This window comes from Triticum urartu, chromosome 7A, assembly GCF_056163025.1.
Source record: "Triticum urartu cultivar PI428250 chromosome 7A, HENAU_Tu73, whole genome shotgun sequence".
Taxonomy (NCBI): domain Eukaryota; kingdom Viridiplantae; phylum Streptophyta; class Magnoliopsida; order Poales; family Poaceae; genus Triticum; species Triticum urartu.
Genome location: NC_141879.1, coordinates 585,779,402 through 585,923,580, shown reverse-complemented (window position 1 = coordinate 585,923,580; position 144,179 = coordinate 585,779,402). Strand labels below are relative to the sequence as shown.

General features: G+C 48.1%; 2 protein-coding genes and 2 pseudogenes across 2 annotated transcripts; 1 reads left to right on the top strand and 3 right to left on the bottom strand.

Moving 5' to 3' along the window:
* Positions 1-60,276: 60,276 nt before the first annotated feature.
* Positions 60,277-62,294, bottom strand: LOC125522457 (berberine bridge enzyme-like Cyn d 4 pseudogene; annotated as a pseudogene).
* Positions 62,295-69,651: 7,357 nt separating this feature from the next.
* On the top strand, positions 69,652-71,195 carry LOC125522433 (uncharacterized). The gene is made up of 4 exons (XM_048687496.2): positions 69,652-69,829; positions 69,920-70,018; positions 70,119-70,270; positions 70,600-71,195. The coding sequence occupies exons 1-4, from the start codon at positions 69,659-69,661 to the stop codon at positions 70,979-70,981; spliced, it is 804 nt and encodes a 267-aa protein (XP_048543453.1). The 5' UTR covers positions 69,652-69,658; the 3' UTR covers positions 70,982-71,195.
* Positions 71,196-72,208: 1,013 nt separating this feature from the next.
* Positions 72,209-72,658, bottom strand: LOC147960551 (uncharacterized). The gene has a single exon (XM_087533407.1). The coding sequence runs from the start codon at positions 72,656-72,658 to the stop codon at positions 72,209-72,211; it is 450 nt and encodes a 149-aa protein (XP_087389533.1).
* Positions 72,659-74,894: 2,236 nt separating this feature from the next.
* On the bottom strand, positions 74,895-139,336 carry LOC125519090 (G-type lectin S-receptor-like serine/threonine-protein kinase LECRK2; annotated as a pseudogene).
* Between the last annotated feature and the right edge of the window lie 4,843 nt (positions 139,337-144,179).

Genomic DNA, 144,179 nt, shown 5'->3' with positions numbered 1-144,179 from the left:
TTTGCATCTTGTTTACTTAGAACGGCGGTAGTAAATAAGATGATCCCTCATAATAATTTCAAGAAAGTGTTCCCCCTAACTGTGCACCGTTGCGACAGTTCGTTGTTTCGAAGCACCACGTGATGATCGGGTGTGATAGATTCCAACGTTCACATACAACGGGTGTAAGCAAGATTTACACACACGAAACACTTAGGTTGACTTGATGAGCCTAGCATGTACAGACATGGCCTCGGAACACAGAAGACCGAAAGGTCGAGCATGAGTCGTATAGAAGATACGATCAACATGAAGATGTTCACCGATGTTGACTAGTCCGTCTCACGTGATGATCGGACACGGCCTAGTTAACTCGGATCATGTTATACTTAGATGACTGGAGGGATGTCTATCTAAGTGGGAGTTCATTATATAATTTGATTAGCTGAACTTAATTATCATGAACTTAGTCTAAAATCTTTACAATATTTCTTGTAGATCAAATGGCCAACGTTGTCCTCAACTTCAACGCGTTCCTAGAGAAAACCAAGCTGAAAGACGATGGCAGCAACTATACGGACTGGGTCCGGAACCTGAGGATCATCCTCATAGCTGCCAAGAAAGATTATGTCCTACTAGCACCGCTAGGTGACGCACCCGTCCCACAGAACCAAGACGTTATGAACGCTTGGCAGGCACGTGCTGATGATTACTCCCTCATTCAGTGCGGCATGCTTTACAGCTTAGAACCGGGGCTCCAAAAGCGTTTTGAGCGACACGGAGCATATGAGATGTTCGAAGAGCTGAAAATGGTTTTCCAAGATCATGCCCGGGTCGAGAGATATGAAGTCTCCATCAAGTTCTTTAGCTGTAAGATGGAGGAAAATAGTTCTGTCAGTAAGCACATACTCACAATGTCTGGGTTACATAACCACTTGACTCAGCTGGGAGTTAATCTCCCGGATGCCGCGGTCATTGACAGAATCCTCCAGTCGCTTCCACCAAGCTACAAGAGCTTTGTGATGAACTTCAATATGCAGGGGATGGAAAAGACCATTCCTGAAGTATTTGCAATGCTGAAATCAGCAGAGGTAGAAGTCAAAAAGGACCATCAAGTGTTGATGGTGAATAAAACCACTAAGTTCAAGAAAGGCAAGGGTAAGAATAACTTTAAGAAGGACGGCAAGCAAGCTGCCGAGAAGAAGCCAAAGAATGGACCCAAGCCCGAGACTGAGTGTTTTTATTGCAAGGGAAGTAGTAACTGGAAGCGGAACTGCCCCGAATACTTAGCGGACAAGAAGGCCGGCAAAATGAAAGGTATATGTGATATACATGTAATTGATGTGTACCTTACCAATACTCGTAGTAGCTCCTAGGTATTTGATACCGGTGTAGTTGCTCACATTTGTAACTCAAAGCAGGAGCTGCGGAATAAGCGGAGATTGGCGAAGGACGAGGTGACGATGCGCGTCGGGAATGGTTCCAAGGTCGATGTGATCGCCGTCGGCACGCTACCTCTACATTTACCTACGGGATTAGTTTTGAACCTCAATAATTGTTATTTAGTGCCAAGTTTGAGCATGAACATTGTATCAGGATCTCATTTAATACGAGATGGCTACTCATTTAAATCCGAGAATAATGGTTGTTCTATTTATATGAGAGATATGTTTTATGGTCATGCTCCTATGGTGAATGGTTTATTCTTAATGAATCTCGAGCGTAATGCTACACATATTCATAGTGTGAATGCCAAAAGATGTAAGGTTGATAATGATAGTCCCACATACTTGTGGCACTGCCGCCTTGGTCACATAGGTGTCAAACGCATGAAGAAGCTCCATACAGATGGACTTTTAGAGTCTCTTGATTACGAATCATTTGACACGTGCGAACCATGCCTCATGGGTAAGATGACCAAGACTCCGTTCTCAGGAACAATGGAGCGAGCAACCAACCTATTGGAAATCATACATACTGATGTATGCGGTCCAATGAGTGTTGAGGCTCGTGGTGGCTATCGTTATGTTCTCACCCTCACTGATGACTTGAGTAGATATGGGTATATCTACTTAATGAAACACAAGTCTGGAACCTTTGAAAAGTTCAAGGAATTTCAGAGTGAGGTTGAGAATCAACGTGACAGAAAAATCAAGTTTTTACGATTAGATCATGGAGGAGAATACTTGAGTCACGAATTTGGTACACACTTAAGAAAATGTGGAATAGTTTCACAACTCACGCCGCCTGGAACACCTCAGCGTAATGGTGTGTCCGAACGTCGTAATCGCACTCTATTAGATATGGTGCTATCTATGATGTCTCTTACCGATTTACCGCTGCCATTTTGGGGCTATGCTTTAGAGACTGCTGCATTCACTTTAAATAGGGCTCCGTCGAAATCCGTTGAGACGACAGCGTATGAATTATGGTTTGGGAAGAAGCCTAAGCTATCGTTTCTAAAAGTTTGGGGATGCGATGCTTATGTCAAGAAACTTCAACCTGAAAAGCTCGAACCCAAGTCGGAAAAATGCGTCTTCATAGGATACCCTAAAGAAACTATTGGGTATACCTTCTACCTCAGATCCGAAGGCAAGATCTTTGTTGCCAAGAATGGATCCTTTCTAGAGAAAGAGTTTCTCTCAAAAGAAGTAAGTGGGAGGAAAGTAGAACTTGATGAAGTATTGCCTCTTGAACCGGAAAGTGGCGCAACTCAGGAAAATGTTCCAGTGGTGCCTGCACCAATTGGAGAGGAAGTTAATGATGATGATCAAGATACTTCTGATCAAGCTCCTACTGAACTTTGAAGGTCCACAAGGACACGTTCCGCACCAGAGTGGTACGGCAACCCTGTCTTGGAAATCATGTTGTTAGACAACGGTGAACCTTCGAACTATGAAGAAGCGATGGCGGGCCCGGATTCCGACAAATGGCTGGAAGCCATGAAATCCGAGATAGGATCCATGTATGAAAATGAAGTATGGACTTTGACTGACTTTCCCGATGATCGGCGAGCCATAGAAAATAAATGGATCTTTAAGAAGAAGACAGACGCGGATGGTAATGTGACCATCTATAAAGCTAGGCTTGTCGCTAAGGGTTATCGACAAGTTCAAGGGGTTGACTACGATGAGACATTCTCTCCCGTAGCAAAGCTGAAGTCCGTCCGAATCATGTTAGCAATTGCCGCATACTATGATTATGAGATATGGCAAATGGATGTCAAAACGGCATTCCTTAACGGTTATCTTAAGGAAGAATTGTATATGATGCAGCCGGAAGGTTTTGTCGATCCTAAGAATGCTGACAAGGTGTGCAAGCTCCAACGCTCGATTTATGGGCTGGTGCAAGCATCTCGGAGTTGGAACATTCGCTTTGATGAGATGATCAAAGCGTTTGGGTTTATGCAGACTTATGGAGAAGCCTGCATTTACAAGAAAGTGAGTGGGAGCTCTGTAGAATTTCTCATATTGTATGTGGATGACATACTGTTGATGGGAAATGATATAGAATTCTTGGAAAGCATAAAGGCCTATTTGAACAAGTGTTTTTCAATGAAGGACCTTGGAGAAGCTGCTTATATATTAGGCATCAAGATCTATAGAGATAGATCGAGACGCCTCATTGGTCTTTCACAGAGTACGTACCTTGACAAGATATTGAAGAAGTTCAAAATGGATCAGTCAAAGAAGGGGTTCTTGCCTGTATTGCAAGGTACGAGATTGAGCGCTTGGCTCAATGCCCGACAACGGCAGAAGATAGAGAAAAGATGAGTGTCGTCCCCTATGCCTCGGCCATAGGGTCTATCATGTATGCTATGCTGTGTACCAGACCTGATGTAAACCTTGCCGTGTGTTTGGTAGGAAGGTACCAAAGTAATCCCGGCATGGAACACTGGACAGCGGTCAAAAATATCCTGAAGTACCTGAAAAGGACTAAGGAAATGTTTCTCGTTTATGGAGGTGACGAAGAGCTTGTCGTAAAGGGTTACGTCGATGCTAGCTTCGACACAGATCTGGATGACTCTAAGTCACAAACCGGATACGTGTATATTTTGAATGGTGGGGCAGTAAGCTGGTGCAGTTGCAAGCAAAGCGTTGTGGCGGGATCTACATGTGAAGCGGAGTACATGGTAGCCTCGGAGGCAGCACACGAAGCAGTCTGGGTGAAGGAGTTCATTACCGACCTAGGAGTCATACCCAATGCGTCGGGCCTGATGACTCTCTTCTGTGACAACACTGGAGCTATTGCCCTTGCCAAGGAGCCCAGGTTTCACAGGAAGACCAGGCATATCAAGCGTCGCTTCAACTCCATTCGTGAAAGTGTTCAAAATGGAGACATAGAGATTTGTAAAGTACATACGGACCTGAATGTAGCAGATCCGTTGACTAAACCTCTCCCTAGAGCAAAACATGATCAACACCAGAATTCCATGGGTGTTTGATTCATCACAATGTAACTAGATGATTGACTCTAGTGCAAGTGGGAGACTGTTGGAAATATGCCCTAGAGGCAATAATAAAATGATTATTATATTTACTTGTTCATGATAATTGTCTATTATTCATGCTATAATTGTATTGTCCGGAAATCGTAATACATGTTTGAATACATAGACAATAATGTGTCCCTAGTGAGCCTCTAGTTGACTAGCTCGTTGATCAACAGATAGTCATGATTTCCTAGCTATGGACATGGGGATGTCATTGATAACGGGATCACATCATTAGGAGAATGATGTGATGGACAAGACCCAAACCTAAGCATAGCACAAAGATCGTGTAGTTCGTTTGCTGTAGCTTTTCTGAATGTCAAGTATCATTTCCTTAGACCATGAGATTGTGCAACTCCCGGATACCGTAGGAGTGCCTTGGGTGTGCCAAACGTCACAACGTAACTGGGTGACTATAAAGGTACATTACAGGTATCTCCGGAAGTGTCTGTTTGGCTGGCACGAATCGAGACTGGGATTTGTCACCCCGTATGACGGAGAGGTATCTCTGGGCCCACTCGGTAATGCATCATCATAATGAGCTCAATGTGATCAAGTGGTTGATCACGGGATCATGCATTACGGTACGAGTAAAGTGACTTGCCGGTAACGAGACTGAACAAGGTATTGGGATACCGACGATCGAGTCTCGGGCAAGTAACGTACCGATTGACAAAGGGAATTGAGTACGGGATTGATTAGGTCCTCGACATCGTGGTTCATCCGATGAGATCATCGAGGAGCATGTGGGAGCCAACATGGGTATCCAGATCCCGCTGTTGGTTATTGACCAGAGAGTCGTCTCGGTCATGTCTGCTTGTCTCCCGAACCCGTAGGGTCTACACACTTAAGGTTCGGTGACGCTAGGGTTGTATAGATATGAGTATGTAGTAATCCGAAAGTTGTTCGGAGTCCCGGATGAGATCCTGGACGTCACGAGGAGTTCCGGAATAATCCGGAGGTAAAGAATTATATATGGGAAGTTGTCATACGGTCACCGGAAAGGTTCGGGGGCATATCGGTATTGTACCGGGGCCACCGGAGGGGTTCCGGGGTCTACCGGGAGGGGCCACCTCTCCCGGAGGGCCTTATGGGCTGTATGAGGAAGGGATCCAGCCCAAAGTGGGCTGGGGCGCCACTCCCCCTAGGGCCCATGCGCCTAGGGTTGGGGAAACCCTAAGGGGGGGCGCCCCCTTGCTTGGGGGGCAAGCCCCCCTCCCCTTGGCCGCCGCCCCCCCTCTAGATCTCATCTAGAGGGGGATGGCCCCCTTCCCCCTTCCCCTATAAATAGAGGGGTGAGGAGAGGGCTGCAAAGGACATCCAAGGCGCAGCCCCTCCCCTCCCCAACACATCTCCTCCTCCGTCACGAGCTTGGAGAAGCCCTGCCGGAGTACTGCTGCTCCACCACCACCACGCCATCGTGCTGCTGCTGGAGCCATCTTCCTCAACCTCTCCTTCCCCCTTGCTGGATCAAGAAGGAGGAGACGTCACGCTGACCGTACGTGTGTTGAACGCGGAGGTGCCGTCCGTTCGGCGCTAGGATCTCCGGTGATTTGGATCACGTCGAGTACGACTTCCTCATCCCCGTTCTATGAACGCTTCCGCGCGTGATCTACAAAGGTATGTAGATGCAATCCGATCACTCGTTGCTAGATGAACTCATAGGTGGATCTTGGTGAAACCGTAGGAAATTTTTTGTTTTCTGCAACGTTCCCCAACAGTGGCATCATGAGCTAGGTCTATGCGTAGTTCTCCTTGCATGAGTAGAACACAATTTGTTGTGGGCGTAGATGTTGTCAACTTTCTTGCCGCCACTAGTCTTATCTTGCTTCAGCGGTATTGTGGGATGAAGCGGCCCGGACCGACCTTACACGTACGCTTACGTGAGACTGGTTCCACCGACTGACATGCACTAGTTGCATAAGGTGGCTAGCGGGTGTCTGTCTCTCCCACTTTAGTTGGAGCGGATTCGATGAAGAGGGTCCTTACGAAGGGTAAATAGAAGTTGACAAATCACGTTGTGGCTATTACGTAGGTAAGAAAACGTTCTTGCTAGAACCCTTTTGTAGCCACGTAAAACTTGCAACAACAATTAGAGGACGTCTAACTTGTTTTTGCAGCAAGTGATTTGTGATGTGATATGGCCAAAGTTGTGATGAATGATGAATGATATATATGTGATGTATGAGATCATGTTCTTGTAATAGGAATCACGACTTGCATGTTGATGAGTATGACAACCGGCAGGAGCCATAGGAGTTGTCTTTATTTTTGTATGACCTGCGTGTCATTGAGAAACGCCATGTAAATTACTTTACTTTATTGCTAAATGCGTTAGCCATAGTAGTAGAAGTAATAGTTGGCGAGCAACTTCATGGAGACACGATGATTGAGATCATGATGATGGAGATCATGGTGTCATGCCGGTGACAAGATGATCATGGAGCCCCAAGATGGAGATCAAAGGAGCTATGTGATATTGGCCATATCATGTCACTATTATTATTTGATTGCATGTGATGTTTATCATGTTTTTGCATCTTGTTTACTTAGAACGGCGGTAGTAAATAAGATGATCCCTCATAATAATTTCAAGAAAGTGTTCCCCCTAACTGTGCACCGTTGCGACAGTTCGTTGTTTCGAAGCACCACGTGATGATCGGGTGTGATAGATTCCAACGTTCACATACAACGGGTGTAAGACAGATTTACACACGCGAAACACTTAGGTTGACTTGATGAGCCTAGCATGTACAGACATGGCCTCGGAACACAGAAGACCGAAAGGTCGAGCATGAGTCGTATAGAAGATAGGATCAACATGAAGATGTTCACCGATGTTGACTAGTCCGTCTCACGTGATGATCGGACACGGCCTAGTTAACTCGGATCATGTTATACTTAGATGACTGGAGGGATGTCTATCTAAGTGGGAGTTCATTATATAATTTGATAGCTGAACTTAATTATCATGAACTTAGTCTAAAATCTTTACAATATGTCTTGTAGATCAAATGGCCAACGTTGTCCTCAACTTCAACGCGTTCCTAGAGAAAACCAAGCTAAAAGACGATGGCAGCAACTATACGGACTGGGTCCGGAACCTGAGGATCATCCTCATAGCTGCCAAGAAAGATTATGTCCTACTAGCACCGCTAGGTGACGCACCCGTCCCACAGAACCAAGACGTTATGAACGCTTGGCAGGCACGTGCTGATGATTACTCCCTCATTCAGTGCGGCATGCTTTACAGCTTAGAACCGGGGCTCCAAAAGCGTTTTGAGCGACACGGAGCATATGAGATGTTCGAAGAGCTGAAAATGGTTTTCCAAGCTCATGCCCGGGTCGAGAGATATGAAGTCTCCGACAAGTTCTTTAGCTGTAAGATGGAGGGAAATAGTTCTGTCAGTAAGCACATACTCACAATGTCTGGGTTACATAACCACTTGACTCAGCTGGGAGTTAATCTCCCGGATGCCGCGGTCATTGACAGAATCCTCCAGTCGCTTCCACCAAGCTACAAGAGCTTTGTGATGAACTTCAATATGCAGGGGATGGAAAAGACCATTCCTGAAGTATTTGCAATGCTGAAATCAGCAGAGGTAGAAGTCAAAAAGGACCATCAAGTGTTGATGGTGAATAAAACCACTAAGTTCAAGAAAGGCAAGGGTAAGAAGAACTTCAAGACGGACGGCAAGGGAGTTGCCGTGCCCGGTAAGCAAGCTACCGAGAAGAAGCCAAAGAATGGACCCAAGCCCGAGACTGAGTGTTTTTATTGCAAGGGAAGTAGTAACTGGAAGCGGAACTGCCCCAAATACTTAGCGGACAAGAAGGCCGGCAAAATGAAAGGTATATGTGATATACATGTAATTGATGTGTACCTTACCAATACTCGTAGTAGCTCCTGGGTATTTGATACCGGTGCAATTGCTCACATTTGTAACTCAAAGCAGGAGCTGCAGAATAAGCGGAGATTGGCGAAGGACGAGGTGACGATGCGCGTCGAGAATGGTTCCAAGGTCGATGTGATCGCCGTCGGCACGCTACCTCTACATTTACCTACGGGATTAGTTTTGAACCTCAATAATTGTTATTTAGTGCCAAGTTTGAGCATGAACATTGTATCAGGATCTCATTTAATATGAGATGGCTACTCATTTAAATCCGAGAATAATGGTTGTTCTATTTATATGAGAGATATGTTTTATGGTCATGCTCCTATGGTGAATGGTTTATTCTTAATGAATCTCGAGCGTAATGCTACACATATTCATAGTGTGAATGCCAAAAGATGTAAGGTTGATAATGATAGTCCCACATACTTGTGGCACTGCCGCCTTGGTCACATAGGTGTCAAACGCATGAAGAAGCTCCATACAGATGGACCTTTAGAGTCTCTTGATTACGAATCATTTGACACGTGTGAACCATGCCTCATGGGTAAGATGACCAAGACTCCGTTCTCAGGAACAATGGAGCGAGCAACCAACCTATTGGAAATCATACATACTGATGTATGCGGTCCAATGAGTGTTGAGGCTCGTGGTGGCTATCGTTATGTTCTCACCCTCACTGATGACTTGAGTAGATATGGGTATATCTACTTAATGAAACATAAGTCTGGAACCTTTGAAAAGTTCAAGGAATTTCAGAGTGAGGTTGAGAATCAACGTGACAGAAAAATCAAGTTTTTACGATTAGATCGTGGAGGAGAATACTTGAGTCACGAATTTGGTACACACTTAAGAAAATGTGGAATAGTTTCACAACTCACACCGCCTGGAACACCTCAGCGTAATGGTGTGTCCGAACGTCGTAGTCGCACTCTATTAGATATGGTGCTATCTATGATGTCTCTTACCGATTTACCGCTGTCATTTTGGGGCTATGCTTTAGAGACTGCCGCATTCACTTTAAATAGGGCTCCGTCGAAATCCGTTGAGACGACAGCGTATGAATTATGGTTTGGGAAGAAGCCTAAGCTATCGTTTCTAAAAGTTTGGGGATGCGATGCTTATGTCAAGAAACTTCAACCTGAAAAGCTCGAACCCAAGTCGGAAAAATGCGTCTTCATAGGATACCCTAAAGAAACTATTGGGTATACCTTCTACCTCAGATCCGAAGGCAAGATCTTTGTTGCCAAGAATGGATCCTTTCTAGATAAAGAGTTTCTCTCAAAAGAAGTAAGTGGGAGGAAAGTAGAACTTGATGAAGTATTGCCTCTTGAACCGGAAAGTGGCGCAACTCAGGAAAATGTTCCAGTGGTGCCTGCACCAATTGGATAGGAAGTTAATGATGATGATCAAGATACTTCTGATCAAGCTCCTACTGAACTTTGAAGGTCCACAAGGACACGTTCCGCACCAGAGTGGTACGGCAACCCTGTCTTGGAAATCTTGTTGTTAGACAACGGTGAACCTTCGAACTATGAAGAAGCGATGGCGGGCCCGGATTCCGACAAATGGCTGGAAGCCATGAAATCCGAGATAGGATCCATGTATGAAAATGAAGTATGGACTTTGACTGACTTTCCCGATGATCGGCGAGCCATAGAAAATAAATGGATCTTTAAGAAGAAGACAGACGCGGATGGTAATGTGACCATCTATAAAGCTAGGCTTGTCGCTAAGGGTTATCGACAAGTTGAAGGGGTTGACTACGATGAGACATTCTCTCCCGTAGCAAAGCTGAAGTCCGTCCGAATCATGTTAGCAATTGCCGCATACTATGATTATGAGATATGGCAAATGGACGTCAAAACGGCATTCCTTAACGGTTATCTTAAGGAAGAATTTTATATGATGCAGCCGGAAGGTTTTGTCGATCCTAAGAATGCTGACAAGGTGTGCAAGCTCCAACGCTCGATTTATGGGCTGGTGCAAGCATCTCGGAGTTGGAACATTCGCTTTGATGAGATGATCAAAGCGTTTGGGTTTATGCAGACTTATGGAGAAGCCTGCATTTACAAGAAAGTGAGTGGGAGCTCTGTAGAATTTCTCATATTGTATGTGGATGACATACTGTTGATGGGAAATGATATAGAATTCTTGGAAAGCATAAAGGCCTATTTGAACAAGTGTTTTTCAATGAAGGACCTTGGAGAAGCTGCTTATATATTAGGCATCAAGATCTATAGAGATAGATCGAGACGCCTCATTGGTCTTTCACAGAGTACGTACCTTGACAAGATATTGAAGAAGTTCAAAATGGATCAGTCAAAGAAGGGGTTCTTGCCTGTATTGCAAGGTACGAGATTGAGCGCTTGGCTCAATGCCCGACAACGGCAGAAGATAGAGAAAAGATGAGTGTCGTCCCCTATGCCTCGGCCATAGGGTCTATCATGTATGCTATGCTGTGTACCAGACCTGATGTAAACCTTGCCGTGTGTTTGGTAGGAAGGTACCAAAGTAATCCCGGCATGGAACACTGGACAGCGGTCAAAAATATCCTGAAGTACCTGAAAAGGACTAAGGAAATGTTTCTCGTTTATGGAGGTGATGAAGAGCTTGTCGTAAAGGGTTACGTCGATGCTAGCTTCGACACAGATCTGGATGACTCTAAGTCACAAATCGGATACGTGTATATTTTGAATGGTGGGGCAGTAAGCTGGTGCAGTTGCAAGCAAAGCGTTGTGGCGGGATCTACATGTGAAGCGGAGTACATGGTAGCCTCGGAGGCAGCACACGAAGCAGTCTGGGTGACAGAGTTCATTACCGATCTAGGAGTCATACCCAATGCGTCGGGCCCGATGACTCTCTTCTGTGACAACACTGGAGCTATTGCCCTTGCCAAGGAGCCCAGGTTTCACAGGAAGACCAGGCATATCAAGCGTCGCTTCAACTCCATTCGTGAAAGTGTTGAAAATGGAGACATAGAGATTTGTAAAGTACGTACGGACCTGAATGTAGCAGATCTGTTGACTAAACCTCTCCCTAGAGCAAAACATGATCAACACCAGAATTCCATGGGTGTTCGATTCATCACAATGTAACTAGATGATTGACTCTAGTGCAAGTGGGAGACTGTTGGAAATATGCCCTAGAGGCAATAATAAAATGATTATTATATTTCCTTGTTCATGATAATTGTCTACTATTCATGCTATAATTGTATTGCCCGGAAATCGTAATACATGTGTGAATACATAGACCATAATGTGTCCCTAGTGAGCCTCTAGTTGACTAGCTCGTTGATCAACAGATAGTCATGGTTTTCTGGCTATGGACATGGGGATGTCATTGATAACGGGATCACATCATTAGGAGAATGATGTGATGGACAAGACCCAAACCTAAGCATAGCACAAAGATCGTGTAGTTCGTTTGCTGTAGCTTTTCTGGATGTCAAGTATCATTTCCTTAGACCATGAGATTGTGCAACTCCCGGATACCGTAGGAGTGCCTTGGGTGTGCCAAACGTCACAACGTAACTGGGTGACTATAAAGGTACATTACAGGTATCTCCGAAAGTGTCTGTTGGGTTGGCACGAATCGAGACTGGGATTTGTCACTCCGTATGACGGAGAGGTATCTCTAGGCCCACTCGGTAATGCATCATCATAATGAGCTCAATGTGATCAAGTGGTTGATCACGAGATCATGCATTACGGTACGAGTAAAGTGACTTGCCGGTAACGATACTGAACAAGGTATTGGGATACCGACGATCGAGTCTCGGGCAGGTAACGTACCGATTGACAAAGGGAATTGAGTACGGGATTGATTAGGTCCTCGACATCGTGGTTCATCCGATGAGATCATCGAGGAGCATGTGGGAGCCAACATGGGTATCCAGATCCCGTTGTTGGTTATTGACCAGAGAGTCGTCTCAGTCATGTGTGTTTGTCTCCCGAACCCGTAGGGTCTACACACTTAAGGTTCGGTGACGCTAGGGTTGTATAGATATGAGTATGTAGTAATCCGAAAGTTGTTCGGAGTCCCGGCTGAGATCCTGGACGTCACGAGGAGTTCCGAAATAATCCGGAGGTAAAGAATTATATATGGGAAGTTGTCATACGGTCACCGGAAAGGTTCGGGGGCATATCGGTATTGTACCGGGGCCACCGGAGGGGTTCCGGGGGTCCACCGGGAGGGGCCACCTCTCTCGGAGGGCCTTATGGGCTGTATGAGGAAGGGATCCAGCCCAAAGTGGGCTGGGGCGCCACTCCCCCTAGGGCCCATGCGCCTAGGGTTGGGGAAACCCTAAGGGGGGCGCCCCCTTGCTTGGGGGGCAAGCCCCCCTCCCCTTCGCCGCCGCCCTCCCCTCTAGATCTCATCTAGAGGGGGCCGACCCCCTTCCCCCTTCCCCTATAAATAGAGGGGTGAGGGGAGGGCTGCAAAGGACATCCAAGGCACAGCCCCTCCACTCCCCAACACATCTCCTCCTCCGTCACGAGCTTGGCGAAGCCCTGCCGGAGTACTGCTGCTCCACCACCACCACGCCGTCGTGCTGCTGCTGGAGCCATCTTCCTCAACCTCTCCTTCCCCCTTGCTGGATCAAGAAGGAGGAGACGTCACGCTGACCGTACGTGTGTTGAACGCGGAGGTGCCGTCCGTTCAACGCTAGGATCTCCGGTGATTTGGATCACGTCGAGTACGACTTCCTCATCCCCGTTCTTTGAACGCTTCCGCGCGTGATCTACAAAGGTATGTAGATGCAATCCGATCACTCGTTGCTAGATGAACTCATAGATGGATCTTGGTGAAACCGTGGGAAAATTTTTGTTTTCTGCAACGTTCCCCAACAGGGGCTTAGCTGTTAATCCGACTCGCCTAAGTTTAAAAAATCCTACCGAGTGAAGAGCAACCTTCTCACTCGGTGGCTTAGCTGCAGTCCCGTACTCGCCTAAGTTTAGAAAATCCTACCGAGTGAAGAGCAACCCTCTCACTCGGAGGCTTAGCTGCAGTCCCGTGCTCGCCTAAGTTTAAAAAATCCTACCGAGTGAAGAGCAACCCTCTCACTCAGGGGCTTAGCTGCAGTCCCATACTCGCCTAAGTTTAAAAAATCCTACCGAGTGAAGAGCAACCTTCTCACTCGGGGGCATAGCTGCAGTCCCGTACTCACCTAAGTTAAAAAAAATCCTACTAAGTGAAGAGCAACCCTCTCACTCGGAGGCTTAGCTGCAGTCCCGTACTCGCCTAAGTTTAAAAAATCCTACTGAGTGAAGAGCAACCCTCTCACTCGGGGGCTTAGCTGCAGTCCCGTACTTGCCTAAGTTTAAAAAATCCTACCGAGTGAAGAGCAACCCTCTCACTCGGGGGCTTAGCTGCAGTCCTGTACTCGCCTAAGTTTAAAAAATCCTACCAAGTGAAGAGCAACCCTCTCACATGGGGGCTTAGCTGCAATCCCGTACTCGCCTAAGTTTAAAAAATCCTACCGAGTGAAGAGCAACCCTCTCACTCGGGGGCTTAGCTGCAGTCTCGTACTCGCCTAAGGTTAGAAATCCTACCTAGTGGAGAGCAATCCTCCCACTCAGAGACTTAGCTGCAGTCCCATACTTGCCTAAGTTTAAAACACGCTCCATCCCGATCCGCAAGGACGATGAGGTGCAGGTCGACTGCGACCTTATCCTCAGAGCTGCGACACAAGTACAATGTGTGCTCCATCCTGATCCGCAAGGATGACGAGGTGCATGTCGACTGCGACCTTATCCTCAGAACTGCAGCGCAAGTACAATGTGCGCTCCATCCTGATCCGCAAGGACGATGAGGTGCAGGTCATGGGCGGGACCAAGTGCCCTTGTTCATGGTCCACTCGACTGAGCTGCATCATAGAGTCAGTAACAATTCAGATTGAAGAATCAAGTTCCACTCAAAGTCAAGATATGCAAAAACAACAAAGTTCAGATAAATCCTACGAGGTTCTGGACCACAGATTAAAGTACTCGGGCATCAGGACCGAAGGAGTTTAACGCTTACAAAACCACTCGGCATACCGAGGTAAATTTAATCGGATCATAAAAAGTTTGTTCACTCCGCAGGAGGAGGACTGGCAGGCTCGACAAACTCATCCAAGTCGATTCCATATGCAATTCGAGTTGCAGCAGCAATGAAGGTCTCCATAAAAGACTGGAAGTTAAGTCTCTTGGTGTTGGCAACCTGGATCGCTGCTAACTTCTCTTCTTTGGCCTCCTTGCAATGGATGCGAACAAGAGACAGAGCTACATCAGCACCACATCGAGCAGACAATTTCTTCTATTCCTGCACTCGACCAGGGATCTCATTGAGTCGAGTCATCAAGGACTCGAGGTCGTTTTGGAGCGTCTCCTTTGGCCAAAGTGCCGTGTCGATCCGCGACACTGCAACCTTCAGTCGAGTGAGGTAGTCTGTAACACTGGCAAGGCGGGATTCCAGTCGAAGCATGTTCATGGCAGCTTCATCCTTGACAGGGGAATTGATGGGGTCCAAGCTTGTCTCGATTTGCCCAGTTTCCTCAAAGTTTTGATAGAATTCTACAACCACAAAGAACTAATGAGTCGACGGCTTTATGGTGAATCGACGATAGCAAAACAGTCGGACAAGGAAAGGTACCTTCAAGCATAAGGAATAACTTCTTGGCGAGTGCCCCCAGATAAGCCTCCAGATCATTTCTCTTACGAGAAATATCTTCAATCCTGTCGTTCAAAGCTACTTTGTCCTTCAGACGGGTCACTTCTCTACTAGCTTCGGTAAGAGCAGTTTTTAGCTTGGCGTTGTCTTCCTCTAGCGCCCCGACTGAAGCCAGCTTCTTATCAGCAAGTGTTGTCTTCTCCTGAGCCTCCTTCTGCGCTGCGGCAAGATCAAGGTCCTTCTGTGCCAGAGCCTGCCTCATTTTCTCTTAAATATATATATATATATATATATATATATATATACAACAAACAAGCACTCGGTTCAGAGATAAGAACGAGGAGATGACTTGAGAGACAATAGAATCCCACAGCCGACAAGTTTTTACCTTCCATACCAGTTGTTTCGTCTTTGGCCTTCTGCAAGTTCTGCTTGGCCAACTCCAAGTCAAGGTTGAGCTGTCTCTGCTTCTCGTTGAATTCAGCAAATTTGGAGATGAGCTCACAGGATTTCTAAAGTCAGTAAAAAGATACATCAGTGGACAGAATCAAAGATTATTTGCTTCCGAGTGAAAAGAATTCTAAGACTACTGCGGAATCAAACATTCAACAGTAGCCTCGGGGACTACACCTAGTGGGTGCACATAGCGTGCCCCCACTGGTCCAGGTTCCACTCGACATGGTCCGCCCAGACCGAGTGGAAAGAAAGAAAGAAAAATAAGAGGCAACCGTTATTCTCAGACCACAACCGAGTGCCCACAGTCGACCGCGGTATCGGGGACTACACCCAGTGGGTGCACTCAGCGTGCCCCCACTGGTTCAGGTTCCACTCGACACAGGCCGCCCAGTCCGAGTGGAAGAACTGAAGAACAAAGATATTTTTATCAAGACCCCCTCCAAATCACACATTCGACGGCGACCTCGGGGACTACACCCAGTGGGTGCACTCTGTGTGCCCCCACTAGTCCAAAGTTACAATCGACACAACCTAGTTGACTCAACTGGAAAAACTACTCGACATAAATTGAAACACCCAGTGGGTGTACAGATGCGAAGTACAGACTGACAAATGGATGCACAATGAAAAGTTTTCAGGTAGCATATCCTAACAGAACGAGCATCGACAAATTGAATGAGTGGCTGGATGAGTGGCTGGATGCGTCGACTAAGGAACACCTCTAGCTGTCGGCGTTCTGGGAACGGGGGTCCCCAGACTTGCCTGCCTGCGGCCCGCGGCGTGGCCAAGCAGTAGGCCATACGGCCCATCTTCACCAACAAGGCACCCAAGACCCTCGCGAGGGGGCTAGGCCTCACGAGGCGGACAATGCAAGACCTCCTCTAGAGTGGCCTAGCTAGACAGGCTCACGAGGAGCGGAGATATCAAGGCAGGGCAAACCTCACGAGGCTCTCGTGACGTGAGTTGTGATGATCGACACCAGGCGGGCGCTAGGCGGGTGCCAGCATGCGCAACGTCCTTGTTTCCTATTTGGTGCAAAGGGCAAGCGCAGCCGCGGAGTACCGAGGCATCAGGCAAAGGTTGCCATTTCGGTGCAACAAGACCAAGACCATGGACTGCAAGACGGAGGCCATCGTGGAGCCCAAGATGGCGTCACCACCAGAGCTTTGTGCAGGCGAAGACTACTTTTGTCAGGATGGCTTGTACTAGCTGCCCCCCTTCAAATTTGCCCACCGTTGTTGGCTCCCTTCCCGCTTGATATTTGGGAAGAGGACCAGGGCCTCTATAAATAGGACTAGCCACCATAGTAGAGAAGAGGGATCTCACCAGACCCAGAGATACACACAAGTCCGAAAGCACAAGAACACCTCAACCTCAGGAGTCTGTTCTTCTCTTGTATTGTTCATCATCAGCCCAAGAGGCAATCCACCGCCACCACACTGGAGTAGGGTATTACACCACAACGGTGGCCCGAACCAGTATAAACCCCGTGTCTTTTTGTGTTGTGAGTTCGTCGAGTTCGTCCGCAAGATTTTAGCGAGCTAGAGCGTTGATCGGTAGGAGGGAAAGACTTCGCGCGCACCCCAGTGTTCGAACCTTAAGGGTTTGTCGGAACCCCACATCCGACATCTGGCGCGCCAGGTAGGGGTGCGTCGGGGCTTCTCTCCACCAACCAGCGCCCTGTACCGTCGCACTACACTCCCATGGCAGGTGCCCCGCCACCAACCTCTGCGGTCAACACCAGCAGCAGGGAGTTTGGGTACCGAGCCCTGGCCCCCGCTCTACGGCGAGTGTTGGGGATATTACTACTGGGCGTAAACTAGCCAGGACAAGCCGGGTTAACTTCATCAGTAGTTGAGTGTGATAAAAGCCCATGAGGGCAGATGAGGGCTAAAGGCCCATAATCGGTTTAAGGCCTATAGCTATAAACCAGCGTCGGTATGTAACTTGTGTTATAAGTTAGGAATAGTGGAGACCGAACCGGACGCATCTATGAGCCGGTATCGGGACTCTGTAAACCGACGAGCGTCCCCATGTATATAAGGGGACAACCCGGCGGCGGTTCAAGGGGGGACAACAACTCAAGACATAGGCGAAGCTTATTTGCTCCCTAGTCATCGAAACACCCATCAATTCCATCACAACTAGACGTAGGCTTTTATCTTCATTGAAGGGGCCGAACTAGTATAAACTCTCTTGCGTTCTTGTGTCCGCTTTAACCCCTTCAAGCTAACCCGTAGCGATGGCTCCACGACTAAGTCCTTTCTCTAGGACATCTCCCGTGACAAAACCACGACAGTTGGCGCCCACCGTGGGGCTATTGCACGATGGTTTCCGGTTCTTGGAGGGCCGCTTTGAAGGACTCGAGGGCTACGCTGTAGGCCGGATGACTAAGAGTCGTCGCGGCAAACTCTACATCGACGACGTAGGCTGGGGCCCCGAGGCCGGCTCAATTGAGTACGGGTACCGGGTCCCCTTTGGTAGCATTCATGTTTTCATTGGCAAGATCGGTGAACCGGGCCCTGAGCCAGACATCTGCACCGACCTCGTCGAGACAGCTCAGCGTACGCGATCCGCCCGGGTTAAACTGGCCATGAAGCTTGCCTTCATGGGAATGATCCATGGAGGGAGTTATGAGGATGGATCGGAGCTTCGCGGGGCGACTGCCATTCGTTCCGGTGATGAATCTTCGACCGGAGAAACCGAATCTCTTTATCAGCTACAAAATGGCCGGATTGAGAGCTGTTCCGATGGCGACAATATTCCGGACCCCTCTGATCTGCCTAACCGGGTTGGAATATTCATGACCGGAACACAAGCAGCGCTTCACTCTTCGATAGCCGCGGCAACGATCTCCGGTTCAGCAGCGGCAACGGTTGCCGGGGCGGGAGGCCCTGTGCGCCCGCCGGCTCAGGTTCTATCAGAACTATTTGATGCGTTGGCTGTGCTTATGGCAGAAGTTAATCCGCCAGATCAGGACACTCACAACACGGAGATTGCAAAGGTAAAGGAACAAATCACCCAGGCCAAAACGGATCTGGCGGCTGAGGACACAAGGATGGCCGCAGAGCGAGCCGCTTTAGACGCACATGCCTACAGGCTTATGTTGGATCAGAGTGTGTCGCATGAAGTCATGAGGAGGAAGCACCGGTCCCGCTTACCTCCGGTTTTCGAGGCCAGAGACCTTTTCAACACTCCAAGACCAAGAGCCAGTAATCCGCTGGAGGGGAACCGGCCAGAAGCCCCTGGGACCGGTGCACCGGTTCAGCCCCGTCAGATGGACCCGCCTTGTCAAAACACCATTATACCTCAGGATGCTTTAACACCTCCGGGTCACTACTCCAACCCAATGGACAATCTTATTGCCGCTGCTGCACGACTGGAGGCCATTCCAGTTGAAGGTGACTCGCCGCAAGCAGTAGAGATGCGACGGGTCAAGGAACTTCTGAGGCTCGGCAGCTCACGCCGGTTCGTCCAACCATTTCAATCGAACCTGGTGTTACTTCTAGTTCTTTGGGGGTGCCTTGCCTCGTCCCCGCTTTATGCAACATGCGTTTACCCAAGGATTTCAAAGGCCCACGCAAGGTACCAAATTATACGGCGGATCAACCACCAGAGACATGGGTAGAGAGCTATGAGATGGCCATGGAGATGCTTGATGTGGATGACACGGCGTGTGCGAAATACTTCACCATGATGCTTGAAGGAACGACCCGTACTTGGTTAAAAAGCTTGCCCGCTAATTCTATCAGTTCATGGGCCCAATAATGAGCCCGGTTTATCAACAATTTCAAGGATACCTGTAAATAGCCTATGTCGATAGTGGACTTAGCTGCATGCGTCCAGGAGGAAGGAGAGTCAACGACTCATTGGGTGCGCCGGGTTTCACAAGTGTTGCACTCCTCAGACCGCATCAACGCTGACACCGCAGTATTAACCCTAGAAGGTAACTGCCGGTTTGGGCCCCTGAAGTTGAAATTGGGACAGATGAAGCGTCATTGCACCGACATGGGGACCCTCATGGCCGCTTTGGTAAAATATGCTGATTCTGATAGTACCAAGGATCCCGAATCTGATGATGACAAGACAGGGAAGGGAAAGAAGAACAGCAGCTCCAAAGGTCAGCAGCATCACTGGGTAGGCAATGGCGGAGGAGGCAAGCGTAAAGCGGATGGCAACATGGATTTTGTGGCTAATGCCAACGTACAGGACAATGGCCAATGGCGCAAGGGTAGGCCGAAAAATCGTAGTGGAGCGCCCAACCCTAACCCAAATCGCCTGAACTATCTGCTAAGCCAGCCCTGTCCAAGACATGGGACGAAGGAGGAGCCAGCAAACCACCTTTGGAAGGATTGCTTTATTATGCAGGAGTTCAAGAATTCTAATAATTTCCAGTATGATTACGGATCTGGTGGTGGCTCAGGGTCTAGGCCGGGTTACGGTGGAGGAAGTTCCGGTTCAGGATTTAATGGTAATCCGGGCGGACATAATGGTCAAAATAGTCAGAACAACCAGGGTGGTTACAACCAACAGCAGCAACAGTCAGGTTACCAAAGCAACCCAAAGCAGTTGAGTAATGGGCAGTACCATGTCTTTACCACTAGCTTGGACAAGCGAGACCGGAAGGTTCAGAGGCGGGCAGTCAACTCTGTTGAACCGGCCACACCCTGTTATCTACGTTGGTCTGAACAGCCAATCATATGGAGCAGAGAGGATCACCCACTCCAGGTCGATAATCCGGGTCAGTTGGCTCTGGTGGTGGCGCCTCAGGTGGGAGGTTATAAGTTCACCAAGGTGCTCATGGATGGAGGGAGCAGCATTAATATCCTATACTATGAGACCTTCCGTCGTATGGGACTTACAGATAAGAATCTCAAACCGTCCAATACAGTATTCCACGGTGTAGTGCCTGGCAGATCAGCCTATCCCGTTGGTAAGATAGCTCTTGAAGTGGCCTTTGGGGATGATCATGATTCCAGGTCGGAGACATTAACGTTTGAAGTGGTGAAAATCCAAAGTCCATATCATGCCCTGTTTGGGCGTCCGGCATACGCCAAGTTTATGGCTCGGCCCTATTATGTGTATTTGCAGCTCAAGATGCCGGGTCACAAGGGGACAATAACGGTTCACGGAAGCCGCAAAATCGCTTTGGAATGCGAGGAAGGAGATGCGGCTTATGCAGAGTCGGTTTGTGCCATCGAGGAGTTGAAGTACTATAAAGACAATGTTGATCCGGCGGACATGACTCCGTTGAAGAAGCCAACTACGGAGCATGATCCGGCCCTGAAGTTCAAATCCGCAGGAGAAACTAAGCTTGTTGACTTCGTACCTGGCGATTCATCCAAGCAGTTCAGCATTAGTGCCAACTTGGATCCGAAATAGGAAAGCGCGCTCATCGAGTTCATCCATGAGAATCGGGACATTTTTGCATGGAAGCCCTCTGACATGCCAGGTGTACCGAGGCAACTCGCTGAGCACACACTTAATGTGGATCCTAAATACAAACCGGTGAAACAGTTCCTCCGCCGGTTTAACGAAGAAAGACGCAAGGCGATTGGAGAAGAGGTAGCCAGGCTCTTAGCAGCTGGTTTTATTGTTGAAGTTTTTCACCCTGAGTGGCTTGCCAATCCGGTGCTAGTCCTTAAGAAAAACGGCACCTGGCGTATGTGTGTGGATTACACAGATCTTAATAAAGCTTGTCCAGCAGATCCTTTTGCCCTCCCCCGTATTGATCAAATCATTGATGCTACAGCGGGTTGTGAGCGTTTAAGTTTTTTGGATGCATATTCTGGCTATCATCAGATCAAAATGGCAGTTAAGGACCAGGAGAAGACGACATTCATAACTCCCTTTGGAGCCTTCTGCTATGTGTCTATGCCCTTTGGGCTCAAAAGTGCCCAGGCAACTTATCAACGGTGTGTACAAAATTGTCTTCACAAGCAGATTGGCCGTAATGTACATGCTTACGTGGATGATATCGTAGTTAAATCCAGGGAGAAGGAGACTCTGGTTGATGATTTGAAGGAAACCTTGGATAACCTAAGGACGTACAAGATGATGCTTAATCTGGACAAGTGTGTCTTTGGTGTACCAGCGGGCAAGTTATTGGGTTTTCTGGTGTCCAACAGGGGAATTGAGGCTAATCCGGAGAAGATCACAGCCATCACCTCCCTGGCTAAACCGAAGTGTATCAATGATGTTCAACGCCTGGCAGGCCGGATTGCCGTGTTAAGCCGGTTTATCAGCCGCCTTGGTGAGAAGGCGATCCCTTTGTATCAGATGTTGAAGAAGACGGATCAGTTCGTCTGGAGTTCTGCTGCTGATGAAGCATTTGAGGAATTAAAGCGGCAATTGGCCAATCCTCCTGTGCTTGCCGCTCCCATTGACAAGGATCCGTTACTGCTATATGTTGCTGCTAATGCTCGTGCGGTCAGCGTGGCTATTGTGGTGGAATGAAAGGAGGCAGGTAAGGAGCATCCGGTTCAATGTTCGGTCTATTATATCAGTGAGGTACTCATTGAGTCCAAGCAAAGGTATCCGCATTGGCAGAAGCTGGTGTACGGAGTTTTTATGGCAAGCTGGAAGCTTAAGCAATACTTCCAAGGGCACCCAATTACGGTGGCCAGTTCTGCTCCTTTGGGAGATATCATCCAGAACCGGGAAGCAACTGGCCGGATTGCAAAGTGGGCTATAGAGCTGGGGCCGTACGGTTTGAAATATGTGCCTCGGACAGCGATTCAGTCTCAAGCACTTGTTGATTTCATCAATGATTGGACGGAAATGCAAGCACCTGAAGAAAAGTCGGATCATACGTATTGGACCATCCATTTTGACGGATCCAGGCAGTTGGAAGGCTCGGGGGCTGGAGTCGTATTAACTTCCCCACGAGGTGATAAGTTTTGTTATGTTCTCCGTTTAATGTTCCCTTGTACTAACAATGCAGCTGAGTATGAAGCCTTGCTCCATGGTCTTCGGATGGCTAAGGAGATGAATCTAAGTCGAGTTAAGTGCTTCGGTGATTCGGACCTTGTGGCTCAGCAAGTGTCTGCCACTTGGGACTCCAAGGACCCAATCATGGCAGCATATCGTCGTGAGGTGGATATTGTTGCAGGTTATTTCAGAGGCTATCAGGTGGACCACGTGGACCGGCGGAAAAATGAAGCGGCGGACGCTTTAAGCCGGCTGGGCTCTCAACGCAAACTGGTCCCACCCAATGTTTTTCTGGATGTGCTGCACAACCCATCAGTGAAGATCCCTGGTGAAGAGGATTTGGCCATTCCTGATCCGGAGGCTCAATTGGTGGCAGTTCTTCATGTTATTCCAGATTGGACGCTTCCTTATCTGGCGTACAAGAACCGGGGCGAGTTGCCATAAGATGAGATTCTGGCCCGGCAGATAATCCGGCGATCCAAGTCCATGGCCGTCATCAATGGTGAGTTGCGTCATTGCAGTGTATCAAGAGCTTTTCAACGTTGTGTGTCTCCTGAAGAAGGCCATGAAATTTTGCGGGAGATCCACGAAGGAGATTGTGGTCACCACGCCGGTTCAAAGTCTCTGGTGGCTAAAGCGTTTCGCCATGGTTTCTATTGGTTAACTGCTCATGCTGATGCGAAGGATCTGGTCCGACGATGTGATGGTTGCCAAAGGTTTTCAAGACGTGCTCATGTACCGGCTCAAGAATTGAGGATGATTCCAATTACTTGGCCGTTTGCGACTTGGGGGCTGGATATGGTTGGGCCTTTCAAAAGGTCCAAAGATAAGAAGACCCACCTCCTGGTGGCGGTGGACAAGTTTACAAAGTGGGTGGAGGCAGAACCTGTTAGCAAGTGTGATGCGGCCACGGCGGTTCAGTTCATCAAAAAGGTGATTTTCCGGTTTGGCTTTCCGCACAGTATTATCACAGATAATGGTACCAATTTATCCAAAGGTGCTATGAAGGAGTTCTGCGAACGGGAGCACATCCGGCTCGACGTTTCATCAGTGGCACATCCACAGTCCAATGGTCAAGCAGAAAGAGCTAATCAAGAGATCTTGAGAGGCCTCAAGCCCCGGCTCATGGTTCCTTTGCAGAGAACGCCGGGTTGTTGGGTAGAAGAATTACCATCTGTGTTATGGAGCATCAATACAACACCCAACAGATCAACAGGATACACACCGTTCTTCATGGTTTATGGAGCGGAGGCGGTTCTCCCCAGCGATATCCGTCATGACTCACCTCGTGTCACGGCCTATGTTGAAGCGGACAACAAGACAACACGGCAAGATGCTTTGGACCGGTTGGATGAAGAGCGTGACATCGCAGCCGCCCGGTCGGCAATTTACCAGCAGCATCTTCATCGGTATCACAGTCGCCGAGTCAGAACCAGAGCCTTCCAGGAAGGAGATTTGGTGCTTCGGCTCATCCAAGATCAGACTGATATGCATAAGCTATCCCCACCTTGGGAGGGGCCTTTCGTGGTCAGCAAGAATCTGCACAACGGGTCGTACTATCTGATCGATATTCGAGAGCATAAGGACTCACATACATCAGAGGAAGAGACTAACAGGCCGTGGAATATAGCTCATCTTCGGCCTTACTATACCTGAGCCATTGGCTATACTTATGTACATACAATGTATATATTATGATTAAGTATAATAAACCGGAACCTCAGCTAAAGCGGGGTATCTATTCTTTTACATCATGTGAGGTTACACGGAGTTGCTCTAAAGCGGCCTCCGGTTTACCCCTTGAGTTCGCTTTGCTAAAAGCATCGTGTTATATCACTTGGAGGATTGGTCGTGTCTGAACCAATACCATGACTCTTGATAGGCGAAAGCCACCAGATCACTTGGGGACTTGGTCATGTCTGAACCAGTCATGCCTCTTGATCGGCCTAAGGCCACAGAATCACTTGGGGGCTTGGTCGAACCCGAACCATGACCACACCATTTGGTCGGCATAAATGCCACAAGAATCACTTGGGGACCTGGCTAACTAGAACCATAGTTACACCTAACGGGAGCTTGGTCGTGTTTGGCCATGGTTACGCCATTTGATTAGCTTAAATAAATCTTTTTTGGCAAACGTTTTTGTCGTTGCTTTTGCTTCATACTTTTCTTTGAAGGTTTTTTTTGCTTTTTATTGTGTTCTTTAAACCGACAAAGTTTTTTAACCAATCAATTGACGGAACACAGTTCACGTCAATCCAGAGACTATTTGTCCGGTTTGATCCTTGTTGTTAACATCCTCTTATGGAGTAACACGGTGTTCATTATAACCCGACACAGTTTACATGGTAACCAGTGTGATATACATATACAGGAGTTGTTATTTCCTCCAACAGTGTGGGTTTGCAAAAGCTCCGCTTCAAAGTTGGCCAAGCCAACTTCACACTCAATGGTGGCAGGTATTATGTATCTCAAAATTTTTGATCATATACTTAAAATTTTGTTTTGGATGTTTTGACTTTATATATACAAACATCATATTCCGCCTGACGGTACAACCGCGGTGGCACTTAACGAATTTCTTATTTCAGAAAGTATTTTGGAAAGTTCATTACCACAGGAAGAACAAGTTATGCGCAAAGGCATATCAACATCAAAGGTATCAGCTAGCCTATTACAAGGCAACATGGTGCCCATAATAACATAATTGTTTTTCACAAAGGAGAGACAGTTTTAAAACCGGCTTCCGGTTTAAGCTTGGCCACCAGCCTGGCCTGATGATTGTGGGTCATCCTGCGCCGCTTCAGCTTCCGTTTCTCTACCCAGTGGCTGGAAATCCACAGTTGTCCAGTCAATTCCCATCAATGCTTGAAAAACACCTTCGTCATGGATTAGCGAAGACGGGTCAATATCGGGAGCGTAAGTATGCTTACGGATTGGAGGGATCATGTTTTCCGATTCATGGATTGGTGCAGCTATTCGCTTGTTCTGGCTGTCATATTGGGCTTGATAATGAGACAAATCTGCTTCCTCAGCCAGTTGACAAGCTAGCGGACGTACCTCCCGGTTTATGGCTCGCAGATCCGCTTCACCAAATTCTGACCCGTCTTCCTTCAAACTGGGATAACCCTGAGCCGCTTCAATAGGATCAAAATCCGGCACCCAGGCTTTTGCCCGGATTAAAGCATTGATTGCACCGGTTCGAGCAGCAGATTTCTTCAGCTCTTCAACCCGGGCAGGAAGCACTGGCAGTTTCATCAAAGTATCTTGAATCAAGGTGGGCACCGGTTTTTTATGAGACGCGGTACAGATGATCCGCTGGGCACCAGTATACAATTGTTCAACCAAGGTATAGGCGGCTTTCAATTTCTTCCGCACATCTGACCCCAAGTGACCAATGCGTGTCCCTGAAATACCATAAAAGGTTAATAAACCGGCGACTCTGTAAGAAGGCAGAACCAATTCAGAAGGCAAGCTAGCTTACCAAAGATAGCAGTGGTCATGGCATGAACGTGCCGCTTTATGCTGGTCAGTTCATCCGTCACTGGTTTCAGTGCAGCCTTGGCATCCTCTGCTCGTTTGATCAAAGCGGACTTTTCAGTGGCCCAATCCGCCCGTTTCTTCTGGAAGTTCTCCTTAAGTTGTTCCATGGCGCTTAAGGCACTGGCCAATTCCTCTTTTGCCTTGGAGGTTTCAGCCTGTTGGGTTTTCAGGTTTTCCCGCAGATCGATGACTTGGCTTTCTTTCGCCTTCAGCTCCGCCTGCAGGCATACAGATATATGTTTCAACAAATCGGTAGAAGGATTCAAGTACCAACCACATAACAAGTTATGCGCTTAGCACTTGGGGGCTAATGCATATTCGATCTTCATCTTTCAATTGTTTACAAAGTCCCAAGCTCGATACAAGTATTCAACTTGGCACTTGGGGGCTAATGCATATTCGATCTTCATCTTTCAATTGTTTACAAAGTCCCAAGCTCAATACAAGTATTCAGCTTGGCACTTGGGGGCTAATGGCTATTTGATCATATGTATTCTGATGCGGCAGTTTCAATTACTTAAAGTACCGGTTTAACTACGCTAAGTTGAACCGGCCCTTGGGGACTACATCAGCAAATTTCAAAGCATCAAGATTCATATTATTAAGTCCCGGTTTGAAAGAATATTTCAAATCGGCCCTTAGGGGCTAGGAGAGTCAGCAAGAATGAAAGCATACAAGCAGGAAGGAGCATATGGAAGTTACCTCATATTTATCCTTCATCATGTTAACCAGACCGGCTTCATAGTCACGGCTGGTATACAGCCGGTTCAGATAGCCGGAATGGATATCTTGGGCGTTCAGAGCAGCGTAAGCCGTCAGATCAGCATTCCACTTGCCTTTGCCAAAAGCAGCTAATTCTTCCTTGGCAAAATGTTTGGATAAAGCGATAGGATTGCTTGGCTCAGTATGGCCAGTGCCAGTAATGACAACTTCATCATCATTAGTACCGCCGGTTTGCACTGGAGGTGTTGGCTTGTCAGTAGGTTTTGCAGGACCGGTGGAGCTTTCAACCCGGAGGGAACCTGTGGGCTGATGGATAGGACCTGAGGTATCAGTAGGTATTTCCTCAGCAGTAAGATCATCATCTGGCTGCGGTGGATCATTGGGAATATCCTCAGGAATAGCCGCCTCAAGATTGGGTGTGGTGCCTGGTTCAAGAATGACATCTTCTTTGGCCGCTTTATCCAGGCGGGCCTTCTTGCTCGGCCTAGGTTTGGCCCTGAGAAGAATAACAAAATTAAATACAGCATATGTTCTAAGGCAATATACTACAAACATCACAATAAATATAGCTTACCCAAGCACCATTTTGAGCGGTGGGAGCTGAGTAGCCGACGACTCGCCAGAAGATGAGTGGGAAATAACCTGATAATCGGAGTCAGACGGATTAAGAGGTTGACGAAAGCAGCCCGCTTTAGGACAAGCACTGACAAGCGAATTAGAGACCTCGGAATGACATTTCCAAACCGGACTGTTCGGTAAACCGGCGGAGGTAACTACCTGGCCGCTGTGCCGGGTGGTGCGGCGAGCTTCGTGTTGTTGAGTCTTCATAAGAAGTTTAGGATCCAAATAAGCAAGAGGATGAGAAAATTTAACTTTCCGGTTTGCCTGACGGATTTTTTATGAAGGCAAAGTTTCTGAATCGGAAGAGAGAATAATTACCTCTGCAACATCCGCATGGCTGGCTTCGGCATCATCCTGACAAATATCATCATCAATAAGATGCATGAAAAATAAACCAAGTGAGTCAAGCTCTACCTCAAAGTCCGGATTATCCACCTCGTCATCAGGGGCCGGATTAGAAGATGCAGTGGTTCTTTTCCAGTGGGCAGTCTTCTTCACAGCTTTAGTTTTTTGCCAGGTTGCTCTTTCCGGTTTATCTGTTTTCTCTGGTTTCTCCTGCGGCAGCTTCTTGCTCCAAAACGGATCATCGCCCTGGTTATGCAGACACTGATATTAAAAACAATGACCAGAAATATCAGTAACAGATTCAGCAAAGAGAAAAATCAAAGTCTTACAGCTGGCGGTTTGTTGGTGGCACAGAAGGGAAGCAGGCCGGTTCTAGCGCAGATGTGCTCCGGTTCATTCAGTATCTTACGCACAGCCTCTGTGATTTCTTCACCGGAGAGCTGGAGTCTTGAATGTCGCAGTGGGTCATCCACACTATCAGTATATTCGCACATCAAACCGGAGCACTGACTAAGGGGCAGTATGCTCCATGATATCTAACAGCGAGCAAGGTCAACCCCTGTTAAACCGTTGGCCATAAAGGCCCTGAGCTTTGACAGCTAAGGAGCATATTTTCTTCTCTCCTGGGCAGTCAATCGTTGAGGAAAAGGATGGGTATTGCTGAGCCGCTCCGGACGAAAGCCAGGCAAGGGATTCTCATCAGCAGGGGAGGTGTCTTTGCAGTAGAACCATGTCTGATTCCACTCCTTGGGGTGACTGTGCAGCTTGGCGTGAGGGTATGTGACCTCTTTCCTTTTTTGAATCGCCATGCCACCCAACTCCGTATTAGAGCCATCAGTAAACTCAGTACGGCGGTTTAGATGGAAAATATCTCTGAATAATTCCACTGTGGGCTCCTCTTGAAAGAACACCTCACAGAGCACTTGGAAGTGGCACATATTTGTAACAGAGTTGGGGCCAGTGTCTTGCGGATGGAGTTGGAAATCATCTAGAACATCCCAGTAGAATTTAGAACCGGGCGGTTTAAAACCCCGGGCTAAGTGGTCTACGAAAACAACAACCTCTCCTTCTCGAGGTGTGGGGGGCATTCTTTGCCAGGAGCCCTCCAATGGACGGTGTCTTTGCTGCCCAAGGCGCCAATCAGGACTAAATCGTCCAGTTGATCCTCTGTGACGCGAGAAGGGACCCAATTGCACTCATACACTTGCTTGGCCATGATGAAATCTACAAAGCGCATTGATATGTGCAATGTTAAACCGGAAGCAGATCTATCTAAACCGGAGTTTATAAAGCAACAGCATCCCAGCGGTTCAACAAGGGGACTAATGATATATGATAGATTGCTTTTTCAAAGGTGAACCGCCTATGTGGTAAAGAGGATACAGATCTAAGGCAAGAATGACTAAGGAAGGTAAAAACAGATTTCATAAGGTCGCAGTGAAATTTTGGATCTACCATAAGACAGGAAAATAAAAGGATTTAGACCTAAAAGGTTGATCTCAAAGCAATTCACAAGGGACCAGATCAGTGTTTTATGCGCATAAAGGTTTGCTTTGGTAACAGAAGATAAGCCATTACGGAGAATACATCAGGTTTGAAGTTTTATTCATGGGCTAAAGAAGAAACAAAGGAAGAACAACGCCAGAGTCTCGATGAACTTCGACGAACGAGGAAACCCTAGAACAGATCTGCGGGGGAAAGGAAAGAAGATTTACCGGAGCTGAGGAAGAAGCGGAAGGTCGCCGCGATGCTCTGGTGTGCTCAGGTTGATGCAGCGGCCAAGGTTGATGCAGAGGTCGACGGTGGCGGCGGAGCTCCGAAGCTGGGCGACGCGAGGAAGATGAAGCAGAAGGGGTCGGAGGGAAAGAGAAAGGAAATGACCCTTCGGTCCTATTTATAAAGAAAGGGATATGTCAGGCGCGAGAATCAAGGAGCCGCGAGTTTGGAAACAAAGCTGCGGCCTTAATTGTCGCAGGCTCGTTAACAGGATAAGGTTCTTTATAACCAGTGATGTCACACCGGTCTACCGCGAGCAGAGAAGATGACACCACGGCGGTTCAACAAAATACAAGAAGATGTTGAAGATGAAGATTTTTGCTAAGGATTGACATGAACCTGTTCAAATCAATTTGGGGCCTAATGTTGGGGATATTACTACTGGGCGTAAACCGGCTAGGACAAGCCGGGTTAACTTCATCAGTAGTTGAGTGTGATAAAAGCCCATGAGGGCAGATGAGGGCTAAAGGCCCATAATCGGTTTAAGGCCTATAGCTATAAACCGGCGTCGGTATGTAACTTGTGTTATAAGTTAGGAATAGTGGAGACCGAACCGGACGCATCTATGAGCCGGTATCGGGACTCTGTAAACTGATGGGCGTCCCCATGTATATAAGGGGACGACCCGGCGGCGGTTCAAGGGGGGACAACAACTCGAGACATAGGCGAAGCTTATTTGCTCCCTAGTCATCGAAACACGCATCAATTCCATCACAACTAGACGTAGGCTTTTACCTTCATTGAAGGGGCCGAACTAGTATAAACTCTCTTGCGTTCTTGTGTCCGCTTTAACCTCTTCAAGCTAACCCGTAGCGATGGCTCCACGACTAAGTCCTTTCTCTAGGACATCTGCCGTGACAAAACCACGACAGCGAGTGTAGTGGTCGGCCAAGTTCAGGCCGGAGATGCCACCGCGTTACGATGGCGTGGCAGACTCGGCGCTGTTCCTGCTAGCATACGAGGAGGCCGTCCTCGAAGCCGGAGGCGACGACAAGATCATGGCAAACTTTTTCCCCCTGGCCCTCGCTGGCGAGCCGCGCGCTTGGCTGCTCAACCTCCCGGGATCCACGGTGACGTCCTGGGGGGAACTCCGCGACCTCTTCACTGTGCGCTACGCGGTGTCGGCACACCACGCAGTCGCGGCACTGCTGGGTGGCTCCCAAGAACCTCCTTTAGTTCGCCACGTCAAGCCTTTCTTCCGTCAGATTGGGGCAGCCTGCAAGCGCCCGGGGGCTCCTCGCCGGGTTGGGCTGCGCCGGAGGCCGACCTCACCTTCGACTCGGAAGACCACCCCGGCTCCACCGCTGGCTCAGGGATGCTCCTGATGCTCTGCACGCCCACCATCCGCAACGTGGCTGTCACCAAGACCCTCATCGACGGCGGCGCCGGCCTCAACTTGCTCTTCGTGGAAGCCTTCAGCCTTCTTCATGTGCCACTCGAATGGCTCGGCCTCAACAAGCCCTTCATAGGAGTGGGTGGTGGAGCTGCTCACCCTCTGGGGCAGATCCGCCTCCCTGTCACCTTTGGCACGCGAAACAACTATCGCACCGAGCTGGTGGACTTTGACATCGCCCGCATCGGTCTCTCGTACAATGCCATCCTCGGGTACCTGGCTCTCGCTCAGTTCATGGCGGCGACTCACCCGGCCTACAACCTCATGAAGATGACAGGGAGCAAGGGCATCCTCACCATCAAGGGGGACACTAAGGAGGCCGTGACGGCACTCAGGCTCGCCTTCAAGACCGCGGCGGCGGCACAGCCAGCCGGCGCCGGTGCGCCCGAGGCCAAGGAGACCGCGCCCACCAAGAAGAAGCAATTGTTCACCCAAGACAAGGCGGAGACCAAGCAGGTGCCGGTCAACAAGGACGGGTCTTCAGGAGCCACCTTCACCATAGGAACCGGCCTTGACCGGGGAAAAGATGAAGCTTTGGTGAGGTTTTTGCGCGCGAACAAGGAGATATTCGCCTAGGAGCCCAATCAACTTGTAGGGGTCCCGAGAGAGGTAATCCATCATCATCTAAGGGTGTGCCCCAACGTACGCCCCCGTGAAGCAGCGAGCAAGACGACAGTCCACTGAGAAGCAGGCCTTCATCGTCCAAGAGATGCGCAAGCTGGAGGCGGCAGGTACCATCCGAGAAGTTCGATACCCCGAATGGCTGGCGAACCCCGTTGTAGTACCGAAGAAAGGTGGGAAGGAACAGATGTGCGTCGACTTCACCAACCTCAACAAAGCCTGCCCCCAAGATCCGTTCCACCTTTCGCGCATCGATCAAATCATCGACTCCACCGCTGAGTGCGATTTGTTGTGTTTCTTGGATGCGTTCTCTGGATACCATTAGATCAAGATGGCGGTGGAGGATGTGGAGAAGACGGCCTTCTTGACACCGTGTGGGTTGTACTTCTACACCTGCATGCCTTTCGGCCTTCGCAACGCGGGTGCAACCTTTCAGCGGCTGATGCACATCGCCTTGGGGCGGCAGCTCGGCAGGAACACAGAGGCCTACGTTGATGACATAGTGGCCAAATCTCGCGATGCGAGGACGTTGATTCAAGACTTGGAGGAGACCTTTGAGAGTTTGCGCCGGGTGAACTTGAGGCTTAACCCGGAGAAGTGCGTGTTTGGCGTCTCCTCTGGCAAGCTGCTAGGGTTTCTCGTATCCCACAGAGGGATCGAGGCGAACTCGGAGAAGATCAAGGCCATCGAAGACATGAGCCCACCACAGACACTCAAGGAGACGCAAAAGCTGGCAGGGCGGGTGACCGTGTTAGGGCATTTCATCTCTAAGCTAGGCGAGTGCGCCTTACCCTTCTTTAAGCTCATGAAGAAGAAAGGACCCTTCGAGTGGACCCCGAAGGCCGACCGGGCCTTCCAAGACCTCAAGAAATACCTCACTAGCCCCCCGGTGATGGTGGCGCCACAGCCTCTCGAGCCTTTGGTACTCTACCTCGCCGCCACCCCGTACTCCGCCAGCGCGGCGCTGGTGGCGGTTCGGGAGGAGCGCAAAGACAAGGGTGTGCCGCGCCAAGCTAGAGCTGATGCAGCGCAGGGTCAGGAAGGCACACCGGGGCCATCAGCGGCGGAAGATCAAGCTCGGCAGGGCAACATCGCGGAAACTCCTGAGGATGGCCAAGTCTCAGGAAACCCTCCACCTCAGGATACGCCACAATCTCCGCAACACCCGAGCCTCAACAGTGTGCCAGCCCTCGCCGAGCACCCGGTGTACTTCGTCAGCACCGTGCTGTGGGACGCAAGGGCATGCTACTCCATGCCGCAAAAGCTCCTGCTCGCACTCTTGGTGGCCTCGCGCAAGCTGCGGCACTACTTCTAGGGGCACCCCATCAAGGTCGTCTCGTCTTACCCATTGGAGAGGGTCCTCAGGAGCCCAAACTCAGCCGAAAGGATCGCTGAATGGAACATCGAGTTGCAAGCATTCCAGCTGAAGTTCAGCACCACCAGGGTCATCAAGGGAGTCGCGCTCGCCGATTTTATGGCAGAATGGATAGATTCCCTAGCTCTTGAGGAAGGAGAAGACTGGTCCACCTCCCCAGGAAGTGAGGCACCAGATGGCTGGGTCATGTATTTTGATGGCACTTTTGCGCACCAAGGCGTGGGGGCTGGAGCAGTGCTCATCTCGCCCACTCAGGACAAGCTTTACTACGCCGTGCAACTCTTATTCCAGCACGGCGAGAAGGTCTCCAACAATATCGCAGAATATGAAGGCCTCATAGCCGGCCTAAAGGCTGCGGCGGCTATGGGGGTGAGGCGCCTTACCGTCAAGGGCGACTCGCAGCTCCTCGTCAACTTATCCAACAAAGTGTACAAGCCAAAGGACGAGCACATGGAGGCCTACCTTGTGGAGGTGCGCAAAATGGAAAAGTAGTTCTCAGGCTTGGAGCTGCAGCACGTGCCCCGGGGCACCAACAAGGAAGCCGACGACATCGCCAAGAGAGCATCCAAGCGGCAACAGCAAGAGCCCGGCGTCTTCGAAGAGCGGCTCTTCAAGCCGTCAGGTACGCCACCTCTTTCAAGCACGACTCAGCCTCGGGAGGAGCTCCCACAGCCCCCGGCCACGGGAGCCCCAGCTTGCGGCCCAACCTCAGGAGCTCGGCTACTCTTGGCGCCCGAGCCCCAGGAGGAGTGCTGGAACAAGGAGTTCAAGGAGTACCTGATGCACGGGACACTGCCGGAGAAGGAAGAAGATGCGGAGCACGTGGCCCTACAGGCCACGACATACTGCATTCAAGACGGCGAGTTGTATAGGAAACGGCCGAACGATGTCACGCTGCGCTACATCTCCAGTGATCAAGGGAGGGAGCTATTGATTGACATACACGGCGGGGACTGTGGACATCACTCATCATCACAAACCCTCGTCGGCAAGGCGTTCCGCAGCGGATACTATTGGCCCACAGCACTCAACGATGCAGCCAAGCTGGTGAAGTCCTGCGAAACTTGCCAATTCCACGCCAAGCAAATCCATCAGCCTGCTCAGGGCCTCCAAACCATCCCGCTCACGTGGCCGTTCGCGGTCTGGGGGCTAGACATCCTAGGCCCGTTCCCACGAGCGCCAGGGGGCTACCATTATCTCTACGTCGCCATCGACAAGTTCACCAAGTGGGCGGAAATGGAAGTCGTCCGAACCATTCCAGCCGGCTCTGCTGTCAAGTTCATCAAGGGCCTCGTGAGCCGCTTCGGGGTCCCCAACTGCATCATCACAGATAACAGCTCGCAGTTTACTAGTAACCTCTTTAAAACCTACTGTGCTAACCTTGGAACGCAGATCTGCTACACTTCGGTGGCCCAACCTGGGAGCAATGGTCAGGCTGAGCACACCAACGCTGAGGTCCTGAGGGGCCTCAAGACCAGGACCTTCAAGAAGAAGCTGGAGGCCTGCGGCAGGGGCTGGCACGATGAGCTCCAGTCCGTGATGTGGTCCATCCGCACCACTGCTACCAAGCCAACGGGCGAGACTCCGTTCTTCCTCGTCTACGGAGCTGAAGCAGTCCTCCCTCACGAGGTCAAGCATCGCTCCGCGCGGGTTCTGGCGTTCGACGAAACACAGCAGGACGCCATGCGGGGGGTGGATCTCGTGCTGTGGGAGGAACGTCGTCGCGAAGCTGCATTAAGGGCAGCAAGGTACCAGCAAGCGCTGCGGCGTTACCACTGCCGCAACATTCGCTCCAGGACGCTCAAGACGGGTGACCTGGTCCTGAGGCGGGTCCTCTCCAGGGAAGGGTTGCACAAGCTTTCACCCATGTGGGAGGGCCTGTTCAGGGTCGTCCACATCTCCAGGCCTGGCACCATGTGCCTGGAGACGCAAGAGGGGACACATATCCAAAACACCTGGAACATCCAGCACCTCCGGAAGTTCTACCCATGAATCAAGGCCCAGAGCCTGAGAAGCAAGGCCCAGAGCATGTGAAGCAAGGCCCAAAGCCTATGAAGAAAGGCCCAGAGCCTGTGAAAAAAGGCCTAGAGCCTGTGAAGCAAGGCCCAGAGCCTGTGAAGAAGGCCCGGTGCTTGTGAAGAATTGCCGCCCGTGACACTCACGTAATAATGAGTTGGGGCTGTACATGCCCCGGAGTCTCAGGAGCGCCGGCCTCAGGCCCTGGGGCTCCCTCCCACGCCTAGTGGAAAGCACTTAGCTCCGCGCTGGTGAGAAGACTTGAAGACTAGATTAGGTGCCGGACATGGCTTTTCATTTGCTTTCTGTAGTTGGCTCGCTTCTCCTTAATCAAGTTTGCCTTTGGCGTTCCTTGCTGGTTTGGTTCCTTCGCCTTTTACCGCGTTTTTCGGCTCTGGTTTGCTCATGATCTCTCTCTCTCGCATACCTCACGAGGGGGCTAGGCAGGTGCCCTCGCGAGCATTTTTCTTCTCTCTGCCTTCTCACGAGTCACCCTCATTCGAGCCTGGAAGCTGGCACATCTCTCCTAATCCATGCCCCTCGGGTACCGCGATACGAAGCGCCAAGTCAAGGTTTGGGTGAACGACAAATCCTCTAGCGCACCCTTAACAATTTTTTTGCAGTTTCTGAGCAAACGTAGACATCTCGTGAAGGAAAGGGCATCCCAAACGCGCCAGGTTAGGTTATCTTTGCGCAAAATAACAACACGGCATGGGAATAACACGCACGTTGCATTAACCAAGAACCACAGTTCGATACACGCCCCTCTGGGCCCATACTAGTTTCATTTTTTGATGCAAGAAAAAAGGGAAAAAGCTAAACAAAGCGGCGTTTCAGCAATCCACGGAGGCAGGCCCTTAGCGACGCCCAGAGCCTAGCCAGACCACTCCTCGCGCTTCACGGAGGCGCGACAACGAGATGACCCGCTGCCTCCTTCGAAGCGGGCGCGGCGATGCAACGGCTGGTCGTAGCCACCGCTGCTGGGGCTGTCACTGGAGGAAGAGCCGTCGTAGCTGGAAGAGACGCGGTCGCCGCCGAGGGCAGGCTCACCCTCATCCTCGTCGCGACCGTCACCAAGGCCGAGCACCTCCTCACCGTCGTTCGTCTCGGGGCAGCACCCGGCGCAGCGACCATCTTCCCCGAACACCCTCACATAGAGGGTCAACCAACCGTCATACTTGAAGTGGAACGTGCACCGCCTGCCCAGGCCGTGCGCGCGGGCGAACGTCTGCCAGCCGCGGGCCAGGGCTATGTTGCCTGCGGCGGAAGTCTCGACCGCGACCCAGGAGGCCTTGCTGCAGCAACCATCCGCCTGCAACCAGAGCCTGCCTGGACCAGGGGCCGGCAGTTCATCGACAAGGAAGCGCGGAAGCTGGAGCCAGTTGACGGCCGGGTTCTCCGACCAGACAACGAACTCCGGCGACACCTCCGCTGAATGGAAGTGCGGGCGGGGAGGCCGCTCCACCATCGCGCGCCTCCCCTCGTCAGCTGGACCGCCATGGTTGGGACGGTCCCCTCCGCATGCCGCAGCGCCGCCTCGACAGTGGGCCACGGTGGGGGTCGCAGCGTGCTTGCACGGACGGCCGCGACCGCGCTTGGGCGCCGGGGAACCGGGCCCTCGTGAGGGGCCTTCCCCTTCTCGGTGGCAGAGAACTTCCTTCGTGGCGCCATCGGAGGCACTGCAAGCAATGAAGCAAAGAAGAAGCGAGCAAGCGAGAAAGAGATGGGCAACGGGGGCTCTGCTCCCTCCCCATTTATAGCAAGAGAAGGCCAACCGGTGTCTCCCACGATCGCAGGTCATGATGGGTTCCCTTGCATGTCGCAGGGACTTGTCAAGTCATGCAGTCGTCGAGGCAGCGTGGGGAAGCGGAGACGCCCACGACCTATGGACCGCCACGCGTCAACTGAGGCCGCAGGCTTTTGGGGCCCGCGGTGCTCCGAACTTGACCCTTGGCTTCGCCGCGAAGTCAAGCCCGAGCGCACCTTGGGCCCGGGGGCTACTGTCGGCATTCTGGGAACGAGGGTCCCAGACTTGCCTGCCTGCGGCCCGCGGCGTGGCCAAGCAGCAGGCCGTATGGCCCATCTTCACCAACAAGGCACCCAAGACCCTCGCGAGGGGGCTAGCCCTCGCGAGGCGGACGACGCAAGACCTCCTCTGGAGTGTCCTAGCTAGACAGGCTCATGAGGAGCGGAGATATCAAGGCAGGGCAAACCTCACGAGGCTCTCGTGACGTGAGCCGTGACGATCGACACCAGGCGGGCGCCAGCACGCGCAACGTCCTTGTTTCCTCTTTGGTGCAAAGGGGGCAAACGCAGCCGCGGAGTACCGGGGCATCAGGCAAAGGTTGCCATTTCGGTGCAACAAGACCAAGACCATGGACTGCAAGACGGAGGTCATCGTGGAGCCCAAGACGGCGTCACCACTAGAGCTTTGTGTAGGCGAAGACTACTTTTGTCAAGATGGCTCGTACTAGTTGCCCCCCTTCAAATTTGCCCCCCGTTGTTGGCTCCCTTCCCGCTCGATATTTGGGAAGAGGACCAGGGCCTCTATAAATAGGACTAGCCACCATAGTAGAGAAGAGGGATCTCATCAGACCCAGAGATACACACAAGTCCGAAAGCACAAGAACACCTCAAACTCAGGAGGCTGTTCTTCCCTTGTATTGTTCACCATCATCCCAAGAGGCAATCCACCGCCACCACACTGGAGTAGGGTATTACACCACAACGGTGGCCCGAACTAGTATAAACCCCGTGTCTTTCTGTGTTGTGAGTTCATCGAGTTCGTCCGCAAGATCTTAGCGAGCTAGAGTGTAGATCGGTAGGAGGGAAAGACTTCGCGCGCACCCCAGTGTTTGAACCTTAAGGGTTTGCCGGAACCCCACATCCGACGATAGCAAATCCATGCCAGTCACACCGTCACGGACAAGTTGGACTACTCACTCAACCAACATATTCACCTCCACTTTCTCAGCTGGAGTCACTCTCAAGGGAGAAGGCTTCTCAACTCGTCCTATGGAAAACGGGGGAAGGCCAGTCGACTGACCCGGGGTCGGTTGGTCCTTACAATAGAACCAGGTCGACTGCCACCCTCTGACTTACTCGGGAAGAATCATAGTAGGGAAAGTGCTTTTATTCCTCATCTGGATCCCTAGACCTCCACACATCTGGATCACGCGTGTCCTCTCATCACTCGGATTGGCCTTTTTTACAGACCGAGAATGACAGGTGAAAATGTGTTTGAAGAGACCCTAGTGTGGTTGATAGCCTAGAAATTTCTCACACATGGACACGTATGCAGCAAGGTATGTGATGGTGTTGGGAAAAAAGTGATGAAGTTGGGCTCCAAAAAAGTTTAGAAAACCCCGCAAGAAAGGATGGGGAGGCAAAGAGAAAACCGTGGTCGACGTGGGTCGCAAGAAGGACACACTCACCCTCCTGCGGTCGCGGCTCGGTCTCGTCCTCCGAAAGCCGCCAAGAATCATGGGGAATCAGTCCCCCCTCAGTCAGATCCTCCGTATCTTCTCACTGGATCATCGACTGGATCTAGTTGCCCTGGATCCAGCCAGGTGGCAGGCCAGTTCTCGACGACGACCCTACCCGGCTTGTCTTCTTCCCCTTCGCCTTCGCCGTCGCCTTCTTCGCGCGCTCCAGAGTCGCCGTCTTGTCCTTACCCATTGCAGCGGGTTGAGCTCGGACTGTGCAGAGGCGAATGCAGTCGAGAAGCAGAGGAAGAAGGGGGGAAATGGGGTGCACTATGCAAAGACACCGGCCCGGACGCCTTATATGGTCCTATTCCCCGAGTGACTGACTTGCGGACCCAGGCAATCCTGTCAAATCCTGCAACAGTCGCGCGCTCGATACGTGGCGAAAAAGGTGGTGCGAGAATCGAGGCGCCCCTTCCTAATCCGCCCGCTTACTGCGGCTCTCTCCGTCCCGCGCGCTTCATTAGATTTTGAATCCCGTGAGATCCGGGAACGGCAGCGCAGTCGATCACACCGAAGATTTTATGCCATATCAACATTCGAAGCTTATCAGCTAAAGTTCATTTGGCAGCCTTTGAATGGCTCAAGGCGACTGGAAATGACGTCAGATTTTTTTTGCATGGTTCACCAATTCAAGTAAAATGTTTCCGAAGCATGAACATTGAGTCGGAACCATCTTCAACTCCATCTTCACTCGGACCCAGAACCATTCGGGGGCTAATGATGATGACATGTACCTAGGGTAGGGCAATAGACCTGATCTAAGCACCCTTTCCAAGGACACTGCCCTACAATCGAAGACATTCAAAGGAAAGCAAATTCTACCAACTGAAATCACCTCAGGATGCAACTCACTCGACCACGAGTTCCACTCGGACAACCCAATTCTATTCGACCAGGATATAATCATTCGACCATATCAGAAACCACTCGGAGTACGGAAGATCTAAGGTCACTCTAGATGGCAACAGACAGGCGTTCACTCTGTAGTCTTAAAGATCATTTGTATCACTTTAATGCTGACGTTACCAGTAACGTCCCCTCTTTATGTACATTAAAATCTATGTAACGGGAGATGGTTGGGGTCCTGGCACACTCTATATAAGCCACCCCCTCCTCTAGGACAAGGGTTTGCACCCCATGTAACTTCACGCATAATCCAATCGACCAACCTCTGGGCATCGAGACGTAGGGCTGTTACTTCCTCTGAGAAGGGCCTGGACTCGTAAATCTTGCGTGCACAACTTCACCGTAGCTAGGATCTTGCCTCCTCATACCTACCCCCATTCTACTATCAGACTTAGAACCACGACAGAGTACAGAGGCAGGAGAACTTCGAGCTGATATGCCTAAGGTTTCAAACTCGCCCTTAGAACTAGCACCAAAACACATTGGCAGATATTGGGTGCTAGTGATTTTGGATCAATGCAACGATAATACAAGAGAAAAGCCACTCTTCCTAGTTCCTATGGTGGAGAGCTTTGCACCAACACACATTATTATGTCTATGCCCCAACCATATTTCTTGAGGTATATTGTCGAAGTAATCGATCACGGGTACCCCGAGGACGGCAAGACGATATTTCAAGACATCGGGGCTAGCAAAGCCCCTCAGTCCGACTGTCCGGCCGCTCCTGCCGGCTCCCCGTCCCACTACTCTGCCCGGCCGGCTGCCGACTGCCGGCTGCCGACTACGCCAACCAGCCGGCTGCCGACTGCAGCCCGAAGCGACATCAACAAGACACCGACGAGACGGCCATACCTTAGACGAGACAACCGTACAGTGACGATATCATCTACAGTGTATCTGTCCCTGGGCACTGTTTTATAAAGTGCACTAGGGACAAAGAGGCATGCACATCATGTACCTGGGCATGGTGCCCCATGCCCACTTGCCCCCCACGCCACTACCTAGCTTAGGTAGTAAGCTACCACCATGCCTATATAAAGCACCCATCCATCCATTCACCAAGGAGGCCACGCCACATGCACGAGGCCGGCCACAATGACTCCCCGGGGCATCCTCACACACTCCACGCATGCATGCATGCTAGCTAGCAAGCAAGCTAGCTAGTGCACATATATCCATTCAGCCTAGCACACACTTGTGCTCATATGCATATACGGGATCAGATGCACCTGGCACTGATCTCAGATACAGCTCCAGGAGCACTTTGTACTGCCCGATGTACACCCCAGATAGATACACTCAGACATGCAGCAGTAGGAGTATTATCTCTCCGGAGAGCTCCGAATCTGGGTAAACCACCGCGTGCTACTCGCATACCCGCTCCTGGGCCTATCATCAGCAGTCTTACCCACACACTAAGCCCTTGTGGCATCTGTCGACTCGCAAGCCCCCTGTGAGAAATACCACGACAGTTGGCGCCCATCGTGGGGCGGTACTACTACTATGCTACCACGTTGCTGCTAGTTTCGCTGTCCGGGCGGGACCCCTTTTTTTTTCTTCATCGCCTCCGCCGCGCCGTCGCGCCGTCTCTCCGGTAGCGCTCGGGGGCTCAACATCGACCCGCCCCCGGAGCGGCCACGAGGGGTGGCGCGTCTTCGCCGTCGGCCTCTTCGTCTTCACCACCGCGGCGTCGCGCCGTCTCTCCGGTAGCGGTCTGGGGCTCGACATCGACACGCCCCCAGAATGGCCGCGAGGGACGGTGCATCCTCGCCGTCGGCCGCGCCTTCGTCATCATCACCGCAACGTCGGCCGTCAGTCCGCGCGCGCGCCGCGCACGGGGCCTCGTTTCGGTCGGCCGTGGCCATCCATGCGCTGCTCGCGTTTGCTTCCCTCCGCGCTGCGGCTTGCTCCGGCCAAAACACGCGTTCTCTCCTCCATATACCGTCCATATAAGCTAGCTAGTGCTAAGTCAAACAATAGTCAAACTGTCAAAGCATGGTCATACACCACCTAGATAATCCTCATATAATGGCCGGATGATTGTCACGCATTACCCATACATTTAGTCAAATGCAGCACAGGCATTATGTGTGCTCAACACACATACGAGCTCGGCTCCACTCACGGCCGCTGCTAATCGCCTGCACCGGCCGCATTGCTCGACCCGCGCGCCTTGGCTGCCGCTAGAGCTGCTCTGCCCCGGCCTGTTGCTGCTGCCAACTGCTAGTTCGGCGCCCCGTCCGCTCCGGTCCAACGCTGCATCCACCCATCACCAGCACACTGCCGCCTGCCGCTGGCCACCGCGGCCGCGCACCCCGTCGGCCGGATCTCCTGGTGGAGTGGTGGCCGTCTGCTCAGGCTGGATCCGCTCGACGCCTCTCGCCTGAGCCGGCCCCGGTTTCGGCCACGCGCCTCTTCGGCCGGGTCCGCTCACCGCCTCTCACCTAAGCCGGCCTCGGGTCGCCTGGGCCGGTCCCGCGCACGGACATCCGGCTCAGCCTGCGCGGGCCTCCCGCGTTGGTCTCCCACGACGCCGGCTTTCTGGCTTCGCCTCGCGCCGGCCTCCTGCGCCGGTCTCCCGCGGTGCTGGTCGTCCGGCTCCGCCCGCGCGTCGAGCCCTCCAGCTCCCTCCGCCTCCTGGTGCTGGCGGTCGGCTGCCTCCGCATCCGCCGTCGTGCTTCGACCGGCTGCTCGCCTGTGCCGACTGCTGGCGTCGCCCGCCACCCGGCCGGCCCTGCCGCCTGCTGGCTCCGCCCCGCCTCCCTGCAGCCGGCTCCAGCACCCGGCTCGCGCCCCGCCTTCGTCCGCGCCGGCTTCCACGCCACCCGCCCTGCCGGCTTCGTCCGCGCCGGCTTCCACGCCCCCGGCCTACCGGCTTCGTCCGTGCCGGCTTCCACGCCACCCGGCCTGCCGGCTTCGGCCGCATCGGCTTCCCCGCCACCCGGCCTGCCGGCTTCATCCGCACTGGCTTCCCCGTCACCCGCCTGCCGGCTCCTCCCGCCAACCCGGCGACCCGGCCACTTGCCAGCTCCGCCTGCCGGCACGGTGACCCAGCCGCTTGACGGCTCCGCACGCGCCCGGGCTGCGGCGTCCCACCGGTGCCTACCTTCGGCCCGCGTCCGGCGTCCCGCCCCTCGGCGCCGGCTACTGCGCTCTCACCTACCGGCTCGCCGCAGCCGGCTGTGCCCCGCGCGCCCCTGACAGCTCCCGCTGTTCGGCTGCCTGTGTCCGGCTGGAGGCAAGAAGAAGAACGAAAGAAAGATAAGAAACAGGGCCGGGTAGAAAAATGTCAAAGGGCCGGCTGCTTGCATAAGAGCCGGCTGAAGAAAAAACCGCAGGCCGGCTTGTAAAAAAATGGGGCCGATGGAAAGAAGACCGGCTGCCCACGCTGGGTGAAGAAAAAAAAGGAGTGACCGGGTGAGATGGCCGGATGCCCATGGCCGATTGGCAAGAAAGAAAAAATGTGTGTGTGCGTCCGACCGCTGGCTGCTTGTCCGGCTGCAAAGAGCGCGACTGCTGTGTCGGGGTCCGCCCACCCGGCCGGCTGAAGAAGAAGACAAAGTAGTTGTTGGAAGATCCGGCCCGACTGCTCAGCAGTCGGCCCGAATCTCGGGGGCTACACCCGGCGGGTGCGCTGACGCGCCCCCGCGAGAAAGAAGACAAGGTAGTTGCCGGAAGATCCGGCCCGACTGCTCAGCAGTCGGCCTGAATCTCGGGGGCTACACCCAGCGGGTGCACTGACGCGCCCCCGCGAGAGAGAAGACAAAGTAGTCGCCGGGAGATCCGGCCCGACTGCTCAGCGGTCGGCCCGAATCTCGGGGGCTACACCCAGCGGGTGCGCTGACGCGGCCCCGCGAGGAAGAAGACAAAGTAGTTGCCGGGAGATCCGGCCCGACTGCTCAGCAGTCGGCCCGAATCTCGGGGGCTACACCCAGTGGGTGCGCTGGCGCGCCCCCACGGAAGATTGCAGACAAGAGAAGAGTTTTGTCCAGCTCCTAGTAGCCGGCAGAAGAGAAGAATAAAGGGCGTTGCAAGACGCCTCGCCGCCTGGCCGGTCGAGCCTGACCGGCCAGGACCCCCCCCCTTCGAGCACCCGGAGGCTCGAAGGCTTCACCCAGCGGGTGCGCCGACACGCTCCGCGAGCGCCGAGTCGCACCGGCTATTTTCGACGACCGCGACTACACGAAAATCAATGTGAGCTCCTCGCCCGCATATTTTTGCATCATGCAAGCACGGATAACCCCGAGCGATGCTCGGGTGCTATCTCTGCATTTTTTATTACTATAGCATCACTGTTCGCCCCGGCGCCAGCCAGAGTTGGCCCGGGGGCTGGCCGCTTGGCCTGAGACGTTAGTTCCCGCAGACGGCTTAGTACCGTGCGCGGTACCAAAGGCCCACTCTTAGTCACAGACTGCAGAGCAGCTGTCCGATTAGCAAGAGTGAACGCTGGAGGCCACCCACGTGAAAAACGCCCGGGAAGAAAAACGTTCGGGCGACCCGGCCGTTTTCCTTTGCAAGTATCTACTCAGTTGAATCTGCTCCTAGACTCTGAGTACTGTACACTCCACTTCGCGGCCCACTCTTAGCCACAGACCGCAGAGCGGCTGTTCGGCAAGCAAGAGCACAAGACAAAAAGCGGAGGGAACACGAAAAAGATTAAGGGGGCTCGGACGAAACCGAGTCGGCACCCTCCGCATAAAACTTGCAATGCTAAAAGCAAACATTTGATATATCTGCATGGACTAACTTTGTCTTTTTTCTTGACAATTTCTATGAACACTCGCCAAAAAACCTCCGCTCAACTTTGCCAAGTTGCCCGGAGGCTTGGGGGCTACTGTCGGAGTAATCGACCACGGGTACCCCGAGGACGGCAAGACGATATTTCAAGACATCGGGGCTAGCAAAGCCCCTCAGTCCGACTGTCCGGCCGCTCCTGCCGGCTCCCCGTCCCACTGCTCTGCCCGGCCGGCTGCCGACTGCCGACTGCCGACTACGCCAACCAGCCGGCTGCCGACTGCACCAACCAGCCGGCTGCCGACTACGCCAACCAGCCGGCTGCCGACTGCCGACTACGCCAACCAGCCGGCTGCCGACTGCCGACTACGCCAACCAGCCGGCTGCCGACTGCACCAACCAGTCGGCTGCCGACTGCAGCCCGAAGCGACATCAACAAGACACCGACGAGACGGCCATACCTTAGACGAGACAACCGTACAGTGACGATATCATCTACAGTGTATCTGTCCCTGGGCACTGTTTTATAAAGTGCACCAGGGACAAAGAGGCATGCACATCATGTACTTGGGCATGGTGCCCCATGCCCACTTGCCCCCCACGCCACTACCTAGCTTAGGTAGTAAGCTACCACCATGCCTATATAAAGCACCCATCCATCCATTCACCAAGGAGGCCACGCCACATGCACGAGGCCGGCCACAATGGCTCCCCGGGGCATCCTCACACACTCCACGCATGCATGCATGCTAGCTAGCAAGCAAGCTAGCTAGCGCACATATATCCATTCAGCCTAGCACACACTTGTGCTCATATGCATATACGGGATCAGATGCACCTGGCACTGATCTCAGATACAGCTCCACGAGCACTTTGTACTGCCCGATGTACAACCCAGATAGATACACTCAGACATGCAGCAGTAGGAGTATTATCTCTCCAGAGAGCTCCGAAGCTGGGTAAACCACCGCGTGCTACTCGCATACCCGCTCCTGGGCCTATCAGCAGCAGTCTTACCCACACACTAAGCCCTTGTGGCATCTGTCGACTCGCAAGCCCCCCGTGAGAAATACCACGACATATACAGTCGATTCATGCAAGAAATAGAAGCCGACCTAGATGAGAACGACTGGAAAGGTAAGTTCATACTGGATTGAGTGAAGAATTCAATTCAAAATAAATAACCAGGTCAATGTAATACATAATAGATGAAGCTGAAAACTAGTTGGCTTGACTTTATGGTCGATATGGACTCTGTACGAAGATTCCTAGGGGAAATTTTATGTGACGATAGAGTAGCTCTCATCTAGTTGGCTTGGGTGCCAATCCATAATTGTCCGTGGAGTTTTCGACATCGTCGACCGGCCGATTATTGTAGAGAGTGGTTGCAATATCGGTGAAGGAGCTTCACAACTTGAGATGGTCGAAATCAATTGTAGCATAGAATTCTAAGGGTATTGCAAGTCTCGTGGAACATCATCCAGGGTACAACCCTCCATTGGTACAGAATATTGCAACTCCATTGGCTAGCTAGTTCTAGTAGGTTTTTTGTAATGATGTGTTTCTTTCCTTTCTTCCACCCTACATGTCGGAGGTGATGTGTCGTGTGATTGAAATGCTTTTTTATTAACGTGCACCATTTTAAGTATCGTAGGTTCTTCTCCACCTCACGTAGACTCTATTTTCAAGTGTTAGGTCAAAAATAAAAAAACCAAGATGAGATTTGCCACTATGTCATTCGGCGCTTTGCTGACCTCCACATCTTCCACTGAGCCCCCCCCCCTCGCCCGCCCCCCGCCCCCCGCGTGTCCCCTCGACCACCTCATCTTTGGCCTCTTTATCTCCCTTCTAGCATAGCTTCGGATGCCAGAAGGGAGAGGAGAGAGGCCCAATCGGTATTGTGTTTATAGTAGGTGATTTTCTTTTTCTGAACAAACCAAATCTAGTGCTTGCTCTTCTCTTCTATGTGATTTCCTCTACAGTCATGGTGGATGGGGAAATAGTCATTCAAAGTGGATATCATGTCGGATCTGAGATCCTGCTCCTTGTCCCCGAGTTGGAGATTTGCACTACTCAGTTCTCTATGCCGGCCACCACCATGGTGGTGGAGGCATCAAGGAGAACAAGTGGATCACCAGGATCTGGCATTCGGAGAGAAGTTCATCATCGTTGACATTGTTGTAAAAAACTCTTTTGGCCGAAGGCGGCCTCATGGAGGGGACGTCTCTGCATCGGCGCGAGCTCATATTCTTCATCCCGGCTTGGAAGACTATGTGAAGGTAGTGTTGCAATGGTTTGGAGTCCACCCTCTTCTCTTTTTTTATTAGTTATTGGAGCTGGCGGATGCCTGCTGCACAGGCCCAACCTCCATGCAGAAACAAGGGATTGATTTGTAATTTTATGTCTTTGGAGTCCATAGGTTTGTATTGTCATTTATATTTACTAGATGATGTTGGAAATATGCCATAGAGGCAATAATAAAATGATTATTATATTTCCTTGTTCATGATAATTGTCTATTATTCATGCTTTAATTGTATTATCCGAAAATCATAATACATCTGTGAATACATAGACCACAATGTGTCCCTAGTGAGCCTCTAGTTGACTAGCTCATTGATCAACAGATAGTCATGGTTTCCTGGCTATGGACATGGGGATGTCATTGATAAGGGGATCACATCATTAGGAGAATGATGTGATGGAGAAGACCCAATCCTAAACATAGCACAAGATCGTATAGTTCGTTTGCTAGAGTTTTTCCAATGTCAAATATCTTTTCCTTAGACCATGAGATCGTACAACTCCCGGATACCGTAGGAGTGCTCTGGGTATACCAAACGTCACAACGTAACTGGGTGACAATAAAGGTATACTGCGGGTATCTCCGAAAGTGTCTGTTGGGTTGACACGGATCAAGACTGGGATTTGTCACTCCGTATGACGGAGAGGTATCTCTGGGCCCACTCGGTAATGCATCATCATAATGAGCTCAAAGTGACCAAGTGTCTGGTCATGGGATCATGCATTACGGTACGAGTAAAGTGACTTGCCGGTAACGAGATTGAACGAGGTATTGGGATACCAACGATCGAATCTCGGGCAAGTAACGTACCGATTGACAAAGGGAATTGTATACGGGGTTGCTTGAATCCTCGACATCGTGGTTCATCCGATGAGATCATCGAGGAGCATGTGGGAGCCAACATGGGTATCCAGATCTCGCTGTTGGTTATTGACCGGAGAGCCGTCTCGGTCATGTCTACATGTCTCCCGAACCCGTAGGGTCTACACACTTAAGGTTCGGTGACGCTAGGGTTGTAGAGATATGAATATGCAGTAACCCGAAAGTTGTTCCGAGTCCCGGATGAGATCCTGGAAGTCACGAGGAGTTCCGGAATGGTCCGGAGGTGAAGAATTATATATAGGAAGTGCAGTTTCGGCCATCGGGAGAGTTTCGGGGGTCACCGGTATTGTACCGGGACCACCGGAAGGGTCCCGGGGGTCCACAGGTGGGGCCACCCATCCCGGAGGGCCCCATGGGCCAAAGTGGGGAGGGGAACCAGCCCATAGTGGTCTGGTGCGCCCCCCTAGGCCCACCCCATGCGCCTAGGGTTGGGAACCCTAGGGTGGGGGGCGCCCCACCTGGCTTGGGGGGCACTCCACCCCTTGGCCGCCGCCCTCCCTAGGAGTTCCAATCTCCTAGGGCCGGCGCACCCCCCTAGGGGGCCTATATAAAGGGGGGAGGGAGGGGGCAGCAACACCTTTGAGTCTTGGCGCCTCCCTCTCCCCTGCTACACCTCTCCCTCTCGCAGTATAACAGCGAAGCCCTGCATCCACCACCACGCCGTCGTGCTGCTGGATCTTCATCAACCTCTCCTCCCCCTTGCTGGATCAAGAAGGAGGAGACGTCACGCTGACCGTACGTGTGTTGAACACGGAGGTGCCGTCCGTTCGGCGCTAGGATCTCCGGTGATTTGGATCACGTCGAGTACGACTTCCTCATCCCCGTTCTTTGAACGCTTCCGCGCGTGATCTACAAAGGTATGTAGATGCAATCCGATCACTCGTTGCTAGATGAACTCATAGATGGATCTTGGTGAAACCGTAGGAAAATTTTTGTTTTCTGCAACGTTCCCCAACAGTGGCATCATGAGCTAGGTCTATGCGTAGTTCTCCTTGCACGAGTAGAACACAATTTGTTGTGGGCGTAGATGTTGTCAACTCTCTTGCTGCTACTAGTCTTATCTTGCTTCAGCGGTATTGTGGGATGAAGCGTCCCGGACCGACCTTACACGTACGCTTACGTCAGAATGGTTCCACCGACTGACATGCACTAGTTGCATAAGGTGGCTAGCGGGTGTCTGTCTCTCCCACTTTAGATGGAGCGGATTCGATGAAAAGGGTCCTTATGAAGGGTAAATAGAAGTTGACAAATCACGTTGTGGCTATTACGTAGGTAAGAAAACGTTCTTGCTAGAACCCTTTTGCAGCCACGTAAAACTTGCAGCAACAATTAGAGGACGTCTAACTTGTTTTTGCAGCAAGTGCTTTGTGATGTGATATGGCCAAAGTTGTGATGAATGATGAATGATATATATGTGATGTATGAGATCATGTTCTTGTAATAGGAATCGCGACTTGCATGTCGATGAGTATGACAACCGGCAGGAGCCATAGGAGTTGTCTTTATTTTTTGTATGACCTGCGTGTCATTGAGAAACGCCATGTTAATTACTTTACTTTATTTCTAAACGTGTTAGCCTTAGTAGTAGAAGTAATAGTTGGCGAGCAACTTCATGGAGACACGATGATGGAGATCATGGTGTCATGCCGGTGACAAGATGATCATGGAGCCCCAAGATGGAGATCAAAGGATCTATGTGATATTGGCCATATCATGTCACTATTATTATTTGATTGCATGTGATGTTTATCATGTTTTTGCATCTTGTTTACTTAGAACGGCGGTAGTAAATAAGATGATCCCTCATAATAATTTCAAGAAAGTGTTCCCCCTAACTGTGCACCGTTGCAACAGTTCGTTGTTTCGAAGCACCAGGTGATGATCGGGTGTGATAGATTCCAACGTTCACATACAACGGGTGTAAGACAGATTTGCACATGCAAACACTTAGGTTGACTTGACGAGCCTAGCATGTACAGACATGGCCTCGGAACACAGAAGACCGAAAGGTCGAGCATGAGTCGTATAGAAGATACGATCAACATGAAGATGTTCACCGATGTTGACTAGTCCGTCTCACGTGATGATCGGACACGGCCTAGTTAAACTCGGATCATGTTATACTTAGATGACTGGAGGGATGTCTATCTAAGTGGGAGTTCATTATATAATTTGATTAGATGAACTTAATTATCATGAACTTAGTCTAAAATCTTTACAATATGTCTTGTAGATCAAATGGCCAACGTTGTCCTCAACTTCAACGCGTTCCTAGAGAAAACCAAGCTGAAAGACGATGGCAGCAACTATACGGACTGGGTCCGGAACCTGAGGATCATCCTCATAGCTGCCAAGAAAGATTATGTCCTACTAGCACCGCTAGGTGACGCACCCGTCCCACAGAACCAAGACGTTATGAATGCTTGGCAGACACGTGCTGATGATTACTCCCTCGTTCAGTGCGGCATGCTTTACAGCTTAGAACCGGGGCTCTAAAAGCGTTTTGAGCGACACGGAGCATATGAGATTTTCGAAGAGTTGAAAATGGTTTTCCAAGCTCATGCCTGGGTCGAGAGATATGAAGTCTCCGACAAGTTCTTCAGCTGTAAGATGGAGGAAAATAGTTCTGTCAGTAAGCACGTACTCACAATGTCTGGGTTACATAACCGCTTGACTCAGCTGCGAGTTAATCTCCCGGATGACGCGGTCATTGACAGAATCCTCCAGTCGCTTCCACCAAGCTACAAGAGCTTTGTGATGAACTTCAATATGGAGGGGATGGAAAAGACCATTCCTGAAGTATTTGCAATGCTGAAATCAGCAGAGGTAGAAGTCAAAAAGGACCATCAAGTGTTGATGGTGAATAAAACCACTAAGTTCAAGAAAGGCAAGGGTAAGAAGAACTTCAAGAAGGACGGCAAGGGAGTTGCCGCGCCCGGTAAGCAAGCTGTCAGGAAGAAGCCAAAGAATGGACCCAAGCCCGAGACTGAGTGTTTTTATTGCAAGGGAAGTGGTCACTGGAAGCGGAACTGCCCCAAATACTTAGCGGACAAGAAGGCCGGCAAAACGAAAGGTATATGTGATATACATGTAATTGATGTGTACCTTACCAGTACTCGTACTAGCTCCTGGGTATTTAATACCAGTGCAGTTGCTCACATTTGTAACTCAAAGCAGGAGCTGCGGAATAAACGGAGACTGGCGAAGGACGAGGTGACGATGCGTGTCGGGAATGGTTCCAAGGTCGATGTGATCGCCGTCAGCATGCTACCTCTACATTTACCTACGGGATTAGTTTTGAACCTCAATAGTTGTTATTTAGTGCCAAGTTTGAGCATGAACATTGTATCAGGATCTCGTTTAATACGAGATGGCTACTCATTTAAATCCGAGAATAATGGTTGTTCTATTTATATGAGATATATGTTTTATGGTCATGCTCCTATGGTGAATGGTTTATTCATAATGAATCTCGAGCGTAATGCTACACATATTCATAGTGTGAATACCAAAAGATGTAAGGTTGATAATGATAGTCCCACATACTTGTGGCACTGCCGCCTTGGTCACATAGGTGTCAAACGCATGAAGAAGCTCCATGCAGATGGACTTTTAGAGTCTCTTGATTATGAATCATTTGACACGTGCGAACCATGCCTCATGGGTAAGATGACCAAGACTCCGTTCTCCGGAACAATGGAGCGAGCAACCAACCTATTGGAAATCATACGTACTGATGTGTGCGGTCCAATGAGTGTTGAGGCTCGTGGTGGCTATCGTTATGTTCTCACCCTCACTGATGACTTGAGTAGATATGGGTATATCTACTTAATGAAACACAAGTATGAAACCTTTGAAAAGTTCAAGGAATTTCAGAGTGAGGTTGAGAATCAACGTGACAGAAAAATCAAGTTTTTGCGATCAGATCATGGAGGAGAATACTTGAGTCATGAATTTGGTACACACTTAAGAAAATGTGGAATAGTTTCACAACTCACGCCGCCTGGAACACCTCAGCGTAATGGTGTGTCCGAACGTCGTAATCGCACTCTATTGGATATGGTGCGATCTATGATGTCTCTTACCGATTTACCGCTGTCATTTTGCGGCTATGCTTTAGAGACTGCCGCATTCACTTTAAATAGGGCTCCGTCGAAATCCGTTGAGACGACAGCGTATGAATTATGGTTTGGGAAGAAGCCTAAGCTATCGTTTCTAAAAGTTTGGGGATGCGATGCTTATGTCAAGAAACTTCAACCTGAAAAGCTCGAACCCAAGTCGGAAAAATGCGTCTTCATAGGATACCCTAAAGAAACTATTGGGTATACCTTCTACCTCAGATTCGAAGGCAAGATCTTTGTTGCCAAGAATGGATCCTTTCTAGAGAAGGAGTTTCTCTCGAAAGAAGTAAGTGGGAGGAAAGTAGAACTTGATGAAGTATTACCTCTTGAACCGGAAAGTGGCGCAACTCAAGAAAATGTTCCTGTGGTGCCTGCACCAATTAGAGAGGAAGTTAATGATGATGATCAAGATACTTCTGATCAAGCTCCTACTGAACTTCGAAGGTCCACAAGGACACGTTCCGCACCAGAGTGGTACGGCAACCCTGTCTTGGAAATCATGTTGTTAGACAACGGTGAACCTTCGAGCTATGAAGAAGCGATGGCGGGCCCGGATTCCGACAAATGGCTGGAAGCCATGAAATCCGAGATAGGATCCATGTATGAAAACGAAGTATGGACTTTGACTGACTTGCCCGATGATCGGCGAGCCATAGAAAATAAATGGATCTTTAAGAAGAAGACAGACGCGGATGGTAATGTGACCATCTATAAAGCTAGGCTTGTCGCTAAGGGTTATCGACAAGTTCAAGGGGTTGACTACGATGAGACATTCTCTCGCGTAGCAAAGCTGAAGTCCGTCCGAATCATGTTAGCAATTGCCGCATACTATGATTATGAGATATGGCAAATGGACGTCAAAACGGCATTCCTTAATGGTTATCTTAAGGAAGAACTGTATATGATGCAGCCGGAAGGTTTTGTCGATCCTAAGAATGCTGACAAGGTGTGCAAGCTCCAACGCTCGATTTATGGGCTGGTGCAAGCGTCTCGGAGTTGGAACATTCGCTTTGATGAGATGATCAAAGCGTTTGGGTTTATGCAGACTTATGGAGAAGCCTGCGTTTACAAGAAAGTGAGTGGGAGCTCTGTAGCATTTCTCATATTATATGTAGATGCCATACTTTTGATGGGAAATAATATAGAGCTTTTGGACAGCATTAAGGCCTACTTGAATAAGAGTTTTTCAATGAAGGACCTTGGAGAAGCTGCTTATATATTAGGCATCAAGATCTATAGAGATAGATCAAGACGCCTCATAGGTCTTTCACAAAGCACATACCTTGATAAGATATTGAAGAAGTTCAATATGGATCAGTCTAAGAAGGGGTTCTTGTCTGTGTTGCAAGGTGTGAAATTGAGCTCAGCTCAATGTCCGACCACGGCAGAAGATATAGAAGAGATGAGTGTCATCCCCTATGCCTCAGCCATAGGTTCTATTATGTATGCCATGCTGTGTACCAGACCTGACGTAAACCTTGCCGTAAGTTTGGTAGGTAGGTACCAAAGTAATCCCGGCAAGGAACACTGGACAGCGGTCAAGAATATCCTGAAGTACCTGAAAAGGACTAAGGAAATGTTTCTCGTTTATGGAGGTGACGAAGAGCTCGTCGTAAAGGGTTACGTCGACGCTAGCTTCGACACAGATCTGGATGAATCTAAGTCACAAACCGGATACGTATATATTTTGAATGGTGGGGCAGTAAGCTGGTGCAGTTGCAAGCAAAGCGTTGTGGCAGGATCTACATGTGAAGCGGAGTACATGGCAGCCTCGGAGGCAGCACACGAAGCAGTCTGGGTGAAGGAGTTCATTACCGACCTAGGAGTCATACCCAATGCGTCGGGCCCGATGACTCTCTTCTGTGACAACACTGGAGCTATTGCCCTTGCCAAGGAGCCCAGGTTTCACAGGAAGACCAGGCATATCAAGCGTCGCTTCAACTCCATTCGTGAAAGTGTTCAAAATGGAGACATAGAGATTTGTAAAGTACATATGGACCTGAATGTAGCAGATCCATTGACTAAACCTCTCCCTAGAGCAAAACATGATCAACACCAGAATTCCATGGGTGTTCGATTCATCACAATGTAACTAGATGATTGACTCTAGTGCAAGTGGGAGACTGTTGGAAATATGCCCTAGAGGCAATAATAAAATGATTATTATATTTCCTTGTTCATGATAATTGTCTATTATTCATGCTTTAATTGTATTATCCGGAAATCGTAATACATGTGTGAATACATAGACCACAATGTGTCCCTAGTGAGCCTCTAGTTGACTAGCTCATTGATGAACAGATAGTCATGGTTTCCTGGCTATGGACATGGGGATGTCATTGATAAGGGGATCACATCATTAGGAGAATGATGTGATGGAGAAGACCCAATCCTAAACATAGCACAAGATCGTATAGTTCGTTTGCTAGAGTTTTTCCAATGTCAAGTATCTTTTCCTTAGACCATGAGATCGTACAACTCCTGGATACCGTAGGAGTGCTCTGGGTATACCAAACGTCACAACGTAACTGGGTGACTATAAAGGTATACTACGGGTATCTCCGAAAGTGTCTGTTGGGTTGACACGGATCAAGACTGGGATTTGTCACTTCGTATGACAGAGAGGTATCTCTGGGCCCACTCGGTAATGCATCATCATAATGAGCTCAAAGTGACCAAGTGTCTGGTCACGGGATCATGCATTACGGTATGAGTAAAGTGACTTGCCGGTAACGAGATTGAACGAGGTATTGGGATACCAACGATCGAATCTCGGGCAAGTAATGTTGGGTTTCGCAGTAATTTCAAAAAAATTCCTACGCACACTCAAGATCATGTGATGCATAGCAACGAGAGGGGAGAGTGCTGTCTACGTACCCACGCAGACCGACTGCGGAAGCGTTGACACAACGTAGAGGAAGTAGTCGTAATTCTTCACGATCCAACCGATCAAGCACCAAAACTACGGCACCTCCAAGTTCGAGCACACGTTCAGCTCGATGACGATCCCCGGACTCCGATCCAGCAAAGTGTCGGGGAAGAGTTCCGTCAGCACGACGGCGTGGTGACGATCTTGATGTACTACAGCAGCAGGGCTTCGCCTAAACTCCGCTACAGTATTATCGAGGACTATGGTGGCTGGGGGCACCGCACACGGCTAAGGAATAGATCACGTGGATCAACTTATGTGTTCTAGGGTGCCTCTGCCTCAGTATATAAAGGACTAGAGGGGGGAGGCTGGCCGGCCAAGGTGTGGCGCGCCAGGAGAGTCCTCTGGGAGTAGGATTCCCCCCCCCCAATCCTAGTTGGAATAGGATTTGCGGAGGGGGAAAAGAGAGAGAGGGGGCCGGCCACCTCTCCTAGTCCTAATAGGACTAGGGGAAGGGGGAGGCGCGCAGCCCATGTAGGGCTGCCTCTTCTCTTTTCCACTAAGGCCCATCATGGCCCATTTATCTCCCGGGGGGTTCCGGTAACCTTCCCGGTACTCCGGTAAAATCCCGATTTCACCCGGAACACTTCCGATATCCAAACATAGGCTTCCAATATATCAATCTTTATGTCTCGACCATTTCGAGACTCCTCGTCATGTCCGTGATCACATCCGGGACTCCGAACAACCTTCGGTACATCAAAATGCATAAACTCATAATATAACTATCATCGTAACCTTAAGCGTGCGGACCCTACGGGTTCGAGAACAATGTAGACATGACCGAGACATGTCTACGGTCAATAACCAATAGCGGGACCTGGATGCCCATATTGGCTCCTACATATTCTACGAAGATCTTTATCGGTCAGACCGCATAACAACATACGTTGTTCCCTTTGTCATCGGTATGTTACTTGCCCGAGATTCGATCGTCGGTATCCCATACCTAGTTCAATCTCGTTACCGGCAAGTCTTTCTACTCGTTCTGTAATACATCATCCCGCAACTAACTCATTAGTTGCAATGCTTGCAAGGCTTATGTGATGTGCATTACCGAGAGGGCCCAGAGATACCTCTCCGACAATCGGAGTGACAAATCCTAATCTCGAAATACGCCAACCCAACATGTACCTTTGGAGACACCTGTAGAGCTCCTTTATAATCACCCAGTTACGTTGTGACGTTTGGTAGCACACAAAGTGTTCCTCCGGCAAACGGGAGTTGCATAATCTCATAGTCATAGGAACATGTATAAGTCATGAAGAAAGCAATAGCAACATACTAAACGATCGGGTGCTAGGCTAATGGAATGGGTCATGTCAATCAGATCATTCAACTAATGATGTGATCTCGTTAATCAAATAACAACTCTTTGTCCATGGTTAGGAAACATAACCATCTTTGATTAACGAGCTAGTCAAGTAGAGGCATACTAGTGACACTCTGTTTGTCTATGTATTCACACATGTATTATGTTTCCGGTTAATACAATTCTAGCACGAATAATAAACATTTATCATGATATAAGGAAATAAATAATAACTTTATTATTGCCTCTAGGGCATATTTCCTTCAAGTAACGTACCGATTGACAAAGGGAATTGTATACGGGGTTGCTTGAATCCTCGACATCGTGGTTCATCCGATGAGATCATCGAGGAGCATGTGGGAGCCAACATGGGTATCCAGATCCCGCTGTTGGTTACTGATCGGAGAGCCGTCTCGGTCATGTCTACATGTCTCCCGAACCCGTAGGGTCTACACACTTAAGGTTCGGTGACGCTAGGGTTGTAGAGATATGAATATGCAGTAACCCGAAAGTTGTTCGGAGTCCCGGATGAGATCCTGGACATCACGAGGAGTTCCGGAATGGTCCGGAGGTGAAGAATTATATATAGGAAGTGCAGTTTCGACCATCGGGAGAGTTTCGGGGGTCACCGGTATTGTACCGGGACCACTGGAAGGGTCCTGGGGGTCCACCGGGTGGGGCCACCCATCCCGGAGGGCCCCATGGGCCAAAGTGGGGAGGGGAACCAGCCCATAGTGGGCTGGTGCGCCCCCCTAGGCCCACCCATGCGCCTAGGGTTGGGAACCCTAGGGTGGGGGGGCGCCCCACCTGGCTTGGGGGGCACTCCACCCCTTGGCCGCGGCCCCCCTAGGAGTTCCCATCTCCTAGGGCCGGCGCACCCCCCTAGGGGGCCTATATAAAGGGGGGGAGGGGGCAGCAACACCTTTGAGTCTTGGCGCCTCCCTCTCCCCTGCTACACCTCTCCCTCTCGCAGTATAACGGCGAAGCCTTGCTGCGGTGACGCCCTGCATCCACCACCACGCCGTCGTGCTGCTGGATCTTCATCAACCTCTCTTCCCCCCTTGCTGGATCAAGAAGGAGGAGACGTCACGCTGACCATACGTGTGTTGAACACGGAGGTGCCGTCCGTTCGGCGCTAGGATCTCCGGTGATTTGGATCACGTCGAGTACGACTTCCTCATCCCCGTTCTTTGAACGCTTCCGCGCGTGATCTACAAAGGTATGTAGATGCAATCCGATCACTCGTTGCTAGATGAACTCATAGATGGATCTTGGTGAAACCGTAGGAAAATTTTTGTTTTCTGCAACGTTCCCCAACAGATGACTCGTTGTGTCAATTGGCGCAGAGAGCAACTACAACCACGACCTTATGTGAAAACTACACATCCACGGGCATAGGAAAGTTGCACATTGACTGCTAGATAGTTCCACATCAATTGCTAGATACTTGCACCTAATAGCGAAATTGCAGGGGAGCACACGGTGACCACGTTCACCGGAATCTCCCCCAGTCATTTGCATCGGAATCCCAACCACTATATTAGTCGGGATGTATTCCATGAGTCACACATCATGTATGTCCCTCTAAATATTTTCGTATAAATCACACAGCTAGAGTGACCTAACCAGTAGCAGAGAAGCAGACCCATCATCTCCAGCGGCCACTCCCCAACCACCCATCAAAACTTAAATGCGACCCGTTGTTCCAATTTGTAAGGAAAATATATTATTTCAACCTAAAACTTGCCTTAAAGTAAACGATGGGTTTCATGATTGTTATGATTTTCAATTAATAAAATGATATTTTCAAGGTGGTACTAATTCCTCAAAGTTTCATGTTACAAATTCCATAGTATTATTTATTTCTAGGAAAACCAAGATTTTATGAGATAGTTATAATGATATTTTATGTTATTTTTCATCTTTGATGAAAACCCAAGAACTTCGCGATAATAATGCCAGGAAATCTTATTATATTAATCTCCAAATTATCCTCTTCTAAAATAATTGAGAATCTAATGATACTAACTCTAGAGACTAAAGACATAAAAGTACAATTAATCATCATAGTATTATCAATATAGTAAATGCCCGACACAGACAATCCAACTTGTTGGCAATCAATGCTTGACATGGGGCCACACAGTTATATCACTGCATGCATGGTCAAATTGAGTATGCATTCCTAGTACTCCCTCCATTTTTGTATACAAGGCCATAAACCCATATTACAGGTACTAAGGCAAAAGTTAATGTCTTCTAAGTCAATGTTGCAAGCTAGCTTATCTCCTTATTTGCCATGTAAATTAATGTGTATTCTTCTCTTTCATGCACATCAAGCCAATGCTCCCACTCCCCCATGCATGCAAAAGATAGTTAATGTCCTCCTTTGCTAGTACTCCGAGGCAAACACCATTAATATTGCATCGATTAGTGTTAATGGCCTTGTATATCTGCAAATTGTTATTTTGATAGTGGCATTGTATATAAAAATGGAGGGAGTACATATTATGTCGTGTAGTTTAGTACGAGTGGAAGAAATAGTGCTTTTGCTGGAGATATGGTATTTTAGACATATTTATGGTTTGTATTAGTTAATCTGTATTATCAACCATTCAACCTTGATCATGTAATTTTATATGTACACTTAATCAGACGTTATTTGTACCAAGTCTTTGTAGCTGCATCTTTTATTTTACCTTTTACCATTTTACCTTTCCACTGTAAGTTGTCTGGCATGTTCACATTCCTTTATTTTCAATCAACTCTCCATTGAAAATTTGCACTACTTTGTCAGACACTGCGTCAATTAAATACACTGTCCAGTAAATTGAATGGGTGTGGACAGCTCTTTACTATTGGCATATACGCAAAGCGTTGTATTTGTGAAATTGCTGTTAATTTAATGTAAAGTTGCACTATCCTCAAACAAACGAGGACTGGCTTAGATTGTGGTGGGCGTCGTCTTCCTCTGCATCCCACCTAATAGGGACTAAATTACACACACAAAATTCATCGAAACATACCCAATGGGATATAGTTTCGAAGAGCACGTCGAGAGAATTCCAGCAGTGAAAATGGATTTTAATTTCGGTTTCAATTCAAAACTTATGGCTTTAAAAAATTAAAAATATGAAATAAATGTATTCATACTTGTTCAATGCAATTTGCTTTTCCTAGTAATATGAATTAGTGGACCAACACTTTTCAAATCTGGTCAAACACTCCGGATTACTAGCGAGCCAATACGCACTCACCAGACACATCCTTTTAGAAAAAAATAAAATCTAAATTAAATGCGTTCACACCTATCCATATGAATATTTTTTTCTAGTTCTAACGATACAACGACCAATATGAATTAAGTGTGTTCACACTTATTCACATAGATATTTTTCCTAGTATGGATTGGGGGGACCAACACCCAGCCACTCCGGATTAGTAGCGAGCCAACGGCCACTCACTATACACATCTTAAAAAGAATGAAATATAAATTAAATGTGTTCACACCTGTTTATATGGGTACTTTTCCTAATATGAGTTAGTAGTAGAGGGGACCAACACTTTTTAAGGCTGGCCAACCATTTCGGATTACTAGTAAGCCAACGGCCACTCGCTAAACGCATCCTTTTTTAACAACAATATAAATCTCGGATTTTTAAACATGACAAATCAACTTTTTATGTGTCACGAGCCTGGCAATTCCCTTCAGCAAGCATGACAAATCCTGACGTGTTCAATTCTTTTGCTAGGAGTAGCATTTCCGTCATTTTTTTAAGCAGGAGATTAAGAGGATGTTTGTTTCCAGGGATTATTGGTCTAGGGACTTAAATAAGTTCCTATAAGTCCCATCTAAACCAAACAGGAGGGATTTATAGGGACTTAAAGTGGGCATTTGGGACTTATGAAATAAGACTCTCAAGGAAAGACTTATAGGGACTTATAGTTATAATATGGTCTTATAGAGACTTATAAGTCCCAGTAACCATACAGGTAGAGACTTTTTAGGGACTTGGGACTTATAAGTTGGGACTAAGACTGGTCATACTGGGGAGTAACTTATACTAATGTCATGCATATGACACTAGTCTAAGTTACTACCTCCGTAGTGCAAAGTAACATAATACTAATATCATAGATTGCTTCATTTATTAGGTCATAGACTCATTTTGCCTCGGAAAGCGCTATGTTACAGTAACATATTATGTTACCACAAGCACCTCTTTCATCATTAAATACTTGCCACATAAGCAAATTTGTCTTGGGATGTGTTAAGTTACTACCTAAGTTACCCTCACTATGACTAGCCTAAGAGGGTGCTTGGATACGTTTTAGTCCCATGACTAAAAGTAGTGAGACTAAAACTTGCTTGCCTCACCCATGCTTGGATCCAAATACTAAAGAGACTAAAATCAAATTATTGAGCATTTATTATCCTCCAAACCATCCAATGCAGAACTCGCATGTGTTAAAGTAGAGGAATTAAATGAGGAGAGAGAGGGCTAATACATATTTTAGTAGGTTTCCTATGACTAAAAGTTTTTAGCCTCAAGACTAGTCCTAGCCTCTCTTTAGTCAGGAGTGCTTGGAACTTTAGCCTCTAAAAGAGACTATTTTTAGTCAGACTAAAAATAGTCCCTTGGATCCAAGCACCCTCTAAAAAAAGTTTTAGGACTTATGAACCAAACAAGACCCAATGAAACATATGCTCCTTCGGGACCCTCTAGTGTTCAAACTATTAAAGTAAAGATAGAAATAGAAAGTCGAGTGGTCGGTCGAATATTAAAAGACCACACAATTAGTAGTGCAATTAATGAACAATAACATAAGCACGCTACACGCCATGAATGGCCATTAAAACATCTCAAGAAGCATCACACACTCACCGACACTTGTTTTTCCAGGAAAGCACACTGTCTCAACTGTAGTAGTACTAGTAGACAACTAGACATGAGAACAGGGATAAAAAATACAACCGACACTTCTTAACCAGGAAAGTAAACCGTCTGAACCAGTAGTCGTCACCAAGGATCCAATCCAATACAACTGACAGCAGCAGTATTCTTTACGCAGCAAAGTAAACCATCGAAGACCATGAATGATTTAGTTTGTTGATGATCCGATGGATGCCTTGCCTTGGCGTGCAACCCTGCTCTGCTCAGTGCTCACTCGCGTGGCTGGTTGCGCATGGGCGGGATGCTCTGCTCGTTCCGGAAGAAGTTGGTGGGATCGACGGCGGCCTTCACCTTGGCGAGCTTCTCGTAGTTGCCCAGGAAGTAGCGCTGGCCCCAGAAGCGGGCGTTCTCGGCGGCGCCCAAGCCGTCCTCCTCCTCCAGCGCGTTCTGCCCGATGTCCAGGTCCCGGAAGTTGACGTATGCCTCCCGCGGGTGCTTCGTCACGTGGTGCGCCATGAACCCGTAGAACCCGTCCAGCCAGCTCGTCGCCGCCGGCCCGCCGTCCGCGCTCATCCAGTACGCGATGTACTGGATCACGTACAGCACCCCGCGCCGGTGCGGGTAGGGCGTGGCGTCCTCGGGCACGCCGCACATGTACCCGCCGTGCGGCTCCAGCACGATCACCCCGGCGCCCTTCATCGTGAACCAGCTGGCGTAGACCTCCTTCCACACCGCCTTGGGGATGGCCTGCCGGACGTAGTCCGACTTGCCCTTGCTGAAGGTGCTCGGGCTGGCCGGTCTCGGCAGGAGCACGTCCTCCACCGGCTTGCTGTTGGTGAAGCTGAAGAAGGACAGCGCCGCCGACTGCAGCCACGTCATGGGCTGGCAGTCGGCGCTCGTCATGTTCAGCTCCGGGAAGCGGTCGCGCATCGTCGAGGCCAGCGACCCGCACTCGCCCAGGTACAGCGCACGGAACACGGCCTGCTGCCCCGTCACCATCACCGTGATCGTGAGCTCGCTGGGGAGCGCCGGCGCCACGTCCTGCCATCTCGTGAGGATGTCGACGGCGCCCTGCTCCAGCGTCCTGGCGATGTTGAACACCGTCACCGTGGCCGGGACGGGAACCAGCTGGACCTTCCACGACAGCACCACGCCGAAGTTGCCGCCGCCGCCGCCGCGGATGGCCCAGAACAGGTCCTCCCCCATGCCGGCCCGGTCGAGGAGCTCCCCGTTGGCGTTCACCAGCTTGGCGTCCACCACCCTGTCGATGGACAGCCCGTACTTGCGCATCATCATCCCGATCCCTCCACCGCTGAAGTGCCCTCCCACGCCGATGGTGGGGCACTCGCCGGACGGGAACGCGAGGCGGGGGTTGTTCTTGGCGACGGCGTAGTAGAGCTCCCCGATGGTGGCGCCGGACTCGACCCACGCCGTGGAGGCCGCCTCGTCGACGCTGACGGCCCGGAGCGCCGCGAGGTCGAGCAGGCCGAACACCTCCTGCCGCGCCGACCGGTACGACAGGCCCTCGTAGTCGTGCCCGCCGCTGCGCACGCGGAGGCGCACGCCGTGGCCGCGGCCGCACCGGACGGCGGCCTGCACGTGCGACGCGTCGGTGGGCGTCACGATGCACAGCGGCTTGGCCGTGGTGTTGACGAACTTGGCGTTCTTGATGTAGTTCACCAGCACGCCGGAGAAGCTGCTGGAGCACTGCGTGTACACCAGCTCGCCGGGGATCTTGTCCCGCACGCACTGCAGGAAGTCGTCGGAGGAGGCCATGACCAGGTGGACCGAGAGGAAGCTCGCTAGAAACGCGAGAGCCAGGCCTCTGCCTCTGAGCGTAGCCATCTTTCTTCTTCTCTGGTTGCTAAGAGAGTAGTAGTAGTGTGCCTGAACTGACCGGAGCTGGCTCCTTTATATACTGCTCTGCTCGAACACTAGTACAGTAGGAGTACTATATGTTTCCACTGGCTTACTGCGTGTGCAAGGAGCTTCGGATAGTTTTGCGTGCACGTCAGGCGACGCGTCGATTCTTCTGGTTAGTTTGTTCTAACATCGTATGGCGCGCACGTTAAACATCTTCTTAGTAGGAACGGAATCGCATCGCAGCCGATCGATTGGCAACGGCATGCTTAAGCTTGAGCTTCACTCCGGGGCGATCGAGCTTGCGGTTGGCGTCGACGCCTCAACTGACCGAACGACGCTTTTGGAGATTGATTTTGTTTCATGGCCACGCGACGGCGCGTGCAAGTTCACAACGACTAAACTGGTTTGGTTTGGGCGATCTCCAAGCATACTCCAGTTCATACACGCTCGCACGCTGAATGTGACCCAAGCAGGATTCAACAGCTTTGACGGCGACACATGCCTACATGCACTTACATGGTACATGCAGCTATCAATAATGACGTTTGTTCTAGGAGTAGATTATAAACCAGTTGGATAATCAGTGGTTTTCTCGCCAAAAAAAATGAGCAACTTGCGTCAGAATTTTGGTTGAAGCAATCAGACGCAAATGAATAAGAGGGTATTTGGATACGTTTTAGTCTCATCACTAAAAATAGAGAGACTAAAACTTGCTAGCCTCACCCATGCTTAGATCTAAATACTAAAAAGATTAAAATCAAGTTAATGAGCATTTATTATCCTTCAAACCCTCCAATCCAGAACTTGCATGTGTTAAAAGAGAGGAGTTAAATGAGGAGAGAGAGAACTAATCCACATTTTAGTAGGGGTACACCTGACTAAAAAAAATTAGTCTCAAGACTAGTTTTAGCCCCTCTTTAGTCAGGGGTGCATGGAACTTTAGCCTCTTAAAAAGATTATTTTTAGTCAGACTAAAATAAGTCTCTTGAATCCAAGCACCCTCTAAAACCGCACACTAGTTGGAAGGCTGCACGAACAAACTATGTAAAACTTCGTTTCAGGTACCACCAGAGTGCATTAGGTCTGGCCTAGGCACAACAAATAAAGATGACGACGGGCCATAAAGCTCAGGCCGTGAGTAGGACTTGAGATGTGCAGATTTGTTCATGGTTCCCGTCGATTCTAGCAGAAAGTACACCATCGCCTCCTAATTGCCCGAAAGCTCGTCCAAAGCTCGAAGGAGAAGATGTTTAATTAGGGCCAGCTGTTTGTTTTACTGGGAACTTCTGGCATTTTTATGTTGGCAGCAATCAAAGACCTACTTAATTACTACCTCTCTCTCAGTTTACACGGCGTGCGCGTGCCTCTAGATTGTCAGTTTGACCAACCTAATACAAGTCATATATTACAAAAAACATATCAATATAAACCCTGGATGTTCTATTTTCAAACCGTATAATTTTTGTGTTATATAGTCTATATTAAGGTGATAAAATTGACAATCTAGGTATACGCGTAGGATTTGTAAACTGAAACGGAAGTAGTACACAGGTACCCAGAACAATGCACAGAGTTTATGACAATGTCCTTCCTTCACCGAAATTGCTGTGCAGACGTCAGTACACACACGACATGCAACCAACACTTATATCAAACGGTGGAGTAGTGCTGCTGCGTGCATCACATGGCGTGAACTTCAACATCGTTTAAAAATCATCTCTGTACTGTCGTGTGTATAGCAGGGTTCTTTCTGGGAAATACCCTTTGGCTCCTGCATGTATAGACACCCTATATGGAATACTTTTTTAAATAATTAAACAAAAAGTCAAAATAGTTCAAAAGTATTTTTAGATTAAACTTGACTTATTTGTGCATTAGTATATAAATTTTCACAAAAAAAACAACGTCGACTTCAGCAAAAAAGACAAAAATTATTTGCTATTATAGGTCACTATTCACACTATTTTGACCGAAAATTTGTTTTTTTCGAAAATAAGTCAAAGAGGAATTTTCTTTGTGTGGAACTTTTCTCACAAGTACAATGAAAGGTCAAGTTTATTTCAAAAATATTTTCAGAATAAAGTATTGATTTCTTTGAGTAAAAAGTAGTTGCAAACTTTAGAGAGGGAAGCATGTGAGGTTCAGGTTGATCCTTCTAATGCCTACGCTTCACACTCGGTGCTTATCGTGTGCTCGGCATTTCTTGTGAACATTTGGTTAGTGGTATTTATCTGTAAAGATGTGCTGACAAAAATTGAATTAAGCTATTTGTAGATCTATGCTTATGGATGCCATAATTTTCTCAAGGATTTAGGTATTCAAGGGAAACTTTTTTTTTTGCGAAAAAGGGCGTGTGTCTCAATGCATTGATAGGAGAAATTTATGTGAAAAGAAGTTGTGGAACCAGACTAGCTACTTGTGGTTGGCCATTGCATCATTTTTTTTTTAAAAAGAGGCATTACCCCGGCCTCTGCATCCAAAAGATGCATACGGCCTATAAATCAAAACAAAAGTAGTCACAATATCTGAAGGTAAAAAAAAGAACAAGCTGCTCCAGCGAGCCAAATCAAAAAAGCCACAACCGGCTGGCAAAAAAATAGGAGTACTACATGCCTATCCTATTACATGACCGCCATCCAAACCGGTTGAAAATACCCCGAGCTACCATCTCCCATCGGGTAGACGCAGTAGCCAAACGCCCCCTGGCCTCCATCGGAGTGAGTAACGACCACATACGGATCAATGCTGTGGCCCTGAAAATAACCTGCAAAAAGTGAAAGTTCGTTTTTCTGTTAAAAACCAAATCATTTCTGCAGTTCCATACTGCCCATAACAAGGCACACGCTCCCACACGAATGTGTCTTGCTATATCCAAGTTAACCCCATCAAGCCAAGTTCCAAATAACATATTGATAGAGGTAGGTGGAGTAATATTAAAAGCAATATGAATCGAACGCCAAATAATCTTAGCCAGCGGACAATCTAAAAAGAGGTGCCTTATAGTTTCGTTAGAATCACAAAAGCTACACCTAGCAGAACCCACCCAATTGCGTTTTGCCAGGTTATCTTTCGTCAAAATCACTTGTTTATGCACAAACCACATAAACACTTTGATACGCAAAGGTACCTTAACTTTCCAGACGTGCTTCGAGCAAGGAATGACACTAGTGTTAATGACATCCAGATACATGGATTTAACCGAGAACCTGCCGTCCTTAGTCAATTTCCAAAACAATCTATCTGGCTGTTGGGACAGCTGGACATCCATCAGCCTTCGTACAAGATGAAGCCATGCCTCCCACCGATGGCCTACTAGCGTCCTCCGGAAGCTAATATTGAGAGGCGTGGACTGTAAGACATTTGCAACGTAGGCTTCTCTACATCGAACATTGTTATACAGAGTAGGATATTGAAGTGCCAGAGGCGTCTCCCCAAGCCACGTATCCTCCCAGAACCTCGTATTAGCCCCATCACCGACTAAGATTTTCGTCCCGTTAAAGAAAAGGGGCTTGACTCTCATCAACCCTTTTCAAAACGGAGAATCATTCGGGCGCACTGTCACCTGAGCCAAAGTTTTAGCCTGAAGATACTTATTCCGGAGAATCTGAGCCCATGTAGCCTCTGTCTCGGATGAGAGTTTAAATAGCCACTTGCTAAGGAGACATCTATTCTTGATCTCTAGATTTTCAATGCCTAGACCGCCTTGGTCCTTCGGCCTACAGATGATATCCCATTTTGCAAGCCTATACTTTCGTTTCAACTCATCATTCCGCCAAAAGAAACGCGATCGATAAAAGTCTAACCTCTTCCTGACCCCCACCGGGACCTCAAAAAAGGATAAAAGGAACATGGGCATACTGGTTAAGACCGAATTAATCAGAATTAATCATCCTTCATAAGACATGAGCTTCCCTTTCCAGCAGCTCAGTTTTTTTTCGAAACCATCCTCGATGCATTTCCACTCCTTGTTCGTCAGCTTACGATGGTGAATGGGTATACCTAGGTAAGAAAACGGTAGCGAACCCAACTCACATCCGAACAATTGCTTATACGCCTCCTGGTCCTCATTAGCTCTCCCAAAGCAAAACAGTTCGCTCTTATGGAAGTTAATCTTGAGTCCAGACAATTGTTCAAATAAGCACAACACAAGCTTCATGTTCCTTGCTTTCACCAAGTCATGCTCCATAAAAATGATAGTATCATCAGCATACTGCAGAATAGAAATACCACCATCAACTAGGTGCGGAACCAAGCCCGAAACCTGCCCCGCATCCTTAGCCCGACCTATTAAAATGGATAACATATCAACCACTATGTTAAATAGAATCGGTGACATGGGATCTCCTTGCCTTAGGCCTTTATGTGTCTGGAAATAGTGACCTATATCATCATTCACTTTAACCCCTACACTCCCTTTTTGCGTAAAGGACTCAATCTGGTCTCGCCAGGCCTTGTCAAATCCTTTCATACGCAACGCCTGTTGAAGGAACGGCCATTTAACTTTATCGTATGCTTTTTCAAAATCCACTTTAAAAACCACACCATCTAGTTTTTTGGAGTGAATCTCATGGAGCGTTTCATGCAAGACGACCACTCCTTCAAGGATATTTCTGTCTGGCATGAAAGCGGTCTGGGACGGTTGCACAACTGAATGCGCAATCCGCGTGAGTCTATTCGTCCCAACCTTGGTGAAAATTTTGAAACTGACATTAAGCAAACAGATAGGTCTGAACTGCTCAATGCAAATAGCCTCCGTCTTCTTAGGGAGAAGAGTTATTGTTCCAAAATTGAGCTTGAACAACTGAAGCTGACCATTGAACAAATCATGAAACATCGGTAACAGGTCACCTTTAATAAAATGCCAGCACTTTTTGTAGAACTCCGCCGGAAACCATCTGGTCCTGGCGCTTTATTGTTCTTCATTTGTGAAATGGCCTCAAACACCTCTTTCTCCGTGAAAGGAGCAGTCAAAATCTCATTCTCTTCCCTCTCGAGTTGGGCAACATCCTCAACTCTTGACTCATCCAGGGACACGAAACTCTCTACCGGAGAGCCAAACAACTTCTTATAATAGTTGGTAATGTAAAGTTTCAGGTTTTCCTGACCAACTATCGTCCCTTCATCTTGTTCTAATTGAAAAATTCTCTTCTTACAATGCTTTCCATTAGCGATCATATGAAAGAATTGAGTGTTGTCCTCTCCCTGGACAACCTTACGAACCTTAGCTCTCAAAGCCCATTTCAATTCCTCCTCGTGGAGGAGTGCTTTCAACCTCAACTCGGCCTCCACTTTAGACTCCAACTCAGAAGTATCTAAAATAAATGTTTCAGCTTTTAACTCAAGGGAATGAATGAGCATAAGGAGTCTTTCCTTCTCAGCCTTATATATCCCATTCGTATGCTTAGCCCATCCACGAAGGAACCTTCGAAGATGACGGATCTTGCACTGCCACCGCTCAATGGGTGACCTTCCCCCCGAGTCTTTAGCCCACTCTCTAGCTAACAACTCAATAAACCCTTCTCTTTCAAACCAGGCAAGTTCGAAGGAAAAGATATTCTTATTACCCAAATGAGTTTGAACTCCAGAGTCGACTAGTAACGGTGTGTGATCCGAGATACCTCGTGTCAATGCCTGCACCGTTACCAGAGGAAACTTCTGTTCCCAATCGACGCTCGCCAAAACACGATCGAGCTTCTCAAAAGTCGAAACCGGTAGCGAGTTTGCCCAAGTGAACTTCCTACCCGAAAGCTCTATCTCTCTGAGATCCAAGCTTTCTATGATAGTATTGAACATAAATGACCATCTGCCGTCAAAATTGTCATTATTCTTTTCCTCCTTTCTTCGAATAATGTTAAAATCTCCACCCACTAAGACGGGTAGTTGCTCGCTACCGCAAACACGGACTAGATCGGCCAAGAAATCTGGTTTGAGTTCTGGTTGCGCAGCCCCATAGACTGCCACCAAAACCCAATAAACCCATCCGCTTTAGTTCTGACCCGAAACTTTACCGCAAACTCACCCAACACTACACTCCGAACCTCCAACGTCTCGCACTTAACCCCAAGTAAAACCCCACCGGATCTTCCTCGAGGTGGGAGACAGTGCCAGTCAAAATCAACCCCTCCAGATAAGGTACTAAGAAATTGTGGAGAAAAATTACTTCGTCCAGTCTCGGACAAAGCAATAAAATCTAAATGATGTTCAAGAGAAGCCTCTGCTAGAAACCGTCTTTTAGCCAAGTCCTTAAGACTTCTGCTATTCCAAAAGATGCCTCTCATATTTCATCATAAATTTTTTTAGAGGTACGGATCCTAGCACTTCTACGCACAGCCGACACCGGATGGACCTTCCGTTTCCAGGTCCGTTTAGGCTGAACGCGAACATCAGAGGGTTCGGCACGTTCGGAATGATCGTCAATCCCCAAAGACTCATCCTCAAGGTTAGAAGTTTCAGGGAGGCCATACTCATCCTCCTCCACCGCCTCCTGAACCGCAGGATCGAGATCAGCACACAAGCCATCGAGAACTCTAACCCCAAGCGCATCAATCTCCGATTCATTCATCGGCCTAACCGCCGCCAAGTTACGAATCAAATCTAACGCTCGTTCAGCTTCCAGGTCTAGCATATCATTAACAGATTTAGAAATCTCTAGATCATTATTACCCAGAGATACTCCTAATTGGTTCGCATTTTGCACAATCTCATCATTGGTAAAATGCATAATAGAATTAAATTTGTTAACAGACATACCAGTAGAAAGCTCGACGTCACGCAGCTTGGCCGCCCTTAGCGCGCACCTGAGCTGCATATCATCAACATCCGGCTGCTCCTGTAGTCTCCCGCTGACCCGTCTCCCTGCAGAGACAGGATCCGGGATCCCACCGAAAGTGATGACCTCCTCGCGAGAAGCTGCGCTGGGGGAAGAGCCTCCTGCCCGTCCCCCAACAGCGGTGACCAGCGCCGGGGCCACCGGAGCCACGTCCAACGGCCATTGCATCATTACTAGGCACTGCGATTGGGCTAACCTACGGGCTGATGAACGATGATAAGATATCATGCTATTTCTCCCTCTCTTTCGAATTAGCTTTACAGTACATGTTCTGTTCAACATCGTCACATTCTGTTGTAAGTTGGCATATGGCTGCTAGTCATATCTGGGTCGTGGTGATCCATCTACTGTACTTTTTCTACAATGTTTGTTTCATATATAAAATCATGGGTGGACATTATGAAATCAGTTTCTTAGGGTTTTTCTTTGTATATAAGAGCAATTGTGGGCTATATTCTCAGGATTCTAAAGGATGCAGTTAAAGTGGTACGTAGTTTGTAGATGACATGACCATTCACAATTGATATCTTGTTGTCTGACTATTGGTTTGAACAATCTTTGTTTATTCAGCCGTGATGGCAGCAATGAACATTGATCTGGGAGGATTGGCAGGCAGGCCTACTACTTCACAGGCGGATCCTTTTCAAAGTGCTTTGTATGGAGCTGGACCTGGACTCATCCGAAGTGGACTAGGAGTGTACAGTGAGAAGTTTTTAGGTTCAAGCTCCGACTTTATGCAAAGCAATGTAAGCATGGATGCATTTCATTCATAGATATACCTGTTGTTTGATTTTCGAAAAACTATTCAATGTAAGTTTGCTTGATTGCGTATACAGATCACCCAATATTTGTCCAATCCACAATATTACTTTCAAGTGAACAACCAGTATGTGAGGAACAAGCTGAAAGTTGTCTTGTTTCCTTTTCTGCATCGGGTAAGGACTGACTGCTTCCTTTTTCTCAAGAACCTCTTTCGTGTCGTACCTGCAGACTGTGAGGTCTCATTCAATCCTTTTATCGTTTCTCTTCCTTCAGGGACACTGGACTAGGATAACTGAGCCAGTGGGAGGAAGGCTGTCATACAAACCTCCAGTTCAAGACATCAATGCTCCAGATCTGTACATCCCTCTGATGGCCTTTGCCACCTACATTGTAGTTGCTGGATATGCCTTGTGTGTTCTTGGAAGGTAACTGCACACCCAGGACAAGTTTTGATTCTTCTACTTGTAGGACTCTAGAAGAAATGTGCAGTATGACTCCACGAGCAGTATAATATATGTATTACTTGGTTGCATATATGTGTCACTTTATTATAGTGGTTTCTGTTGCTGATTGTTTTTGAGATAGCTAACCGCTTGTTCCAAGCGGTTATAGTGGTTTCTGTTTGTTAGTTTAAGATAAGAAATAAAATGCACTATTTTATTTCTCTAGAGGAAAACAGTGCTCCTTAATGTTCAGGATATCCTTAATGCTTCAGTGGTGCTTGTCTGATTATCAACATTGTTCCTGAATGCAGGTTTACCCCGGAGGCACTGACTATACAGTTCACAAAAGGGTTACTCGGTTGGTTTATGCAAGTCATCCTCATTAAAGCACTACTTTACTCACTGGGAAGTGGTGAATCGCCGTTGCTTGACATTGTGGCATATGCCGGCTATGGGTTTGCCGGTACCTCACTTGCGATGCTTGTCCGCATCTTCTGGAGCTACTCATACTATTTTGTGCTGCCGTGGTTCTGTATCTGCACTGGAGTGTTCCTGGTTAAGACGATGAAGAGGGTTCTGCAGGGTGCATCGAGGACTTATGAGAGACATCCTAGCAGGAACCACTACTTTCTTCTATTCCTCGCGGCCGCGCAATTCCCCATGCTTTTTTGGCTAGGCAACATCAAGGGCTGATGTTTCAGTCTCATGTCAGAACAGGGACATATTTTTTCCTTTTCTTTTCTTCAAGGCGGAGGCTAAAACTCGATCAGAATAAAGTTTGAGATTTTGTCTTACAGATGAACTTTTGTAGTAGCCTTGTCTATAGTTCAGGCTCTTATTGGAGTGGTAAATTTCTTGATAGAGGACCTCAAAAATATGCAGTCAATGTTATATTCTTGGCCTGCAAAGGATATTACTTTCCCATGATTTATGACTAGCTGAAGACAAATGCATACATGAATATTGAATATTGGGTAGTAACTTATCCTAAAAGTACATCTTCAATTGTCACCGTTCATATTTGTGCCATCTGCTAATATATTTGCAGCTGTTATCTTGTAGGCTAACTGGCTAAGGCCTGCATAACCGGAATCTGGAATCTATTATATTACTAACAGAGTAAATATGATCTTGGGTAACTAAACTTATTAATCGAATCAAATTGATCATTGTTCCCTAGCATATTGTTAGGAGCTAGGGTTCTGCCGATTCTAGGGCGGAGATTGTAGGGGAAAGATGGAGGAGGACAAGGACGAAGGCGCGGCGGCCGGCGGCTGGGCGCCGTCCTTGCATGGTGGAGAAGAGGCGGTGGCGGCGCAAGAGACGGCTAGGGTTAGGTCTCCCGGCTCCCTAAGGGAAGCCGAGCGAATAATGATTGCTTCTTGCTTGATTAGGTTGATACATCTCCTCTCCTTATATAGAGAGGTTTACTTGACTCCTAAGCAAACGATAAGATAATTGGGCTAAGCCCCTAATAACGATAAGATAATTTGGGCCACAACCCACTGGGCTAAGCCCCTAATATGTTGGTCATAACACTTCTCCCCGCCTGCACAAACAACTCGTCCTCGAGCTGTAAGGTGGGGAAGCGCTTGCTGAACTCTTCGAGGTGATCAACCAGCGTCAAACACCTTCACGACAGCTGGGGCGGTCAGGTCGTCGGCGAAGGCATCCTCCTCAATGTAGTCTGCAGCCTCCAGGTAGAAGAGTCGCGGGCAGATGTGGCCGGGCGTGTAGGGCTCGTCGCAGTTCAAGCACAAACCCTTGGCGGCGACGCTCGAGCAGCTCGGCCGAGGTGAGCCGGCGGAACGGGCGCGCCGCGGTCGCGGCGAGGGGTGCCGCGGAAGCCTGCGCAGGCCGACCCTGCGCGGGAACATCCGGCCAGGGTAGCGGCCCAGCGGTCCGGGACGGTGATGCCTGCTAGATGGCCACCGCGCGGCGCTCGAATGCGCGGGCGTAGTACATGGCCGTCTGGAGATCCTGGGGTCCCCGAAGCTCCACGTCCACGTGGATGTGATCCGGAAGTCCACCGACGAAGAGGTCGGCCCGCTGCCGCGCCATCACGCCTGACGCGTGGCATGCCAGGGCCTGGAAATGGTTGGCGAAGTCCTGAACCGTGGAGGTGAAGGGAAGGCGGCCTAGCTCTGCCAGGCGGCTCCCATGGATCGGTGGCCCAAAACGAAGAAGGCAGAGCTCGTGGAAGCGTTTCCAAGGGGGCATGCTGCACTCGTCCTGCTCGAGGGCGTAGTACCAGGCATGTGCCGCGCCGCGGAGGTGGTAAGAGGCGAGCCAGGTACGCTCCGAGGCGAGGGTGCGCTGCCCGTGAAAGAACTGCTCGCACTGGTTAAGCCAGTTGAGGGGGTCCTCCATGCCGTCATAAGTGACGAAGTCCAGTTTGGCAAACCGCGGCGGTGTCTGAGTCAGAGCGCCGTGGCCGACTGGCTCAGAGGTGCGAAGCAGCGAGGATTGGGGCGCCCGGTCAGCATGGCCGCGGCCCGTGGAGTGCCCCGCCGAGCCGGAGGGATCACCGAACTGTAGAGTGGGTGCCGGCAGTCTCTAGCCGAAGTGTAGACGGGCGGCGGCGATGATCCGGTCAGCCAGGCCGATATTGGGGACGGTGACGACGGGAAGCACACTTGCTGGATCGGTACGCCTCCCTGCGTGGGTGACCCGGGCCCCGTGCTGGGCGGGGGCGGGGCCGGCAGCTGCGGCGGTACAAACCCGGGTGGAGTGGGGGTGCAGCGAGGGCAGGGGTCGGCCATTGTGGCCATTGATGCACGACAACGGGCGACGGTGGGGCCGGCAGCTGGGGCTGCGGCTGCCCGAACCCAGGAGGCGTCGGGGGCACAGAGAGGGCCGGGGCCGGCCACTGTGGCCATTGAGGCGCGGCAGTGGGCGGCGGTGGGGCCGGCAGTTGGGGCTGCGGCTGCCCGGACCCAGGAGGCGTCGGGGGCGTAGCGAGGGCCGGGGCCGGCCATTGAGGCCATTGAGACACAACAGCGGGCGGCGGTGGGGCCGGCAGCTGGGGCGTCGGGGGCGCGACGATCGGCGGTGCCGGCTACTGCGGCCAGTGGGGGGCGACGGCGGGCGGCGGCTGACCGGGCCAGTGGTGGTGTAGAGGCTTGATTGGCGCCGTGGTGGCCGCGTACCAGTGCAAGGCGGCTGGCCCGTCGCAGCGGCCGGCTGCAAGGGCGGCGGCTACCCGTAGGGCCTGGCCAGGTAGAGGCGTATGCCCTGGACGGCGGTGACAAGGTCGTTGAGGACCCCGGTCATCTTCGCCGGGGAGTAGACGACGACAGGTGGCGCGGGGACAAGCAGCGACTGGCCGGTGGAGGCCCCCGCGGAGTAACCGAGCGGCGCGGTGGAGTTGTCGACCGTGGCGGGGTGAAACGCTAGCGGCGCGATGGAGAGGGCGGCGGTGGTGGACAGTGGCAAGGTGGACAGCGGAGGGGTGGGTGGTGGCGCAGACATGATCGGACCCAAGCTACCTGATACCAAGGTGTTAGGAGATAGGGTTCTGTCAATTCGAGGATGGAGATTGTACAAGAAAGATGGAGGAGGACGAGGACGAGGGCGCGGCGGCCGGTGGCCGGCGGCTGGGCGCCATCCTTGTGTGGTGGAGAAGAGGCGGTGGCGGCGCAAGAGGCGACTAGGGTTAGGTCTCCCGGCTCCCTAAGGGAAGCCGAGCAAATAATAATTGCTTCTTACTTGATTAGATTGATACATCTCCTTTTCTTATATAGAGAGGTTTACTTGACTCCTAAACAAATGATAAGACAATTGGGCTAAGCCCCTAATAACAATAAAATAACTTGAGCCCCAACCCACTTGGCTAGGCCCCTAATATGCCGGTCATAACACATGTGGTTTGGCATAAATCCTGATTAAGTACTTTGCCACGTCACGGTGCTTTGAAGTGACTTGGTACTGCCAATGTGACAAAGGCACACCAAGGAGGCACATGGACAGTAAAACTTGCATACAAACGCCTTTATTTATTCACCCTTCACGTTTTTTTCCTGTTATTATTCATCTCCAAGGTTATTATTCATTCACCTTACCGTTGTTCTGTTAGCATCTATTCGACAAATGAGTGATAAGCATTTCTTTGCCTTTGATTTATGAACTCATATTAGTTGATCTTTGGCCGAATATCTATGAAATATCCAGATGGGTTTCCCTGAGTTATGACTCATTGCTCTTATGAGAAATGCCCAACCAAGTTCAATTTTAGTTTACTAATACTTCCCCCTCTGACAGGTAGAACTGAATGAATTGCTGACATAATTTTCAGCCCAATCTTGCTGCTGCTGCTCTTGCCATGTGGTATGTTCTCCTAAACCATTATACACACTTAATTTGAACCCAGGAAGGATATCCTGTGACTTTAAAAAGGTAAAAATAAATAAATCATGATGAATTAGTGCTCAAACCAAAGGATTATTGCATAAGTGGAGCACAATGGATGAATACTTACTCGAAGACATGTAATAGCTACAAGGCATGATTGAAGTCTAGCTACACCATCTAGAGGTACACAATGGCTCAACAATTAGCATTGGTGAAAAGTAAAAAAATCATTTCGAAGCTGCAGCCTATCAGAATATCACTCTATCTCAAGATTAGCACCACCTGGCAACAGAGTGCTCCCGTCGACCGAAGAGGTCAACGGTGATGAACAGTTGGAGCTTTTAGGAGCAGGTAGAGTGTCGACCTCAACCACGCCCTCCAGCATCTGCACCACCTAGTGCATTGTCGGACGGAGCGAAGGATTCTGCTCAATGCACCAGAGTGCAACACGCATGAACCTCTCCACTCTGACCAAATCCTCAATGGTGTCGTCATCATTATGCAACAAAACCTTAATCTTGCCATGACAGACCAACTGACCAGCACACCAAAACAGTGTGACTGAATCGTCACCATCCAGCCCGGTCACCGGCTCCTGGCACTTCCGGCAGCATATCATCTCTAGTAGCACAACGCCGAAGCTGTAAACATCAACCTTGGTGTCAATGCGCCTATCACTTTGGAACCACTCGGGGGCAATATAGCCCCTTGTGCCCCTGATGTTAGTCACCGTGGTGTGCATCTGCTGGTCACTAAGAAGCTTTGCAATCCCAAAATCAGTAATCTTCGGATTTTTCTTGCCATCTAACAATATATTGTCAGGCTTGATGTCACAATGAATGATTGGATAATTGCATTCTTCGTGTAAGTACTCTAGGCCCTTGGCAATACCGAGTGCTGCCTTGGCACGCCAACTCCACATTGGTCGCTTAGGCTGGAAAAGGAAGCTCCGAAGGGAACCACCTGGCATGAACTCGAACACCAACATCCGTTGCTCCTGCTCTTTGCAGTAACCAACCATGCGGACTAGGTTCCTGTGGTGGATCTGGCCGATGGACTGTACCTCATTCGCGAACTCCCTCTCGCTGTAACCATTGGAGCTGATGAGCTTCTTCACTGCTATGTCAGGAGAGTGTAGCGACTTTAACACCCCATGGTAGACCTCGCCAAAGCCACCTCTGCCTAACAACTTACAAAAGCCATTGGTGGCTCTGTAAAGCTCTTTTGCAGTGTAAGCCCTCACAAAGTCATGGTTGGCATTCTTCTTCCTAAGGTACCAATGTAACATGAGACTACTTATTGCGGATAGCAACACGAACCCCGAGCAACCGAGTAATACATAAGGCAATATCCTTCTCGGTGGCACCAGCTCGAAGGGATTACTCGTCCGTACCTTTATCAATGCCTTCATGGCGACGTCTCCTCCTTGCCGTCCAAATCCTGCCAATGACACCATCTTGGCACAATAACTGTCATCATACATAGCAGCGGCGCAGAGGCAGTCCTTTAGGCAAGAGTCTGCACACTGGTCCTCTGTGGTGTGCGAATATCCTTCATATGGCGAGTTTCCCCAAGTGGTGTTCGGGAGCTTGACAACCCCAAACTCGGCGGAGCGGTTCTTCTCGTCACAACTCTGCGACATGAACCCCTGTGTGCAGCCCATGTACCTGAGCTGAGAATCGACATAGGAGTAGCCGCTTGGGCACTCACAATTGAGCCGGTCGTTAGGACCGTACACACAGTATGAGTTGGGGCCACACAAACCTTGCATAGAGGTTTTTATCTTGCAACCTTCGGTTGGGAACTGTCCCATGACTGCCCACGACAAGTTTCTCCTTCCCATGGCGTTCTTCGGCCGGGTGTACATGCGGAAGATGCCATCTGGATCGAGTGATGCATGCTGGTGGTAACCAAACCTAGACTTTGGATGCGGGGGTATCAGGTCAACCACAGTGCTGTCATTGCTCTGATAGTACAGATGGCCCGATGAGTCAAAAAAAATAGTCATGTTGCCGACCTGGTTGTCCGGCTGGTAGGTGTTAGTGCTCCAATATGCGTTGTGCGAATCCAGGTTGCCGGTGGCAAGGTTTGTGAGGTACAAGATGATGTTACAATCGCCTTGCACCTGCAGGCTGTAGCAGCCGGGGAACAAGACCGTGTCGGAGTGCCTGGACAGAAGAGCCTTTCCAGAGCCCAACGATTGACCTGGGAGGAGTGTGTCAGTTGGGTGCTGGAAGCTCTCCCAGGTGATGGGCATTCCCCCAGTGGCGAGTAACTGGAGGTTGCCTGAGTCTTGCAGCGCGAGAATTGAGCCGGCTTGTAGGCTAGGGTATGGGTTCGTCCATATTATGCTACTGTAGCGACCCGATCTCAAACGGTCAAGTCTTTGTGCTTCAGTGTCATCCCTGGATCGGTAATGCTGACACACACAGTACTCGAAGTATTTATAACAGAGTGGCAATCACACACTTATTACATTGAATGTCTCAAAAGAGAACTTATTATAATAAATATGGCTTAAGGCCATCTAATACGATAACAGCGGAAGGCTTGGAAGATAAAGTGAGTCCATCAACTCCAACGACATAGCTGAGCTGCACGACAACGACCTAATGAACCTTACTCCTCGTCTGAAAAGTTTGCAACATAATACGTTGCAGCCCGAAACGGGTCAGCACATGGAATATGCTGGCAATGTAACACAGTAGAGCAAAACAGAATAATGCTATCACTATATGCATATTTGGCTGGTGGAAAGCTCTACGGTTAAAGTTTTGCGAAAAGCCAATTTTTTCCTAAAATAAAGGAATAGATTTTAATTAACTACCATGGTAGTTGAAACATCATTGAGAAGGTTCCTCCAACTCATTCCCAATTAAAAGTAATTATCAACCCAACAATATTAACTTAGAGTGATGAGATACATATGATAATCTAAGTACTAGATACTCAAGATGTCCATAACCGGGGACACGGCTAACCATGATTAGTTTATACACTCTACAGAGGTTTGCACACTTTTCCCCACAAGACTCGATCTCTCCCGTTGGATTTCACGCACTACATGATTTTTGAGAAACGGATGACCGAGGCATAGTTTTTCAGAAGCATTAACTCTCTACTCCGGATAGACTATACCACCTACAACCCAACTACCTGCAAGTCTACCTCTTCAACAGCTTCACGCAACTTACTCAACTATGCTAGAGCCCACAATAGCTTGTGGCTGCACACAAAAGTTTCTAGCATGAAATATCTCAGTTCCCTTTGAGCCTGGGTGGCGGACCTTAGGATTATCACACGGGTACTCCGGGATATCCTAGGACAACACTGGATTCTCTAGGTGCCCGACAAGCAATCCACCCAGATGTGTATTAATGTTGCCACCTTAAGTTGAACCATTAATTATCAATCTCACATATGTCATGGTTTCACTCAAACCCAATTCACGTCTACGAGCATACCATAGCAATATAAGCAATACGTAGAAGTAACTCCCAAGTGTTTGATAATAACAGGGCAATAGGTTCTACCTCATCAACTACTTCCCAATCCCACATGTTAAACACATCCTAATCATGCAATGTTCGAGGATTGGAGCTAATGCATAAAAACTGGGTATGAAAAGAGTATGATCAATGTGTTACTTGCCTTGCTGATGATCCACAAAACCTAGAGACTCGTAGTCGCACGCTTCGCACTTCGGGTGTTCTATCACAAACAAACAATAGCATACATAAGCAATCAAGCAAAGAAGCACAGGTAAAACTCAAATAAGAGATCTAACCAGAAAGTTCAACTTAAGAACTCCGGTTTGCAAAAAGAATCAAATCAAACGGAGCAACGAAACTCAAACTGCGAAAGAAAAAAGATCCGATTACTAATCTGGACTAAGGTCAAATTTTACTATATCAAAATATTGTTCAAGTTGGTTAAACAAAAAGAGGGTTTCGAGACGAAGATCTGGGCGCTTGAATCGCCTGATTCCGATAAACGAGCGAAAAGATAAACTAAAACGAAAATTGGATCAAAAATCATGATGGAAATAATCGCGGAAAAATCCGAAAAAAGAAAACTGACGAACAGGCTAACGAACGAACGTTCGTTGTCTGTGGCTAACGAGTGAACACCGTTCGTTAAAACGAACGTACGGATGAACATCCGCAAACTAAACCGAGAAAACCGGCGAACCGATCTAAAAAAACGAACCTAGGGTGTTAAAAAAACCGAACCGGTTCAAAAAATAAACCGAACGGCGGCAATGGCGGTTTATACCTCCGGCGAGGTCCGGCTGCGGCGGCGGGTGGCGCAGGGCGGCGACGGCAGGCGGCGGCACGGTGCTAGGCGGCGGGGCGGCGACGGCAGCGGCGCTAGGCGGCGGCGGCGGCTGCAAGCGGCGGCGCGGTGCTAGGCGGCGGGGCGGGGTGGTTCGGGTGGTGGTGTGGGGGTGCGGGGGCGGCATATATAAGGAGGGGGGCTAGCTTTGGGAGGGGGCGAGGCGGCGCAGGGAGGAGTCCCGACCGGACTCGGCTTGCGGCGGCGGCGGTCTCCGCGTCGCGGACAAGGCGGACGGTTCGGCTGAGCCGGGCCGGCTGGCTGGGCTTTGGCCCAGTCAGCGAAGATTTTTTTTAAAAATAATTTCACCGAAACTTAAATAAATCCTAGAAAAATAAATAAAAATCTAAAAATGCCAAAACAATTTTTCACCGTCTAAATAAAATATGCCGAAACTTAAATAAATCCTAGAAAAAATAAATAAAAATCTAAAAATGTCAAAACAAATTTTCTTGGCCCTAAAATGCAATTTTGAAACACGTGCAATTTTTCTAATTCAAATAAAATAACAATAACCTCCGAATAAATTCAAATATTTGATTTTAATATTTTTCCTCCAATATTTCATTTATTTTGGAGAAGTCATATTATCTCCTCTCATGTATTTTAATATGAAATATTTTCGGAGAGAAAAATAATTAAAACCAAAAAAATCCTCGTTTCAATATTTGATAGAATTCAAATATGAAAACAGTGAAATCCCCAACTCTCTCCGAGGGCCCTTGAGTTGCTTAGAATTTCGAGGATCGCAAAATGAAATGCAGCAAAATATGATATGCATGAATGATCTATGTATAACATTCCAAATTGGAAATTTGGGATGTTAAAACCTACCCCCTTTAATATGAATCTCGCCCTCGAGATTTGGGTTGGCTAGAAAATAGGTGTGGGTGGTCTTTGCGAAGATCATCCTCTCGTTCCCAGGTGGCTTCATCTTTGGTATGGTGGCTCCACTGAACTTTGCAAAACTTGATAATCTTGCCACGGGTGACTCGGCTGGCTTTTGATGTTCTGCCTTCACTCTCTGATATACATCACACACGGCTACATACTCGGCAATATCCTTCTTCATACCAGTCCACCAGAAACGCTCCTTTAAATCCACATACATCTTGGTGTTTTCGGGGTGAATCGAGTATGGTGAGTCATGAGCCTCCTGAAGTATTAACTTCCCGATCTTTGTGTTATTGGGCACATAAACACGGTCCTCAAACCACAAGGTGTCGTGTTCATCCTCACGAAAACCTTTGGCCTTTCCTTTGCTCATTCTCTCTTTTATCTCGGCGATCTCTTTGTCATCCTTCTCGGCTTCTCGAATCTTTCCTAACAATGTAGACTGAACCTCCATTGTTGCAACAAAACCTCTAGGGACAATCTCCAATCGAAGTTCCCTGAGATCCTCCGCCAACTCCTTTGGCAATCCTGCGCTTATGAGTGTGTTGGCATAACTCTTCCGGCTCAAAGCGTCTGCTACGACATTGGCCTTGCCTAGATGATAGTGAAGTTTCATGTTATAATCCTTTATAAGCTCCAACCATCTCCTCTGCCTAAGGTTCAGCTCCTTCTGTGTGAAAATGTACTTCAAACTCTTATGGTCAGTGTATACATCGAAATGGTTTCCATTAAGATAATGTCTCGAAGTCTTCAACACATGCAGTACGGCAGCCAACTCTAAGTCATGCGTGGCATAATTTAACTCATGCGGTTTCAGTTGTCGCGAGGCATACGAAACAACTCTTCCGTCCTGCATCAGCACACTTCCAAGTCCTAGGAGAGAGGCATCGCAATACACTTGAAACTCCTTACGTATATCCGGCAGAATCAGCACTGGGGCTGTAGCCAAATGTTTTTTTAACTCCTGAAAACTCGCCTCACATTCTTCTGTCCATTTAAATTTGGTATCCTTCTTCAATAACTGTAGCGACCAGACCTCAAATGGTCCAATCTCTGTGCTCAGGTGTCATCCCTGGATCAGTAATGCTGACACCACACAGTACTTGAAGGATTTATAACAGAGTAGCAATCACACACTTATTACATCGAGTGTCTCAAAAGAGAACTTATTACAATAAATATGGCTTAAGGCCATCTAATAACGATAACAGCAGAAGGCTTGGAAGATAAGTGAGTCCATCAACTCCAACGGCATCACTGAGTATAGAACCACGACCTAAAAGCACCTTAATCGTCGTCTGAAAAGTCTGCAACATTAACGTTGCAGCCTGAAATGGGACAGCACATGGAATATGCTGGCAAAGTAACACATAGAGAGTAATGGAATGAAATAGGCTATTCTATATGCATATTTGGCTGGTGGAAAGCTCTATGGTTACAGTTTTGCGTAAAGCCAATTTTTCCCTACTGCAAAGGAATAAATTTTATTTAACTATCATGGTAGTTGTTAAACATTGAGAATGGTTGACAACATTCTCAATCCCAATTAAGCATCATCATTAAACAAAACCCAACAAAATTAATTTTAGAGTAACATGATGAGATTCACATGATAATCCAAGTACTAGATACTCAAGATGTCCATAACTGGGGACACGACTAACCATGATTAGTTTATACACTCTGCAGAGGTTTGCGCACTTTTCCCCACAAGACTCGATCGCCTCCGTTTGATTTCTTGCACTACATGGTGTTGAGAAACGGATGACCGAGACATAGTCTTTCAGAAGCGCTAGCACATTACGATCGGGTAGACCGTTACACCTACTTTCCCCTACATCTGCTAGTCTACCACTGTAAGAGTTCGCACAACTTAATCGACTATGCTAGAGCCCATAGTATCTTGTGGTTGCACACGGAAGTTTCTAGCATGAATAAATCTCATGATCCCTTTGAGCCTGGGTGGCGGTCCATAAAAAAAACAGGCAATCGCTGGAATACCCAGGTGCCTCAATCCACCCAGATGTGTATTTAAGTTGCCACCTTAGATAAACCATTAATTTAACAATCTCACATCTGTCATGGATACACTCATCCAATCCACGTCTACTAGCATAGCATGGCATAATAAGGAAACGTAGAAGTAACTTCCAAAGGTTTGATAATAACGGGTAATAGGTACTACCTCAACTACTTCCAAAACCCATAATTTAATTAGATCCTAATCATGCAATGTGTGAGGATTGATCTAATGCAATAAAATCTGGGTAATTGGAAGTATGATCAAAGTGTTACTTGCCTTGCTGATGATCCGCAAAACCTAGTGATTCGAAGTAGCAAGCAGCACACTCCGGGTACTCTATCACAAACAAACAAACATACAATAAGTACTCAACTAATGCACAGGTAAAACTCGAATAAAAGATCTAACCAGAAAGTTCAACTTAAGAACTCTGGTTGGCAAAAAAGAATCAAATCGAACGAAGCAACGAAAGACAAACGGCAAAAGAAACAGGCTTCGTTTACTATTCTGGATCTAGAGCAATTTTTACAGTGGCAAAAACTTGTTTGAGTTGGTTAAACGGAAAAAGGGTTTCGAGACGAAACTCTAGGCGCTTGAATCGCCTGATTCCGATAAATGAGCGAAAAGTTAGACTAAAACGAAAATCGGATCAGGAATCATGATCAGATAAATCGCGGATTTAATCCGAGAAAAAAGTAAAACGACGAATGTTCGTTAAGACGAACGAACGGACGAACGATCGCTAATTAAATAAACCAGAAAAACCAATCTATTTAAAAAAACTGAAACTAAAAAAACCAAACAAAACCGATGAAAAACCGATCAGTTTTCTAAAAAACCAGCGGCGAAAAACTACCTCCGGCGGTCCGGCAAGGCGGCGAGGCGGTGAGGCGCGGGCGGCGTGGCGGCGGTGGGGCGATGGCGGCGGCGGCCTAGGGTTAGGGTTTCGGGGCGGGGCGCGGCTGGGCTGGCCTCGGGCCTCGGCGGCGCTATTTGAAGGCCCGGCCAGGCGGAGTCCTGGCCGGTTACGGCCCAAGGTTGGTTGGGACTCTTTTTTAAAAAAAAAATTACGCTCAGAAAAAAAACAAAACGAATAATAAATGGACTCCAAAAATCCTGAAATAAATTTTCCCCGGCTTCTAAAATCAAGCCGCACAGTATGAACATTTATTTGGGGCCTAAATGCAATTTTGAAAAACGCGCATTTTTCCCTAATTCAAATAAAATAGCAAATAAAACCAAAATAAAATCTTATTTGATTGTTTTATTAAATCCTCAATATTTCTTTATTTCGGGAAAGTAATTTTATTCCCTCTCTCATATTTTTGTAATAGAAATAATTGAAGATAAAATAAATAAAATCAAATGATCCTATTTTCAAAATTTGAGAAAACTCAAATATGAAAATAACGAAATCCCCAACTCTCTCCCAGGGTCCTTGAGTTGCGTAGAATTTTCTAGGATCAACCAAAATGCAATAAAATATGATATGCAATGATGATCTAGTGTATAACATTCCAAATTGAAAATTTGAGATGTTACAAACCTACCCCCCTTAAGATGAATCTCGCCCTTGAGATTCGGGTTGGCTAGAAAATAGGTGAGGGTGGTCCTTCAGCAATTCTTCCTCTCGCTCTCAGGTGGCTTCATCCTCCGTGTGGTGGCTCCACTGAACTTTGCAAAACTTGATAACCTTGTTGCGGGTGACTCGACTGGCATGCTCTAGAATCTTGACTGGTTTCTCCTCATAGGTCAAATCACTGTCCAACTGAATTGCTTCCAGTGGCACTGTATCACTTAGCGGTATATTAGCCATCTCTGCGTGGCACTTCTTCAACTGGGAAACGTGGAACACGTCGTGAACTCCTGACAATCCTTCGGGCAATTCCAACTTATAGGCTGCTTCTCCCATACGCTCCAAAACTTTGTATGGGCCTACAAAACGTGGCGCTGACTTTCCCTTAACTCCAAAGCTCTTAACTCCTCGAAGTGGAGATACTCGAAGATAAACTCGGTCTCCGACTCCGTAAACTGTCTCCTTGCGTTTAGAATCTGCATAACTCTTCTGCCTGGATTGAGCTACCTTGAGCCTATCACGAATCAATTTCACTTTCTGTTCAGACTCCTTTATCAGATCCGGTCCAAACAACTAGCGGTCTCCAAGTTCATCCCAAGATAATGGGGTCCTGCACCTCCTTCCGTACAAGGCTTCGAAAGGGGCCATCTTCAAACTGGATTGACAACTGTTGTTGTAAGAGAACTCTGCATATGGCAAATTCTCGTCCCAACTAGATCTGTAATCTAGTGCACAAGCTCTCAGCATATCCTCCAAAATCTGATTGACTCTCTCAGTCTGTCCATCTGTCTGCGGGTGAAAAGCTGTACTAAACTCCAGTCTGGTACCCAAAGTTTCATGCAACTGATTCCAGAACTTTGAGGTAAATTGGGTTCCTCTATCTGATACTATGCTCCTTGGAACTCCATGCAGACATACGATTCTGGTCATGTATATCTTTGCCAACTTTGCACTGGTATAGGTGGTCTTCACTGGAATGAAATGAGCTACCTTTGTCAAACGATCGACTACAACCCATATCGAGTCATAGCCTGAACGTGTTCTGGGCAATCCTATAATAAAATCCATGCCTAACTTATCCCACTTCCATTCGGGTATCGGCAATGGCTGTAGCAATCCTGCTGGCTTCTGATGCTCTGCCTTTACTCTCTGACATACATCACAAATTACTACATACTCCGCAATATCCTTCTTCATTCCGGTCCACCAGAAGGTGTCCTTCAAATCCAAATACATTTTGGTATTTCCTGGGTGAATCGAATATGGTGAATCATGGGCCTCTTGCAGAATTAACTTCCCGATCTCCGAATCATTTGGCACATAAACACAGTCTTCAAACCATAAGGTATCATGCTCATCCTCACGAAATCCTTTAGCTTTTCCTTTGCTCATTTTCTCTTTTATAGAGGCAATCTCCTTGTCGGTCTTTTGAGCTTCTCTGATCTTATCCATCAAAGTAGACTGAATCTCCAATGCTGCTACATAGTCTCTCGGAACTATCTCCAAACATAGCCCACAAAGATTTTCGGCTAACTCCCTTGGTAAATTTCCTGTCATTAGTGTGTTGACATGGCTTTTACGGCTCAACGCATCAGCTACTACATTAGCCTTTCCGGGGTGATAATGCAATTTCATATCATAATCCTTGATGAGCTCCAACCATCTCCTTTGCCTGAGATTCAACTCCTTCTGCGTGAAAATATACTTCAAACTCTTGTGATCCGTGTACACCTCACAATGGTTTCCAATGAGAAAATGTCTCTAAGTTTTCAATGCATGCACTACGGCTGCTAACTCCAAATCCTGCATAGCATAATTTAACTCATGAGGTTTGAGCTGTCGTGAGGCATATGAAACAACTCTTCCTTCCTGCATAAGCACTGCTCCAAGTCCTCGACGTGAAGCGTCGCAATACACCTCATAATCCTTGGTCTGATCTGGCAAAATCAATACAGGTGATGTAACCAAACATTTCTTCAACTCCTGGAAACTAGCCTCACATTCCTCAGTCCATATGAACTTGGTATCCTTTTTCAACAACTCCGTCATAGGCTTCGCAATCTATGAGAAATTCTCAATGAATCTCCGGTAGTATCTCGCGAGTCGAAGAAAACTCCAGATCTCTCCAACTGTTGTTGGGGCTTCCCAATTTGTCACGGTATCAACCTGAGTGGGATCTACTGCTATACCTTCTCCGGATATAACGTGTCCGAGAAATCCAACTTCTTTCAACCAAAACTCACATTTGCTAAACTTGGCATATAACTGATGTTCTCTGAGCTTACCAAGTACCAAACGCAAATGCTCCTTATGATCCTCTTCATTCTTCGAGTAAACAAGGATATCATCAATGAACACTACGACGAACTTATCCAAAAACTCCATAAACACTTTGTTCATCATGTTCATAAAATATGCAGGTGCGTTAGTCAGACCAAATGACATAACAGTATACTCGTACATCCCATACCTGGTGGTAAAAGCTGTCTTAGGTATATCCTGTTCTTGAATCTTCAACTGGTGGTATCCTGATCGCAGATCGATCTTGGAAAATACCTTAGCTCCTTGCAATCGATCAAACAGATCATTGATCATCGGTAGTGGGTATTTGTTCTTGATGGTTACTTCATTTAATCCTCGATAATCAACAACCATCCTTAATGATCCATCCTTCTTCTCCACTAGTAGTACTGGCGATCCCCAAGGCGAAGAACTTGGGCGAATATATCCTTTATCCAGTAACTCCTTAATCTACTTCTTAATCTCCACCAAATCCTTTGCGGGCATCCTATATGGTCTCTTTGATATTGGCCCTGTGTCTGGCAAAAGCTCAATCAAAAACTCAATATCTCTATCCGGTGGCATGCCTAGCAACTCTTCTGGAAATACATCAGGGAAATCCTTCACTACTGGTACTTCCTCCTGCACAACTCCTGTTAGACAATTTACTTGAGTCCTCTTCAGCACATGCCAGGATACATACTTGATCCTTCTCCCTTCTAGGGTGGTAAGCAAGATCGTCTTACCGGCGCAGTCGATGTTTCCTCCATACATCGACAGCCAATCCATCCCCAGAATTACATCCAATCCTTGTGATTCCAAAAATGATTAAATCCGAGGGAAAACACATGCCTACCTATACTCAATGGCACTTGAAAACATCCTTGGCTAGCCATATACTCCGCTCCTGGTGAGCTTACTAACATAGGTGTTCTAAGAACTTTGGTGGGCAGATTATACTTATCCACAAATCCCCTTGATATGTATGAATGCGATGCACCAGTATCGAAAAGAACGAGTGCAATAAATGACTTAACCAAAAACTTACCGATTACTGCATCCGGCTGCTCTTCAACCTCCTCCACGTTAACGTGGTTCACCTGTCCCCTGTTGAAAGGGTTCGGCTTCTTCCCAGAGCTTCCATTGCCATTTCCATTCTGGGATTCAGGACATTCATTCGCATAATGTCCGGTCTTCTGGCACTTAAAACAAGTGACTTGGCTCAGGTCTCTCTTGGCTGGGGTCGATGGGTTGGTGCGGTTCTGGCCGTTGCTTCCTCCATTTCCATTACCATTCTTGGTGCCATTGTGATTTTGCGAGCTACCTCCTCCATGGGTATGCTGAAAATGTCCTCCCGGTCTAGGGGTAAAACGTGGCTTCTGCTGAGCTCCTGAATTGTACTTCCCTTGTCCATACTTCCTCTTGCGATTCTCAATCTGCTGCTGCTTCCCTTCAATCATGAGAGCACGATCTACCAACTCTTGGTAGTTGTTGAAGGTTTCTACCATCAACTGCATGCTCAACTCATCATTCAGTCCTTCCAGAAACTTCTCCTGCTTAGCTGCATCCGTAGCAACGTCATCTGGGGCATAACGTGCTAGCTTACTAAAGTCCTCCACATACTGGCCAACTGTCCGTCCTCCTTGGCGCAAGTTGCGAAACTCTCGTTTCTTCATGGCCATAGCTCCTGCTGAAACATGGATAGTACAAAAAGCCTGCTGAAACTGGTCCCACGTGACAGTGTCGATAGGGAAACTAGCTGTGAAATTCTCCCACCATGATGCTGCTGGTCCTTCAAGCTGATGTGCGGCAAACTTCACCTTTTCCGCATCTGTGCATCCTGCTGTGGTCAACTCCCTAGCTGTCTTACGGAGCCAATCATCTGCTACTATCGGCTCAGTGCTACTGGAAAACACCGGTGGATTCAGCCTAAGAAAACGGGCTAAATGATCAACAGGTGGTGGTGGTGGGTTGTTGTTGTTGTTCCCCAGATTCTGGTTCTAGACTAGCAACTGCATCAATGTGTTCTGCTGCTGGATCAACTGAGTGAGCTCCGGTGGGAAGGTAAATCCGGGGTCACGTCTCGGAGGCATTTGAGGGTTTAGAAAAGATGAGATTTAAGAATAGAGGGGGTCTAAAGAGAAAACACTACCCATATGCACATGAGGCAAAAGCAAACAATTCACTTCATTCAATCAATCAAACAAGGGCATACAATTGATCTAACTATCGCAAAAGTGCTCGGACTACCATATTTACATGGTGGAATACTACTACTGATTTGGTGGTCTACTAGAAATATTCTTCGGTTGCAGACTCCATGATATCTGCTCCAGCTTCATCAACATAGTCATCATCGCTATCATCTGGATCCGAGTCGGTGTCGTCGATGATGATGTAGTCTTCCGGGCGAATCTCCTGGGGTTCCTCGTCTTCTTCTACCGGTGTAGGGCCTCCCATAAATATTCCAATCTTCTTGATCAGATCGTCATTTTTATCCAATAGCACTTCAATTTCCTCTTCATAATCTTCATGTGTAGCCTTGAGTTCTTCCTCCAGTTCCTTGATTCTTGTCTTTGCCGTCTTCAGATCTATCATGTCGGCGCACATCTGGTTCTCCTGACGTCGAATGTGCTGGTTTAACTCCTGGATAAAAGCTGCAATTGATCTATCCTTCCTGGTGCTGATCATCTCCCAGTGCTCATCTCGGCGCCCACAAATCTGGTAGATAGTATCCTTGAGATCATTGCGGTAGACTTCTCCAATGCGTCCCATGGCGATGTGAGCTGCCATGCTCTTTCCTAGATCCCAAGTTGGTGCATAAAAAGAAAACTCTATGGGCTCAGTGACTGGCATGAACGTCCTTCCTGGAACTTGAACTTGAATCATCCAGCGCTCTTCTTCCGGTAAAGTGGCGTTGTAGGTCCCGGTGAAGCTTGGTACTCCTATGTTCAGGTATCTAGTGACTTCCTTCAAGTGACGTCCAAAGGGTGTATCTTCATCTGGTTGCGTGAACTTGTTCCTTGCATCCGCCATCCTAAAAGAGTAGAAAAGATGAGAAGTCAGAAAGAGAAGAGAGTGAGTAGTGATGTAGGTCCTTTAGCTTAGTGGTCGTGTCCTACAGTCAGCGTGTGCTCTGATACGATCTTGTAGCGACCAGACCTCAAACGATCCAATCTCTGGGCTCAGGTGTCATCCCTGGATCAGTAATGTTGACACCACACAGTATTTAAAGGATTTATAACAGAGTAGCAATCACACACTTATTACATCGAGTGTCTCAAAAGAGAACTTATTACAATAAATATGGCTTAAGGCCATCTAATAACGATAACAGTGGAAGGCTTGAAAGATAAGTGAGTCCATGAACTCCAACGGCATCACTGAGTATAGAACCACGACCTAAAAGCACCTTAATCGTCGTCTGAAAAGTCTGCAACATTAACGTTGCAGCCCGAAACGGGTCAGCACATGGAATATGTTGGCAAAGTAACACATATAGAGTAATGGAATGAAATAGGCTATTCTATATGCATATTTGGCTGGTGGAAAGCTCTATGGTTACAGTTTTGCGTAAAGCCAATTTTTCCCTACTGCAAAGGAATAAATTTTATTTAACTATCATGGTAGTTGTTAAACATTGAGAATGGTTGACAGCATTCTCAATCCCAATTAAGCATCATCATTAAACAAAACCCAACAAAATTAATTTTAGAGTAACATGATGAGATTCACATGATAATCCAAGTACTAGATACTCAAGATGTCCATAAACAGGGACACGGCTAACCATGATTAGTTTATACACTCTGCAGAGGTTTGCGCACTTTTCCCCACAAGACTCGATCGCCTCCGTTTGATTTCTTGCACTACATGGTGTTTGAGAAACGGATGACTGAGATGTTGGGGAACGTAGTAATTTCAAAAAGTTTCCTACGCACACGTAAGATCATGGTGATGCACAACAACGAGAGGGAAGAGTGTTGTCTACGTACCCTCGTATACCGGAAGCGGAAGCGTTATAACAACGCGGTTGATGTAGTCGTACGTCTTCACGACCCGACCGATCAAGCACCGAAACTACGGCACCTCCGAGTTTTTGCACACGTTCATCTCGATGACGACCCCCGGACTCCGATCCAGCAAAGTGTCGGGGATGAGTTCCGTCAGCACGACGGCGTGGTGACGATCTTGATGTTCTACCATCGCAGGGCTTCGCCTAAGCACCGCTACAATATTATCGAGGATTATGGTGGAGGGGGGCACCGCACACGGCTAAGAGATCAATGATCAATTGTTGTGTCTCTGGGGTGCCCCCTTGCCCCGGTATAAAAAGGAGTGGAGGAGGGGCCGGTCAAGGAGGGTGGCGTGCCCAAGGGGGGGAGTCCAACTCCCACTGGGAGTAGGACTCCCCCTTTTCCTATTAGGAGTAGGAGAGGGAAGGAAGAGGAAGGAGGGAGGAAGGAAAGGGGGTTCGGCCCCCTTCCCAATTCGGATTGGGCTTGGGGGGGGGGCTCCCTTGCTCCTTTCCCCTCCTTTCCACTAAGGTCCAATAAGGCCCATATACCTCCTGGGGGGTTCCGATAACCTCCTGGTGATCCGATATTGTCCCAATCTGTCCCGGAACCTTTCTAGTGTCCAAATATAGTCGTCCAATATATCGATCTTTATGTCTCAACCATTTCGAGACTCCTCGTCAAGTCCGTGGTCACATCCGGGACTCCGAACAACCTTCGGTACATCAAAATATATAAACTCATAATGAAACTGTCATCGTAACGTTAAGCGTGCGGACCCTGCGGGTTCGAGAACAATGTAGACATGACCGAGACACGTCTCCGGTCAATAACCAATAGCGGAACCTGGATGCTCATATTGGCTCCTACATATTCTACGAAGATCTTTATCGGTTAGACCGCATAACAACATACGTTGTTCCCTTTGTCATCGGTATGTTACTTGCCCGAGATTCGATCATCGGTATCTCAATACCTAGTTCAATCTCGTTACCGGCAAGTCTCTTTACTCGTTCCGTAATACATCATCTTGCAGCTAACTTATTAGTTGCATTGCTTGCAAGGCTTAAGTGATGTGCATTACCGAGAGGGCCCAGAGATACCTCTCCGACAATCGGAGCGACAAATCCTAATCTCGAAATACGCCAACCCAACATGTACCTTTGGAGACACCTATAGAGCACCTTTATAATCACCCAGTTACGTTGTGACGTTTGGTAGCACACAAAGTGTTCCTCCGGTAAACGGGGGTTGCATAATCTCATAGTCATAGGAACATGTATAAGTCATGAAGAAAGCAATAGCAACATACTAAACGATCGGGTGCTAAGCTAATGGAATGGGTCATGTCAATCACATCATTCTCCTAATGATGTGATCCCGTTAATCAAATGACAACTCATGTCTATGGTTAGGAAACATAACCATCTTCGATTAACGAGCTAGTCAAGTAGAGGCATACTAGTGACACTTTGTTTGTCTATGTATTCACACAAGTATTACGTTTCCGGTTAATACAATTCTAGCATGAATAATAAACATTTATCATGATATAAGGAAATAAATAATAACTTTATTATTGCCTCTAGGGCATATTTCCTTCAGTCTCCCACTTGCACTAGAGTCAATAATCTAGATTACATAGTAATGATTCTAACACCCATGGAGCCTTGGTGCTGATCATATTTTTCTCGTGGAAGAGGCTTAGTCAATGGGTCTGCTACATTCAGATCCGTATGTATCTTGCAAATCTCTATGTCTCCCACCTGGACTAGATCCCGGATGGAATTGAAGCGTCTCTTGATGTGCTTGGTTCTCTTGTGAAATCTGGATTCCTTTGCCAAGGCAATTGCACCAGTATTGTCACAAAAGATTTTCATTGGACCCGATGCACTAGGTATGACACCTAGATCGGATATGAACTCCTTCATCCAGACTCCTTCGTTTGCTGCTACCGAAGCAGCTATGTACTCCGCTTCACATGTAGATCCCGCCACGACGCTTTGTTTAGAACTGCACCAACTGACAGCTCCACCGTTTAATGTAAATACGTATCCGGTTTGCGATTTAGAATCGTCCGGATCAGTGTCAAAGCTTGCATCAACGTAACCATTTATGATGAGCTCTTTGTCACCTCCATATACGAGAAACATATCCTTAGTCCTTTTCAGGAATTTCAGGATGTTCTTGACCGCTGTCCAGTGATCCACTCCTGGATTATTTTGGTACCTCCCTGCTAGACTTATAGCAAGGCACACATCAGGTCTGGTACACAGCATTGCATACATGATAGAGCCTATGGCTGAAGCATAGGGAACATCTTTCATTTTCTCTCTATCTTCTGCAGTGGTCGGACATTGAGTCTTACTCAACTTCATACCTTGTAACATAGGCAAGAATCCTTTCTTTGCTTGATCCATTTTTAACTTCTTCAAAACTTTGTCAAGGTATGTGCTTTGTGAAAGTCCAATTAAGCGTCTTGATCTATCTCTATAGATCTTAATGCCCAATATGTAAGTAGCTTCACCGAGGTCTTTCATTGAAAAACTCTTATTCAAGTATCCCTTTATGCTATCCAGAAATTCTATATCATTTCCGATTAGCAATATGTCATCCACATATAATATCAGAAATGCTACAGAGGTCCCACTCACTTTCTTATAAATACATGCTTCTCCAAAAGTCTGTACAAAACCAAATGCTTTGATCACACTATCAAAACGTTTATTCAAACTCTGAGATGCTTGCACCAGTCCATAAATGGATTGCTGGAGCTTGCACACTTTGTTAGCTCCCTTTGGATCGACAAAACCTTCCGGCTGCATCATATACAACTCTTCTTCCAGAAATCCATTCAGGAATGCAGTTTTGACATCCATCTGCCAAATTTCATAATCATAAAATGCGGCAATTGCTAACATGATTCGGACAGACTTAAGCATCGCTATGGGTGAGAAGGTCTCATCGTAGTGAATCCCTTGAACTTGTCGAAAACCTTTTGCGACAAGTCGAGCTTTGTAGACAGTAACATTACCGTCAACGTCAGTCTTCTTCTTGAAGATCCATTTATTTTCAATTGCTTGCCGATCATTGGGAAATTCAACCAAAGTCCACACTTTGTTCTCATACATGTATCCCATCTCAGATTTCATGGCTTCAAGCCATTTTGCGGAATCTGGGCTCACCATTGCTTCTTCATAGTTCGTAGGTTCATCATGATCTAGTAGCATGACTTCCAGAACAGGATTACCGTACCACTCTGGTGCGGATCTTACTCTGGTTGATCTACGAGGTTCGGTAGTAACTTGTTCTGAAGTTTCATGATCATCATCACTAGCTTCCTCACTAATTGGTGTAGGTGTCACAGAAACCGGTTTCTGTGATGTACTACTTTCCAATAAGGGAGTAGGTACAGTTACCTCATCAAGTTCTACTTTCCTCCCACTCACTTCTTTCAAGAGAAACTCCTTCTCTAGAAAGGATCCATTCTTAGCAACAATGTCTTGCCTTCGGATCTGTGATAGAAGGTGTACCCAACAGTCTCCTTCGGGTATCCTATGAAGACACATTTCTCCGATTTGGGTTCGAGCTTATCAGGTTGAAGTTTTTTCACATAAGCATCGCAGCCCCAAACTTTCAGAAACGACAACTTTGGTTTCTTGCCAAACCATAGTTCATAAGGCGTCGTCTCAACGGATTTTGATGGTGCCCTATTTAACGTGAATGCGGCCGTCTCTAAAGCATAACCCCAAAACGATAGCGATAAATCTATAAGAGACATCATAGATCGCACCATATCAAGTAAAGTACGATTACGACGTTCGGACACACCATTACGCTGTGGTGTTCCGGGTGGCGTGAGTTGCGAAACTATTCTGCATTGTTTCAAATGTAAACCAAACTCGTAACTCAAATATTCTCCTCCACGATCAGATCGTAGAAACTTTATTTTCTTGTTACGATGATTTTCAACTTCACTCTGAAATTCTTTGAACTTTTCAAATGTTTCAGACTTATGTTTCATTAAGTAGATATACCCATATCTGCTTAAATCATCTGTGAAGGTGAGAAAATAACGATATCCGCCACGAGCTTCAATATTCATTGGACCACATACATCTGTATGTATGATTTCCAACAAATCTGTTGCTCTCTCCATAGTACCGGAGAATGGCGTTTTAGTCATCTTGCCCATGAGGCACGGTTCGCAAGTACCAAGTGATTCATAATCAAGTGGTTCCAAAAGTCCATCAGTATGGAGTTTCTTCATGCGCTTTACACCAATATGACCTAAACGGTAGTGCCACAAATAAGTTGCACTATCATTATCAACTCTACATATTTTTGGCTTCAACATTATGAATATGTGTATCACTACTTGTCACACCCTAGCTAGTTCAAGCATTAGAGTGTGCATCATGTTTAAATTCCTCTTAAATTTGAAATGGGGAAGGTAGAAACCCCCAACACCCCCCTGGAAACAACTAGGATTTACTAAAATTATTTTCAATGAACCTGAAATGCCCTTTTAAAAAGTTCACCCTCTTTGTCTTGGGTTAGAACCTCTGGCAAAATTGGTGCACAATTTTCTAGGTCAACAGAAGGTCATTGAATTAAATCATAAGTATTTGAATTTGGGCATTTAAATGCTATAAAATAATTTAAATGCTCAAATAATTCTGGAAATAAATGTTTGCTCTTGGAAATATTCTAAACAGAGCCCACAATTATTTTCAGGATTTTTGGAAACGTTTTAGTATTTTTAATAAAGTCCAACAGTTGCAGTTAAGTAGAAAAAGAAAACAAATCAGAAAAAGAGAGAGAGGGAGAAGCCCACCTGGGCCTTACCTGCACTACTAGGAAAAGGGCTATAGATAGGATTGATACTAATGGCGCACCAGGGAAGCAGTGCGCCACTATTATATACTAATGGCGCACCTGTTGGTGATGCGCCATTAGTGTGGAAGACACTAATGGCGCACCAGAAACAGGATGCGCCACTAGTATTATTTTTTTCCATTTTTCCATACATACTAATGGTGCATCAGGTCGACAATGCGCCATTACTAGTTCTAACTAGTAATGGCGCACCAGGCAGAGAGTGCGCCATTACTGTAATTTTTTTCTTATTCTTTTTTTGCAAAACTACTAATGGCGCACCGTTTCACAGTGCGCCATTACTAGTTTAAACTAGTAATGGCGCACTATTATACGGTGCGCCATTAGTATATATATTTATATTTTTTACTTTTTTGCAAAACTTCTGATGGCGCACCACCTGCAGGTGCGCCATTAGTAACCCTGGTTACTAATGGCGCATTTCCTTGTGGTGCGCCATTAGTAACCTGGGACCCAAACAAGATATTTTGGACAGCCCCACACCTACCCACTCACTTTCCCCACTTCATTCCCTCCACCTCCTTCTCCAAGCTTTCGGCTGCCTCCTCCTCCTCACCTCATTTCCACCATAGATTCATCAAAATTAAGTGGTGAAATTACCTTTTTTGATAGGTAAGTAAGGGGAAAGCTATCTTCATGATGTAGATCTACTTTTTTTCTCCCTAGCTCGCTCCAACAACGTGCACATGCACTTTTTGTGGCCTAGCTAGATCTATGTATGTTTGTGGTGTTGCATGTGTTTGTGGTGTTGCATATATGTTTGTGTTTGAAGGTACCGGTATTTGAAATGCGATAGTTGCCAATATTTTGCCAGAATGTTTTGATTCATTTCCGTTTCGGCGAGAATTTTGGCACTATGCATTCTTTTTGGTCCTATTTTTAGGGAATGTCATGCCAAATTTTTTCTTGGTTCTAAAATATCATTTTGCTCTACCCTGCAGGCGACCATGGTTCACACGATGACTGAAGGCATCGCGAATAGGTTTTTGAGCTCCGCGAAGGCCGAGATGCTTCAAAAGAACGAGACGGAGATAAGATGTCCGTGTCGAAGATGCAAGCTGAAGAGCCTTATTGCGGACCCGGATTCCGGGAAGGTGCGGGACCACCTGCTCTTGCGTGGTTTCATGGATGGCTATCGGTGGCAAGGTGATGAAGATGACTATGAAGTCGTCCATGGCCGGGGCCGGGCAAGAAATGAGGAAGGGCAACAAGACAAGTACCACCGCGGTGAGGGCGGGCGAGAAGACGTAGAATCTCCAGGACATGATCACGACGGTGATGCTGTACACAATCATCATGTAGAAGATGTCGTACACGATGATGAGGAAGATCAAGACGAAGGGCATGATCATGAAGATGAAGATGCCAGAGCAGACGACGATGGAGGCTGGGTGCAGGACCCTCATATTCAAGAGCTACTTCTCAAGTAGACGGATAATGCAAGAGCTGCCGCCCGAGAGAAAGCCAAGCTGGATCAACTGGAGATAGACGCGGTTACTCCATTGTATGAAGGATGCAGGCCCGAGGATACCCGCCTGAAAGTAACGCTCATGGCTCTGGAGATGAAGGTAAAACACAAAATGACCGACGCATGCTTCGACGAGAACATGTCATTCTGGCATGAACGTCTTCCCAAGGGGAACAAGTGCCCGACTAGTTTCGAGGAGGCGAAGAAAATCGTGTGTCCTCTGGATTTACCGCACGTGAAATACCATGTGTGCATGAACAATTGTATCATTTATCGGGACGAGCACGCGGAGTCTACCATATGTCCGGTGTGCGGCGTCACTCGATAAAAGAAGAGGAAGAAAGCTCCTCGAAAATCGGTGTGGTACTTTCCGATCACTCCTCGTCTGCAGCGGTATTTCGCAGACCCTAAGGTAGCAAAGCTCCTGCGTTGGCACGCGGATAGGGAGGAGAAGAAGCGGGAAGATGACGGAAATGATCCGGAGATAAATAAAAAGACAAGATGCTGAGTCACCCTAAGGATGCGAGCCAGTGGCAAGCGTTGAACTTCGAATACCCAGAATTTGGGAAGGATCCAAAGAACATCATGCTGGGCGCGAGCACCGATGGAGTCAATCTGTTTGGCAGCCAGAGAAGCACACATAGCACCTGGCCTATGTTTGTGTGGATGTACAACCTTCCCCCCTGGTTGTGCATGAAGAGGAAGTACATTCACATGAGTATGCTAATTGAAGGGCCGAAACAACCAGGGAACGACATCAATCTATATCTGGGGCTGCTGAAGGAGGAGCTAGACACGCTGTGGAAAACGCTAGCCAATACGTGGGACGCTGCAGAGAAAGAATATTTCCCTATGAGAGCCGCACTGCTCACGACGGTGCACGACTATCTCGGTTACGGATATCTCACGGGGCAGGTAGTCCACGGATTTTCTGGATGCGTAAGGTGCATGGATGACACAACGTATCGCCAGCTAGATAGAGATCCTGGGTCTTTGAAAACCGTGTTCATGGGACATCGAAGGTGGCTTCGCGACGATGACCCGTGGAGGAAACGCAAGGATCTGTTCGATGGTGAAACCGAACCCCGAAAACGCCCGTCTACGAGGAGCGGCAAGGAAATAGACGAGCTGTTGAAAAATTGGAAAGACTGCCCACTGCCAGGAAAGAAGCAAAAGGCGCCAGAGCCAGGAAAGAAGCGAAAGGCGCCAGAGCTGCTGCTGAAGGTATGGAAAATGAGGTCTGTTTTCTAGGACTTGCCGTACTGGAAGATCCACCGTGTGCCTCACAGCCTTGATGTCATGCATATCACGAAGAACGTGTGCGAGAGTCTGCTTGGTACCCTGCTCAACATGCCAGAGAGGACCAAAGATGGGCCGAAAGGAAGGGCAGACTTGAAATCAATGGGCATCAGGCAGGAGCTTCACGCTAATGATGATGATGATGATGATGAGGCGAAGCAGGACACAGAAAGTCGTCGCAAAGGCAAAAAGGCCAAGAAGACTGGAAATGACTACCCTCCCGTGTGCTTCACTCTAAGTCAGGAGGAGATCGAGCATTTTTTCACCTGCCTCCTAGGAGTAAAACTTCCTTACGGTTACGCGGGGAAGATAAGCAGATACCTAGACCCAGCGAAGCAGAAGTTCAGCGGGATGAAGTCTCATGACTGTCACGTGCTGATGACGCAGATACTTCTAGTTGCAATCTGTGGGATCATGGACGCGCACGTCCGTGAAACGCTATTTGGCCTATGCAAATTTTTTGACGTCATCTCTCGGAAGTCGATTGGCGTGAGGCAACTCAGAAGGCTACAGGAAGAGATCATGGTGATACTATGCGAGCTTGAGATGTACTTCCCGCCCGCATTCTTCGACGTTATGGTGCATCTGCTGGTCCATATCGTGGATGATATCATCCAACTCGGGCTGACGTTCCTGCACAGCATGATGCCGTTCGAAAGGATGAATGGTGTCATCAAAGGAAACGTTCGCAACATGTCACGTCCAAAGGGAAGCATAGCCAGGGGCTTTCTGACCGAAGAGTGCATCTCCTACTGCACAAATTATCTAGGCATCGAGAACCCCGTTGGTCTGCCCGTCAACAGGCACCTCGGCAGGCTCGCTGGATGGGGTCACCGTGAGGGTCGCCGCGAAATGCATGTCGACTTCGAGGGTCAACTCGCCGACTTTGAAAGAGCAAACCTAGTCGCGCTACAACACATAGACGTGGTCGATCCTTGGCTGGTAGAGCACAAAACCTTTATTGAGAAGACGTACAATGACCGAGGCCAACAGAGGACGGACGGAGATATACTCAAAGAACACAACTCATGTTTCACGCGTTGGTTCAAGCAGAAGCTTCTGTCGTACCCTTTACATGAGGATTCTTCCGCGGAAGAACAACTCATATTCGCCTTGTCACAGGGCGCCGAGCACAACCTGATGACCTGTGAGGCGTACGATATCAACCGCTACACATACTACACCGAGGACAAGGACATGAAGAGCGATGGTTATCAGAACTCCGGGGTAACGATGGAATCCTACACCGGTAACGACAAGGACAGATACTACGGAAGGATCGAGGAGATCTGGGAGCTGAGCTACGCTGGAGAGAAGGTCCCGATGTTCCGTGTCAGATGGGCCAAGAGCGTCCTAAAAGAAGACCGGTATTTCACCACCATGGTTATACCCGAAGCCAAATCCAAGACCGCGGGCGCAAACGTCACCGCGAAAAATGAGCCATGGGTACTGGCTTCCCAAGTGGACCAATGCTTCTTCATTACCGACCCGTCAAAGCCCAGTCGTGTTGTCATGAGGAGAGGCAAAAGGAAGATCATCGGAATGGATGGAGTAGCCAATGAGCAAGACTTCGACAAGTACGACGACCCGAAGATCGAACATGATGACGACGATGAAGTAGCAGCATACACCACAAGAAGAAGCAGGACCACCCTACCTAAAGGACGTCCGTTCCACGGAAGAACTCCATTTGCGAAAAAGAAGGGCAAGAAGATTGTGAACAGATAGCTAGCTAAGATCGATTGTATTTAAATTGTAGCCTTCATTTCTCGGGCACTTTTTGATATCATGAATATTTTTAAATTTCATGGGCACTTTTTGAATTCATGAATATTTTTTCAAATTTGATGATATTTTTTCATATTCAATACGAAAAAATATTGAATATTCATGAGGACACTTGATCTCGATCCCCCTCCCTCTCGATAGCTATCCCCCTCGCCGCCGAGCACCCCCCGCACCCTCCCCCCGCTCCACCGCCGCTGACAACCCCCCGCACCCTCCCCCGTTCCACCACCGCCGACGACCCACCGCACCCTCGCCCGGCCCGCTCCACCGCCGCCGCCGACACCCGCACCCTCCCCACTTTTTGAAGATATTTTTAAATAACAAATTTGATGATATTTTCAAATAAGAAATTTGATGATATCTTCAAATAACAAATTTGATGATATTTTCAATTAAAAATAAAAAAACAAATTTGATGATATTTTCAAAAAAAAAATTGATGATATTTGATGATATCTTCTGTTCTAGTCCCCATGAAAATAACAAATTTGATAAAAAAACAAATTATTAGATGCAACAAGAAATAATGAAAAAAATGTTACTAATGGCGCACCAGAGGAGGGTGCGCCATTGCTGTCAGAAAAAAAGTTACTAATGGCGCACCAGAGGAGGGTGCGCCATTGCTATCAGAAAAAAAAACTTACTTATGGCGCACCGCTAGGTGGTGCGCCATTGCTATACCTCCCCCGACTAAAATCTCGGCCCCAATCCCCAGCCGATCCCATCTCACATCTCTCAGCCCCTGCGCGTCGCTGCCCCGACGACCCACGATGCCGCCGCCCCTACGTGCGCCGCCGCCCCCACGCCCCCACCACTGCAGCTCCTCCGCCGCCCACCGGACAGCAAGCCGCCGCGGCCCCCAACCATCCCGCTGCGGCCCCCAACCATCCCGCCGCCGACGACCGCACGGGGTGCAGGACGACGACCGCCGCCGACCCGCAACCGTCTCGCCGCCGCCCGTAAGCCCCCTCCTCTTCCACCCGTCCCCCTCCGCCCGTAAGCTCCCTCCCCCTAGACTGACTCGACTCCCCTGGCCTTCGCGCGTAGTTCACCATCCCGGATCTCTGACTGCATCGCCTGCCCGCGTCGGCCCCTGCCCTGCGCCGCCTCTACCTCAGTCCGGGCACGGGGTGCAGGACGACGACCGCGGCCGCCGGCCTCCCCACGACCAACCGAGGCATCCCTTCGATGTCGCCGCCGCCGACCCCGACCCCAACCCCGACCCCGACCCCGACCCCTCCGGTGACCGGCCGCGCCCGCCCAGGTACCTCTCCTCCTTCCTCCTTCCTCCCTCTCCACCCTTCCTCCCTCTCCATCCTTCCTCCCTCCCCAACCCATGCATGGTGAAAGATGAGTTCAGTTGAGTAGGCAGGAAGTTGCTGCTTCCAAATGCTTTTTCTTTTCCAGCTTAAACTACCACGAATGGTTTGCTGCCATTGCTTCATGGAAGAATCTAAACTGTTTACATGGCAGTGTGTGATACAACTCTTCAGGAGGCTATAAGCATGCAAGTTGCTCAACCTCTGGACATTGTTCAGTTGCAAATGCATCTGAAGTAGATTGAGATTTCATTCTGCTTCCTTGTGCTCTCTGTAGAATGCTTCTAAATTTCATGTTTTGCCCAACTGCAGTTTCTTGAATTAACTTGCTATGCATTAGGTTGGTCTCACCCTCAGACCGATGCTGGTAATGATATGTATGTGCTATTAGATGTTGGTATTGTTCTAGTTTTAGTTGTGATGGTTTGCCTGTGGGTTTGTTTGACTCAGGTGTTTTAGTTCATGTTTCCATGTACAGATGTTTTAGTTAGTCAACTGAATCGAGTTTGAGATGTTCTGTTTCTGATGGAGTGTCAAAGCAGCAGAGTTTTCAAAACTAGATCATTTTACTGGCCATTTAGTGACAAGTTTCCTGGGAGTTGTCGACCCTTCTGCCTTTAGTTGTTGCTAGCCTAGAAGTAAGTCTCCTCATGGTTTTACTGGATCATTGAATTATCCCCGAGAGCGAAAGGGCAAAAAGCTCTCTAGCTGATTGATTATGCGTGTTCTGTTAGAGCTATTTCAGCAAATTGATGTCATCTTCTATTAGCAATGTTGCAATAAGGGAACATATATATCATTAGTAAGGTTAAAAGGAAGTGTTCCATCTGCAACTGGTGTTTATTAGTCTTTTTGAGTGAGTTATCTGCATCTGCTCCTTGTGGTGGTGGTTGTTTAGGTGGGCAGTAAGAAACCATGCTTGATTTGGGGGACTGAACTTATGCTTATGTATGCCATCAGAAGCAGTTCTAAATCATTATTCTCTCTTTTCCTTGCAGGTTTGGGCAACTTCAGTCGGTTGATCTTGAATCCATTGAGCCTTCACTTAGAGCTGGTACTCATCCATGTAACTCTTCACATTTCCATGTAGGATGGTTGCCTATCACTTACTAGTGTGCTAGTGCCCCTTAGTCCAAAGACTAATAGCTATGACAAAGTATAATGCCTTGTAGTGTTTAACTAACAAAATTAGGCATTTGCTTCAGGATTGCCTCAGCTCTGTTTTATGCCATTGTGCAGTTCATAATATTATATCCACTTTTTATTAGACAAGTTTATTATAACAGTATGCATGTGCTCTTCAATCTTGATATGTATGTGTTCGGTAGTACCACACTTGACAATAGTCACAGTCCATACTTTATACCCTTTTTTCTCTCTGTACCCAGATTCTCTGACTGCGGCGACTTTTTAAGTAATCTTGAATTAATGTATGATATAGGGAACATACCTGAAATTGAAGGATTAGAGAAGAACAAAAAGGATCTCATGAATTATTTTTGTTTGCAACAACTAATTTTGAATATTAATATGTAGCAGAACAAGACAGTGAGAAATCTGAGTTGTGAGAGAAAATATCTATTTGCTTTCTTCTTTGACTAATTAATATCATTCAGAGTAGATGATGCAAGCAATCAACATTCAATTTTGACCATAACAATATACTTGCTCAGAGTTTAAGCATGTGTAGTGTACAACTGCTCCATGATCAGCAACAGTTTCTTTCACTAATTTTCAGTTAACAGCAATCCATGATTTTTTCAGCTAAAACTATTGATGATTTTTTGTTGGGTGACCTATTAGGTCTGGAATGGAAGCTCACATAAGTTGAGCTGATTTTTGTCCATATGAAAGCAGAGGACCATATGGTCTGTGGCCTTTTCATCCATATGAAAGTAGAGGCACATTGTGGTGCTAGTTTGCTGGGTTTTGTCTCCAACCGTCGTGTCGTGATGATGTTGCAGGTACCCCGAGAGGCCCTTGAGTTTGCCGGAATGTCGATTAACTTCTGTTCCGGCAAATGCGGGTACTCCATATGTCCTATTTTCAGCAAAGGTCATGCTGAAATTTTCCGTGAATTTTAGCATGACTTTGCTAAAAATAGGACATATGAGGTACTTGCTACTAATGCATGGGCCGGGGTATCTTAGTACTTAGTTAAGTAGGATCAACTGCCCCTTTATTCTTGCTGCATTAAACCATAGGTGGCAATAGAGCCAAGTGATTAGTGCCAAGTGATTAGGCCCAACCTAGGGTGCCTCAGCATCGATAAACCCTAAATGATGAAAACTTAACTTGGCTGCCCCGGATTCCTCGGTGTCGATGAGAACCTAAATGATGTACGCTTAGGCTTTTAGGGTGCCTCGGCGTCGACAAACCCTAAATGATGAAAGCTTAGGCTTTTAGGGTGCCTTGGTGTCGACAAACCCTAAATGATGAGACCATGATCTTGTTCCTTGACAATAACCAACTTTTTGACCAAACTTTTTTCCTATTTAGAGCGAAACATGGCCCACAATGATGAGGCCGGTGGTTCGGGCAGCAAGAAATTCTGGGAGCTGTCCCAGGAGATGGAGGAACAACCTCACCGCTATGAGGACGCCGCGGAAGACACCGATCCTGATTACACAACCCCTAGTGGCGTCGGGGATGACACCACTGATGGTGCCACCGAGGATGCCACCACTGATGATGGCGGCGCACACGCAGATGGCAGCCAACCGAAGAAGCAAAGGAAGGACCGGCGCCCGAATGCGCTCCGCACCCTCAAGGAGGAATTCACTCAAGTGGACTCCGACGGGAATCCAACGGAGCCCAAACATATAGTCAAGGGGTACTCGCTTCAGCTCGGGTGCATTCTCCGGAGCACCGTCTCGATCAACACCGAGAACCTTAGGCATAAGGACCGAGGGAATTTGCGCAACCTCCTCTTCACGAAGCTGCACAAACGATACAAGTTCCCCACCGAATTTGAAAACACACACCTCTCAGGGAATAAAGTGAACAGTGCCACCCTCACGAAGATGAGCACGGCCCTGTCTACTTGGAAAAGCGCGGTGAAGAGAATGATTGATAAAGGTGATAGTTATGAGAAGATCAAGGCGAAATATCCTTTGATGAGAGAAGATGAGTACAAGGAGTTCAAGATCAAGTGCGAGAGCAATGCAACCTCCGAATCAAGTCAGTGGGGGAAAGAAATGCGGGAGTTGAACTTAGGGGAACACAAACTCGGTCCCGGCGGTTACAGAGTGGCGGAGCCTATATGGGACAAGGAGGACGCGGAGCGTGCCGAGCAAGGCCTATCGCCCCGCTTCCAGAAATACAGCGGTGACAAGCAGACCAGGAACTATGTCAGGGCCCGGTACAAGGAGGACCCGATAACAAAGGAGCTTACCACGGATCCGAAGACCAGGGCGCTTGAGCTTCTTCTGGTAAGGAATACACCCCCGCGTAATTAGCTCCATATGGTTGCACTCTAATTAATCCCCAATATTTCTAAATGGTTCACGTTCCTTTCGCAGGACACTGAAAGCAGTAGCGCGGGGTCGTCTAAGAGCTCCCCTTTCGACACCCCTTTAAATAGGGCGTTGAACATAATGAAAAACAAGGATAAGCTCACTAAGTCGACATCAGCTAGTCGTGTGGCCGACAAAGGCTTGTCCACAAAATGGGGGTCTTACTATACCGCTGGTGTGCGGAAGGAGAAAAAGACCAGCTCGGAAAGCCAGACGCGCGAGGTTGAAGAACTCAAGGCACAAGTGGCACGGATTCTGGAGCTTGTCCAAGAGCAAGTGCAACAACAACTTGGAACGACGCTCAACGCCATGGTGCCTACGTTGATTCATGGGCTGACGATGTGTGGATTGCGGGCGGCCAACAGGGGCCTACCCTGATTCCCAGCTTCACGGCCAGCAACTCGCACAGCGCGCAGGCGGCGCCATTGGTGTCTCCGGCGGAGGCGGTATTCGTGTCTCCGCCGCCGGCACGGGCATTGGAGCTTAATGCACCCAGGTGTACGCCGGCCGGCACCTCGCCAGCAAGCGCCCCCTCCGTCAGTTGCACGCCCGCTGTTGGCGGTGCCTCGACATTAGCCGAGCTCGACGACATCACGGTAACCAAGCCTCTCGGCCGATGACTTCATCTCCTTGCCTTTGACTGGGCATCCCTGACGCCCTGTACATGTTTTCGCAGGGCACCGCCGACGTTCCTTGCACTCTTCTGCATTTCATGGGCGCCGAGTTGGTCGATGTCGCCAAGGGCAGAATCATTCAACCGGGCAACCCCATGTTCCACGGTAATCCGATGCCACCCACAATGTATAGGGTTGAAGTGGTTTGGGTGCTGCTAGGCTGCGACGAGCTGTTACCTTCGATTCGACCTGCTGGGGCCGACGAAGAAGATGAGATGACCCTCAGCACCTGCATAAACTGGCCCCTGCTTTGGCCGAAGAGCCAGATTTGTTTGGGGGCGGGGGACACCACCCCACAGACAAGACCGCCAGTCGTGCCGGCGCCAAGCCATGGCAAGAACGCCGCAACGCTACCGGACCTGCCGGACATCCCTATGGCACAGGATTCGGACAGCCCTATGGCACAGGATCCGGACGGCGACGACAACGACGACGGTACATTTACCAAAGTTGATAAGTACTTTGCCGAACATGGGTACGCTGACGAGTTCTGCGGGCCTCTTTCTCAAGAACCCAACAAAGACGACCGCGATCTAGCTGGTACGGCGGAGAAATCCAATTGCAACAGGCGTCGTCTGGCGTTCAGTTCTCAGGACACGCCTCTAGCTCCTGCCTTCACCGAGCCTCAGATAGCTGAGGTGCGAAATATTATCAGCCCCAACATGCTCAAGAAGGCGGTCTGTGAGCAGAACTCGGTCCCATTACAGGAGATCAAGAAGAAGGGACGGAAACGAAAGACTAACAAGGGCGCCGGTGTGAGCCAGCCGGCACCGAGTTCGATCCGTGCTCAGAACGGGCCACCTTCACCTAAGGATATCTCGAGGAGGGTGCATGTGACGGGTAGGGCGATGCTACCGCCAAATATGTTGAATGCTGCAACCGGTGCTATGCGGAGTCTGCACGATAGTGTTCTTTCTTTGGAGAAGCGGCGTCTCAGAGAGAAGGATGTGGCATACCCGGTTTTCGTGGTCAAGGTGCCAGGGCTTTGTGGATGGCGACATCGGGGGTACGATCGTCCTGCGGTTTGATGACATCTTTGCTATGTTTAACCTTCATCTGCTGCACTACACCTTCGTTCGACTGTTTTCGCTGAGTATGGATATGTGGAGCATTAGAGACAAGACCCCGGACATCGTGATAGTCGACCCCTTCTACATGCGTGCCAAGCACTTGAGCAGCGCTGGGGACCGCCAAGTTGCAAGTTCACACCTCGAAGGCGTCATTCTGGCAAACCCAGATAAGGATAACTTCCTTGTGGCTTACTTTCCCGAGTAAGTCATCCCTTAACCGCCCCGTAACATATGATTTCTTATATTTCAATCGTTTTTTTTCTAACATTCCGTGTTCTGTGCAGTGACACACATTGCACACTCATCCTCTTAAGCCCGAAATATTCCATGGCCACGTATTTAGACCCAAACCATAACTCCAAGATAGACTACACAAATGTCAAGCAAGTTCTTGATGATGTTCTCCCCGCCTACGCCAAATCTGGAGGCACCTTCACCAGGGCAGTTCGTAAGTACGGCAAGCACATGTTCTCACACAATACGAAGTTCTGCTGCGTCAAGCAGCCGCTCGACGCCCTCCATCACATGCGTGCGATCGTAAGGGACCATCATCAACTTCTGCTACCAGATAATCTCAAAGATTGGGCCGCGAGCTTGTCGGCAGTCCAGGACGCGGACCTCAGACAAGAATTCTTTCGCATCTAGTCGGAGTTTGCGGATATCAACCTTCCAACAGTGAGATAGATGAAATGCTACAAATGCAGGGTGACAACGACCGCGATTTCATGACCATCACGACAGACGGCGGCTTCATCCATGTTCCTGTCCGATGAGTCGAGTCGAAAGTAGTGATGTGTAGTTCTGAAACATTGATTGGCTCATGTTGTAATTATACTTTAATGAATTCATATGTCTCTTTGGTTTGGACAGTCGTTCAACTTAGATGTAATAGATGCTATTTATTAGTAGGACCATGAATCGTGCTATTAATGTCTTGCTTTTCTCTTCCGATCCTTTTGTTGCATACTTACATATTGCTTATGTATTGTCTGTTGTTTGGCTTGTGCATAGAGATGCCGTCGTATGTCGTGTACAAGGGTAAGGTTCCCGGAGTCTACGACAACTGGGAGGAGTGTCGGAGACAGGTTCACCGTTTCAGCGGTAATAGTTACAAAGGGTACACCACTAGGGCGGAGGCCGAATCTAGATACGCCCGCTATCTAGCGGGAGAGGGGAGGGAGCGTTGGAGGAACCGGATGAAGACCAGTTTGATCGCGATGATGCTCATTGTGATGACCACAGCTCTCTTCTATGTGATGGTAGTTTAGATGATCAATATCGACTTGTAATGTGAAGACAAACTCGATACTCGCGGTCTTGAGACTTGTAATGTTTTATCTTTGTTCGGTCTTTTGAATTCGGAGACTAATATGATGAATTGTATTCGGAGACTAATCTTCTATTGTATTCGACGAATCTGATGTTGCTGTGTGCTGCTGTCTATATTCTGTCTAATAATATATTTTATATTCTGTCTAATAATATATTTTGTAACCTGCGCAAAAATTAGAAAAGGAAAAAAACCAAATATTCATACTAATGGCGCACCACCACTAGGTGCGCCATTAGTATGCCAAAGGATACTAATGGCGCATCAATAGAGAATGCGCCATTAGTATGACAAAGCCATGCTTACGTATGGCCCCCCGGGAGGCACACTAATGGCGCATGCTGTTACATACTAATGGCGCACTAGTTGGTGCGCCATTAGTATACCAGATACTAATGGCGCACCTGTGGTGCGCCATTAGTAAGATATACTAGTGGCGTGCTACTAATGGCGCACTGGTAATGCGCCATTAGTAGGCAAAACCAGTGCGCCATTAGTAGGCCTTTTCCTAGTAGTGTTGTGCTGGCCGGCCCACCTAGCCTGTGCCAGTCGTCACCCACCTCTGCCAGTAGGCAGATGCGTGTCGCCGGCACGTGCTCCTGCGGCCACCTCTTGCTTCCACCTCCTGCTGCCTCCTCGTCCCCATCCGAGCGCCACGGAGACGCCCAGCACCTCTCTGCACTCCTCCCCTCTCTCCCCCTCGTCTCCCTCACCCTCTCCCGCGATGGCCGAGCGCGATCGTCGCCGCCGTTCGCCGTAGTTGCCACCAGAGCCACCCCCTCGCCTCCCTGACATGCCCGTGAGCTTCGCCTCCATCGTCTACGCCTCCCCGTCGACTCACGCAACGTCGGACGCCTCCAAGCGCCTCCCCGACGCCTTCTTCTTCCTCGGTCCGCCGAGATCGCCGGCAACGCCCCGACAACGTCCGACCTCCCCCGAGCCCGCTGAGACGCGTCCTGCAACTGCCATGAGCTCCTCTACCGACCCCCTCCCTCTTCTCTGCTTCGTTTGCCCGCCGTAGACGCCGCCCCCTTGCTCACCGTAGCACGCCGCCGCGCGAGCTCAACGCCGGCGTCACTCCGGTGGCCTTTTGGTCAAGCGCGGGTGCTTAACGCACTCCCCGCACCTCGCAGCGCCTCGCTAGCATGTCCGTTTTCCCCCTAGCTCGCTGCAGCAGCAAAATCACCAACGACCGAGCTCCGGCCGCCGCCACGAGCTCGACTCCGGCGAGCTCGCTCCACCCCAGCTCCTCCCACTTGCCCCACTAGATGCGCGCGAGCCCCAGCTACGCGTAGGACCAAACCGCGGTCGAATTGGTCGCCTGTGGCCGATTTCCGAAGCTCTCCGCCGTCTCGGCCTCGCCGGCGGCTCAACGCCGGCGGGATTAACCCCGCTGACCAGGGGTTTGACCCTAGTTTGACTCCGCCTGAGACACTGATAGGTGGGGCCGGCTCCTAACTTTTTCACATTAGTTTAAATTAGAGCTAATCACTCTATTAGAGGCTAATGACGTCGTTAATTAACCCTCTCTCACTGACATGTGGGCCCAGGGCCTAACTAACCCAGTTTAGTGCTAACTAACCACTAACTAACTCTGTTAGTTAGCTGAGAGACTGACAGAAGGGGCCCACCAGTCAGGTTTGACCTGGGCTGGCGCCTTTGACCCGCTGACGTCACAGTGACGCAGTGCTGACGCATTAATTCAATTACTGGATTTATTCTTTAATAAAAAATTCCAGAAAATAGTCAAAACTTCTAAAAATCATAGAAAATCAACCATAGCTCCAAATGCGAAGATTTATATATGAAAAATGATCAAAAACATTTAATCTATCCATCTGTAATGGTTTCATGCATGACAAAACAAGTTAACCTTGCTGTTTAAGCAGAATAAGGTTATGCACTAATAAGGCCATGTTTAATGAGCTAATATTTGAATCTTTGATTCAAATGAGTTCATCCCCTTCTGTTTTAGCTTGCATTAGGCCAAGACACTTTCATCTTGCCATGTCATAGCATGCATCATATTGTTGCATATTGCCATGTGTTGATTATGTTCGGTGTGTCTTTCGTGGTAGGTTCTGCCTCCGAGGATAACCCCGAGTATCCGTCTGAAGGGCAATATCCTACTACCACTACAACAGGAAAGCAACCCATTGATCATTCCGATACAAAACCATGTTCTCGCTTCTGCTCTTGTTTACTGCATTAAGACGACGCGATTCAAACTGCTGTGTGCTACGGTAGTTGAACCCTTATCCTCTGCATGACCTGTCATTGCCACAGTAACTAGATGAAACCCACTAGCATGTGTAGGAGTTGATTGAGCCATGTATGTGATTCCTACCTTGCTATGCCTGCTATGCTTAGAGTTGGGTTAGGTCTGGTTCATTTGGGTGATGGGCTAGAGTGAAATCTTTATGTCGGTAATGTGAGGGATGTGTTGAACATGTTTTGGTAAAGGTATCAATGAGAGGCCATGTAGGAGTACATGGTGGGTTGTTTCATTGAGACCGTCCATAAGAACTGAGATCTGTATGTGTGATTTAAGATGCAGTTACTACCGTACATTGGGCCCGAAACCAATGGACCCTCTCGGCTTCTTAATCACCCTAGTACTCTTTCCAGGAGTTGCAAATAGTTTCTGGTGTTTGTAGGTTATGTGTTGGCGGCCGTGCGTAGCGCTGACCCTAGGGGTGGGCTATGTTGCGGTAGATACACCGTGGCCGGGTATGTCGGGCGCCCGTTTGGCGTCTCGGGACCCTGTTCACATCGTTCGGGGCCGTATGTGGAAACCTTGGCCGGACTCCCTACGGATGGAACCTGGATAGGCGATAAACCTGGACTAGAGACTTAAGTGTTTAGGTAGGCCGTGGCCGACACCCTCGCTGGGCTTCCGCTTGAAGGTTGCCGAGTACATGTCGTGTAAACGGAGGTAAGTGGTGAAAGCATGTATGAAGAAGTACACCCCTGCAGGGTATAAAACTATTCGAATAGCCGCGTCCGCGGTAAAGGACTACTTGGTTGCCTATACAGTTCATAGACAAGTTAATGGATACTACTAAAAGACTCAAGATAAATGTGAGTACCGAGGATGGCCCTCTTGTAGGATAACGAGGGAGGATCCCCGGTGGAGTATTGTGTTGGTGAGTAGTGGACTCGTGTGCGAAAACTATTTTACCAGTGGAGTTCCATAGGATAGCTTAGCCAAGAGTCAAAGCTGGCTTGCTGCAATAACCCCACCACCTTCTTGAGAATGAGCATGTATATTAGGTTCTGATGTAAGACTTGCTGAGTACCTTTGTACTCATGTTGCTTAATTACTATTTTCAGACGACAACACCGCCCCCTCTGATGGGTTCTACGTAGACCTTGACGTCGATGAGTGACTAGCCACCCAGGTGGTGATCCTGGCCATGGAGGGCCCTATGTAGATAGACAGGCTTCGAGAAGCCTTCTTTCTTTCTAGTGTCTGTACTTAGACTATTTACTTCTGCTTGTGCTTGTATGATTGCATGACTTGAGTGTCGGGTCATGTGACCCCTATCTGTATGAACTTGTTATGTATGGCTCTCGGGAGCCTTTAAATAAAGTACTTGAGTTGTAGAGTTTTGTTGTGATGCCATGTTGTATGTACTCATATCGGGCATATTGTGTGTATGATTGAAATGCTGGTATGAGTGGGATCCGACAATCTAGTTGTTTATCCTTGGCAGTCTTTCTTATGGGGAAATGCAGTCTAGTGTTCCTCGAGCCATAGTAGTCCGCTACAGCCCGGTTCACTGGAGTCCTGCTAGCCCAGCACTACTGTTCAGGACACTTGACTGGCCGGCATGTGTTTCACTTCGTTCCTATGTCTGTCCCTTCGGGGAAATGTCACGCGGTGATATCCGGAGTCCTGCCTAGCCTGCTACAGCCCGGGTTCCTCAGAGTCCTGTTAGCCCGGTGCTACAGCCCGGAATCACTCGCTGATGACCGACATGCTCGATGTGATTCATGTATGCCTGTCTCCATAGGTCTGTGCCGCTTTGGGTTCACGACTAGCCATGTCGGCCCGGGTTCTCTGTCATATGGATGCTAGCGACACTATCATATACGTGAGCCAAAAGGCGCAAATGGTCCCGGGCCATGGTAAGGCGACACCCGTGGGATACCGTGCGTGAGGCCGCAAAGTGATATGAGGTGTTACCGGCTAGATCGATGTGACTTGGAATCGGGGTCCTGATAGCGTTGGTATCAGAGCCGGACTACCTGTAGGTTCGTTGAGCCAAACTGGTCGATGTCAAGTCTAGAAATGCTTTAGTTAGATGTAGGGGAATTGATTGTGGGAGGGAACGTAAGGCTCTTTTACTCCTTTACCTTATGCCCTCTGATCTGAGTCATTTTCTTCTCATTCAACGTGGGTTAAGGTCTAGGCTCTCTCCTTCTATCAGGTTCATGTGTTACTAATCCGTAGTAGCTTATAGGATTGTTGTTACAAGCCTCATTACAGTTTCTACTACTTTTAGGATGTTGCTAATTGGATCAGAACCTTGATATGATGTTGTTGAGTGGTATTGCAAACTGTTGTGGATGTCCCAAATCTTTTTCTGAGCATTTACAGCTGTTATGCTGTCCAATTTTCCCTAGGAATTCTAATGTCTTTCCATTGTGGTTGTGCTTTCAGAATGGCCAACCGTGCTCAAAACCAAGTGGTTCGCCTGACCCGGTGCCTCGACGTGCCCGGTCATACTGCTATGTTAGTCCGGGTAATGATCGAGACGGGTTACCGTTGGTATCCCGAATACACCGTCGAAGAGCAATTCCGAGACTTTAATCAAAGCCAATATTTCTGCACCGTTAGGATATTTCCTTCTTATCCTGGATCTACCGAGCCCCTTCACTGTTCCTATGGACTCGGGGTTACTGTTGAGATGGCTGTGCAGGATGCTGCCTATTCCATGATGACCATCATGCGAGTCCGGACTGGCCTGCTTCGGAACACCGACTTCCGTTACATGCCAGCTTCACTTCCGGGAGCGCAAGGGTATCTTCAGGCTATCTATGCTGACTCCACTCAGGAGGACTCATTAACTCGTACCACTGCCGAGATGCTCGAAGATAAGGACCGAGAGAATCGGGCCTTGAGGCTGGAGCTTTTCAATACCCGTGCTGATCATTGGGCCACATTGACTCGGTTCGCACCTGCGGTGCAAGCTGGATGTATGGATACAAGGGATCTATATCCTGTGAGATCTGCTCTGCCAGACATGGTGGATTGGCGTGATGTGGAGGCATCACCCCACCCCGTGGTCCCCGCAGGCCACCGTTTGTTGGTCCAAGACCTCATCCTAGCCCCTTTGGTCCACAGGCTCCTCAGGACTGTCTGTTCCCGGATGATCAACTTCCAGGCTATGGAGGTGACTTCTATGAGGACTACTACGGAGCTGTCTGAGTTAGTAGTAGTACCACTAGTATTGTAATAGTTGTATTTTCACTGTCCTGCGTGACTTGTGGAATATGACTTTGTGTGTAATCAATTCCGGAGGTGTAGACAAATAATGTATAGGAGCTTGGAATGCCTCCGATGAGATGTAACGTCTTTCATCTTAGTTGTACTGTAGCCTGGGCTTGTACTAAACTATGTATGATGTGTATGACCGTTGGTATATATATGGCAGTCTTATATTACCATGACATGTGGATGAACATCTCTGCATTCCGAGTTATCCATTACACTCTGCACTTCCTTGCTAAGTTTGAGCCATCCTTATCTAAACTGTTGTCTTGTTCTCTTCTAGGATGGTCAACACCCGCAGCAACCCTGCCGCCTCGGAGCAAGGGGAAGCCAGTGCAGCTAGGGGTGAAAATCTGCCTCAACCGCCTTCTCTGGCCGAAGTGATGCTGGAGGCGGAAAGAAACAAGCGTGAGACTAACCGCCTACTAGAGAGGATTGAGCAGAACACTGCACGCCATCAGCGAAATGACTTGGTGTCAATCAATGACTTTATCAAGCTGTACCCACCAAAGTTTAACCATTCCGTCGAGCCCCTTGACGCAGATGACTGGCTTTGCAGCATCACCCACAAGCTACGTTCTGCCAACGTAGCCAAAGCTGATAAAGTTACTTACGCTGCCTACCATCTCGAAGGCCCTGCTAGCCTTTGGTGGGAAAACTTCGAAGCTATGCGCCCGGTCGGCCAAATTACTACTTGGGCTGAATTCAGTGAGGCTTTCCGTGAGCATCACATTCCGGAAGGTCTCATGTATCGCAAGAGGGAGGAGTTCTGCAATTTCACCCAAGGAAGACTGACTGTGGATGCATATAGTCGTGAATTTGGGAATCTGGCACGTTATGCCCCTGAAGAGGTATCTACTGACGCTAAGAAGCAGGCAAGGTTCCGCAAGGGACTTAGCCCTGAGCTTCGCCGCGATCTTCGTCTGCACGAGTGCACCTCTTTTTGGAAGTTGGTCAATAAAGCCATCAGTGCTGAGACAGGCCAGACTGATTATGACGCTTCACGCAAGCACTCCCGTGATTTTGGCTCTTCATCTGGCTCTGGAGCTCAGAAGCGCCGGGTGTGGATCCCAAGCACGGCACTTCCACCCAAGTTCATCCCGAGGCCATCCTTTGAGGCGCCTCGTCCCAACCAGCAATTTGCACCGCCCAAGCCTTATGGTGGCCCCGCTGCTAATGCTGCTCCACGCCTTAATGTGGTGACATGCTTTAAGTGTGGAGAGCCGGGTCACTATAGCCGAGAGTGTCCCCAGAACAACCCCAATCAGACTGGAAACTCTGTTGGCCGTGGTAAGCCAGCGGGAAAGACATTCTACGCCAAGCCGGTCACTACTACACGTGGCCATGTCAACTATGTTTCAGCCGAGGAGGCTCATGAGGATCCTAACGTCGTCCTTGGTACGCTCCTTGTTAACTGCCATCCGGCATCTATTCTTTTCGATACTGGAGCATCTCATTCATTCATATCCGAGAACTATGCTCGATTGCATAACACGACATTCTGTGACATGCCCTCTACCATGGAAATTCAAACCCCTGGCTCTAGATGGCAAACTTCTAGAGTAAGCCATGGGAACGAAATTCTTGTCGATAGACTTGTCTTCCTCGCATCCTTAATAGCTCTCAAGTCCTCGGACATAAACATCATCTTGGGTATGGACTGGATGTCAGCTCATTATGCTAAGATTTATTGTGCCACTAGAACCGTTCAACTTACTCACCCATCGGGCAAGACAGTCAATGTCTTAACTCGAGTGGCCAAGCACCAGCTTTACTCCCTAAATGCCAACCCCCTTCCAGACCTTGAGGATGTTCCGGTAGTCCGAGACTTTCCGGATGTCTTTCCAGAAGAACTGCCAGGTGTTCCACCTGACAGGGATGTTGAGTTTGTGATAGACCTTGTTCCAGGAACCGTTCCAATTTCTAGAAGACCCTACAAGATGGCACCCTTAGAACTAGCCGAGCTTAAGAACCAACTCGATGAGTCCTTGAAAAAGGGTTTCATCCGTCCTAGTTCCTCTCCTTGGGCTTGCCCCGTCCTCTTCGTCAAGAAGAAGGATGGAACGGATCGAATGGTTGTAGATTACCGACCTGTCAACTTGGTCACCATCAAGAACAAGTATCTGCTTCCCAGGATCAATGATCTGTATGATCAGCTCGCTGGATCCTCAGTCTTTTCCAAGATGGATTTGAGGTTAGGCTACCATCAAATCAAAATCAGAAACGGGGACATTCCCAAAACGGCCTTTGTTACTCGTTATGGCCAATACGAGTACACCGTTATGTCTTTCGGTTTAACCAATGCCCCAGCCACCTTCTCCCGGTTAATGAACTCGGTCTTCATGGAGTATTTGGATAAATTCGTCGTAGTATACCTCGATGACATACTCATTTACTCCAAGAATGAAGAGGAACATGCCGAACATCTAAGGCTGGTATTGATGAAACTTCGAGAGCATCGCCTTTATGCCAAATTCTGCAAGTGTGAATTTTGGTTGCCAGAAGTGACCTATCTAGGCCATGTAATCTCTGGTAAGGGTATTGCTGTCAATCCCGAGCGAGTTCAGGCCGTCCTTGATTGGACTCCTCCTGAGACGGTCAAGCAAGTTCGGAGCTTCCTTGGCTTAGCGAGCTATTGCCGCCGCTTTGTCGAGAATTTCTCCAAGGTTGCTAAACCTCTAACCGAACTCCTCAAGAAAGATAAAAAGTTTGAGTGGACTCCACAGTGCGAGTTCAGCTTCTAGGAACTGAAAAGACGCCTGACATCTGCTCCCGTACTGGTACCACCAGATTTCTCCAAGGACTTTGTTATCTATTGCGACGCCTCGCGACAAGGACTAGGTTGCATACTCATGCAGGATCTTCAGGTAATTGCCTATGCTTCACGGCAATTACACCCACATGAGGAAAATTATCCCACACATGATCTAGAGCTTGCAGCTGTAGTCCATGCACTTAAAACCTGGCGACATTACCTCCTCGGTAATCATTGCGAGATCTTCACCGATCACCAAAGTTTAAAATATATCTTCACCCAACCAGATTTGAATCTCAGGCAAAGACGTTGGGTCGAGTTGATCTCGGATTATGACTTAGGAATAACTTACACCCCGGGCAAAGCCAATGTCATGGCTGATGCGCTAAGTCGTAAGTCCTATTGTAACAACCTGATGTTACAACAAAGTCAACCACTTCTCCATGAGGAATTTCATAAGCTTAATCTTCACATTGTTCCTCGAGGATTCCTATCCACCCTGGTGGCGAAACCTACCCTTACGGATCAGATCATCAAGGCACAGAAGGTAGATCCGGGAATCTCACGTATTAAGAGAAGCATTAAGAAAGGAGTCGCGAATTGTTTCTCCATTGATGATCAAGGTGTCGTATACTTTGGTAATCGCCTAGTGGTTCCAAAGGCACGAAACCTGAGGCGGCTGATCCTTAAGGAAGCTCATGAATCCCCTCCCACCATTCATCCCGGAAGTACCAAAATGTATCAAGACCTACGCCAGAGGTTTTGGTGGACTAGGATGAAGAGAGAAATCGCTCAATACATTGCTAATTGCGACGTTTGTCGTCGTGTTAAGGCAGAGCATCAACGGCCTGCTGGCACCCTTCAACCTTTGGCTATTCCCGAGTGGAAATGGGATAAAATCAGTATGGATTTCATCACTGGGTTTCCCAGGACCAAGAGAGGGAATAATGCCATCTTCGTCGTGATCGACCGTCTATCCAAAGTAGCCCACTTTCTACCTGTTCGTGAGAGTATCACCGCTAGCCAGCTAGCCGATTTATACATCTCCCGAATAGTGTCTCTTCATGGTGTCCCATTGGAAATTAACTCAGACCGTGGGAGTCTCTTCACCTCTTGATTTTGGGAAAGTTTCCAAAATGCTATGGGAACTCGTCTCTCTTTTAGCACCACCTTCCATCCTCAATCAAGTGGTCAAGTAGAACGAGTCAATCAAATTCTGGAAGATATGCTCCGAGCCTCTGTCATCTCGTTCGGAATGGGTTGGGAGAAATGCCTTCCATTCGCGGAGTTTGCTTACAATAATAGTTATCAAGCTAGCTTGGGAAAGGCTCCTTTCGAAGTTCTCTATGGACGAAAATGTCGAACGCCTCTTAACTGGTCAGAAACCGGGGAAAGACAACTCTTTGGCCCGGATATGATTCAGGAAGCAGAAGAGCAGGTTCGCGTTATTCGTGAGAAATTGAAAACAGCCCAATCTCGTCAAAAGAGTCAATATGATCGTAAAAATAAGCCTATGACTTATGAAGTCGACGAGAAGGCTTACCTTCGGGTTATTCCGTTAAAGGGAACCCATCGTTTCGGTATCAAAGGCAAATTGGCTCCTCGTTACATTGGACCCTTTGGCATTCTTGCCAAACGAGGAGAAGTTGCCTACCAATTGGATCTACCTTCGCATCTGTCCAAAGTTCACAATGTCTTCCATGTTTCTCAACTCAGGCGTTGCTTCGCGGAACCTATCCGTGGAGTGGACCACGAAACGGTTGATCTACAAGTTCGTATCCTTGATCAAGCCGAGCGTACCACTCGACGCCATAACATCAAGTTTCTCAAGGTTCAATGGTCACACCATTCCGAGAAAGAAGCCACTTGGGAAAGGGAGGATCGTCTTCGACTCGAGTACCCCACCTTCTTCCCGGAGGATCCTAAATCTCGGGACGAGATTCTTTTGAGTGGGGGTGAGTTGTCACACCCTAGCTAGTTCAAGCATTAGAGTGTGCATCATGTTTAAATTCCTCTTAAATTTGAAATGGGGAAAGCAGAAACCCCCAACACCCCCCTGGAAACAACTAGGGTTTACTAAAATTATTTTCAATGAACCTGAAATGCCCTTCTAAAAAGTTCACCCTCTTTGTCTTGGGTTAGAACCTCTGGCAAAATTGGTGCACAATTTTCTAGGTCAACAGAAGGTCATTGAATTAAATCATAAGTATTTCAATTTGGGCATTTAAATGCTATAAAATAATTTAAATGCTCAAATAATTCTGGAAATAAATGTTTGCTGTTGGAAATATTCTAAACAGAGCCCACAATTATTTTCAGGATTTTTGGAAATGTTTTAGTATTTTTAATAAAGCCCAACAGTTGCAGTTAAGTAGAAAAACAAAACAAATCAGAAAAAGAGAGAGAGGGAGAAGCCCACCTGGGCCTTACCTGTGCTGGCCGGTGCCAGTCGTCACCCACCTCTGCCAGTAGGCAGAGGCGCGTCGCCAGCGCGTGCTCCCGCGACCACCTCCTGCTTCCACCTCCTGCTGCCTCCTCGTCCCGATCCGAGCGCCACGGAGACGCCCAGCACCTCTCTGCACTCCTCCCCTCTCTCCCCCTCGTCTCCCTCACCCTCTCCCGCGATGGCCGAGCGCGATCCTCGCCGCCGTTCGCCGTAGTTGCCACCAGAGCCACCCCCTCGCCTCCCTGACGTGCCCGTGAGCTTCGCCTCCATCGTCTACGCCTCCCCGTCGACTCACGCAACATCGGACGCCTCCAAGCGCCTCCCCGACGCATTCTTCTTCCTCGGTCCGCCGAGATCGCCGGCAACGCCCCGACAATGTCCGACCTCCCCCGAGCCCACTGAGACGCGTCCTGCAACTGCCGTGAGCTCCTCTACCGATCCCCCCTCTTCTCTGCTTCGTTTGCCCGCCGTAGACGCCGCCCCCTTGCTCACCGTAGCACGCCGCCGCGCGAGCTCGACGCCGGCGTCACTCCGGTGGCCTTTTGGTCAAGCGCGGGTGCTTAACGCACTCCCCGCACCTTGCAGCGCCTCGCTAGCACGTCCGTTTTCCCCCTAGCTCGCTGCAGCAGCAAAATCACCAACGGCCGAGCTCCGGCCGCCGCCACGAGCTCGACTCCGGCGAGCTCGCTCCACCCCAGCTCCTCCTACTTGCCCCACTAGATGCGCGCGAGCCCCAGCTACGCGTAGGACCAAACCGCGGTCGAATTGGTCGCCTGTGGCCGATTTCCGAAGCTATCCGCCGTCTCGGCCTCGCCGGCGGCTCAACGCCGGCGGGATTAACCCCGCTGACCAGGGGTTTGACCCCAGTTTGACTCCGCCTAAGACACTGATAGGTGGGGCCTGCTCCTAACTTTTTCACATTAGTTTAAATTAGAGCTAATCACTCTGTTAGAGGCTAATGACTTTGTTAATTAACCCTCTCTCACTGACATGTGGGCCCAAGGCCTAACTAACCCAATTTAGTGCTGCTAACCACTAACTTAGTTAGCTGAGGACTGACAGAAGGGGCCCACCAGTCAGGTTTGACCTGGGCTGGCGCCTTTGACCCGCTGACGTCACAGTGACGCAGTGCTGACGCATTAATTCAATTACTGGATTTATTCTTTAATAGAAAATTCCAGAAAATAGTCAAAACTTCTAAAAATCATAGAAAATCAACCATAGCTCCAAATGCAAAGATTTATATATGAAAAATGATCAGAAAAATTTAATCTATCCATCTGTAATGGTTTCATGCATGACAAAACAAGTTAACCTTGCTGTTTAAGCAGAATAAGGTTATGCACTAATAAGGCCATGTTTAATGAGCTAATATTTGAATCTTTGATTCAAATGAGTTCATCCCCTTCTGTTTTAGCTTGCATTAGGCCAAGACACTTTCATCTTGCCATGTCATAGCATGCATCATATTGTTGCATATTGCCATGTGTTGATTATGTTCAGTGTGTCTTTCGTGGTAGGTTCTGCCTCCGAGGATAACCCCGAGTATCCGTCTGAAGGGCAGTATCCTACTACCACTACAACAGGCAAGCAACCCATTGATCATTCCGATACAAAACCATGTTCTCGCTTCTGCTCTTGTTTACTGCATTAAGACAACGCGATTCAAACTGCTGTGTGCTACGATAGTTGAACCCTTATCCTCTGCATGACCTGTCATTGCCACAGTAACTAGATGAAACCCACTAGCATGTGTAGGAGTTGATTGAGCCATGTATGTGACTCCTACCTTGCTATGCCTGCTATGCTTAGAGTTGGGTCAGGTCTGGTTCATCTGGGTGATGGGCTAGAGTGAAATCTTTATGTCGGTAATGTGAGGGATGTGTTGAACATGTTTTGGTAAAGGTATCAATGAGAGGCCATGTAGGAGTACATGGTGGGTTGTTTCATTGAGACCGTCCATAAGAACTGAGATCTGTATGTGTGATTTAAGATGCATTTACTACCGTACATTGGGCCCGAAACCAATGGACCCTCTCGGCTTCTTAATCACCCTAGTACTCTATCCAGGAGTTGCAAATAGTTTCTGGTGTTTGTAGGTTATGTGTTGGCGGCCGTGCGTAGCGCTGACCCTAGGGGTGGGCTATGTTGCGGTAGATACACCGTGGCCGGGTATGCCGGGCACCCGTTTGGCGTCTCGGGACCCTGTTCACATCGTTCGGGGCCGTATGTGGAAACCTCGGCCGGACTCCCTGTGGATGGAACCTGGATACGCGATAAACCTGGACTAGAGACTTAAGTGTTTAGGTAGGCCGTGGCCGACACCCTCGCTGGGCTTCCGCTTGAAGGTTGCCGAGTACATGTCGTGTAAACGGCGGTAAGTGGTGAAAGCATGTATGAAGAAGTACACCCCTGCAGGGTATAAAACTATTCGAATAGCCGCGTCCGCGGTAAAGGACTACTTGGTTGCCTATACAGTTCATAGACAAGTTAATGGATACTACTAAAAGACTCAAGATAAGTGTGAGTACCGAGGATGGCCCTCTTGTAGGATAACGAGGGAGGATCCCCGGTGGAGTATTGTGTTGGTGAGTAGTGGACTCGTGTGCGAAAACTATTTTACCAGTGGAGTTCCGTGGGATAGCTTAGCCAAGAGTCAAAGCTGGCTTGCTGCAATAACCCCACCACCTTCTTGAGAATGAGCATGTATATTAGGTTCTGATGTAAGACTTGCTGAGTACCTTTGTACTCATGTTTGCTTAATTACTATTTTCAGACGACAACACCGCCCCCTCCGATGGGCTCTACGTAGACCTTGACGTCGACGAGTGACTAGCCACCCAGGTGGTGATCCTGGCCATGGAGGGCCCTATGTAGATAGACAGGCTTCGAGAAGCCTTCTTTCTTTCTAGTGTCTGTACTCAGACTATTTACTTCCGCTTGTGCTTGTATGATTGTATGACTTGAGTGTCGGGTCATGTGACCCCTATCTGTATGAACTTGTTATGTATGGCTCTCGGGAGCCTTTAAATAAAGTACTTGAGTTGTAGAGTTTTGTTGTGATGCCATGTTGTATGTACTCATATCGGGCATATTGTGTGTATGATTGAAATGCTTGGTATGAGTGGGATCCGACAATCTAGTTGTTTATCCTTGGCAGTCTTTCTTATGGGGAAATGTAGTCTAGTGTTCCTCGAGCCATAGTAGTCCGCTACAGCCCGGTTCACTGGAGTCCTGCTAGCCCAGCACTACTGTTCAGGACACTTGACTGGCCGGCATGTGTTTCACTTCGTTCCTATGTCTGTCCCTTCAGGGAAATGTCATGCGGTGATATCCGGAGTCCTGCCTAGCCTGCTACAGCCCGGGTTCCTCGGAGTCCTGTTAGCCCAGTGCTACAGCCCGGAATCACTCGCTGATGACCGACATGCTCGATGTGATTCATGTATGCCTGTCTCCATAGGTCTGTGCCGCTTTGGGTTCACGACTAGCCATGTCGGCCCGGGTTCTCTGTCATATGGATGCTAGCGACACTATCATATACGTGAGCCAAAAGGCGCAAACGGTCCCGGGCCATGGTAAGGCGACACCCGTGGGATACCGTGCGTGAGGCCGCAAAGTGATATGAGGTGTTACCGGCTAGATCGATGTGACTTGGAATCGGGGTCCTGACACTACTATCGAGATTCATCAAAAATAGACCACTCTTGAAGGGTGCATGACCATAAAAGATATTACTCATATAAATAGAAGAACCATTATTCTCTGATTTAAATGAATAACCGTCTCGCATCAAACAAGATCCAGATATAGTGTTCATGCTCAACGCTGGCACCAAATAACAATTATTTAGGTCTAATACTAATGCCGATGGTAGATGTAGAGGTAGCGTGCCGACCGCGATCACATCGACTTTGGAACCATTTCCCACGCGCATCGTCACCTCGTCCTTCGCCAGTGTTCGCTTAATCTGTAGTCCCTGTTTTGAGTTGCAAATATTAGCAACAGAACCAGTATCAAATACCCAGGTGCTACTGCGAGCTCTAGTAAGGTACACATCAATAACATGTATATCGCATATACCTTTGTTCACCTTGCCATCCTTCTTATCTGCCAAATACTTGGGGCAGTTCCGCTTCAAGTGACCAGTCTACTTGCAGTAGAAGCACTCAGTTTCAGGCTTAGGTCCAGACTTGGGTTTCTTCTCCTGAGCAGCAGCTTGCTTGCTGTTCTTCTTGAAGTTCCCCTTCTTCTTCCCCTTGCCCTTTTTCTTGAAACTAGTGGTCTTGTTGACCATCAACACTTGATGCTCCTTCTTGACTTCTACCTCCGCAACTTTTAGCATTGCGAAGAGCTCGGGAATTGTCTTATCCATCGCTTGCATATTATAGTTCATCACGAAGCTCTTGTAGCTAGGTGGAAGTGATTGGAGAATTCTGTCAATGACGCAATCATCCGGAAGATTAACTCCCAGTTGAATCAAGTGATTATTATACCTAGACATTTTGAGTATATGCTCACTGACAGACTGTTCTCCTCCATCTTGCAGCTATAAAACTTATTGGAGACTTCATATCTCTCAATCTGGGCATTTGCTTGAAATATTAGCTTCAACTCCTGGAACATCTCATATGCTCCATGACGTTCAAAACGTCGTTGAAGACCCGGTTCTAATCCATAAAGCATGGCACATTGAACTATCGAGTAGTCATCAGCTTTGCTCTGTCAGACGTTCTTAACGTCGTCAGTTGCATCAGGAGCAGGCCTGGCACCCAGCGGTGCTTCCAGGATGTAATTCTTTTGTGCGGCAATGAGGATAATCCTCAAGTTACGGACCCAGTCAGTATAATTGCTACCATCATCTTTCAACTTTGCTTTCTCAAGGAACGCATTAAAATTCAAAGGAACAACAGCACGGGCCATCTATCTACAATCAAACATAAACAAGCAAGATACTATCAGGTACTAAGTTCATTATAAATTTAAGTTCAATTAATCATATTACTTAAGAACTCCCACTTAGAAAGACATCCTTCTAATCTTCTAAGTGATCACGTGATCCAAATCAACTAAACCATAACCGATCATCACGTGAAATGGAGTAGTTTTCAATGGTGAACATCACTATGCTGATCATATCTACTATATGATTCACGCTCGACCTTTCGGTCTCAGTGTTCCGAGGCCATATCTGCATATGCTAGGCTCGTCAAGTTTAACCTGAGTATTCTGCGTGTGCAAAACTGGCTTGCACCCGTTGTAGATGGACGTAGAGCTTATCACACCCAATCATCATGTGGTGTCTGGGCACGAAGAACTTTGGCAATGGTGCATACTCAGGGAGAACACTTTTATCTTGAAATTTAGTGAGAGATCATCTTATAATGCTACCGTCAATCAAAGCAAGATAAGATGCATAAAAGATAAACATCACATGCAATCAATATAAGTGATATGATATGGCCATCATCATCTTGTGCTTGTGATCTCCATCTCCGAAGCATCGTCATGATCACCATCGTCACCGGCGCGACACCTTGATCTCCATCATAGCATCGTTGTCGTCTCGCCAATCTTATGCTTCTATGACTATCGCTACCGCTTAGTGATAAAGTAAAGCATTACAGGGCGATTGCATTGCATACAATAAAGTGACAACCATATGGCTCCTGCCAGTTGCCGATAACTTGGTTACAAAACATGATCATCTCATACAATAAAATTTAGTATCATGCCTTGACCATATCACATCACAACATGCCCTGCAAAAACAAGTTAGACGTCCTCTACTTTGTTTGTTGCAAGTTTTACGTGGCTGCTATGGGCTTAGCAAGAACCAATCTTACCTACACATCAAAAACCACAATGATAGTTTGTCAAGTTGGTGCTGTTTTAACCTTCGCAAGGACCGGGCATAGCCACACTCGGTTCAACTAAAGTTGGAGAAACTGACACCCGCCAGCCACCTGTGTGCAAAGCACGTCGGTAGAACCAGTCTCGCGTAAGCGTACGCGTAATGTCGGTCCGGGCCGCTTCATCGAACAATACCGTCGAACCAAAGTATGACATGCTGGTAAGCAGTATGACTTATATCGCCCACAACTCACTTGTGTTCTACTCGTGCATATAACATCAACACATAAAACCTAGGCTCGGATGCCACTGTTGGGTAACGTAGTAATTTCAAAAAAATTCCTACGCACACGTAAGATCATGGTGATGCACAGCAATGAGAGGGCAGAGTGTTGTCTACGTACCCTCATAGACCGGAAGCGGAAGCGTTATAACAACGCGGTTGATGTAGTCGTACGTCTTCACGGCCCGACCGATCAAGCACCGAAACTACGGCACCTCCGAGTTTTTGCACACGTTCAGCTCGATGACGACCCCCGGACTCCGATCCAGCAAAGTGTCGGGGATGAGTTCTGTCAGCACGATGGCGTGGTGACGATATTGATGTTCTACCATCGCAGGGCTTCGCCTAAGCACCGCTACAATATTATCGAGGATTATGGTGGAGGGGGGCACCGCACACGGCTAAGAGATCAATGATCAATTGTTATGTCTCTGGGGTGCCCCTTGCCCCCGTATATAAAGGAGTGGAGGAGGGGGCCGGCCAAAGAGGGTGGCGCACCCAAGGGGGGGAGTCCAACTCCCACCGGGAGTACGACTCCCCCTTTTCCTATTAGGAGTAGGAGAGGGAAGGAAGAGGAAGGAGGGAGGAAGGAAAGGGGGCCCCCTCCCATTTATGATTGGGCTTGGGGGGGCGCCCCCTCCCTTGCTCCTTTCCCCTCCTTTCCACTAAGGCCCAATAAGGCCCATATACCTCCCGGGGGGTTCCGATAACCTCCCGGTGATCCGGTATTGTCCCAATCTCACCCGGAACCTTTCCGGTGTCCAAATATAGTCGTCCAATATATCGATCTTTATGTCTTGACCATTTCGAGACTCCTCGTCAAGTCCATGATCACATCCGGGACTCCGAACAACCTTCGGTACATCAAAATATATAAACTCATAATAAAACTATCATCGTAACGTTAAGCGTGCGGACCCTACGGGTTCGAGAACAATGTAGACATGACCGAGACACGTCTCCGGTCAATAACCAATAGCGTAACCTGGATGCTCATATTGGCTCCTACATATTCTATGAAGATCTTCATCGGTCAGACCGCATAACAACATACGTTGTTCCCTTTGTCATCGGTATGTTACTTGCCCGAGATTCGATCGTCGGTATCTCAATACCTAGTTCAATCTCGTTACCGGCAAGTCTCTTTACTCATTCCGTAATACATCATCTTGCAACTAACATATTAGTTGCATTTCTTGCAAGGCTTAAGTGATGTGCATTACCGAGAGGGCCCAGAGATACCTCTCCGACAATCGGAGCGACAAATCCTAATCTCGAAATACGCCAACCCAACATGTACCTTTGGAGACACCTGTAGAGCACCTTTATAATCACCCAGTTACGTTGTGACGTTTGGTAGCACACAAAGTGTTCCTCCGGTAAACGGGAGTTGCATAATCTCATAGTCATAGGAACATGTATAAGTCATGAAGAAAGCAATAGCAACATACTAAACGATCGGGTGCTAAGCTAATGGAATGGGTCATGTCAATCACATCATTCTCCTAATGATGTGATCCCATTAATCAAATGACAACTCATGTCTATGGTTAGGAAACATAACCATCTTCGATTAACGAGCTAGTCAAGTAGAGGCATACTAGTGACACTTTGTTTGTCTATGTATTCACACAAGTATTACGTTTCCGGTTAATACAATTCTAGCATGAATAATAAACATTTATCATGATATAAGGAAATAAATAATAACTTTATTATTGCCTCTAGGGCATATTTCCTTCACGAGACATAGTCTTTCAGAAGCGCTAGCACTTACGATCGGGTAGACCGTTACACCTACTTTCCCCTACATCTGCTAGTCTACCACTTTAAGAGTTCGCACAACTTAATCGACTATGCTAGGTCCCATAGTAGCTTGTGGCTGCACACGAAAGTTTCTAGCATGAATAAATCTCATGATCCCTTTGAGCCTGGGTGGCGGTCCATAAAACAAATAAGCAATCGCTGTAATACCCAGGTGCCTCAATCCACCCAGATGTGTATTTAAGTTGCCACCTTAGATAAACCATTAATTTAACAATCTCACATCTGTCATGGATACACTCACCCAATCCACGTCTACTAGCATAGCATGGCATAATAAGCAAATGTAGAAGTAACTCCCAAAGGTTTGATAATGACAGGTAATAGGTACTACCTCAACTACTTCCCAAACCCACAATTAATTAGATCCTAATCATGCAATGTGTGAGGATTGATCTAATGCAATAAAAGCTGGGTAATTTGAAGTATGATCAAAGTGTTACTTGCCTTGCTGATGATCCGCAAAACCTAGCGATTCGAAGTAGCAAGCGGCGCACTCCGGGTACTCTATCGCAAACAAACAAGCATACAATAAGTACTCAACTAATGCATAGGTAAAACTCGAATAAAAGATCTAACCGGAAAGCTCAACTTAAGAACTCCGGTTGGCAAAAAGAATCAAATCGAACAAAGCAACGAAAGACAAACGGCAAAAGAAACAGGCTTCATTTACTATTCTGGATCTAGGGCAATTTTTACAGTGGAAAAAACTTGTTTGAGTTGGTTAAACGGAAAGAGGGTTTCGAGACGAAACTCCAGGTGCCTGAATCGCCTGATTCCGTTAAATGAGCGAAAAGTTAGACTAAAACGAAAATGGGATCAGGAATCGCGATCAGATAAATTGCGGATTTAATCCGAGAAAAAAAACGACGAACGTTCGTTAAGACAAACTAACGAACGAACGCTTGCTAATTAAATAAACCGGAAAAACTGATCTATTTAAAAAAACCGAAACTAAAAAAACGAACAAAACCGATGGAAAACCGATTGGTTTTCTAAAAAAATCGGCGGCGAAAAACTACCTCCGGCGGCGGCGGATCTGGCGGTCCGGCAAGGCGGCGCGGCGGCGGTCCGGCGGCGGCAGGGAGGCTGTGAGGCGCAGGCGGCGGCGAGTGGCGCGGGCGGTGCGGGCGGCGAGGCGGCGGGGCAGCGGGCGAGGCGGCGGAAGGCGCGGGGGGCGGCCTAGGGTTAGGGTTTCGGGGCGGGGCGCGGCTGGGCTGGCCTCGGGCCTCGGCGGCGCTATTTGAAGGCCCGGCCAGGCGGAGTCCTGGCCGGTTACGGCCCAAGGTCGGTTCAGACTCTTTTTTTTAAATAATTGCGCTCAGAAAAAAACAAAAGGAATACTAAACGGACTCCAAAAATCCCAAATAAATTTTCCCCGGCTTCTAAAATCAAGCCGCACAGGATGAACATTTATTTGGGGCCTAAATGCAATTTTGAAAAACGTGCATTTTTCCCTAATTCAAATAAAATAGCAAATAAAACCAAAATAAAATCTTATTTGATTTTTTATTAAATCCTCAATATTTCTTTATTTTGGGAAAGTCATTTTATTCCCTCTTTCATATTTTTGTAATAGAAATAATTGAAGATAAAATAAATAAAATCAAATGATCCTATTTTCAAAATTTGAGAAAACTCAAATATGAAAATAACAAAATCCCCAACTCTCTCCCAGGGTCCTTGAGTTGCGTAGAATTTTCTAGGATCAACCAAAATGCAATAAAATATGATATGCAATGATGATCTAGTGTATAACATTCCAAATTGAAAATTTGGGATGTTACAATAACTCCATCATTGACTTCACAATTTTGGAAAAATTCTCGATGAATCTCCGATAGTATCCTACAAGTCCAAGAAAACTTCGGATCTCGCTAACTGAAGTGGGTGCCAACCATTTAGTGACTGACTGAACCTTGGTGGGATCTACTGCTACACCTTCTCCTGATATAACATGTCCAAGGAATCCGACTTCCTTCAACCAAAACTCACATTTGCTGAACTTGGCATACAACTGGTGTTCCCTGAGTTTCTCGAGAACTAAACGCAAATGCTCCTTGTGCTCCTCTTCATTCTTCGAGTATACCATTATATCATCAATGAATACCACAACAAACTTATCCAAATATTCCATGAACACCTTGTTCATCATGCTCATGAAATAGGCAGGGGCGTTAGTCAGTCCAAATGACATGACCGTATACTCATATAACCCGTATCTTGTGGTAAATGCGATTTTAGGTATATCCTTCTCCCGGATCTTCAGCTGGTGATATCCTGATCGCAGATCGATCTTTGAAAACACCTTAGCTCCTTGCAACTGGTCAAACAAATCATTGATCATCGGCAATGGGTATTTGTTCTTGATCGTCACCTCATCCAGTGCACGATAATCAACAACCATCCTTAGAGATTTATCCTTCTTCTCCACCAAAAGCACTGGGGCTCCCCATGGTGATGAACTCCGTCGGATGTAACCTTTCTCCAATAACTCCTTGATCTGCTTCTTAATCTCCTCCAGATCATTTGCGGGCATTTGGTAGGGTCTCTTTGATATTGGCCCGATACCTGGCAATAGCTCTATCAAAAACTCGATATCTCGATCCGGCGGCATGCCTGGTAACTCCTCTGAAAAAACGTCTGGGTATTCTGCTGCTGGATCAACTGAGTGAGCTCCGGTGGGAAAGTAAATCCGGGGTCACGTCTCGGAGGCATCTGAGGGTTTAGAGGGAAGAGAATAGAATAGAGTGAGGTCTAGTGAGAAAAAAACTACCCATATGCACATGAGACAAACACAATCATATCACTCAATCAATCAACCAAGGGCATACAATCGATCTAACTATCGTTACAAAAGTGCTCGGACTATACTATATACATGGTGGAATACTAGTACTGATGTGGTGGTCTACTAGAAATATTGCTTGGTCGAAGACTCCATAATGTCTACTCCAGCTTCGTCTTCATAGTCATCATCGCTATCGTCGGGGTCCGAGTCGGTGTCATCAATGATGATGTAGTCCTCAGAACGAATCTCCTTGGGTTCTTCGTCTTCTCCTCCTGGCCCGGGGTCTCCCATGAAAACTCCTAGCTTCCTTTCCAGATCGTCATTCTTCTCCACTAGTACGATGATTTCCTCCTCATAATCTTCGCGTGTAGCCTTGAGTTGTTCCTCCAGTTCCGTGATCCTTGTCATTGCCTTCTTCAGATCTATCATGCATGCGCACATCTGGTTCTCCTGGTGACGAATGTGCTGGTTTAGCTCCTGGATGAAAGCGGCGATTGATCTATCCTTCCTGGTGTTGATCATCTCCCATTGCTCATCTCGGCGCCCACAAATCTGGTAGATAGTATCCTTAAGCTCCTTATGGTAAACTTCTCCAATGCGTCCCATGGTGATGTGAGCCGCCATGCTCTTTCCTAGACTCCAGGTTGGTGCATTAAAGGAAAACTCTATGGGTTTGGTGACTGGCGCGAATGTCCTTCCTGGAACTTGAACTTGAATCATCCATCACTCCTCTTCTGGTAATGTGGCATTGTAAGTCCTGGTGAAGCTTGGTATTCCAATGTTCAGGTACCTGGTGACTTCCTTCAAGTGTCGTCCAAAGGGTGCGTCTTCATCCGGTTGTGCAAACTTGTTCCTTGCGTCTGCCATCCTAAAGAGTAGAAAATGGAGAGGAGTCAGAAATGAGAAGAGAGTAGTGATCTAGGGCTTTAGCTTAGTGGTCGTGTCCTTCACTCAGCGTGTGCTCTGATACCATCTTGTACCGACCCGACCTCAAACGGTCAAGTCTCTGTGCTTCAGTGTCATCCCTGGATCGGTAATGTTGACACACACAGTACTCGAAGGATTCATAACAGAGTGTCAATTACACACTTATTACATCGAATGTCTCAAAAGAGAACTTATTACAATAAATATGGCTTAAGGCCATCTAATACGATAACAGCGGAAGGCTTGGAAGATAAAGTGAGTCCATCAACTCCAACGACATAGCTGAGCTGCACGACAATGACCTAACGAACCTTACTCCTTGTCTGAAAAGTCTGCAACATAATATGTTGCAGCCCAAAATGGGTCAGCACATGGAATATGCTGGCAATGTAACACAGTAGAGCAAAACAGAATAATTCTGTCACTATATGCATATTTGGCTGGTGGAAAGCTCTACGGTTAAAGTTTTGCGAAAAGCCAAATTTTCCCTAGAACAAAGGAATAGATTTTAATTAACTATCATGGTAGTTGAAACATCATTGAGAAGGTTCCTCCAACTCAATCCCAATTAAAAGTAATTATCAACCCAACAATATTAACTTAGAGTGATGAGATACATATGATAATCCAAGTACTAGATACTCAAGATGTCCATAACCGGGGACACGGCTAACCATGATTAGTTTATACACTCTGCAGAGGTTTGCACACTTTCCCCCACAAGACTCGATCTCCTCCGTTGGATTTCTCGCACAACATGATGTTTGAGAAACGGATGACCGAGACACAGTTTTTCAGAAGCATTAACTCTCTACTCCGGATAGACTATACCACCTACAACCCAACTAGCTGCTAGTCTATCTCCTCAAGAGCTTCACGCAACTTACTCAACTATGCTAGAGCCCATAATAGCTTGTGGCTGCACACGGAAGTTTCTAGCATGAAATATCTCAGTTCCCTTTGAGCCTGGGTGGCGGACCGTAGGATTATCACATTGGTACTCCGGGATATCCTAGGACAACACTGGATTCTCAGGTGCCCGACAAGCAATCCACCCAGATGTGTATTAAAGTTGGCACCTCAAGTTGAAGCATTAATTATTAGTCTCACATCTGTCATGGTTTCACTCAAACCCAATCCATGTCTACGAGCATAGCATAGCAATATAAGCAATACGTAGAAATAACTCCCAAGGGTTTGATAATAACAGGGCAATAGGTTCTACCTCATCAACTACTTCCCAATCCCACATGTTAAACACATCCTAATCATGCAATGTTTGAGGATTGAAGCTAATGCATAAAAACTGGGTATGAAAAGAGTATGATCAATGTGTTACTTGCCTTGCTGATGATCCGCAAAACCTAGAGACTCGTAGTAGCACGCTTCGCACTCCGGGTGTTCTATCGCAAACAAACAATAGCATACATAAGCAATCAAGCAAAGAAGCATGGGTAAAACTCAAATAAGAGATCTAACCAGAAAGTTCAACTTAAGAACTCCGGTTTGCAAAAAGAATCAAATCAAGCGGAGCAACGAAACTCAAACTGCGAAAGAAACAAGATCCAATTACTAATCTGGACTAAGGTCAAATTTTACTATATCAAAATCTTGTTCAAGTTGGTCAAACAGAAACAGGGATTCGAGACGAAGATCTAGGCGCTTGAATCGCCTGATACTGATAAACGAGTGAAAAGATAAACTAAAATGAAAATCGGATCAGAAATCGTGATCGAAAATAATCGCGGAAAAATCCGAAAAAAGAAAACTGACGAACAGGCTAACGAACGAACGTTCGTTGTCTGCGGCTAACGAGTGAACACCGTTCGTTAAAACGAACGTATGGACGAACGTCCGCTAAATACACTAAACCGAGAAAACCGGCGAACCGATCTAAAAAAACGAACCTAGGGTTTTTAAAAAACCCGAACCGGTTTAAAAAATAAAACCGAACGGCGGCAACAGCGGCTTATACCTCCGGCGAGGTCCGGCGAGTCGGGGCGGCTCCGGCGAGGTCCGGCTGCGGCAGCGGGTCGCGCGGGGCGGTGACGGCAGGCGGCGGCGTGGTGCTAGGCGGCGACGGCAGCAGCGACGCGACGCTAGGCGGTGGCGGCGCGGTGCTAGGCGGCGGGGCGGGGTGGTTCGGGTGGTGGTGTGGGGGTGCAGGGGCGGCGTATATAAGGAGGGGGGGTTTAACACCCACGATGCGGCTATATCGCCCACGTGTCGGAGCACGACTTAGAGGCATAACCGCATAGTAGGCATGTCGCAAGAGGGGTAATCTTTACACATCCCATGTACTGAATAAGAAAGGGATAAAGAGTTGGCTTACAATCACCACTTCACACAATACATAAATATAGCATTACATCCTCTAGAATACAATCAAGGTCTGACTACGGAACCAAATAAAGGAAGACAACCCCTAATGCAACAGATCCCCGATCGCCCCGACTGGGCTCCACTACTGATCAACTGGAAACGAAACAAGACTACGAACATGAACTTCATCGAGCTCCCACTTGCTCAGCTGCGTCATCTGCACTGGTATCGTCGGCACCTGCAAACTGGTGTTGGAAGTAATCTGTGAGTCACGGGGACTCAGCAATCTCACACCCGCGAGATCAAGACTATTTAAGCTTATGGGTAGGAAAAGGGTAGTGATGTGGAGCTGCAGCAAGCACTAGCATGTATGGTGGCTAACTTACGCAAATGAGAGCGAGAAGAGAAGCAAAGCACGGTCGAGAAGCTATAAGATCAAGAAGTGATCCTGAAACTACTTATGTTCAAGCATAACACGAGACTGTGTTCTCTTCCCGGACTCCGCCGAAAAGAGACCATCACGGCTACACACGCGGTTGATTCATTTTAAAATTAATTTAAGTGTCAGGTTTTCTACAACCGGGTATTAACAAATTCCCATCTGCCCATAATCGCGGGCATGACTTTCGAAAGTTCAAAACCCTGCAGGGGTGTCCCAACTTAGCCCATCAGAAGCTCTCACGGTCAACGAAGGATATTCCTTCTCCCAGGAAGACCCGATCAGACTCGGAATCTCGGTTACAAGACATTTCGACAATGGTAAAACAAGACCAGCAAGACCACCCGCTGTGCCGACAAATCCCGATAGGAGCTGCACATATCTCGTTCTTAGGGCACACCGGATAACCTAAGCGTACAGGAGCCGACGTAACCCAAGTTGCCAAGGGATGGCCCTGCACGGTGCTCTAGTTTGGACTAACACTTAGAGGAGCACTTGCCCGGGGGGGTTTAAAATAAAGATGACCCTTGAGTCTGCAGAACCCAAGGGAAAAAGGCTTAGGTGGCAAATGGTAAAACCAAGGTTGGGCCTTGCTGGAGGAGTTTTATTCAAGGCGAACTGTCAAGGGGTTCCCATTATAACCCAACCGCGTAAGGAACGCAAAAACAAGGAACAGAACACCAGTATGACGGAAACTAGGGCGGCAAGAGTGGAACAAAACACCAGGCATAAGGCCGAGCCTTCCACCCTTTACCAAGTATATAGATGCATTAATTAAAATAAGAGATATTGTGATATCCCAACAATATCCATGTTCCAACCAGGAACAAACTTCATCTTCACCTGCAACTAACAATGCTATAAGAGGGGCTGAGCAAAGCTGGTAACATAGTCAAACAACGGTTTGCTAGGAAAGGTGGGTTAGAGGTTTGACATGGCAATATGGGAGGCATGATATAGCAAGTGGTAGGTATCGCAGCATAGGCATAGCAATAGAGGGAGCAACTAGCAAGCAAGGATAGAAGTGATTTAGAGGGTATGGTCATCTTGCCTGAGATCCCACAAGGAAGAAGAACGAGTCCATGAAGAAGACAAACGGACGTAGCCGAACGGATCCTCACAACTCCGGAACGAAACCGAAGCTAACGAGAGAGGCAAACCGGAAAGAAGCAAGCAACATAATAAACAACCATCACATAAACATGGCATGATGCACAATCAAGTATGATGCATGTCCGGTTTAATGAAGCATGTCGTGGCAAAGTGCACAAGCAATCCTACAAATTAAGTGGAGCTCAATATGCAACTCCGTTGCATATTGACGGAACACCGCATCAATTATTTAGTTCACTCTTAGTTAGGTACTCAACAATATTAAATGTTGGTTAACATGGCAAGAGGTGAAGCATAACAAAACTATACCATTTAAACAATTTAAATGGGGCTGGATATAACAAACAACAAATCCGGTAAATCCCCATATGCATTAGCAGTTTAATGCAACAACAATTTTAAACATTTTAAATGTTGTTATCATGATGCGGATGACATGTGCAAGTTTATGCAATTTTATTAAAAGTTGACAAGAGCATTATGAAGCATTTGTCACCGTGGTGGAAAGAAAAAGGGGTGCCACGACAACGATAACGAAAAATGGTGCCACAACAACGTTCCGGTTCTGGTAACTCGATTGAGGTACCGATGCAAAGGAGAAGTGTGCGGATGCGTGCAAAAGATGGTGGGGCACTCCCGGATACCGGGTGTCCCATGAGTCGACAAAGGTGGCAAGGCAAAAGAGGGGCAACGTGCACCGACAATTCGAGCACGGAACAAGCACGAGCATCTCATACATCACACATGCATTCATTCACGGGCGATCGTCCCGGGGTTATACCTTCGAAGCGTGTGTTATCGGAGGGGTTCGAGTTCGATGCGGTGTAGGGGAAGTAGACGTTCTCGGGACGTCGAGGGAAGTAGTGATTCACGCGACGGTAGTCGAAGTAGTCGTCCTATTGTTCATCGGCGATCATCGGAGCGGTAGTGGAAGTAGAGGCTCATAGCAGTAGTGGAAGTAGAGGCTCACAACGTCTTGTGGAAAATCACGGCGGCGGTAGTCGTACACATGTTGTAGTCGAACTTGATGGAACCAATGTCCTCGAGGGTAGTCGTGATACTTTAGGTCTTGGGACTATCGGTCTAGGTTCTTGCGACGGTAGTGGTACAAGGTCGTCGTGGGAAGTAGTCGTACTCGCAAATTTGTCGGATCCACGACGACGGTAGTGAAAACTTGGCTAATCTGAGTTCTTCGGAGGTCGTCATCGAACTTGGTCAAGTACATGACGTGGGTAGATGTTCACTCGACTGCCTTCGGCGACAGTACACGGTTCGATGTACTTGGCGTGTCGTCATGGAGACGTAGTACTTCGGAAGAGGAACTTGGCGCGTCCAAAATCTTCGGGGATAGTCCTTGGACTTGGCGGTGGTCTCCTCGGGTCAACGGTGATGTGCCCGGGCCGGAACGCCCGGCGGCTTGGGCTGCTGAAGGCCATAGAGTTGACAGGCAGCAGGAGGCTGCTAGCGGAGGCAGAGCCACGACGAGGAGGTCCTGCTCCGGCGGCTGCAAGTGGTAGACGTACGCAGGCAGCGGCAAGGCTTCGGGCACGAGCGAGAAGGAGCCGGCGTGAGGTGGCTGATGGAGGAGCGCATCTCATGCGTAGGGAAGGAGGTTGAGGATGGTGCGGAGCAGAGCAGCAGCGAGGAGGAGAAGGGAGCAGGCGCGAGGCTCGATGAGAAGGCGGGGTCGCGGGCATCCAGGGCCTCGACGAGGGGGTCAGGCGCGAGGCTCCTATGGTAGAGGCGACGAACGGGCGGCGGCCATGGCTGTGAGGCAAAACGGCGGAGGAGGCGGCGGGGCACGGCTCACCGGGCGGCGCGCGGGACCACAACGAGGCCGCGAGAGGGAGGGACGGCGCAAGCTGGTGGCTCGGCGACAGGGGTCTCGCACCTCTCTCTCCTTCTCTGGGTGACGGGGCAAAGGAGAGGACGAGAGGAGGGCGCTGGGAAGAGAGATGGGAATCGGGTGCGGGGCGCTCTGGCGGCGGGGTGGACGAGGGAGGCTGAGGGAGAGATCGAAGGCGAGGGTGGTTTAGATCAGGCCTAGTGGCTGCTAGGGTTAGGTCCGGTGCGGGCTGGGCCTGCGGGGGAGTTGGCCTAGGGAGGCCTACTGGAGAGAGAGGGATTAGGTGGGCCGACGGATGATTGAGAGGCCCAGAAGGCCGGCGAGCGCAATCTCTCTCTCCCTCTTCTTATTTCTATAGCAGAAAACAAAAGTGGGGAAGAAAAAGAAAGAGGGAGGGGTTAGGAAAAAATAGCGCACGCGGATAATATTCCCGGACTCGCAAAAATGTGAGGAATTGAAATAAAATGGCAAGAGGATTTTTGGAGAACAACAGACATGTTTGAATTTTGAAACCCATTCGAAAAGACTCTAAATGGGCTGAGATTTTTAAAGGAGCCTCGATAAAAGAGATGAGAAATATTGGCAAGGTTTGAAGGTCAAATTCGAAGAGGAATAGACATGGAAAATATTTTGCACGTGTGTTATGGGTGATTCCGAATATGGAATATTTAATATAGCTCCCTAAAATCGGGAGGATATGTTATAAAGAGAGTCACCATGTGAATTCCCTCGATTTAAATGGATCAAAGATCCATGCCATTTATTTAGTTGAGTTAAGAAAAGAAATGACATGATGGCATGATGACGTGATGCAATGCACATGATGCAATGATGAATGCAATGAACCAAACATATCACACGACGAAACCCGGAAACCCTGGAAGGCATCTGAAACTCCAGTCTTGGGGCGTCACAACACTCCACCACTACGAGAGGATCTCGTCCCGAGATCTAGGAAGGCACTGGAGAGAAACGGAAGAGGAGGAGAAGAAGTAAAACTAAGTTGCTTCTTCGACAAACGAGTGAAACCACGAGCCTTGAGAGATTGAACAAATTTGAAAGAAGGAATACAACGAAGATGAACAAAGTTGAAAACCTCCGTTAGAAAAAAGGAACAAGGAACATCATGAGAACCCTGTAGGTTGAAAGACATGAGAAAAGGGTTGCAATGGACAAGAAGTACATCCAAGCACTCCGGTAGAAATGAGATGTACAAGGAACGATAAGAATCAATTACGATAACACTCCGGTTAAAGCAGGATAGAGAAGGAATAAGACTGATATAATTTGGACATCACTTCGACTATAAATGGAAGGAATTGAACATGATCTTGGGAATATTGGATGATACTTGATGAAATCAACAACACACTACCTCCGGAACTATTGAAAGAATGGCACAAGGGTTAAGAAAGATTTCAGACAGCACTCCGGTTGAGAAGGGAGGCAAAACATGATAAGATGAGAGAACTTGAATGAAGGACGCGACACTCCGGTAAAATGGATAAGCACGAAAAGAACATGGTCCTAACAATCCGAGATGATGAGTGAAGAGAGCAACATCACAATGCCTCTGGAACGAAAGAATAGAAGTTGGATCGTTGGAAAGGAAAGAATTGAGAGGAAAAAGACATCTTCTACCACAAATGAATTTTAAAAGCATCCTTAAAAAAGGATTGGACGGAGTGGTTGGGAAAATCAACGACGAAAAGAACAGGCTTGTTGTGGGCTTATGGAAAACATCTCAAAACTGAGGTGAAATTCTGCCACTAACGGAAACCATAGATTGGATTAATATCAACAAGGAGATGAGAAGTTATTTCACCGGAAGGATAAATGAAGAACTTTGGTCATTTATATACACCATAAAAGCAACAATCCTTAGTGAAAGCTTTAGGTGAAATATAACCCAAGATAACTCGAATGAAGAGATTGGTGGATTTAAAATATCTCATTCCTGACAACTTTTGAATCATGAAACATGAAGGGAAATTGTCAAGAAAGACATAACACCATCTCAAAAGATAAGGGAGAACACTTGCACTCCGGATTGTAAGATGAAGAATGCTTGAGCTACTCTGAAAAGAATCTCGATCAACACTTCAAGAAGGAATTAAATCCTTTATGAACCATCATGTAGAGCCTCCATGAAGAACTCCGGTAAAAAGAATGACCACAAAGCAGTGATGAAAAGAATAAGATTGAAGTCTTGCAATGATTAGATGAAGCTTCACGATGATTAAACCGAGAAAACTTCGAACTCCGGAAAGAAAGTTGAACAAATGAAAACAAGAATTTTGATGAACCTCCGGAATAAGGAATTAATCACTTGGATGAAATAAGAATAATAATTATGTTATGCGTGTCCTTCACCAATTTAGATTGATGACAAGCAATGGATTTGGCATACTACTTATTCTCGTAGAAAGGATTAAGATAGATATGGAGCAAACTTAAGACGGTCTTCAACGATCCACCGGTAGGATTGAAAACAATGAATACATTGATATGATAAACGAAGGAAGAAGAATCTTGGAAGAACCACCATAAGAATTGAAAATGAACGAAGAAAAGAGATGAATCACCGGTAAGAATTTGAAAACGAACAAAGATACTTGGGGAAATTTAGATACAAAAGAACGAAGAGATCAAGAGCTGATAAGAGAATACTTGAATGATGCACCGGTAGGATTTGAAGAATGATAGCTGAAGGTTGAGAATGGATAAGTCTTCTGAAATGATGGGCTCCGAAGGTTCAAACTGAAAACGCTCCTGATTGGTGAAAAGAATTCTCACAATCGAAAACAATTATGAGAGGATGGCCAAGCTTGAACCATCAATCTTGAAGAGAATGGAGCAAGATTTAAGAGAAACTCTTCTTCGGTCTTCAAATGTTGAGAATGATGACGAGAACCACCACTAAGAATTTTTGAGGCACTCCGGAAAGAAAATTGGAAAGGTTGAGCCAACGATGAAAAGAATTTGACCGATATTGGAGAAATACATATGACTGATGATAATTCATTCTTACGTCAAACTTTGAAATGAATTTGAGAAGCTCCAAAAATAAGAAGAGTCAGGTAAGATCCTGGGAAAAGACCTGTGGGTTAGGGGCCACTCAAGAGAAAAACACCGTTGAACGATTACTTGAAAAGGAGATAGCACCAGTTGAATTAAATGGCTTGAATAAGATAAGACCTCGAAATAGCTTGAATGGATGCAGAGTGGAAACACGAATCTTCGAGATATCTTCAGCTCTCCAGAACTAAAGAATAGCGAGAAGTGAAAGATTAAGAGGTACACAGGCATGAGAACGCATTTGAACTGAGGAGAGTTTATGATCGACAAAGCTTGAATTGAAACCACCGGAGAAGAAAAGAGAATGAAGAATGATAACTAGAAGCTCCGTTAGTATCTTCCTGAGAATCACCGGATAAGAACATTGACAGAAAATAACGGAGAGACTTCCCATCCAGAAAAGGGTACTTGATTAAGAAATCCGAGTCCTTGAAGAAAAAGGGGTGAGAGGGTGGAAAAACAAAGGCAACTTGAGCAGATGGAATGAACAACATTGAGAAAAATTAAGAGGTGATCTTGCGGATGTTGAAATGATCGGATCCACTTGAAGGGGAGCACACCGGTTGAAAAGGATTGACATGACAATCTCGATTATCATGAAGGATTGGTATTCACATAGGAGTACGAGAACACCGCTTAGAAAGAGGCACGAAATCAACATTTGACATCGAAGCAACTCGAATACCACAACTGAAAACAAAATAAAAGATTGGCTTGCAGAATAAGCCGGAACAAACATATGAGGCTGGTGGAGCAAGAGCGTGAGTAACCCAGGTTCTTGGCATACCACACCACCTTCTCCTGTGCAGGGTCGGATGCCTGGGTGAAGTTGAAGTTGAACCAGACAGCAAGGGGGAACTGGCTGGGGTCAGAGTCGAGGGCCCGGAAGCCGAAGGCAAATTCCCCTGACGGGGAGGTGATGTAGCCAGGGGGCCTGAGTGTCGATCCGGTTGTGAGCCTCTGCGCTGCAAGCAGATGAGGCTGGTGGAGCAAGAGCGCGAGTAACGAAGCAAGGTGGAGAACAAAAGATAGTGGCTTCATTTGTGATTAGCTTCTTGCTAATCCTGGCTTTATTTCTGATTAGCTTCTTGCATGATCAGCGTGCCATTGTGGTGTATATAAACATGATACGATCCAGGCATCCAGCAAGTCTTTGGGTGCCTCGTCACCTAATGTGGCTTTTAGACTTAGTGCTGGTCTACGCTGAATGGAAACAAATTCTCATGCCTTAGACTTAGTGGCACGACATGCTTTCCTTGGGTGGTTGGCGAATGTCAAATTGTCAAAAGGCCAGGAGGAATTCCGCTGGACCTTCCGTCAAAATGGTAAGTTCTCAGTCAACTCAGTGTATCTGACAGCTGCTGTAAAGTTTAAGGTACCGATTAGCTTAATATAAGCCATTGATCGACCGCGCAATTTGCTGACCGAAAGGAAGCCGAATATTTCTTTCTAATTTGTTGACTGAAAGGAAGCTGAACATTTCCTCTCACGTTTTAGTTTGCCCAGTACGTATGCTTGCAGATGGATCACTTTATTGACCGTAGAAGCTAATATCAAGTATCAACAACTAATTTCTCCTGTTGAATTTACCTCACTCTCGTTACAGATTTGGATGTATTTTCTGTGTGTACGGAGTAGTCTCTTCTAATGTTTTGATGTGAAGAAATTGTATCAGGAGTTATGTCAGGTTTGGCGGAAGTGTGCTGGTCTTCTCGCTATTCCAAACATGCCACCACTGATCATGGACACACTTGAGGATTGTTGGTGGACAAGGAGAAGACCGTTCTCGGTCAAGGAAAAAAGAGTTACTTTTTTGCGGGGAGTTACTTTTTTAACATGGTCCCTCTTATCTCCTCTTTTCACATGGGAGGTAAGAAGGTAAGAGATACTCAGACTCACTACTTAATGAAATCAACGCAGATCTATTATACACTCTTATCCCATGTGAAAAAGGGAGGTAAGAGGGACCATGTTGAAAATGTTCGGTGAGGCTTTGAGTGGAGTCTATGGAAGCACCACTGATCACGGTTATGCTTGTATGCTGCAGTTTATGAAAGCAGACGAATGCACGCGTGTTTGGCAATGCTTCCCAGCAGCGTTCTATCAATGGTCTTTGTGTGCAGTGCAAATTGTTGAGGAAGTCGAGCACTATTTCTCAGCGAGTAGATACCCCTGTTTTGCTGTTGTTTCCTGGTGTTTTGGTGTCCTTGCTCTGGTCGCCGGCGCCCTAACAAGGATGCTGCATCTTTACGCTGCTTGCTTCCATAAAGAAATGGTACGCAGTTTACGTACTCTTGAAGAGGAAAGGCGTATGAACTATGGCCCTTGTAGAATGGCCAAGGTGGATACTATCACCAACACCGGTGAAGAATGGATCATGCAATTGCTTGATGGATGTGCAGCTGATGCTTGACTCCCAGTCATCATGACCCTTTGGAGAAATTGGTACGTGCAAAACGAGGTATATCACGGCAAACCAGCACTGCCAGTAGAAGTGTCATGCCGCTTCCTGAGTGGGTACATGGATATGCTTTTGAGCATCCAGCTGCTGACCTGGAGAAGGGAAAGGCGGTGGTTGCCGCCTATTGTTCACATGGTGTAAAACAGAAGTCACATGGAATGATGCACCCAAAAACGCCCGTGCGATGGATACCACCGCCGGTGGGATCCGTGAAACCGAACACTGATGGGGCGTGGATGGACGATGATGGCACTGGAGGAGCCGGTATGATCCTTAGAGGCCACACAGGGGCCATTGCTTTCTCATCATGTCAATTCATTCCGCGGTGTGCAAGTGCACTCGGAGCTGAAATGGCAGCTCTTATGGAGGGAGTATCACTAGCGTTGGATAGAAGTATAGACCGGCTGGTGGTTGAGAGTTGAGACGGATTGCATGATGGCTGCACGCATGATTAGTGCCCAAGAGCCAGATAGATCCCCGGTGGCTACTATGGTGAATGACATTAAACACCTACTTAGCACTAGATCACATGCTTTGTCGATCATACGCTTTTGAGCATCTAGCTGCTGACCTGGAGAAGGGAAAGGCGGTGGTTGCCGCCTATTGTTCACATGGTGTAAAACAGAAGTCACATGGAATGATGCACCCAAAAACGCCCGTGCGATGGATACCACCGCCGGTGGGATCCGTGAAACCGAACACTGATGGGGCGTGGATGGACGATGATGGCACTGGAGGAGTCGGTATGATCCTTAGAGGCCACACAGGGGCCATTGCTTTCTCATCATGTCAATTCATTCCGCGGTGTGCAAGTGCACTCGGAGCTGAAATGGCAGCTCTTATGGAGGGAGTATCACTAGCGTTGGATAGAAGTACAGACCGGCTGGTGGTTGAGAGTTGAGACGGATTGCATGATGGCTGCACGCATGATTAGTGCCCAAGAGCCAGATAGATCCCCGGTGGCTACTATGGTGAATGACATTAAACACCTACTTAGCACTAGATCACATGAAAATAGTGACTACAGGTCGTGATCAGAATAGAGCTAGTCATGCCCTAGCCCGAATGGGAAGATCTCTTCCTAAAACGACAGTCTGGTTGTGCTGTGCACCAGAGGAAGTTGATGCTATTTTTCAACTCGATTGTAATAACTCGGTTTAAGTAATGGCAGCTCTCCATTCGCAAAAAAAACTGTGAACCCTTGTAGTATCTGGTTGTGGTTGTGTACCGTGCCGTCGTCGATACGGTAGTAGAAATGCGTCGGCGAGTCAACGGAAAAGAGCATGCGTTGTACGAGTCTCCAAGAGTCCAAACTGCCAGTGACAAGTTTCAGGAGGTCCTTTGTGTGCACGTACAGGCCGAAGCGGCCACGAGACAAGTCCATATCCGAGTGCCGCCATGGCCATGGACTGCCCCGGCCGAGACAGGAGGAGCGTAACGGTCGGATACCCAAAGCTCTTCCACACGACAGTTGCCTGTGCCCTGGAGCATGAGGTCAACGCCGTATTGCATGCCCAGGTGCTAGTGCTGCCAGCGCGGGAGAGCTGACCACCATGACGGCCGGGTCTAAGTCTGGGTCTTTCGCGCATCACAGGCTCACAGCACACCACCTTGTAAAATGGACCGAGCCCACGCCATCGCACAAAAACCATACAATTCTGCCATCTAAGTCTAGATCATTACAGTCCAGGTGGGTGACTGCAATTAGCGACAACCGAAGTCCAGGAAAAAGGATCGTCATCTATGTATAGATAGATCATTACAATTCTGCTTCGCCGCATTGAAATTTGTCTGGATCACCTGATGTGGCATATATTTTGCTGAAATTTGAGATGGGCTATAGGCCCATATAGCAATTTCTGAAAAATCTCTAAGGGCCCATGTGGGTTATATGACACTAGGTGTAGTGAGATGTTTAGTTCCACCCCGGAAGTGGAAGAGGAGTTGGACCTCCTTATAAGTGTTTCTCTTCTACATGCTATTGGAGCTTGAGAAGAGAAGAGGCCCTCGCGCACTCCTCCTCCGCCGCCCGCCTCGGCACGACGCGGGATTGAGCCAAGCCGAGCTCACATCTACGCGCACGCCCACCATCGTTCCTTTGCTGCTGCTGCCGCTGTTGACTCCATCTCGAGCAGGTCTCCGAAACCACGCCCTATCATCACCATGTTCAAGGAGGCCACCGTTGAGTTCCTCGGAGCAGTTCTTAGCGTGATCGGAGATAAACTAGTCGACGCATATTTACATGTGCATGTCACCAAGGACTTGTGGGAGGCGCTCGAATCTAAGTTCGGGGCAGCCGATGCCGGGAGCGACATGTATATTATAGAGCAGTTCCACGATTACAAGATGGTTGAAATCCGTCCTGTATTGGAGCAGGCTCATGAGATAATATGCATTGTTAAGGAGCTTGAACTTCTTAAGTGCGAGTTACCGGGCAAGTTTGTCACGAGCTGCATAATCGCTAAGCTCTCTAATTCCTGGAGGAACTTCACCACCACTCTGAAACATCAGAGGCGTGAATTCTCTGTGAAGGATGTCATTGGCCATCTGAGTGTTGAGTAGAATTCAAGGGCAAAGGACTCGCACGGAAAAGGGGCCGAAGGGACTTCTGTCGCCAACATGGTGAACCAGAAGAACTTCAACTCCCACAAGCCCAAGGGAAAGAAAGGTGTCCAACACAATACCGACTTTAAGAAGAAGGGTAAGAAGACCTTCAAGAAGAATAAGAAGGATGAGGGCTGCTTTACTTGTGGTTCGATTGAACATTGGGCCAACAAGTGCCCAAACAAGTACAAGAAGTCAGGACAGGACTCCAAGTCCGTCAACATGATTGTGGACAACAATGAGAATGGTGCACCTGGGTATGGTAATTTATTTACTGTTTTTCAGTGTTTCAGCCCACTGATTGGTGGGTGGACACAGGTGCAGGTGTACATGTGTGTGCTGACATTTCATTGTTCACTTCTTACCAGGTCACAGGCCACGGGTCCGTATTGATGGGGAATGGCGCGAGTGCTTCTGTTCATGGTGTTGGCACGGTCGATCTGAAGTTTACTTCGGGAAGGATCGTGCAACTGAAGAACATGCAACATGTCCCCGCCATCAAGAAGAACCTCGTTAGTGGCTCCCTTCTATGTAGAGAAGGGTTTAAGTTGGTTTTCGAGTCTAATAAATTAGTTGTTACCAAATATGGACTCTTTGTTGGAAAAGTTTATGAAAGCGGAGGGATGTTCCGCCTTTCCCTCGCAGATTTTTGTAATAAAGTCCTGAACCATATTCATTCGAATGTTAATGAATCTGAAGTTTGGCATTCACGTCTTTGTCACATTAGTTTCGGTGTTATGACGCGGCTAGCCAAGTTGGATTTAATCCCGAGTTTCACCTTAGCCAAAGGTTCTAAGTGCCTTTCATGTGTGCAAGCTA

Bases quoted from the DNA above. Each gene is read 5' to 3' on its own strand.
- LOC147960551 (XM_087533407.1), bottom strand. From the start codon at position 72,658: ATGGAGGACCCCCTCAACTGGCTTAACCAGTGCGAGCAGTTCTTTCAC.
- LOC125522433 (XM_048687496.2), top strand. From the start codon at position 69,659: ATGGCAGCAATGAACATTGATCTGGGAGGATTGGCAGGCAGGCCTACT. The intron at 70,019-70,118 runs GTAAGGACTGAC...CTCTTCCTTCAG, and splicing joins TGTTTCCTTTTCTGCATCGG to GGACACTGGACTAGGATAAC. The intron at 70,271-70,599 runs GTAACTGCACAC...TCCTGAATGCAG, and splicing joins GCCTTGTGTGTTCTTGGAAG to GTTTACCCCGGAGGCACTGA.